The following is a 143,363-nucleotide window of genomic DNA, read 5'->3' as shown; positions in this document are numbered from 1 at the left end:
CTCCTGAGGTCAAGTGATCTGCCCGCCTCGGCATCCCAAAGTTTTGGGATTACAGGCATGAGCCACTGAGCCTGGCTGGAGAGTCCTTTTTTTTTTTTTTTCTTTTTTAATTGAGACGGAGTCTGGCTCTTGTTGCCCAGGCTGGAGTGCAGTGGCACAATCTTGGCTCACTTGGCTCATGATCTTGGAGGATGAACCTCCACCTCCTGGGTTCAAGCAATTCTCCTGCCTCAGCCTCCCAAATAGCTGGGATTACAGGCATGTGCCACCACGCCCAGCTAATTTTTGTATTTTCAGTAGAGATGGGGTTTCACCATGTTGGTCAGACTGCTCTCGAACCCCTGACCTCAAGTGATCTTCCCACCTTGGCTTCCCAAAGTGCTGGTATTACAGATGTGAGCCACCGCACCCGGTGGGAAAGTCCTTTTATATCAAACTTTATATCAACTCTGAATGGTTAAACTGGGATATCAGTTGGGAGGAGCTCCATGAAGCTTGTACTTAACTTGTGTCCTGACTGTTGAGCTATAACTCCATTATCTGCTTTAATCATCACATTGTATATTAAAAACTAAATCGGGCAGATTAACCCTGAATGTGATCTGGAAAGCTGTAGAATGCTCCTCCTTTCTCCCAGTCACTCCTAGGATTTGATAGACAGTCTAGATCAGTGGTTTTCATGTTTTAGTGTGGCTAAAAATGGCAGCCCGAGGTTGTATACCCAAAACCAGGCACACTGTCCTTTATGCATGATTTAATGGATTTTCACAGGCACTGGCTTGACTTTTGAGCCCATTGAACCCTAGCATGCCCCTCACCTCTGGCCGTTGGCCCTAACTCCCCAAAATATGAGTTCGTCTGTTCATTTCTGCTCTTCCTAGTTTTATCCCAGTCTTGTCTGCGCTTCCTTCTCCTTGGTTTGAACTTCCACTGCTGCCTTCCTTACCCCATCCCATTGTGCCCCCCTAGAAGCCTGTGCTGTTGTCAACAAACTACCCCAAGTTCTCCGCTGCACCACTGAATGCTCTTTCACTCTCCTCACCTTTCCCCGTGGATACTGGAGCCCAGGGAAGACTCCCTCCCACACTCCACGACTGAACTGGGGCTGGGAGGGGGCCACTTACTTCACTCGTCACCTCCTATAAGATCACCTGCTTTGAGGTTCATGCCATCAACTCTGCCATCCTTTACTTCTTGCCATCCCTTATGGCCAGCTTCCTGGTCACACCTCCATGTCCCCTGAAGACTTTGGTACCTGACTCATCGTTGTCCTCCTCATCTCTTATCCTGGCAACACCCTGGTGACATCAGTACCTCTGTCAATAACCTGTGCCGACCCCACCACTGTTTGCTGGGTGTGTGTGTGGGGTGCATAGCTTCAACATCTTAGCCTCAGCTACAGCCTGATCACCTCAGCTCCACTGGGCTTCACTCCACACTTCTACAGCTACTCACCACCTTGAATGTGCCATGGCGAAATCTAGCCTCCCTGTGTCCCACATTCTAACCATAACCCCAGCTTGCAGTCCTCTCTCTCTCATTTCATCCTAACGTGTTTCAATCACAGGAAGATTCTCAGTCCCTAGCCCCAGTATTGCCCTTCAACCTAGGAAGAGGGGCCCCTCCCCCGGGCCTCATGTTTTGGAGGGCCCCCCTGGGTCTCAGGTTTTGGAGGGCCCCTGCCCTGGGTCTCAGGCTTTGGAGGGCCCCCCTGGGGTCTCATGCTTTGGAGGGCCCCCTGGGTCTCATGCTTTGGAAGGCCCCACCAGAACCCTTCTCAGGTTGTGCCCATTCCTATGAGGTGAGGAGCCTTCAGGGCCCGGGGAACATGCCCACCAGAGCCCATTCCCACCCTCTCCATATCTAGACCAAACTCTGCATACAGGAGACCTCAGAATTCCTATTTGAAGCCATCCTGAGCCTGCTTCTGGGGCCTGCATGGACTTTCCCCCAGGGTCCCTCCTCCAGAAGATGGACTGAACTGACACACCCCTAAGCCCTTGGGGTGGTCAAGCAGGGTATGTATGTGATGGGGAGAGAGCTTGGATGTGCAGGCTAGGGTGTGCCCCTCCCAGTGTGGGACAGAGGCCAGGGGCAGGAAGAGGAGTGTGTGTTTAGGGCTGGCTTTCCCTGCATGACCTCATCTGGCACAGGCAGGAGGAGGACTGAGTCCTAATAAGGGAACCTCCAAGTTTGCCTGGCTGGATTTCAGAATCTCTGTGGACCTGTGACTTCTGGGTACCTCCTGTTTCCCCCTTTTTGAACAGGGGTGTCTGTAACAGTTATGCTCTGCCTATCCCACCATTGTGTGTTGATATCTCTTTAGTTCACAGGTCTTCAGATGGAGAAGAACTGCTGTACTCAAGGAACTACACCCGAGGAGCCTCATGCGGCTTCCGTGAAGGCTGGGATCTTCGGGAGGTTTTGGGAGGGAGTGAGTATGTTTTGCATGTGGGAGGAATGAAAGTAAATGTGACCATGGCATAGGCTGTGAGGATTTAAAGAATATCCACAAATTGACACTCCTTTCAAAAGATAGGCTGTGGGGGCCTGGTGCGGTGGCTCACTCCTGTAATCTCAGCACTTTGGGAGGCTGAGGTGGGTGGATCACGAGGTCAGGAGTTCAAGACCAGCCTGGCCAAGATGGTGAAACCCCGTCTCTACTAAAAATACAAAAAATTAGTCAGGCGTGGTGGCAGACGCCTGTAATCCCAGCTACTCAGGAGGCTGAGGTGGAAAACTGCTTGAACCCAGGAGGCGGAGGTTGCAGTGAGATCGTGCCACTGCACTCCAGCCTGGGCGACAGGGCGAGCCTCCATCTCAAAAAAAAAAAAAAAAAAAAAAAATATGCTGTGGGGATTTAAGGAATATCCACAAATTTTTTGATACTCCTTTCAAAAGATAGAGCCTAACTTCCCTCCTCTTGAGTGTGGTCTAATCTTACTAACTCACTTCTAACAAACAGAATAAGGCAGAAATGATAGTGTGATTTCTGAGGCTGGATCATATAAGACACTCTGGCTTCAGTGTCTCGCTCGGATCACTTGCTCTGAGAGAAGCCAGAGGCCATGTCACAAGGACACCCAAGCGGCCGCATGGATAAGCTCACATGGCAAGGAACTGAAGCCTCCTGCCAAAAGCCACATGAGGGTGCTATCCTGAAAGCAGGTCCTTGAGTGCCGTTAACCCTTCAGATGATTGCAGCCCCAGCCAGCATCTCAACTGCAACCCCCTGAGGGGCCCCGAGCCAGAACCACCCAGATAAGCCAGTCCTTAATTTTTGACCCACAGAAACTTTCAGATAATAAAATGCTTATTTTAGGCCATTAAATTTGGGGGCAATTTGTTACACAGTAATTGCAGCTAATGCTGCTATTTCTTTTATTAATTATTATTATTAAAGACAAGGTTTTGATCTCTCACCCAGGCTGGAGTACAATGGCACAATCATAGCTCACTGTAACCTCAAACTCCTGGGCTCAAGCGATCCTTCCAGCCTTAACCTCCCGAGTAGCTGGGACTATAGGCACACACCACTGTGCCCAGCTAATTTTCTATTTTTGCAGAAATGAGATCTTGCCATGTTGCCCATGCTGGTCTCAAACTCCTGGGCTCAAGTGATCCTCCTGCCTTGGCCTCCCAAAGTGCTGGGATTATTGGTGTGAGCCACTGCGTCTGGCCCTAATGCTCTCTGCCCTTGCCTCATTTGACCTCTCCTCAGTTTGTGACACTGTTGAGCACTCCCTTCTCTACCCAGTGCTCTCTTCCTCTGGCTTCCACGAAAGTGCTCCTCTTGAGTTTTCTTTTTATCCTCCTGGCTAGTCTTTGTCAGTTCTCTTCATTAGCTCCTCCTCTGCTGCTTGCCCCTAAAAGACTAATGCTCCTGGCTGGGCACTGTGGCTCACACCTGTAATCCCAGCACTTCAGGAGGCCAAGGCAGGTGGATCACGAGGTAAGGAGTTCAAGACCAGCCTGGTGAACATAGTGAAACCCTATCTCTACTAAAAATACAAAAAAATTAGCCAGGTATGGTGGCACATGCCTGTAGTCCCAGTTACTCTGGAGGCTGAGGCAGAGGTTGCAGTGAGCCAAGACCACGCCATTGCATTCCAGCCTGGGTGACAGAGTGAGACTCTGTCTCAAAACAACAACAACAACAACAACAAAAGACTAATGCTCCCCATGGCCTCGTCCTTTAGGCTGCTAGTGTCTTTATTCCTATCCCATATCTCACTGACTTAAACCACACCCATGGTGAGTCATAATTAAAACTAACTTTTACACCCATACTTCTCAGCCAGACCTTTCTCCAAAACTTCTTAACTGCCTATTGGACAACTGCATTGCGATGTAGACCTGGCTCCTCGTATTCATCCAAAATGGTATCATGGTCTTCACCCTCACACCTGCCTCTCTTCCTGCAGACTTTCCCACGGTGGGTGGAACCTATGTCCTCCCCATTGCTTAAATCAGAAATGTTGCTCCCAGCCACCCTAGACTTGTCCTCACTTGCTGCTTTCAGGACCTTCAGCATTTGGCTCCAGCCAACATCTTTAGTCTAATTTCTCCACTTTTTTGATAGCTTTTTCCAGCTTTACTTAATTACTTGTGGTTTCCACCAGGCCCTGTGGTACGCACCTGTAGTCCCAGCTACTCATGAGGCTGAGGCAGGAGGATCGCTTGGGAGTTTGAGAACAGCCTGGGCAATGCAGGGAGACCCTGTCTCAAAAACAAACAAACAAAAAATTGGCTGGGCGCAGTGGCTCACACCTGTAATCTCAGCACTTTGGGAGGCCGAGGCAGGCAGATCACCTGAGGTCAGGAGTTTGACACCAGCCTGGCCAACATGGCGAAACCCTGTCTCTACTAAAAATACAAAAATTAGCCGGGCATGGTGGCACGTGCCTGTAGTCCCAGCTACTCAGGAAGCTGAGGCAGGAGAATCACTTGAACTCGGGAGGCGGAGGTTGCAGTGAGCCAACTCTGCCTCAAACAAAAACAAAAACAAAAACAAAAACAAATCAAAAGCAAAAAAATCATATGTGGTTTCCAAACAATTCTTGCCACTTCAAGCACTCCTGTGATTTTGCACATCGTCTTTCTAGAATTTTGCCTTCCCAGCCTCCACCTGTTGGCTTTCTAATTTTGGTAAGTCCTGCTTTCAAACTTTAGTGCAAGTAGCTCCTCCGTCTGACTGTGCCCACGGTTCTCTGTATTTACATCTTAGAACTGTACTTGCAGGATCCGAGTGTGGTGGCTCACACTTGTGATCCAGCTACTTGGGAGGCTGAAATGGGAGGACTGCTTGAGGTCAGGAGTTCAAGACCAGCCTGGGCAACATAGCAAGACCCTGCTCCCCCCAAAAATACTGTACTTGTGACATCTTGAGCTTGTCTTTCCCATACCCCATCCTTTGTTGGGGCCAATTCTCCATGGTGTTTCTACCCATCTTACGGCAGCTTTTGTCTCAGACTATCTTTCCAAGGATGTTTACTTAGCAAACAGCCTTGGAAGACAGTATCTCTCTCTGGGGCAGAGAAAAGATTTTATTTCCTGAGCAGTATAATAATCTCCCCCCCAGGGATTGTGAACCTCGAAAATTTGAGAAATTTGAGAATTTAGAATTTAAATTTGAGAATTTAGAAAGTTTATGCCAGGTCAGGCATAGTAGCTCACGCTTATAATCCTAGAACTTTGGGAGGCCGATGTGGGTGGATCACCTGAGGTCAAGAGTTCGAGAGCAGCCTGGCCAACATGGTGAAACCCCATCTCTACTAAAAATACAGAAATCAGCCGGGTGTGATGGCAGATGCCTGTAATCCCAGCTACTTGGGAGGCTGAAGCAGGAGAATAGCTTGAACCTGGGAGACGGAGGTTGCATTGAGCTAAGACTGTGCCACTTCACTCCAGTGTGGCGGTGTGGGCGAAAAAGCAAAACTCTATCTCCTCTGTCTCAAAAAAAAACAAAAAACAAACAAAAAACCTGGCGCCGTGGCTCACGCCTGTAATCCTAGCACTTTGGGAGACTGAGGCAGGTGGATCACCTGAGGTCAGGAGTTTGAGAGCAGCCTGGCCAACACAGTAAAGCAGCCATCTCTACTAAAAATACAAAAATTAGCTAGGCGTGGTGGTGGCGCACCTGTAATCCCAGCTACTCAGGAGGCTGAGGCTGAAGAATTGCTTGAACCCAGGAGGCAGAGGTTGCAGTGAGCAGAGATTGCACCATTGCACTTCAGCCTGGGCGGCAAGAGCGAAACTCAGTCTCAAAAAGAAAAAAAAAAGAAAGTTTATTTTGCCGAGGTTGAGGACACTTAACCTTGACACAGCCTCAGGAGGTCTTGATGACATGTAACCAAGGTGGTCAGAGCACAGCTTGGTTTTATACATTTTAGGGAGACATAAGACATCCATCAACATATGTAAAATAAACATTGGTTCCGTCAAGAAAGGCGGGACAACTCGAAGTGGAGAGAGGGCTTCCAGGTCACAGGTAGGTGAGAGACAAATGGTTGCAATGAGTTTCTGATTAGCCTCTCCAAAGGAGGCAATCAGATATGCATTTATCTCAGTGAGTGGAAGGATGACTTTGAACAGAATGGGAGGCAGGTTTGCCCTAAGCATTCCCAGCTTGACTTTTCCCTTTAGCTTAATGATCTTGGGGGCCCAAGATATTTTCCTTTCACTGGATGAAGGTTGGGCAGATTTGTTAGCAGCTCCTTCTAAGTCAGGTGGTTTTGTAAGCTTAGGGTTCCTTGGCTGTGACACCAATGCATGGTGTGCACAGCATCCACCTAAGCTGCTCTGCATCATCCCCAAAGGACGCAGAGGACGGGGGAATTGAGGCAAAACACGAAGCTTACACCGCCTGCTGTGCCACAAGTAAGAGAGTCTTTTATCCTTGACCCATACGTCTCATGTCTTCTGCTAGCATCTGTGAGCCTCTGAAACTATGGCAGGCTAACTTGTTAGTTTGCAAGTAGGGTAAACTTTTGGACCCTCCCCTGTTCTTGACATCTTTACACACACTTGACTGTAAGTGCCTTGAGAGTAGGGACTGTGTCTCAGTGGACTTTGCTTACCCTGTGGATGACACAAAGTAGTTGCTTGTGGTAGGTAGTAACTACCTACTAATGCAGCTTTGGTCTAAAGGACTTTGGATGTAAGCACTCAGATTTATTTACTAAGTTCAGCTCTGGAAAAAATTGCCATTATTCCCCCGTTTAGGCACAGATCTTCTTCCCCTGGTCATTAGGTATTGTGTACATTCCTTGGGTTTGCAGAAGGTGAAGCTGCAGAGAAAGTGAAGTGCAGGGGGCTACAAATTGCTACAGATAATTCACATCGTGAATAAGCCCTGCTGCAGGTAGTGGAGGTGACTCATTTATTTAGGCTGGGTGTTTGGGGGAGGTAGGGTGCTGTGGTGCAGTTAGGATGGAAATGCCGGTCTTTGTTATTAGCCTCACAATAACATCAAACATGCCAGACCATTTCTCAGAAGAGTCAGGATGATTGCAAACCGACCTGTCTGAGCTCGAATGAAGGAATGAATGAGGGCTTCTGGTGCCTGATCTCTTAGAAGTAAATTCTGCTAACCTTTTGCAACATGAGTAAGCCCAGTCATGACCAGGCAAGACAGCTGGCTGGGCTTGCTCATAGGAGGGAAATCTTCCAGGCTGCAGCTTTCATCTGGGTTTTGAACTGTGGAAGCCCATCCTTTTCTGGTTTAGGAGGAGGGTAGAACCTTGACAGCATTTGAGCAGACATGGCTTTCAGAGCCAGAGAAAGTCCAGGGGGAAAAGGCTTTGCTCAGAGACTATGGCTGATGGCTACTAAAGATCACTTCGTTTCATCTGTCATTTTATAGATTAAAAAAACGAGGCAGGCCGAGCCTGGTGGCTCACGCCTGTAATCCCAGCACTTTGGGAGGCCGAGGCTGGCGGATCACGAGGTCAGGAGCTCGAGACCATCCTGGCTAACATGGTGAGACCCCGTCTCTACTAAAAATACAAAAAATTAGCAGGGTGTGGTGGCAGGCGCCTGTGGTCTCAGCTACTCGGGAGGCTGAGGCAGGAGAATGGCGTGAACCCGGAAGGTGGAGCTTGCAGTGAGCCGAGATTGCGCCACTGCACTCCAGCCTGGAGGACAGAGCGAGACTCCATCTCAAAAACAAAAACAAAAACAAAAAAAACCCAAAAAAACCACTGAGGTCTACCGGCGAAATTACTGAGATAGACGACTGCTTTGGGAGTTCCAACTGAACCCATTTCTATTTCATAAGACTGCTCATTTTTTCTTTTTCCTTTGGCTCTGTTAAAAGAAAAAATTACAAAGAATTTAGTTTAAACATCTTAACTGGCTTTTAGTTCCAGTTCTACAATTGGGCAACGCTTCATTCTGTAAAATGGAATGAATGTTCCAATGAGAAGAGGAAGTTGGTATTACAGACAGAAAAGAGCCGAGGAAAGCAGAAACAAAAAGTGGATTAGTTGGTAGAAAGTTACTTTTCTTGTAAAGGTTAAAGAACACGGGACTTCTTTATGCCAGCTAAAACTGACCTGTTTGGGGATTTTTGTTTTGAGACAGGGTCTTACTCCAGCGGGCAAGCCAGAGTGCAGTAGTGGCACCATCTAAGCTTACTACAGCTTCAACCTCCCGGGCTCAAGCGATCCTCCCTCCTCAGCCTCCCAAGTAGCTGGGACTACAGGCGCCAGCCACCACACCCGGCTATTTTTTTTTTTTTTTTTGGTAGAGGCAGGGTATTACTATGCCTAGGCTGGTCTGGAACTCCTGAGCTCAGGCGATCCGCCCACCTCCGCATCCAAAAGTGCTGGTATTACAGGTGTGAGCCACCGCACCCAGCCTGTTTGGGGATCTGGCTAGCATCTCTGTTTCTCTCCTGATTTCTTGGAAGGTCAGATAAAGATCCTAGCTTTGGCGTGGTAGTTTGGAACTTCAGCATGAGTAACCCTTTTGGTTTGGTCTGATGGGCCTAATGCAGGAGCTCAGTCTAAACTAACGGCCTCCTATACATTTTATCTAATAGCTCTGTCACCCTTCCTGCACACCCGGGGAACTTGGGTGCAGCATTCTAACGCCTGCTCAGCATGATTCCACATTTTCTCCAGGACCGTAATCCAGAGGAGATTGGTCCCGGAGCAGGCTTGCCTCGCCAAGCTCCGGCTCCGTGCGTGTGTGAAGCAGTGCCATGCCTGAGTGGGGAGGAGCCGCGGAAGAGAAAGCCTAAAGCGGAGTGGAAATGGTGGGGCACGCTGGGACCCGCTCACATTTGTTCAGGGAGAGGCAGTCCCAAAAAATCTCTCAGGCACACAGCCCAGCACAGCAAGGCAGTCACACCAAGATGGGAAAAGAGGGCAGAAGAGCGCGAGGGGCTGAAGGTGGCGCCCCTGCGTCCCACTCGTTCTCCCTGGGCTGGGAAAGAGAAGCGGTCCCTCAGAAGGGCAGGCTGCGCTAGCTTAGGATGGACGTGGGTAACGCTCAGCTGACTCCCCGCAGGCACCCTATGCAGGGCTTTGTTTCTGGGGGGGAACCCGCACCAGCGCGTAAGGGGAGTAGGAGAGACGTACGTGACCCCGGTGCGCAGCCGCGCCCTATCGCCCTGGCCACGCGCCGACGCCCCGCCCCGTCCGTGACGCGTTCGCGCGGGGCCTCCGCCCCATCCCCCCTCCCGGGCGGTCCCCAGCGCGCTGCCTCCGCCGTTCCCCGCCCCCTCGCCTCTGAGGCTGCCCGGATAGCTGCCTGATCCAAGGCCCAGCAGCTTCTGCCTTCCCGATCCCCACCGACGGACGGAAGCAGCCCACCTGCAGGGCCGGGGCGCTGTCGGTCCACGTGGCCTCTCTGGAGCAGGCTGGAGTTGGCAGCGGGCTGCGCTGCGAGGACAGGCGCGGCGGACAGCCCCGGGGGCAGCGGCGGGGTCCTGGCTGGGAGAGGACAGGGTTGCGGCGGGCGGAACGGTGTCTCCTTCACTTCGCCCTCCAGCCGCTGCAGCTGCAGCCCGACCGCGAGCGTGCCGAGCGGCTTCAGCAGCTAGCGGAGCGGTGGCGGCGGCCCCCCTCAGGAGACCACCAGGTACCGCCGCGCCCGCCTCACGCCGAGCCAGGGGCCTAGGCCGCGGCGGCCAAGCGGGAGGCCCGCGCCGGACTCGGGGTCGGCCCTGGCTTCCTAAGATGGCCGCGCTGCCCCGCGGCCCCTCGCCCTTCTCTGCCCGGGACCTCCCTTTGGCCTTTTGACCCCAGCTGACCGCACTTCTTGTCCCTCCCGCAGATTCCCCTCTTCCCGCGGCCTCGCCATGGCGACCCACGGACAGACTTGCGCGCGTCGTAAGTAGAGCAGGGATCGCTGCGGGATGGGGCGGCGGGGAGTCGAAGCCTGTCGACCAGAAACCCGCAGTTTGTTCCCCCCCCATCTTTCCAAGAACTTGGAAATTCGGCTGCTTTTGGTGGTCGCTCCACCGTCTGACCACCTCCTCTGCGGAGGAGGGGCTAGGCTGCTGGATTTCAAGTGGGGAACAAGGCCCGGGGAGTTGGTCTGTGGCCGCATGGACTTTCAGCTTTTGTACATATCTTTGACGTACAGAAGTAAAAAGTTATTAATTGGGGATTCCGCCTTTGGAGGATCGGATCAGTCACTTTTCTAGAGGAAGTAGCAGTCCCTCTTGTGAGAGCGCAAGGTCATTACTTGTGCTCCTAAGGGCGTGGACGTGCTTTGTGGAATGAATGAGCTGGTGTAATAAGCTCAGATTGCCTGCCCTTAAGCAGCACAGCATTGGCTGAGGACTTGAGAGTCACATTAGTAAGTTTGAGGCGCTATTTGATATTTAGTTGATGTAGACATTTGAGTGAAACACACATGGCAGTATTTTTTCCAAGTTTCAATATTTAAATTCCCAGTATTAAATTGTCTTCCCACTCCAGGATGTTGGTTTTCACCTCAGCGAAGATATTAAAGGACGTATCAGGGGAAAGGGCCTAGTCTTAGGTTTTGGTTTTATCTAATTTAGTTAAATCTGCTCATCTCAGTGAATTTTGGCAGATACATACATATCCATACACACAAATACTTGTTTGATTCTTTGTACTTGTCCAGTCCTAGGAAGTGAGGCTGTAGGTAATAGACTGTTTTTCTGTTTTGAAACGAATTTCCCAAGTTTGTATAACCATGGTTATCTATTTTAGAAATAATTCGTTGGTGGTATCTCTTTTATGGGTCGTTACAGTTTTATTGTAGCTCCTGACCGCATAAAAAACATTCCAACAAATGGGATTGCTTGAATTTTAATATCAGCAGTGGGTCATACTCTAGTTCTTGGATAGAAGATGGGAGAATAGAGACATTAACTCTGGAATGTTTTTTTCTACCAGCAATGTGTATTCCTCCATCATATGCTGACCTTGGCAAAGCTGCCAGAGATATTTTCAACAAAGGATTTGGTAAGAACCTTATTTTTAAAACGTTTTAGATGAAGAGTGAAAATGTATGTTTGGGTTGCTTAGCGAAATCAGATTAATCATTGCAAATTGTAAATATCTTGCTGCTTTAAATTTAGAGTTACTTATTTTTTTGAGACAGGGTCTCCTTCTGTTGCCCAGGCTGGATGCAGTGGCATGATCATACCTCACTGCAGCCTGGACCTCCTGGGCTCAAGCGATCATCTTTCCTCAGCCTCCCACGTCCCAAGTAGCTGGGACTACAGGCACGCTCTGTCACACCTGGCTAATTTTTTTTATTTTTCGTGGAGGTGGGGTCTCACTGTGTTACCCAGTAAACACAGTGGCCTCTCAAAGCCTGGTTGGATTACATTACAGACATGAGCCACCGTGCCCAGCCTTGTATTAATTCTTCTATTAGAAACTTAAGATACTTAGATTAAACTTCTGTGAAAATAGTTCTTTTACAGTCTACATCCCCCTCCCCCAGTTTCCCAAAATTTTTTAAAACTGTAGTTAGAGGATTTGAGCCTTTAAGAAAAAGCGGCTTGTGTTCTAATTTTTTTTCAGTTATAGCTTAGGCCTTGGTTGACTAGAGTTATGATATATTACTGTTTTGCTTTTGTGGTGACTCCTAATACTTTATCCGGAGTTAATGAGCTTTTTCAGGTGAATTTGAGTTTTCTTGAAAATTTTGTTCCATATCCTCCTCCCCTTTATTTAGATTGTTGGAAATAACCCCATTGGCATAAATGTCCTAAATGTCTGCATTATGATAAGTTGGTTTTGTTTTTGTTTCTGGGTTTTTTTTTGTTTTTTTTTTTTTTGAGACAGAGTCTTGCTCTGTTGCCCCGGCTGGAGTACAGTGGCGTGATCTTGGCTCACTGCAGCCTCTGCCTCCTGGGTTCCAGCAGTTCTCCTGCCTCAGCCTCTCTGGTAACTGGGATTACAGGCACACGCCACCATGCCCAGCTTTTTTTTTTTGTATTTTTAGTAGAGACGAGGTTTCACCATGTTGGCCAGGCTGGTTTTGAACTCCTGACCTCAAGTGATCCGCCCGCCTCGACTACTCGAAGTGCTAGGATTTCAGGCATGAGCCACCGCACCTGGCCATATCATGATAAGGTATTAGCTATTCTGAAATTTCAGTTGAATGATTTTTTAATCTGATATTTAAGTTTAAGAATAGTCTGGGGGCCAGGCGTGGTGGCTCACACCTGTAATCCCGGGACTTTGGGAGGCCGAGGCGGGCAGATCACGAGGTCAGGAGATCAACACCATCCTGGCTAACACAGTGAAACCCCATCTCTACTAAAGATAAAAAAATTAGCCGGGCGTGGTGGCACGCATCTGTAGTCCCAACTACTCGGGAGACTGAGGCAGGAGAATGGCTTGAACCTGGGAGGTGGAGGTTGCAGTGAGCCGAGATCGTGCCACTGCACTCCAGCCTGGGCGACAGAGTGAGACTCCGTCTCAAAAAAAAAAAAAAAGAATAGTTTGAAAGCATTCTTTTGTGTACCAACTACCAAAAAACTAGACAAAGCAGTATAGGGATAATTCTGCCCTTTATAAGCCAGTTTACAAAAGATGAATTTGTAAAATTTCATTTAAATATTGTATATTAACACATTTTTATCCACCTCTGAATATGTGGAATCTTTTTGTTTTTTATGTATATTTTATGTATAGTCAACAATTGCTATGTATCTTTCGTACAAAAGAATCATTTTGTTTCTTTTGCTATTTGTTGAAGGTTTTGGGTTGGTGAAACTGGATGTGAAAACAAAGTCTTGCAGTGGCGTGGTGAGTGTTACTGTTGAATAAGTTCTATTGAACCTTTATAATTTTTCAACTTGTAAAATGGTCGTAACTGAAAGATGTCTACCGGTTTTGTCTTAAAGAGGAGGCAGAAGTTAACTTTTTTTTAAGAGATTTGCGTGTAACCTGATTTATTTTGGCCTTGAATGTGATTTCTGATTTTCATGTGGTCTTTCGTCATATTATGTATGCACAAGGAACTTAGGAAAGACCAGTCAGGTGGTACTCTTTACTCAGTAAGATTACACATTTGAAGGCAGGGAACCCATTATTAGACTTTTTTGTAACCCTTTGTCAACAATGCTCGTCAAAGTTATGGGCATAAAAATATCAGGACCTCATTAATTTGAGTGTACTAATCATTTATATAATGTCCATTTTCTAGCAGTTTTCCCTGGAGAAGATTTCCACATGTATTTTGTGAGTTTAGGGAGTCCTGATCTGAATTTTTTTTTTTTTTTTTGAGACGGAGTCTCACTCTGTCACTTAGACTGGAGTGCGGTGGTGTGATCATGGCTCACTGCAACCTCTGCCTTCTGAGTTCAGGTGATTCTCCTGCCTCAGCCTCTCTAGTAGCTGGAATTACAGTTGCCTGCCACCACGCCTGACTGATTTTTGTATTTTTAGTAGAGTTGGGGTTTCACCATGTTGGCCAGGCTGGTCTCCAACTCCTGACCTCAGGTGATCCACCCACCTCAGCCTCCCAAAGTGCTGGGATTACAGGTGTGAGTCACCATGCCCAGCCAAGAATATTTTTTAAAGAGGTTAATATTTTGGTATTTGGGTGTCTTGATAGTTCAATGAACTGTTACAAAGGGGATAAACTAAAATTTAACTTTTTTCAAGACAGGGTCTCACTCTGTTGCCTAGGCTGGAGTGCGGTGAGTGCAGTGGCACAATCTCAGCTCACTGCAGCCACGACCTCTTGGGCTCAAGCAATCTTCACACCTCAGCCTCCCAAGCATCTGGGAGTACAGGTCCTATCCATCATGCCCGAGTACTTTTTGTAGTTTTTCTAGAGATGACGTTTTGCCATGTTGCCCAGGCTAGTCTTGAACTCCTGAGCTCAAGTGATCCACCCACCTTGGCCTCCCAAAGTGCTGGGATTACAGATGTGAGCCACCATGCCCAGCTAGTAAAATTTAACTTTGTGCAATTTTTTTTACTCTAAAAATTTTTGTTTTGAGATTATTTTGGGGGTGGGTATAAATGTGTGCATATTAGAATCCTGTAGGTTATTTTGATAAATGTATACCTATATATAGAGAGAGAGAGACTTTTTTTTTTTTTGAGATGGAGTCTTGCACTGTCACCCAGGCTGGAGTGCAGTGGCATGATCTCAGCTCACTGCAGGCTCCACCTCCCAGGTTCATGCCTTTGTCCTGCCTCAGCCTCCTGAGTAGCTGGAACTACAGACACTGGCCACCACGCCCAGCTAATTTTTTTGTATTTTTAGTAGAGGTGGGGTTTCACCGTGTTAGCCAGGATGGTCTCGATCTCCTGACCTTGTGATCTGCCTGCCTCGGGCTCCCAAAGTACTGGGATTACAGGCGTAAGCCACCGTGCTCGGTCTATATAGACATTTTTGATGTAGTGCATGTAAGTGATATTTATTTAATCGTATTGTAGTTTCTTTTTTTTTTTTTTCCCCCTCTGAGACGCAGTCTTGCTGGAGTGCAGTGGCGTGATCTCAGCTCACTGCAACCTCTACCTCCCAGGTTCAAGCGATTCTCTGGCCTCAGCCTCCCAAGTAGCTGGGATTACAGGCGCTTGCCACCATGCCCCGCTAATTTTTGTATTTTTAGTAGAAACAGGGTTTTGCCATGTTGGCCAGCCTGGTCTCAAACTCCTGACCTCAAGTGATCCCAAAGTGTTGGGATTACAGGCATGAGCCACAGCGCTAGGCCTGTAGTTGTTTAAAAGCCTAGGCCTGTTGGATTTCTGGGGTTTTACATTGATCATATCTGTCGCTTGGTTTTTTTGGTCTGAAAGGAAGCCTAGGTGTTTAGTTATGATTGGATGACTTATTTGGCCAAGTTAACAGGTTACAGAGCAGTGGTTTAGTGTGTTTTTTAATGTTCCCATTGTTAGTCTATTGAGGCCCCTAGTGTATTTGTTGAAACACAAAAGGCCTTCTAAAAAAGATTCAGTCCTTGTGTTTAAAAAGCTTACTTTCTAGTTGGAGAGACAAAATAAACTGAGAATACTGAGATAATTAATATCAAATGCTAGATCATTTGATAAACCAAATCTTTGTTGGAAAGGAATAGATTATTGTGTATAGGGTTAGGGAAAGTTTTATGGAAGTAGGTTTAAGAGCATGAAGGATATGTAGGAGCTGGATTAGATATAGCATGTTTTTATTCAAATTTAATACATGTAACTCAACAACCATGGTATTGATCCTATAGTATGTCTCTGGCCCCAGATAAGTCCCATTAATACCTGGCTCTGTTTTCTTACCCGAACAGCAAAGCTACTGAAGCCACCCCAGAATGTAGAAGCCAAAATTTCTGGTGGTAGAGTAAAGGGTATGAGCTGTAATCTGGCCCAACTCTGGTCCCATAGGGTGGTGTTGGCTTTGTTTCTTGAGGCTTCCTTGGCATGTGTATATAGGCTGGCTCTTGATCTATGGGCTGATGGATGGCCGTAGGTGGGGCCCCAAGAGTCATTAATGTCATTCAGGATTAAATATAGCTACTCACACATTCCCCATTCATACTATCTGCTAGAAAAACCTGTTCCATATATATTGTTTTAATAATGCTTTCCTTTTCTGTGGAGCATATGAAAACGTACAAACTTTCACAGTGTCAGTTCAATTTAATCATCCGGATGTAGGCTTTGTTTTATTATAGTTGCAGAAACAGACCCAAAAAAGTTAAGTGAGGCTGGTCACAGTGGCTCATTCCTGTAATCCCAGCGCTTTGGGAGGCCAAGGCAGGAGGATCCCTTGAGCCCAGGAGTTCTGAGACTAACCTGGGCAACATAGTGAGACCCCGTCTCTACAAAAAAATTTAAAAATTAGCTGTGCTTGTTGGTGGGTACCTGAAGTCCCAGCTACTTGGGAGGCTGAGATAGCAGGATCGCTTGAGCCCAGGAGTTTGAGGCTGCAGTGAGCTATGACTGTGGCACTGTACTTCAACCTGGGCGACAGAGTGAGACCCTGTCTCCAAAAAACAATGCAAAAAGTCGTGTCCTGCTCAGTGTGATGCATTTAGTAAATGACACGAAGAACCGGACATCAGAACTCCCAATTTTTATATCTAGTGTTCTTTCCTAACGTGATCCAGTGCTTTTTTTTAAATTGGAGATGGAGTCTCACTCACTCCATCACCCAAGCTAGAGTGCAGTGGTGCCATCTTGGCTCACTGCAACCCCAGGCTCTCGGGTTCAAGTGATTCTCCTGCCTCAGACTCCTGAGTAGCTGGGATTATAGAAATGCACCACCATGCCCGGCTAATTTTTTTATGTTTAGTTGAGACGGGGTTTCACCATGTTGGCTAGGCTGGTCTCAAACTCCCTCCCTCAAGTGATCGGCCCACCTTGGCCTCCTGAAGTGCTGGGATTACAGGTGTGACCCACCACGCCCAGCCAGTCCAGTTCTTTTTAGTATAGGTATTGAGGGCTATGCTTTGACTTGAAATTCCTGTTAATGAAAGGATCTAATTTAGGAGAGTGATATAAGACCTAAGGATTTGTCTCTAACAGCAGAGCAATAGTTATACAATGTTCTATTTTCTGAGAGAAGGATGACTGGCCTTTCCTCCTATTGATACAGTTTTTGATATTTCTCACTCTGCAGATATCACAATTTCTGGCTGTAGTCTCTTTATTATTTTCACATCAGCTGTCTTCCTTAGGCTTGGCGTGGTGATGCTTGTGATCCCAGCTACTCAGGAGGCTGAGGTATGTGGATCACTTGAGCCTGGGAGGTTGAGGCTGCAGTCAGCTGTGGTGACACCATTGTGTTCCAGCTTGGGTGACAGAGGCAAGATGCTGTCTCAAAAAAAAAAAAAAAAATTCAGATAAGCGCTCCGTATTTTTTCTTTTTCAGTTCGTGTGCAACCAGGGATTGGCACATTATTATTTTTAGACAGGGTCTCACTGTGTCACCCATGCTGAGTGCAATGGTGGGATTATGGCTCACTGCAGCCTGGACCTCCCAGGCTCAAGCAGTCTCCCACTTCGGCCTCCTGAGTAGCTGGGACTACAGGTGCACACCACCACGCTGAGCTGGTTTCTTAATTTTTGTAGAGACATGGCTTGCTATGTTGCCCAGACTGGTCTCTAAGTGCTGGGATCACAGGCATGAGCCACCACACTCAGTCCCCCATTAATTTTTGAATCCCAAATAAAATCACCTTAGCAAAACCTTCCTTAAAAGATGTACAGTTAGCCTGGTGCGGTGGCTCACGTTTGTAATCCCAGCACTTTGGGAGGCCGAGGTGGGTGGATCACCTGAGGTCAGGAGTTGGAGACCAGCCTGACCAACATGGTGAAACCCCATCTGTACTAAAAATACAAAAATCAGCTGGGTGTGGTGGCGGGCACCTGTAATCCCAGCTACTTGGAAGGCTGAGGCAGGAGAATCACTTGAACCTGGAAGGCGGAGGTTGCAGTAAGCCAAGATCACGCCACTGCACTCCAGCCTGTCAATAGAGCGGGACTCTGTTTCAAAAAAAAAGGTGTACAGTTTGTTCACTTGAGAATTCACTACAGGTTAACTTGTGATTGATTGGAAATGTCAGGTGTGTATGTAAAGTGGCAGTCAGTTGCTCAAAGGCTTATTTGAGCAAGATATGCTTAGAGAGTAGCACAGTGCAGAGGGATACGAGTGTTCAGGAAGCTAGAAAAAGGAGGATTCATGAATTTACCAAATGTTTCAGCGGGTTTTTGTGTGTGTGTGTGTGTGTGTGTAAGGCAGTGATGAATTCTAGGCTTATGAGAATGTTCATGAAGTTACTGATTGTCTTGTTAGGAATTTTCAACGTCTGGTTCATCTAATACAGACACTGGTAAAGTTACTGGGACCTTGGAGACCAAATACAAGTGGTGTGAGTATGGTCTGACTTTCACAGAAAAGTGGAACACTGATAACACTCTGGGAACAGAAATCGCAATTGAAGACCAGGTAACATTTTGAAAATTTTAGTATTAATTTTATTAATTTATTTTTGTATTTCAAAAAAAGAGAGAAAACAAATTACTTTTCTTTCAAAATAGATTTGTCAAGGTTTGAAACTGACATTTGATACTACCTTCTCACCAAACACAGGGTAAGCATAGACATTTTTATCTATATTACATTTAAAAGTATTTCTCTTTTGTATATTTAGAAAAGGTGTACATTTACTGTTTGATAGCTTATTAAGCTACCTTGTGGTGAAATCTCTGTATCTGCTTTTATTTATTTATTTGAGATGGAGTCTTCGCTGTGTCACCCAGGCTGGAGTGCAGTGGCATCATCTTGGCTCACTGCAGTCTCAGCCTCCCGGGTTCAAGCGATTCTTCTGCCTCAGCCTCCCTGAGTAGCTCGGACTACAGGTGCGTGCCACCACGCCCAGCTAATTTTTGTATTTTTAGTAGAGGCGGGGTTTCACCATGTTGTGGCCAGGCTGTCCTGGAACTCCTGACCTCAGGTGATCTGCCCGCCTTGGCCTCCCAAAGTGGTGGGATTACAGGCATAAGCCACTGTGCCCAGCCTTTTTTTTTCTTTTTTTCATATTTATTTTATTTTATTTTATTTTTATCTGGGACAGAGTCTTACTCTGTCACCCAGGCTGGAGTGCAGTGGCGCAATCTCAGCTCAATGCAACTTCCGCCTCCCGGGTTTAAGTGATTCTCCTGCCTCAGCCTCCTGAGTAGCTGGGATTACAGGCATGTGCCACCACGCCCACCTAATTTTTGTATTTTTGGTAGAGACGGGGTTTTACCATGTTGATCAGGCAGGTGTTGAACTCCTGACCTTGTGATCTGCCTACTGTGGCCTCCCAAAGTGCTGGGATTACAGGTGTGAGCCACCGCTCCCAGCCTGTTTATTTATTCTCTGTCACCCAGGCTGGAGTGCAATGGTGCGATCTTGGCTCACTGCAACCTCTGCTTCCTGGGTTCAAGCGATTCTTCTGCCTCAGCCTCCTGAGTAGCTGGGATTACAGGCGTGTGTCACCATGCCTGGCTAATTTTTTTTGTATTTTTAGTAGAGACGGGGTTTCACCATGCTGGCCAGGCTGGTCTTGAACTCCTGACCTCAAGTGATCCACCCACCTCAGCCTCCCAAAGTGCTGAGACTACAGGCGGGAGCCACCGTGCCTGGCCTATATCTGCTTTTAGAATACTATGGTTGCTATCATTGGCTTGCCTTCAAATATTTGCCTCTTCGTTGTTGCACTAACTTGGGCAATTAATGTGTTTCTAACAGGCTTTTGTGACTGATTGTTCTGCAAAGCAGTCGTCCTAGATGGCTGTCCAGTTGCCTCATGTGTCCTTGTCTTGTGGTTGATTGAGCTGACTTTTTTACTCCCTCTTATTGTATTGCTGGTTTTTACTCCCTGGTCATACTGCAGTTCATTTAAGTCTGTTTTGTGCTCTCTTGTGCAGAAGTGTGTGTAAATTTTTCCCAGTGACATCAGTTTGTTCTTTTTCCAGAAAGAAAAGTGGTAAAATCAAGTCTTCTTACAAGAGGGAGTGTATAAACCTTGGTTGTGATGTTGACTTTGATTTTGCTGGACCTGCAATCCATGGTTCAGCTGTCTTTGGTTATGAGGGCTGGCTTGCTGGGTACCAGATGACCTTTGACAGTGCCAAATCAAAGCTGACAAGGAATAACTTTGCAGTGGGCTACAGGACTGGGGACTTCCAGCTACACACTAATGTGTAAGTATTTCTTTCATAGGATACTGTGATGTAGGCCTTCAGAGGATGATTTTGATGTCTGTCATCTCTTATTGATCTGGGTGCACCCTGAAGGATTTCTCATAACATTTAAAAACAAAATCATTCTTGGTCATTTCTAGGGTGCCCCTTGAAAGCTTATAGTGGAAGAATGTTAGTCTGACCTTTGGTGCTGAGAGAGTAAATGTTCATTTTATATGTGGGTTTAATGCACTTTGTATTTTTACAAGAGGCATTAGATATTGGCAGACTGCTACCAGTGCATTCATTTTACTTAATTATTTTGGTGTGTGAGATGCTGACTTGATAGGATTGCCTAAAATGTATGGTGTTTTGTTGTTGGGTTTTTTTTTCTTTTTCTTTTTTTCTTTCTTTTTTTGTTTTGGTTCAGACAAAGTCTTGCTCTGTTGCAATCTCGGCTCACTGCAACATCCGCCTCCCGGGTTCAAACAATTCTCCTGCCTCAACCTCCCAAGTAGCTGGGACTACAGGCGTGTGCCACCATGCCTGGCTAATTTTTGTATTTTTGGTAGAGACGGTGTTTCACCATGCTGGCAAGGCTGGTCTGGAACTCCTGACCTCGTGATCTGCCTGCCTGCCAAAGTGCTGGGATTACAGGCGTGAGCCACTGTGCCCGGCTGTTGTTGTTGTTTTTTTGTTTGTTTGTTTTTTTAAAATTATTTTTGTAGAGATGGGGCCTTGCTATGTTGCCCAGGCTTGTCTCAAACTCCTGGCCTCAAGCGATCCTCCCGCCTCAGCCTTCCAAAGTGTTGGGATTATAGGCGTGAGCCACTGCATCCAGCCGGGTGTTTTTACCTAGCCCAAACTAGGTAGATACATGGAAAGTACTTAAAATGTTTTTCTTTCCATTGTAAGAATTCATTGGTAAATAACAGAAGCACAAAGAAGAAAACCTACATTTCTTATAATCATGCCAGCTAGGTATATAATCTTTGTTAATGTTGTGGTTCACCTTTTTATATGTGTGTTTATATATACGTATATATAAAATACATAACCAAAAGGCTGTTGGAGAACCTCTTTCATGTTTAATACAGTGTGGTAATTCCACTGAATGGATTCTGTGGTTCATTTTACCAATTCCTGTATGGGTATGGGTTGGGGAAAAAAACCTGTTAAAACTTGAAAGTTTTCAGTGAAACACTAAAGAGCCACTTGAGCTGTGGTTTTTATTTAAATGTAATGCTACAGATCAGCCTGTGCCTTAGACATCATTACATTGTCTATTCTAGATCTACTAATTTAAAATATCTTACAGCAATGATGGGACAGAATTTGGAGGATCAATTTATCAGAAAGTTTGTGAAGATCTTGACACTTCAGTAAACCTTGCTTGGACATCAGGTACCAACTGCACTCGTTTTGGCATTGCAGCTAAATATCAGTTGGATCCCACTGCTTCCATTTCTGTGAGTACTTTTGTGGACTTAGAATGGGGGTTTTGGTTGTGGGAATGAGTCTTTGGGTATACTGAATTATGTTGAAAATTTGAACTGATTTCACACAGTCCCCAGTTTACAGATAGATTAGTTTTAGATTTTGAAATGCTGCTTTTTTGATGGATACAGTGTTAGACGTTTTATTTCCAGGCCAGGCCGGTGGAGTTTGTTTAACCTCAAAAGCTGCCGAGTTAATGTTGATAATAACCTTGAGCCATAGGCCTGTCTACGCCCAAGTATAGCTGGTGTTTTGGTCCCTGAGTGGTTCTTACCATGTCAGAAATAATAGTGCTTTAATCTCTTTTTTTAAGGCTCTGTGTTGTCCAGGCTGGACTGCAGTGGCACAATCACGACTCCCTGCAACCTTGACATCCTGGGTTCAACCTCAGCCTCCTACTATTCCCAACTAATTTTTTGATGTTTTTTTGTAGAGATGGGATCTCCATATGTTGCCCATCCTAGGCTCAAGCTATCATCCCGTCTCAGCCTCCCAAAGGAGGCTGTTGGGATTATAGGCATGAGCCACTGTACCTGGCTAGTATTGTAATCATCACTTTGTCTTTTTTTTTTTTTTTGAGATGGAGTCTCTGTCACCCGGGCTGGGGTGCAGTAGTGCGATCTTGGCTCACTGCAACCTCCGCCTCCTGGGTTCAAGCAGTTCTTCTGCCTCAGCCTCCCGAGTGGCTGAGATTACAGGTGCCCGCTACCACACCTGGCTAATTTTTTTTGTATTTTTTAGTAAAGACGGGATTTGTTGGCCAGACTGGTCTCAAACTCCTGACCTCAAGTGATCCACCCGCCTCAGCCTCTCAAAGTGATGGGATTACAGGCATGAGTCACCACGGCTGGCCACCTTCTCCATTTCTAATTGCACGACAGCAATAAAAACCTCAAGATTCATACAGCACACTTCTGTTACTTGCATTGATGTTCTGGGATGTCTGTGGCATTTTAACAGATTTAATGTCAGTGGAAGAAGCTTTTCTCAGCTACTAGGAGTTCATAGTTAAAATGGGAAGGCAGCTTGGGACCCCTTTGTCATTTAGTGACTCCTGGGAATTAGTTTAGAAACGTACCTAGCCTTTCCCACTTCAGTAATGTTAGCTGCCACTCCAATTCAGCAGTACCCAGAAGCATTGCTTAATGCTCCTTGTGATATTAGGAAGTATATATTTGGTTCTCCTTCCCTCTCCTGGCATAGAACTCCTAAAAAATCCTTGGAATCCCCAAAGTATTAAGTATCTTTGTGTATGCTAATGAGTTGACTGGTGGCTGGCCACCTTTAGGTAGCTTGGGGAGGAGGGGGGAGGGGGGCGGGCTAGTTAGTGGAGAGACCGAGGTGTGATTAGAGGGGGTGGGGAGAGGGGCTGTAGGTTAAGTTGTTCACCAATGGCTAGTGGTTTAATCAGTCATGCCTGTATAATGAAGCCTCATGAAAACCCACAAGGACAGAGGTCAGTGAGCTGGGTAGCTGAGGTTACTGGAAGGTGGCATGCCTGTAGAGGGCATCGAAGCTGTGTCCTTTCCTATGTTTTGCACTATACGTCTCTTCATCTGTATCCTTTGTAATATCCTTTATTAAAACTGGTAAATGTAAATAAAGTGTTTCTTGAGTTCTGTGACCTGCTCTAGGAGATTAATTGAACCCAAGGAGGGGCTTGTGGGAACCTCTATTTAGAGCTGCCAGGTCAGAAGCAGAGTTAAAACAACCTAGGACTTGCAGTTGGCATCTGAAGTGGGAGGAGGGCAGTCTTGTGGGACTAAGCCCTTAACCTGTGGCATCTGATGTCTCCAGGTGGAATTAGAGGACATTTAGCCAGTGTCTGCTGCAGAAATCATTGCTTGCTTGGTGTGTGGGGAAAGCTCTCACACATGTGGTCACAGAAGCATTCTGTGTTGTGAGAGAATAGTAGGAGAAACTGAGTTGGCTTTTTTCTGTATCCTCAGAATTGATGTCAGGATTGGGATTTGCTAGAGTGGCTCTAGCTAGAGTGGCTCATCGAAGCATGGTTTAGGAAGAAAAAGGATAAATGGATGGGAAATGAGGAACTTTTGACTCCTGGGTGGTCAGATGGTCACCCCTGCTATGGAGCCACAACTGTGCTGTGCTCAGGTACTTAAAAATTACCAGTGGAATTCAAAGATAGATCCAACTGAAGGGAGTTGGTTCACTGGGTGCATAAGGAAACGCAAACAATAAGAAACAAAATATACAATCCCTTGATTATTGTTACTTGTAATAGCTAAAATCAAAGTGAAAGAGTGCTGGATTGTACCTTGATGCTAGACCAAGCTCAGATTTCGTTTGGTTTAAGCCTTGGCCACCAGCCTCAAAGCCACCTTGCAAGGGTAAAAAGTACCCCTAAGACCTGTATTTGCTGTATTTTGCCCAGTTTGGAGAAATTTAAAAAGTCAGAAGTCAGAGATTACATTGAGAAATGTGATCTGAAATTGCCTGGGGCAGTAGTCAGGCTTATTAATCAAGATAAAGGCTGACAAATGGGGAAGGGTAGATTTATTTTGGGAAGGCAAAGCAAATATTTCTAATTTTCATTGATCTGTAACAAAACTGATTTTTTCGTACCATGCTCATACTGCCATATGGTAATATTGTTGGCAGATTAAACTCCCTTGTGTAAATAAGTCTTGTAATACTGATTGATGATTATATGTATTGTGAAATTGAGTTGAAGCCTCCTCAGGATGTAATACCTATGGAAAGTGACTGGCCTGAGGAGGAACTGGATCTCACTGTGAGCTGATTTCTGTCCTGAATAGTTCTGCACAAGGTACAAATAACAGTAGATCAAGGGGAAAAAAAGCTGGTACAAGAAGATAAAGAAGTTTCTAATGGCTTCTGTCAACCTAAAGGAAGAAACTAAGGCACAAAATACAATTTTAAAGAATTTATTTGCACCATAATGAGGACAGCTGCCCAGCAGACTGAGATCCAAGTGGATTTGAGCTCCATTTGGCTCTTGTTACAAACAGGTTTTTAAAGGCCAAAAATTCGAGACAGGATGTGGGCTGATACAAAGTTGGCAGGAATTCTCTTTGGTTTACAGAAATAACATTGATTAGTGATTGTCTATACATTGTTCTTTGTATCACAGATTCCAGGAACATGAAGATAATGGGTGAGGGTCACATTGTGCAACTTGCAGTACCACTTTAGATATTTGCGAGCCAGCCTGGAAACTACAAGGAAGGAAAAAAAGAACAAAATGTTTTTAAACAATTTCCCCTGGGCATGGGGGTGTGTGTCCTGTGACTAAAGTCTTGTTCTCATGTCTCTCTGGGCCTGATAAATTTTGCATACCTCACATTCCTCATACTGCTGAGCTCTTTTTTTTTTCTCTTCATAGGACCAATTAGGGTTTTTTATGTTCGTTTTTTTTTTTTTGAGACGGAGTCATCCAGGCTGGAGTGCAGTGGTGTGATCTCGGCTCACTGCAACCTCCACCTCCTGGGTTCAAGCCATTCTCGTGCCTCAGCCTCTTGAGTAGCTGGGATTATAGGTGCCCACTACCACACTCGGCTAATTTTTGTATTTTTAGTAGAGATGAGGTTTTGCCATGTTGGCCAGGCTGGTCTCAAACTCCTGACCTCTGGTGATCCGCCCGCCTCAGCTTCCCAAAGTGCTGAGATTACAGGCATGAGCCACCGCTCCCAGCCTAGTTGTTTCTTTAAACCATCCCTATCCCACAGTAGCTTCTCCAGATGGTAGGCATATTTGTGTTTGTACTCTTGTAGATATGTCTATTATATAAATGCAACAGGTGTAAACATCCTTGACAGATATATGGACCGTTTTGCTGTAAGGGATCCCTGTTTGAAACCAGGGGGTGGCCTATGATACTATGGTGTATATATTTTGGTTTTTGTCCAGTTCCTGGCTCACAGCTTCTATAACCCTTGTAATTTCCCAAGTGACTAGAGCAGTAAGAGTGTCTTTTGTTGAGATATTTGGCCATTTGTCCTTGGTTCCTGAAACAGGTCCAGAGCATAAAAGTGAAAGACAGTCTTTTGTGGGTTGTTTTTTTTGTTTGTTTGTTTTTTCTTTTGATGAAATCTCACTGTCATCCAGGCTGGATGGAGTGCAGTGGCACCATCTCTGCTCACTGCAACCTCAACCTCCGCCTCGCGGGTTCAAGCAGTTCTCATGCCTCAGTCTACTTAGTAGCTGGGATTAGCCTGACTAATTTTTGTATTTTTAGTAGAAATGAGGTTTCACCATGTTGGCCAGGTGGGTCTCCAACCCCTGACCTCAGGTGATCCACCTGCCTTGGCTCCCAAAGTGCTGGGGTAACAGGAACAAGCCACTGTGCCCTGGGCTATTTTGTTAAACAGGCCCCTTTCAACCAAATCTGAACTTATGTTAATGAGGTGATTTTTGGATAGTCCCTAGATGACCACATGATAGGGGGTGCTGGTTGCTAGGGAACAAACCTTCTGCCTTGGGGAGGGCATAGTAGCTAAAGGTTGAGCCAGTGGCCAGTGATTTAATTAATCGTGCCTTTGTAATGAAGTCTCTGTAAAAACCCAAAGGACTGAGTCCAGGGGGCCTTCAGGAAGGTAAACAATAATACATTCATGTCATGGGAGGGTGGGGCACCCCAGCTCTACAGGGATGGAAGCTCCTGTGCTTGGGACCCTTCAAGACCTCACCTATAAAGGAAAAGATACATAAGTATCTTTTCATCTGTATGTTAATTTATATCCTTTAAAATATTCTATATAACTGGTAAATGTAAGTGTTTCCCTGAGTTCTGTGTGCCATTCTAGGAAATTACTTGAACCCCAGGGGGTTGTGGGAACCCTGACTTATAACCAGTCTGTAAGAAGCAGAGGCAAAACAACCTGGAGCTTTCAACTGGCATTGAAAATGAGGGCGGGGCAGTTTTAAGAAACTGAGCCCTGAACCTGTGTGATCCGATGCTATCTCTCCAGGTAGATAGTATCAGAATTGAATTAGAGAACATCTAGCTGGAGTCCGCTGCAGAATTGTTTGCTTGATGTGTGGGAAATTCTCCCTAGGCCTTATGAGAGTATAGAGGCAGAAACTGAGTTTATTTTTTCTACTCCTTATCACAGTTTCATGGTTTAACTCCTACTGTTAAATAATAGGAATTTTTTTTTTTTTTTTTTTTGGAGACAGAGTCTCACTTTGTTACCCTGGCTGGAGTGCAGTGGTGCGATCTCTGCTGTGCTCACTGCAACCTCTGCCACCTGGATTCAAGCGATTCTCCTGCCTTAGTCCCCCGAGTAGCTGAGATTACAGGCGCCTGCCACCGTGCCTGGCTAATTTTTGTAGTTTTAGTAGAGACGGGGTTTCACCATCTTGGCCAGGCTGGTCTTGAACTCCTGACCTTGTGATCCTCCCAAAGTGCTGGGATTACAGGCATGAGCCACCAAGCCCGGTCAATAATGGGAATTTCTTTCTTTCTTTTTTTTTTTTTTTGAGGCGGAGTCTTGCTCTGTGGCCCAGGCTGGAGTGCAGTGGTGTGATCTCCACTCACTGCAACCTCTGCCTCCCGGGTTCACGCCATTCTCCTGCCTTAGCCTCCCGAGTAGCTGGGACTATAGGTGTCCACCACCACGCCTGGCTAATTTTTTGTATTTTTAGTAGAGACGGGGTTTCACCATGTTAGCCAGGATGGTCTTGATCTCCTGACCTTGTGATCCGCCCGCCTCGGCCTCCCAGAGTGCTGGGATTACAGGCGTGACCCACTGCGCCCGGCCAATAATAGGAATGTCTATCCAGCTGTCTGAGGCTCTTATTTGTAAGGCACAAGATGGTCATTAGTGAGGTATTTTTCTTCTTTCTTTCTTTTTTTTTTTTTTTTTTAGCTTTGTTGCCTAGGCTGGAGTTCACTGGTGCAATCACAGCTCACTGTACCCTCAGCCACCTGGGCTCAAGAGATCCTTCCATCTCATCCCCACTTCCCCGGTAGTTGGGTAGGTGTGCACCATCATACCAAGCTAGAAAAATTTTGTACAGACAGGGGTCTCACTGTGTTGCCCAGGCTGTTGTTGAATTCCTGGGCTCAAGTGATCCTCCCGCCTTGGCGTCCCAAAGTGCAGGGATTACTGGTGTCAGCCACTGCACCGGGCCTGTTTTTTTCTTCAGATGGTCATTGGTAGCTCATGAATATTTGGCTGTAGTGCCAAGTGAATACAGGTGTTTTGGATGTGGTTTGTGTCTGTATAGTTACATCATTTCTTTCTCTGGATTGGGCTCTTTGGATGTTACACATTATAAGGGTATAGACATCGAATCATTTGGAGATCTGTTTTGGTCACATAGGCTGTTTGTTACTTTTATATTGTAGCCTTCAGAATGCTGAAAGCAAAGCAAAGTTGCGTGTCTAGGCAACCTAGGCCCTGGAAATGAAGGCAGGTGTTTCCGGCCTCTGGTGTGGCTTCATAATGTTAGGAGTGGTAGAGAATGGAGCTAGAAAGAAACTACTCTTTACTATGTCTTACTCTTCAGGATTCATTCCAGCCGTTGAAGTCGGTAACTAAGTCCTAAAATGTTAGGATTGTGCAAGGAAGGCAGGGGCCTGGATTGGTACATGATACCTCACTGGGACCTCCTCCCAAGCACAGTGGTTACATACAGCCAGAACTCAGCGGCACCGACATTCATGAGTGGTGTAAGAACGTGAGGATAAAAGATTGTTTGTTCTGATTCTTCAGAGGAATTACTTGTCGTTTGGAGATTTTTTTTTTTTTTTTAACATTGATGGTTTTGATTCTTTAGGAAGAGTCCTGAAAGTAGTAATGTGTGTAACTAAGTCATGAATTTAAACTTTATACCCTGCGCTTTAAGGCTGCTGTGTGTCACCTCTAGTGAGCCTGACTTGTACCACATTTTGGTCTGGTTTGTTGTGCTAGACTAGAATTAACAAAGACGATTTTTATGAGAGTGCTTAGGCTCTTGTGCAGTACGGACAGTTTGGGGTCTTTGGATACATTCCAGTGGCTATCAGGAGTATTGTGTCCTACTGAGAATTTGATTTTTGAGTTGAATGGATACGAATTAAATAGTACCTGGTTTGTTTGGCTTAATACATAATATTGAATTTTATTGTCTCACGTGAATAAAACTGAACACTTCATGACCACATGATGGGGAAACATGTAGGGGCTTTGTCTCTATTGAAATATTTTTCTTACAGTTGTTTTTGTATTTTAGGCAAAAGTCAACAACTCTAGCTTAATTGGAGTAGGCTATACTCAGACTCTGAGGCCTGGTAAGTATTCTTGATAAAGTAGGATTGTTTTGATAGTATTAAAATTTAGTTTTCATTCTTCAGCTTATTTTTCAGACCTTTCAAGCACACAGAAGAGTTGAAAGAAGAGTACAATAAATACATGTTTACCTTTTGCCACAATTTTTTATTTCTCTTTTTTTTTTTTTTTTGGCTGGGCCATTTGGTCATGACACTTCTCTTCAGAATAAGGCCCGTCTCTCCTTTTCTGCATAACCATAATACTATCATACCTAAGAAAGTTAGTGATTCCTTATTATTTAATACCCACTTCCTATCAGTTTCCTCACTTGTATCTGAAATGTTTTGTAGTAATTTTTATTTTGTTGATCAAAGTTCACTCATTGCTTTGGTTCTGTCTATAGTCTTGTTGACTTTATGTAATATTTTGAAGCGTGCTGTGTCTAGAACAGCGCTTCTCCAACTTCAGGGTGCACATAACTCATCTTGGAGTCTGCTTAAAGTACTGGAGACTTTTCCCCCTTCAGATAGGGATTTTCCTCCCCAAAGTTTATTTTGGTGATTTTGAAACCCAAAGGAAAGTTGGAAGAATGGTACAATGAACATCATATGCCCTTACCCTTCATTGACCAATTATTAACAATTTATTAACAATTATTAACATTTACTACATTTATGTCTCTGAAACTTCACATACTTTTTTAAAAAAATGTATGTTTTGCAGACATACAGACATGGCATCCCCTAGCATGTGTATCCTAAGAGTAAGACATTTTTCTTTATAAGCACAATAGCATTGTCGCATCTAAGAAAACTAACATTAATGTAGTACCAAATACATATTCAGATTTACCCCCGTTCCCAAATGTGTCTTTATTGTAGGTTTTCCTTTCTAGGATCTAATTATGATTATGTCTCTAGTCTCTTTTCATCGGGATAGTATACTCAACATTATAGGATATTCTAGAACACTTTGAACTTGTTATTAAAACATTTCTCTGTGACTTGGTGCCTTACCTAGCTAGAATGGTAACCCAGTTCTGGTGCCTCAGATACTTCCAAGCGCCCTCTGGTGGCCAGCACTAGTAGGTCAGCTGACAGGCTGAGGAAGTGACAGGCAGGCTCTGGGGATGACTGTGAAAGAAGGCCCAGACTGAGTGAAGTGCCAGGTACATCACGGTTTTTTGTTTTTGTGTTTTTTTGTCTTAATAGGTGTGAAGCTTACACTCTCTGCTCTGGTAGACGGGAAGAGCATTAATGCTGGAGGCCACAAGCTTGGGCTCGCCCTGGAGTTGGAGGCTTAATCCAGCTGAAAGAAACCTTTGGGAATGGATATCAGAAGATTTGGCCTTAATATATTTCCATTGTGACCAGCAGCAGGCTTTTTTTCCCCCAAGAAGATGATCAAAACAAAGGATGATCTCAACAAGAGCTGTATTTTAAGTATTTAGACAGTTCCTTGTTAGCTGGTTTCTAGTCGAATTGGTTATCTAGTTACCAATGCTGCAGTCCTGCAGTCACCTATACATTATTTAAATGTATTTAACTGTTAAATGTGCTACCCACCAATAATGAAATAGACCTTTATGAAAACTGTGCAGTTGTGTGCATGTTTGTTTTTATGTTCTTTTAGAAAACATTGACTATTACCATTGAGTGAGATGGATCAGTGGATGTTAAGATGAGGTTACAAATTTTGTTAAGTTCAGCCATTATTACTTTTGGTATCCCAGAACATGACAAATTATGAATAAAACAAGTATACATAATTAATGGCTCCAAGTATTTGCAGAGTTCCACGTTTGCCAGCTAGGGTCAAATCCCCGTGGTAGCTAGCCAGTACTTATTTTTCCAGTGAGTATTTTTCTGTTTACCTAAATCTGTGCCACAGAATCTTCTGTGTCCCTAGAATAATTCCACGAGCTTTTTAAGACTACAATAAGAGGATACATGCTTTTACACTCTTCAGTTTGTAAGTCTGTGCAGAATTGCCCTGCATCATTGAAAGGAAAAAGAGAAGGTGCTGAAAAGTTACACAAACACACCATACCCCTGTGAGCTACTGCTAGGAACATAAAGTAGGCCCTGGTTTGGTGAGATGGTGTTAGGTGTACAGAAGAGGAGTAAGGTGTAGACAGTGAGGGTAACCTGAGGGACTGTGAGAGGTCATTACTCATTTCCTTCTAGGCAGACACACTGAAAGGTGGGTATAGGTAGGAAACCTGAGGCAACCCCTTTAGGCTGTGTGGCATTGGCCTTCATCTGGGCATGAATGAGACATTAATAGGTGGTTCTGGTTGGAAAAGTAGGAAAGAGCACGTTTTCTGATAGGAGAAGATAATTGGAAGGATATGATTAAAGGTTAGAGATGATTTGTTCAACAAATCTGTAATAGTAGACCTGAAGAATGGTAGAGCCTGAGTGATAAGAAACGGGTAAGAAAATGGAAGGGCTCATTACCCAAGAAATGATACATGCTACAAACTTCCAGGTTGAGAAGAAGCTGGTGAGAGACCAGAGCTCAAGCAAGCTCTCCACACAGGAGGGTTGGGGGCATGAAGACCCCTCTGGTCCCGCTATTCCTAGGGGACTGGCTTGAATGGCCCCTGTGAATCATGGTTCTCTGAAAGGCCCTCTCCAGACAGACATGACTTAAGTGACAGAAGGTTAGAATTTGAGCCAGCTTGAGTCAGGTAAGAGGAACAACAGATGAAAAGATGTGCATGCAGGCTAGGTCTGAAAGCAACTCTTGCAGTGTGAAGTAGACCCGCAGGTAACTAATCACTTGGTGGTCCTCTAAAGAGAAAAACCCTAGTCATGGGGACTGCTGCCCCGTAGCTAATGGGTGGCCCTTTATTGGGCAGTGGCTACAGTAAGTTGGACTGAGGTGTGGCACAAGTGAGTTAACTTTCGTCAAGGATTTGCTTAGAGTAAATTGAACCTATTCACCCACGTGCATCCTAATATGCTTTTATGAGTTAGAAAAGGGTAGGTTTCCAGCCATGGTCTTGCGTAGTGTCCAAAATGCAAAGTTTGTCCCAGGAGCTGTGAGCACATGTGGCTTTTTTTTTTTTTTTTGAGATGAGTCTTGCTCCGTTGCTCAGGCTGGAGTGCAGTGGTGCAGTCTCGGCTCACTGCAACCTCTGTCTCCGGGGTTCAAGCAATTCTGCCTCAGCCTCCTGAGTAGCTGGGATTACAGGCGTTAGCCACTGCGCCTAGCCTCATGTGGCTCTTTTAGGCCTGCTTCCAGCAGTTTCCAGGGACACTTCCCACCACGGAGGCTTACCAGGTAGTGGTAAAGGCTGCTTAAATTCCAGGCTAATGCCACTTATGCCTGAGGCAGTGTCAGTGGAGATAAGATCTGTGAGGTTGGGGAGATTTAAATGAGAAGCAGAGCACCTGGGTCGAAGGTGCTCCATGAGGCCTGGTTCCTTCTCCACCTCCCCTCATAGGCAGATGGTTCAGGAAAGCCTGAAGTTCTCTTCATTCTCTAGGGAGTGTAGTAACAACTGCTGTCCCTATAGGCTTGTCTGCTTCACGCCTCCCTGGCCAGTGATCCCCCTCACTTTCCTTCAGAATTTCAAGGAGACGGCAGGATACTCAAGTCAACCCCGAGGTCCTCAGATCCAGGCCAACTGGCCTGGCTCTCAGAGGTGATGTTCCCCGACCAGGGCCTCCACTGGAGAGGTGAGGCTCGGGAGCTGACTGTGCTGTGAAGACATGAGCAAGCCGCCAGCAGAACTGGCATCACCTACAAAATCACACAAGTGACACCCGTGGTCCCCTGCAATCCTCTTTCCTGTTGTCAGACACCAGACGTGGCCCTCCACCAGTCCCAGCTGCTCGGAACCAGAGCTTCGCCTGCCATGAGGGAAAGATGTAGGAGGCAGAAAAGCCCGAGGTGCTGGGGTCTCTGGCCATTACACGTGGCCAGGCCAGTTAAAACTTTATAACCTGCCTCCTGCCAGCTGGAGGTTTCTGCAGTAGGGCCACAGACCTGGCGCCAGGGAGGGGACGAACCTCAAGGCCCTTTTCACTGAAGGTAAGAGCTGTCTGTGCTGGGCCTTCCCTCCCTTCCCCATCCAGCGCCACACACGGAGGCTCAGGAGGTCGTGTGTCCCAGCCCCACTTTATTTTCGAATTTAAAACTCAGGGTCAATTCCTGGGGTTCCCAGGCAACCCTCCCTCGAGACCACTCACTAGGGGCCAGCCCTAGATCTTGAAGGCCAAGGTGAGGCCATCGCCCAGGGGCAGGAGGCTGATGTAGACCCTGACGTCCCGCCGGATGCGTTCGTTTAGGTTTCGCACACACTCGGCCGCCACGTCCCCTTTCGGAGGTTGCAGCACCTTCCCGCGCCACAGGACCTGCGGGGGGGCGGGGCCAACCGGGCCGTGGGAGGCGGGGCTTCGGGGGGAGGTGCTCGGGCGGAAGGCGGGACCTCGGAGGGAGGTGCCCGGGCGGGAGGCGGGGTCTTGGAGGCAGGGGCCCAGACGGGAGGCGGGGCCTCGGAGGGAGGTGCCCGGGCGGGGGGTGAGCAGAGCCGGAGACTGAGAACCAAAGCCGAGGAAAGCCTGGGTACCGGGGCCGGAGCCCAGCAGGGGGTGGAGCCTACGTGACTGGACTGGGTAGGGCTTTGGAGTATAAGAGGAGTCAAGAGAAAAGATGGGGACCCGGCCCGAGAGGGTGCTTTCTCCTCCCCCGCAGTGGATCCCTTACTCTGAGGACGGCGAGGATGCCTCCGGGTCGCAGCAGCTGCAGGCAGCGCTCGTAGTAGGCGGCGCAGTTCTCCTTGTCCGCATCCACCACGGCCACGTCGAAGGTGCCGGCCTCGCCCGCCGCCAGCAGCTCGTCTTGCGGGTGGAGGGAGGGCAGGTGCGGCTGAGTCCGCGGCCCCGGCGGCCCTGAGGCCCCTCCCAGGCTGGCCCGGGCGCTGTGACAGCCGGCCCTGCCCTTAACCCGCTCGGCAGGCCCAGTCACAGCTCGGCCACACAGCGGCCTCGTTTGCAATGGCCACAAAGCCCTTCCCGCTTCGGTGCTCACCCAGGGTCTCCAGGGCGGGCTTCAGCCGGAGGTCGATCTTGTGCTCCGCCTCGGCCTGCGGAGGGAGTGGGTCAGCCGTTGCGCCCCCGCCTGGGGCTGCAGAGCTAGGCGCAGGCGCTCACCTGCCTCCACAGGGGCCGTCCCAGCTCTGGGGGCTGCGCGTCCACCTCGCAGGTCACCACGCGCCCGTCCGCGGGCAGCGCCAGGGCCAGGGCCAGGGCGGAGTAGCCCGTGAAGGTGCCTGGGACCAGGACAAAGACCGGCTCAGTCCAGAGTGGGGGTCGGCCCGGAAACTTCGGCCCTCCGGGATCCCGGCCGCGTGCCCCTACCCAGGTCCAGCGCCTTCTTGGCCTGGATGAGCCGCGCCAGGTTGGCCAAGAGCTGGGCCTGCTCGCAGGTCATCATGGAATCCCCCTGCGGCTGCTCCAGGGTCAGCTGCGTGAAAGGAGAGGGTGGCACCAGCCTTGCCGGTCACCCACCTTCGCCCTGGGGGTCCCAAGCCCCTAGGGGCGCGGTTATGGGCGTGGCCTGGGGGACGGGCCCTTCAGGAACGCCCGCCGCATCCGACCAAGGGAAGCCGGAAGCCTAGGGAGGGCCACCGCCCAGCCCAAGGTCACACAGCCACGTGGGACCCGCAGGGGTCGAGAGGGACGCCCGTTTCCGTCCCGCGCCCTGCTGACCAGCCTCAGGCTTCGCAGCGCCGGGTGCTCCCGCATGGAGCGGCTCAGAAGATACTGCCACAGGGGGCTGTCCTCGGGGGGAAGCAGGCACTGCTCTCGCCGGCCTCGCCATGGGGGGTACCGCCTCCCTGCCGGGGAGAGGGTGTTGGGTCAGGGTCCGGGGCTCTGCGGCCACAGGGGTTAACCTGAGCCACGCCGCGTCCTCCTCTGCGCCCGCCCACCCGCCCGCCGGGACCAGGTCCTGCTCACCCAGGAAGAGGCCAGTGGCGAAGGCGGCGCCCAGCGCGGCTGAGCCCAGGGCCAGCGCGGCGGGCACGGAGAGCCGGGGCACCGGCTGGGTCATGGCGCGGGCAGGAGGCGGCAGGAGGCAGTGGCAGGTTACGTGCGCTGGAGCTCCTGGGACGGGTCTTGGACTCGCGGGCTCGCCGGGCTCCTCCTTGTCGGGGCACTGCCTGCGGAGCCGCGGTCTCGGGCATCATCTGGCGGCTACACAGCCTTACTGCAAGCCCCGCCCGAGAGAGCCGGGCGCGATCTGGTGGCCGCGCCGGGAACTGCGCCCCTGCGGGGAGCAGGCCAAGCGCTTAGATCTGAATTTTCCCGCCTGTACCCGCAGTCCAGGTGCCTGCGTCCATTCCCCTCATGCCAATGCTTTTTTCTCCTCGCCACCATTTATTCTGAGGCCCCTTGGGGGCATATGTGGATTGTGTATGGAGGGCGCCAGTGTAAGTTACAAGATAGTCACAAGTACAAGAGATACAGATTAAAGGGGGAAGGCCTCCTGGGCAAGATACCCCAAAGCATCAGGCTGAAGGAGTGAGGGAACTGGTTTGAGGGCATGCAGCCTCGAGTTGGGGTTCAGGAGCCCTGGGGTGGGCCTGTGGAACTGAGACCATATTCTTAGCTGTTAAAATCCTGCCTTTGGGGGCCAGATGGATACGAGTGTCTGATCTTGGGCCTGCCAGTCTCTCTGAGCCTCAGTTTCCTTCCTGTAAAATGAGGCCCACAATCTTACCATAAGAGGCACCAGATCCCACAGCTTCGCACACAGTAGCACAATACATAAGTGGCAGCCGCTGTTATGTTCGTAGGTTGGAATGAAGACATCTTGGGGAGAAAGCCGGTGAAGCTCCCTTGCAAGGTTGTTCTGCTGAAACACTGTCCAGAGAGCGCTGACTGAACCCCTACCATGCGCCAAACTCCGGAGGAGGTGAAAGACGCTGTCCTTTTTTTTTTGTTTTTTGAGACTGAGTCTCGCTCTGTCACCTAGGCTGGAGTGCAGTGGCACAATCTGGTCTCACTGCAACCTCCACCTCCCGATTCAAGCGATTCTCCTGCTTCAGACTCTGGAGTAGCTGGGACTACAGGCACGCACCCCAACACCCAACTAATTTTTGTATTTTTTGTAGAGACGGGTTTTGCTATTTTGGCCAGGCTGGTCTCGGACTCCTGGCCTCAAGTGATCCGTTTGCCCCGTCCTTCCAAAGTGCTGGGATTACAGGCCTGAGCCATCGTGCCTGGCCTTGGTGTTCTTTTTTTTTTTGTTTTTTGGCAAGGTCTCTGGCAAGGCTGAAGTGCAGTGGCAAGATTACCGCTTACTGCAGCATCGAGCTCCCAGGCTCAGCAGTCCTCTTGCCCCAGCCTCCCAAGTAGCTGGGACCACAGGCGGTCACCATTGTGCCCGGCTAATTAAAAAAAAAAAAAAAAAAAAATTTTTTTTTTTAAAGAGAAGGGGTCTTACTATGTTGTCCAGGCTGGTCTTGAACTCCTGGCTTTAAGTGATCCTCCTGCCTCAGCCTCCCAAAGTGTGGGGATTACAGGCGTGAGCCCCCGTGCCTGGCCTCTGGTTGGTATTCTTAGTGAAGCTGGTTTCAGAGATGCAGGTCATGCACAGCTGGCGGGTAGCCTAAGCTTCACGACTTCTGCCTCTGTGAAATGGGGTTATGAATAGTCCCAACCTCCCAGGGGACCAAATGAGAAAATCCAGGCAGAGGACTTACACGGGGCCTGGCACTTAGTGAGCTGTCATGTTACCTTTAAAAGGAGTCAAAGTCTGAAGGGCAGACGGTTATCTTCCTGCTGCTCTGCAGATGTCCCCTGGGGTGGAGACTGTAAGAGTCTTTTTTTTTTTTTTTTTTTTTTATGAGACGGAGTCTTGCTCTGTCGCCCAGGCTGGAGCCCAGTGGTGCGATCTCGACTCACTGCAACCTCCGCCTCCCGGGTTCAAGCGATTCTCCTGCCTCAGCCTCCTGAGTAGCTGGGACTACAAGCGCCCGCCACCATGCCTGGCTAATTTTTGTACTTTTAGTAGAGACGGGGTTTCACCATATTGGCCAGGCTGGTCTCGAACACCTGACCATGTGATCCGCCCGCCTCGGCCTCCCAAAGTGCTGGGATTACAGGCGTGAGCTACGACACCCGGCCAAGAGTCCATTTTATCAACGCTGACTAGGCATTGAACTCCACTGGGGGGCATCCCAGGTGGGGGCTCAGCCTGAGCGAGGCCCAGAGGCCGGCTTGTTGAGTGCTGCCCGGCACTCCTTGCTGCCAGGAGTAAAAATAGTAACATCAGGGCCCCTTTATTGAGGACCTGCCGGGCACCAGGTACAATGCGTCCAGGATCCGGGGGCGGCTGTGATCTTGTTCCCATTTTCCAGAGCAGGAAAGCTCAGAGACCACCGCCCAGACCCCGCAGCCAACAGAGGAAACGCGCCCACCACTCCCTTGTACCCTGGGACCCAGTGGGGAACAGGCCTTCCTGGCTCCTCTGCTGGGACGAGGGCCCAGCTCGAGCTGGCCTGAGGGCCCTGCGCTCAGGTGGGGCCGCGGACGGCCCTCTCCCTTCAGCCCGGGGGTCCAGGTTGCAGCAGGCCCCCAGCTCACACTGAAACTCCCTCCTACAGCCTGGCTTTAGGCCGGAGCGGTGGAGGTTGAGGGGGAGCGGGTGGGGAGGGGAGGCATGTCACCATATATCCCCGTCAGATTAAAAAACTAATTTGAAAAGATTAATGTATTCCATTCTTGTTACGCTGGCTCTGATACCTCTGGGCCGGCGGCCGCTCTGCTTCCTGATTATTGAATTTTTATGGCCTGGTAATTAATTGCAGATTCTCTGTTTTGTTCTATTTCTTTTTCTCTGACATTTTAATTTCAACAAAAAGCAGTGGTCTCCATGCAGGTTCTCTCTGGAGATCCTAATGGTCTATAAAACAGAATGACTTATAGACGTGGCACCCACTTCAGTTGGCCAGCGATTGTTTGAAACCTTGCTGATCACGCAAAATTTAATTCTTCCACCTCCCTCGCCTTTTTGCTACTCATTTCTTGTCTCTTGCATGGCAGCACCAGCATCTCAGCTCACCACGAAGGGAGCAAAGTGTCGCCTCCTGTTCTAGGGCTTTTTCCTAGAAGCCTGGGCGCTGAAGACAGAGTGGGTTTTGATTCTTCTGGCAGTGGGCCTGGTAGTGGGTGGGGGGAGCTGAGCCTCCCCAAAGGGCCATGTGGATGGGGGCAGCAGCCCCCAGGGGAGGGAACGGGCAGGGGAGGTCATTTCCACCTGTTTCAGGTGCGTTTTGGCCAAATGCCATTGCCCCATTAAGCACCAAGGAATCTGAAGCCTCATCAGGGCAGAGAAAATGGGCATCAGCACCTGCACTTAGGCCCCCACCAGGCAGAGAGGGGGCCAGTTCAGGCTGAGTAGACTGATACAGACAGACACAGATAGCCTGACAGTCTTAGCTGAACTGGGTCACTGGGAACAGCTGTCCACACAAACAGGTCTGGAAGAGACCCCTGAGTTTCCATCCTACTGGCCCCACTCCTATTTCTCATAGCCCTGCTAGCATCACACAGGCTGGGCGCTGTCGCCTGGGATCCCCTGGGACTGAGCAGGGCAGGAGGCAGAAGGGTAAGGTCATAGAATCAATCCTAAGGGACTGGAGTTCAGGTGTCTTTTGGGGCCAGGCAGGTGAAGTAAGCAGGGCAAGGCGATGGGGGTGGTGGGTACTGGAACACTCCAGAGCTCACCCTCCACCAGGGGACATGGTGGCCACCCACTTGGCTTTAGCCTTGGATGCCAAGGGGGAAGATGGGCCCAGTATGGCCAGAGCTTCCGATTCCCCAACAGAGGCTGGCAATATGGCTTTCAGTGTGAAACTTCACAATTTTAAACATCGGGGTGTGTGTGTATGTGTTTAAACACTGTTGGCCAAACTGAACACATCTTTGAGCTTCATGTCTGCTCTGGCTCATGAGGCACCAGTTTCCTCTGACTCTGAGCATGAATGAGAGAAGTTAGGGCATGAAGTGGAGTCCCCTAGAGTGAGAAGGGCCTCAGTGGCCAGCAGACCACCGCCGATGTCTGGGTGAGGTCTACTGGGCTCCCCAAGGAGGACAGTACCTTTTACCTAAGATGTCGGGAGGCAGGGCTGTGACTCCAGGGGCTTTAGGACGGTTCTGGCCGAGTGCACTGACACAGGTAGACACATACAGATGTCGACTTGGGGGCTCCTGGGGCTCCTCACATGAGCTGGGAGCATGAGGGGGCCACAGCCCGGTCCCACCTCCTCTGTGCTGAGATCCTGGGGAGCTGACCCTGGCAGTGCCCCCAGTGACTCGCTTTCCTCATATGGAGAGGCTGAATGGGAAAGCTACAGCATGGGCTTTAGAACAGATGGACTTGGGTTCAAACATCTGCCCCACCACTCACTTTGCAGCTGAGTAAGCTCAGAGTTTCTGAGAAACTCTAGGAAACTAGGAAATGGGCATGAACCTTCTGTCTTCATTTTCCATTGCTGTACAGCAAACTGCCACAAAGTTAGTAGTTTAAAACAACAACCACTTGTTATCTCGCAGAGCGTAGGTCAGAAGTCTGACAAGGCCTGGTTGGATTCTCTACTCAGGGTCTCACCAAGTTCAAGACAAAGTTCTCTTCTGGGGCTGTGGGGCCTCTGCCAAGCTCACCAGTTGCTGGCAAAATTCAGTTCCTTCTTCTGAAACCTTTCCATCTTCAAGGCCAGCAGAGGCACCTGGCATCTTTCTGGTGCTCCCAATTGCTGTCTTCCTTTTTTGCTTTTTTTTGAGATGGAGTCGCGCTCTGTTGCCCGGGCTGGAGTGCAGTGGCGCGATCTTGGCTCACTGCAAGCTCTGCCTCCCGGGTTCACACCTTCTCCTGCCTCAGCCTCCTGAGTAGCTGGGACTACAGGCGCCTGCCACCACTCCCAGCTAATTTTTTTGTATTTTTAGTAGAGACGGGGTTTCACCGTGTTAGCCAGGATGGTCTCGATCTCCTGACCTCGTGATCTGCCTGCCTCAGCCTCCCAAAGTGATGGGATTACAGGTGTGAGCCATCGCGCCAGGCCTTTTTTTTTTTTTTTTTTGAGACCGTGTCTCTGTCACCCAGGCTGGAGTGCAGTGGCACAATCTCAGCTCACTGCGACCTCTGCCTCCCAGCTTCCAGTGATTCTCCTGCTTCAGCCTCCTGAGTAGCTGGGATTACAGGCATGCGCCACCATGCCCAGCTAACTTTTTATTATTAGTAGGGATGGGCTTCACCATATTGGCCAGGCTGGTCTCGAACTCCTGACTTCAGGTGATCCACCCGCCTTGGCCTCCCAAAGTGATGGCATTACAGGCGTGAGCCACGGCATCCGGCCCCTCTTTTGCTTTTAAGGGTTCCTGTGATTACATTGGGCCCACTCAGATAATCCAGGATAATCTCCCTATTTTAAGAGAGCTGCCTAGTAAACTTGGTTCTGTCTTTGAAGTCCCACACCTGTAACCCCAGCACTTTGGGAGGCCAAGGTGGGAGGATCACTTGAGGCCAGGAGTTAGTGTCTAGCCTGGGCAGCATAGTGAGACCCCTTCTCTACAAAAAAATAAAAAAGAAATAGCCAGGTTTAGTGGTGCATACTTGTAGTCCCAACTACTCAAGAGGGTGAGGTGGGAGGATTGCTTGAGCCTGGGAGGTCGAGGCTGCAGTGAGCTGTGGCTACACCACTACACTCAAAGCCTGGGCAACAGAGCGAGACCCTGTCTCAAAAAACAAAAAACAGGCCAGGTACAGTGGCTCATGCCTGTAATCCCAGCACGCTGGGAGGCTGAAGCATGCGGATCACTTGTGCTCAGAAGTTCGAGACCAGCCTGGGCAACATGGCGAAACCCATCTCTACTAAAAATACAAAAATTAGCCGATCGTGGTGGTGCACGCCTGTAATCCCAGTTACTTGGGATGCTGAGGCATCAGAATTGCTTGGACCCAGGAGGCAGAGGTTGCAGTGAGCCAAAATGGTGCCACTGCACTACCCCCTGGGCGATAGAGTGAGACAGTGTCTCAAACAAAACAAAATAACCAAACAACACAAACAAGGGAGTGACATTGGTGGCAGAGATTATGGGGTCAAAATTCTGCCTGCCCCAGCCTCCAACTGCTTGGGATGATTGGAAGGGCGAAAATGCCCACCTCCATCCCATCCCCCATCCTTGAGAAGCGCTGGTATTAGACATTTAAATACATGGTCCCTGCTCCTGCATAATGCACTGGGTGGTGGGACTGTTCCTCCCAGCAACCTTCTAAGGGAGCTAGCATGGTCTCCATCTTCCAGATGTGCACACCAAGATCCCAGCTATCAAAGAACGTAGGTGGCAGAGCCAATATGTGAAGCTCTGTCTGTCTCAGCTTCACATAAAGGCTTGTCATCTCACCATGGGCCCAAGTCCAGGGCTCCTGAATCCTTTGGAAATTTAGTCCTTCTGGGAGGCATCCACCATGTACCAGCAATGTACATGTGATGCAGCGTCTCTGGCTCAATTCTGTCCTGGCACGTAGGTGTTAATGGGAGTCCCCAGCGGATGGCTTACATGTGTGTGTTTTCTGGTTGTGCTGTTTTTTTCCTCTTTCTTACCTGGAGGTGGCCAGGGCTGCATATCACGGCCACTCTTGGGTATCGTTGCTTCTGCTGGACACCTCAGCTGATTCTCAGGCACCTTCCGGTGGTGGAGACTTCATGGGGCTCTTTGAAAATTAACAAAGAAAGTCTTACAGCTCTGTTTTTTTTTTCCCAGATGGAGTCTCCCTCTGTTGCCCAGGGTGGAGTGCAAAGGTACCATCTCCGCTCACTGCAACCTCTGCCTTCTGGGTTCAGGCAATTCTCTTGCCTCAGCCTCCCGAGTAGCTGGGATTACAGGTGCCTGCTACCACGCCGGGCTAATTTTTGTATTTTTAGTAGAGATGGGGTTTCGCCATGTTGGCTAGGCAGGCCTTGAACTCCTGACCTCAGGTGATCCTCCTGCCTTGGCCTCCCAAAGTGCTGGAATTACAGGCATCAGCCACCATGCCCGGCCCCCTTGCAGCACTTATCTCTCCACATTGAGACACGGGACTACATTGTGAGTCCCTCCTTCCCCCCTTCCCCCCAAAGAAGATAAACGCACTTTGCAGACTCCCCTGCAGACACACAACCTAGCTTCCACCGATCAGATGCACAAGACTTGGAAGCAAGTAAACGTGGGCAAGGTGAGCTAGCTGGGCATGGAGAAGAGTGATCTCCCGGCAAGCAGGTACGACGCGGTGTAGGTGCCTGTTTCCACTGGGGTGGCTGTGGTGGAGCCTCTACCAAGAGGCAGTCTGTGGCGGTAGCTGTGTTGTAGTTAGGACAGTCCTGTGGTGTATTGGGTGGGGCTCCCCGGCTGTGCTGTTCCTGGTAGTGGATCATCCAAGCCTGCTTCTCTGGTCTTCCCAGAGTCTGCTGTTTGTAATAAAGTAGAACTTGCTGTTTGTAACAAAGTGAATTCTGTTGTTTGCAACAAAGTAGAATCTGTCCTTTACCACTGAGTGGCTTCTGTGGCTTATAATTAAAAGCCCTGCCCGGTACACTCCCCTTGATAGAACTCACTGGAGTCCTGGACCTCCAGCCCACACTATTACTGTTCACCTCGGAGCCATTCCTCCTCCTGCCTTGCCAACATGGGCCTGATATTATTTAAGCAGCAACATGTGCAACTCTGTGGGGGAACTATGATCAGTCTCAGGCTGCTATAACCATCCTAGCTAGTCCTTTTCCCAGGATACTACTTTCTTACCCACATAGTTGCTAGGGGTGACTGTGTGGTTCGTTCCTGGCCACAGATAAAGGGGGGCTTCTTAGGACATTTTTCTTTCTGATAATAAGAAATCCTCTTTTCCTGCTTAGTCTCTTCTTACCTTGAATGGAGTTGTATAAAGATGAAATGCTTGCAGCCACAGCAGCCATCTTGTGGCCATGAGGCAACAAAGTTAAGGATTAACAACAAACAAACAAAAAACACCAAACAGTGAGGATGGCAAGAGGAAATACGGTTTGTTGGTTCTCAAAGATATTGTCAAGCCCTTGAACCAACATCAGCAGCATCTACCTCCACACTCTGTTCTAGGAGAAAATGGAGCCCTCTGTGTTTAAGGAATGATTAACTGTGTACATATCCTTTTAGTTAAGGCTCAGAGCTGTCCTAACTTATTCCAGTCCCCAGGCAGTGTGGCTCATGCCCACAGGGATGGTTTAGAGTTGGTGCTGGATAACCCTGTTTGCTTTTTCTGCAGGCTAGAGTGGGAGATTCCACAATGAACTTGGAATCATGCCCTGCATGGGTGAGGCCTCCATTTCCTCAGGAGTGAGTTTGCCCAGTCCCCTTGCAGACAGATTTATGACAAGCCAGTCTCTTCCCCTTCCTGAGGAGCCCAATTGCCAGCCCTGGGCAGCCCACCCTCACCCTATGGCAGGCCCGTGGGGTCTCATGGCCCCTCTGGATCTCCCCGTGGGTGAGGTGAGATCCCCACATTCTGCAGGTGAGGCCCTGGCAGGAGAAGTGACTTATCCAAGGTCCCTCGGGCAGGGTGTAGGGCTGGCTCCAGTTTTGTAGGATCCAAGCTTGGGGGTCCCACTCCAGGGGGAGTCTCTCTATTTGCCCCAGGGCCAGGGGCACAGGGGCTTCTGGGACAGTGGATGACCAGGTGGAGTGGGTGCTTCCGTGCAGCAAGCTGAAGAGGGCTTGAGGAGGCCTGTGTTCTCCTGGGCCTGAGAAACAGGTTTCTGTTGCAACAGTGCTGTAACAGCCCTGGACCTCAGTGGCTTCCAAAATAACCATTTACTTTCTCTCTCCTGGTTCAGGAGTCAGCTGGCATGGTTTTGCTTCAAGTTGTGGGTCCAGATCATTTGGGGAGCAGCAGAGACCTGGGGATGCTCTTGCCTGGTGGGCAGCACAAGCACGACAGGTGCACCACACAAGTGCATTGAAAGCCCCTGCCCGTGCCAAGTCTGCTGAAGTTCCATTGGCCAAAGCCACTCACTTGGCCAAGCCTGTAGTATCAGGGTAAGTGGGTGTGTTCTACCCGCTCTGTGGGGGTGGCCCTGCAAGGCCACCTGTGTAATCCTATTACAGGTGGATGAGTGAAAGGTCAGGATGAGCAATCCAATCTAACAGGTCCCACATGCTCCACGGTGACCCCAAAGCCATAGTAACACCCTAACCCCACCTACACCATTGGGCAGGATCTCCTCAGGGCAGGGGGGCGGGGGTGCTGCCTCATGCAGGAGCTGCCTTCAGTTCTGGCTGGCCCCAGAGCCTCTGCAAATCCATTCTTGCTCAATTCCTAAGAGTTCAGGGTTTCCCATCTTGCCTCCCATAAGCTCTGGGAAGCCAAAGACTCCCTCTGTTTCTCAGAGGAAGAACTTGAAGTTCAGGGAGCCAGGGTGTGGCTGGAGATTGCAGGGCAGACCCCCTGCCTCTGCCCAACCCCCGCTGCCAGCCTGAGCCCAGCAGGGAGGTGCTGAGTGGTCAGGCTAGCCTCCCTGAGCACCTGCCTCCCAGGAGGGACACACTCCCAGCCACTTGCCCCTTTCCTCCATGCCACCCCCATGCTCAGCCTATGCCCTCCCCACAGAAATGCAGGGAAATGCAGCCATGGACTGCAGGATGCAGCCTGCCCTGCTCGGGGGACCTCTCAGCTCTTGTTTGCATTTGGCAGCCCCTGAGCTGGCCTGGGGACAGATTTTTATTTGCCTTGCTCAGGGTTTTGTTTTTTTCAATGGAGCCAACACTAAACAGTCAGATTTCACAAAGAATTCAGATTTAATTTCTATTCCTTTTGAAACAGTGAAAAGATTTGCCTACATGGGGCCCACTTAGCTGCAGAGCAGGTCTGCTGGGGCTGCATGGTGCCCCACCCCCCCTCAGATGGGTTATGGACCCCTGCCCTAGTCCCCACCACTCCCTGCTGCCTCACACCCAAACAACTTCATTCATTTTCTATATTGGTCTTTATGCTGCTGGCATATGAGCTGTGACCTCTGATTTAATCCAGTCCCCAGAGGCCCAGAGAGGGGAGACTCCTGTCTGGGGTCCATGGCCAGTCAGGAGACCTTATTTCTCTTTTTCTCTTCCCAAGAACTTCATCTGGATCCCTCCTGAGGACTCCATCCCAGAGGCCCAGTCTCTGCTTCCTGCCCCCAGTGGCTCAGGCTAGGGGCTTTCTCTCCAGGCAAAGCTGTTTGTGTCCTGGCTTAATAAAGCTCCCTGGCATTGCTGCCCCAGGGGTACACTCACCTGAGGAAAAAGTCCAGACTGAGAGGGAGCTCTGGGAGACATGGGGGGCAGGGGGGCTCATATCCCTGAACTATACAGAGAAGCCCTGCAGATGTTTAATATTGGATCATTGGCTGGGTACGGTGGCTCATGCCTGTAATCCAAGCACATTGGGATGCCGAGGCAGATGACTCACCTGAGGTCAGGAGTTCAAGACCATCCTGGCCAACATGGTGAAACACCGTCTCTACTAAAAATACAAAAATTGGCTAGGTGTGGTGGTGGTGCACACCTGCAGTCCCAGCTACCCAGGAGGCTGAGGCAGGAGAATCACTTGAACCCAGAAGGCACAGGTTGCAGTGAGTCGAGATCATGCTACTGCAACCCAGCCTGGGTGACAGAGTGAGACTCTATATCAAGAAAAAAATAAAAGTAAAAATAAAATAAATGAAATAAAATGGTATCATAACAGCTGACACATATATTACACTTCCTGTGTACCAGCCACTTCTTATGAAACCTTATTCCCCGTGGGATGAGGCTTCATATTAACCCACTTACTCCTCAAGTCAACCCTGTAAGGGGGGAGGTACCACTTTTATCTCTGTCTTACAGAAGAGAAAGCCAAAGCATAGAGAGGCTAAGCCACTTGCCCCAAGTTGCACAGCTTGTAAGTGGTAGAGTAGGGATTTGAACCCAGGTCCTCTGGTTTCAGGGCCCACAGTTCCTAACCACTGAACTATCCTGGAGGACATGCCATCCTCATCACGTGGCTTCTCCTCATTGAGTAAGATAGCTGCTTGAGCTCTGGCCTTACACCTCACTCCAGTTTTCAGGGAAAAGGCAAGGGACAACACAGGATTCACCCCTTCCTTTAAGGATCCTTGCTGAATGTTTCACAGGGAGCTCCTGCTTGCCTCCCTTTGACCGGCATTTAGTCACACAGCAACACCTCAGCCAAGAAAAGGTCTTTATTCCAGTGATTATGAGCTCAATGAAAAAATCAGCTCTACTATTACAGGGGAGAATGGAGACAGAACCTTTAGCATCACTGCTGCATTTCATGGATGAAGAAACTAAGGCTCAGAGGGGTGCACGATCTGCTGGAGGTCACGCAGCCAGGAAGAAGTGGAGCCTGGATCTTCTGTCCCTGAGCTTTTAGGAGCCAGTGGGGCCCCAAAGGCACACCCTACTGATTTCCTGGGGGTGAGGAGGACTGGGCTTCGGTGCACAACTCCCTCCCCTGCCCCAGGAACACCCGGGGCCCAGGCCCTGCCAGCCAGAGCCCCCTGTGCCTTCCAGCCCTGACAGCCTCTCTGAGACCAGATCCGTCACACTGGCACCCATCCTGCCCCGGGCCTGGCCTTACTCCATCCAGTCTGCTCACACCAGCATCGACTGTGCTTGGGCAGGTTACTGAAGCAGCCTCAAGAGTGTTGAATAATTCAGGCCCGCGTAATGGGATAATGAATTTACTGACAACCCAGTGTGGTCTCTGTACTTACATTTTGAGAAATACTGACTCCGTAGGCCCACTGGCAGGCAGGGGAGGTACATACCCCGAGAAACTGTTGCCTCTGCCTATTCGTGGGGTTCAGGCCTGACAGAGTGGGGACCCAACTTTGGTCTCAGTGGTTCTTCCCCTGCTTGGGGAAGTGGGGAGTCTGGGGCAGGGGGAGGCCTGAGTGGAACTTTGGGGTGAGGTGGAAGCAGAATCCCAGGAGTTCAGAAAGGCAGAGCTTGAAGGGAGCTTGGCTGCCCTTGGTCCTGCACGCCCATTTCATGAACAGGGAAACTGAGGTGGCAGGCGGGACCGCCTATGCCCCTGGACTCTGTTCTGTGCTGGCAATACTAGGGATGACTCGTGGCTCTAGGGAAGAGACCTGTGTATTTTCCTTCTAGTCTGCAGTTACCTGTCCCCCAGCTGCTGGCGGGGAGGGGGTGTCACTGCTAATGCCCCACAGCTGCCCCTTCACTGGAGATGTGTCCTTAGCCAAACGAGAGCCACTGCCACGTGGAAGGCCACGCTCTACCCGCCATAACCTGGGCACACTGTGGCTGATGGTGGACTTCCATGGGGGTACAAGAGCGGGAGTAACTGTGTGATGCTCCCTATGCTCCAGAATCCCCAGGGGATAAGGCTACTGTGGGACTCCAGCTGAGACCACATTCCAGCTTCGCCTTCACCCGCTTCCCTACCCTACTTCTCTCACTCCCCTTCTCCTCCAAACCTCCACAGCAGATCATTTGAATGGAGTTCGGTCTCAGAGTCTGTTTGGGAGGCCACCTAAGACCCCATATTTCCTGGCCCAAGCCTCCCTTCTGAGCACCGCCCCAGAGCACCAACAGGGCTCAGAGCCAGGACTCCTTGGCCCCGGCCTTGGCTCCACTATGTGACTGTGAGGAAATCACTGGTCTGCCCTGGGCCTCAGTTTCCCCATCTGTGTGATTGGTTGGCAGGAGGATCTTTCAGGGTCCCTTCCAGCTCTGAAGGTCTGTGACATGACCTGAGGTGCCAGGAAGCCTTCTCCCTCCCCTGCCTAGCCCCACAGGCACATGGAATTCCGCCACTGGGGCATCACTTTTTCCTTGAAGGAGTTTTCACAATGCAAAAGCATCTGAGATGAGAATGAGCATCCAATCAGGTGATCACACCACAGGGCAGAATTTCTCAGTGTGGGGTTCTTGGATCACCTGCGATGAGTTCTTCACCTGAAGGGATGTTTATTATTATTATTTATTTCCCTCTTCTCTCTCTCTTTTTCTTTTTGAGACAGAGCTGTCTCCCAGGCTGGAGTGCAGTGATGCAATCTTGGCTCACTGCAACCTCCACCTCCCAGGTTCAAGCAATCCTCCCACCTTGGCCTCCTGAGTAGCTGGAACTACAGGCCTGCAACACCATGCCCAGCTAATTTTTGAATTTTTAGTAGAGACAGGGTTTCACCATGTTGGCCAGGCTGGTCTCGAACTCCTGACCTCAAGTGATCTGCCCACCTCAGCCTCCCAAAGTGCTGGGATTACAGGCGTGACCCACTGCACCCAGCTTTCCTCTCCTTTTCTTGGATGTGATGCCTTGGGCTGGCTGCAGCAGCTAGCTTTCAACCATGAGGAAAGAACATGGCATGCAAACAACAAGCTAAGGATAGTGAAGCAGAAATATAAAAAGAAGCTGGGTTTTTGCTGGCATTTCTGAATCATTGCACCAAACTTGAAGACCCTTACTTCCTATATGAAATAATTAAATATCTATATTGCTCAAGCAAGTCTTGGTTGACTCTTCTGTTATTTGCAGCCCAAAGCATTCCAAATGGAATCAACTGTCCTTATCACACTGAATCGTAATAGCAATCCTCTAGGGAGGGGATTATTATTGGCTCAGAGAAATGAAGTGACATAGTTAATGTCAAGCTGGCAAGTGGCAGTGCCTCTTTGGGCAGGAGCTTTCAGGTTGGGAGGATTTGATTATTGGTAAGAATTTAATTTCTGTCTCCTTCATTGTATCTGTCCTATCATAGTCTGACCATGGGGCATAACCTCCTCCCTTGCCATTCTGGTCTTTGGCCTTCTCTCTTTCTCTATCCATCCCACCCCGGGTCTCAGACTAAAGACCCAGGAAAAGCCGTTGTGGAGTAGAGGGGAGGAAGCAAGTCACCACGGTGCATTCCTCGATGGACTTTCCCTAATGAGTGTGGCCAGATTCTGGTACCAATGACTGTGGAGAAACCCAAACCCAACTCAGAGATAATTCTGGCCTCTAAACAGCCCCTCTTTCGGGGAGGTGTTATAGCAAAAGAGAGAAAGAGCTCAGAGACACAAAAACAGACAGACAGAGGAAAGGAGGGAAAAATGGCAGGAGAAAGAGTAGAGAAGGAGGAGGGTGAGAAGATGGGAGAAGAGAGGATCTCAGGTTAGAGTTTGACAGGCCTGACATTGAATCTCAGTCCAGACACTGACTAGTAGGTGACCTAGTAGGGTAGGGATATTCGAACAAGCTCTTCAGAAGGCAGAGAATTTGAGAGCCACAGTGGGGTGAGCAGGGGGAGAGTAACTGCTCCAGACCCCGCAACTGATTCCCCAAACCCTGGGTGGTTGTTGTGTGTGTAGGGAGCCCTCTCTGAGGGCTGCCCCAGATTCATGGGGAAGGCAGGGGCAGGAATGGCCTTAGACTAGGGAAAAAAAGGAGGGCCTGTGTCCTTTTTCTAGCCCAGGTGTCAGATACACTCATGAAGGCACAGAAAGCACCTGAGCTTCGCCTCCACCGCCTTTGGGCAGTGGCCAGAGAGGAGCCTAGGGATGACCTTTGGCATGGGCAGTGGGCAGAGAGGAGCCTCGGGTTGGCCTTTGGCTTGGGTAGCAGGTAGAGAGGTTCCCAGTGATGACTTTTGGCTTGGGCAATAACTGGGGAGGGGCTGGATCATATGTCTTCAGGGCCTGGCATACAGCCAGTGCCCTCAGCTGAAGTACTGAGCCTGGGGCTGGTGGGTGAGGAAAGGAAGGAGCAGTTTTCCAGCATTAGTCAGGAGGCACAGGGTAGAAGGGGAGTGGCTTCTCTTCCTGGAACTTGCCCTGCTCACTTGTCTAATGCCTCATGCCTATGACTTCAGGCTGGGAGACATTGCTGTTTCCACAGAGCTTTCCCCAATCCCTCAGGCCAGATGTCTCCTTACGGAGCTGTTGTGGGGGTTTAAAGCATGTCAGGGAATTCGGCCCAGCATGGTGGCTCACATCTGTAATCCCAGCACTTTGGGAGGCCAAGGGGGGGTGGGCGTGGATCACGACATCAGGAGTTCGAGACCAGCCTGGCTAACATGGTGAAACCCTGTCTCTACTAAAAATACAAAAATTAGCTGGGCGTGGTGGCATGCGCCTGTAATCCCAGATACTCGGGAGGCTGAGGCAGGAGAATTCCTTAAACCCGGGAGGCAGAGGTTGCAGTGAGCAGAGATCGCGCCACTGCATTATAGCCTAGGTGACAGAGCAAGACTTCGTCTCAGGAAAACAAACAAACAAACAAACAAACAAAAAACAGAATTTTTAGACACTTCTCTCATGGGGAGATGGAGTCTATGTCCCTTACCTTGAACTAATCTGATCAGACAAGAAACGCCTCTACAACAGCCTTTTTGAACAGAATGTAGTGGAAGTGATGCCGTGTGACTTCTGGGGCTGGGTTAGAAAAGGTCACATCACATCTCCCAGATTCTCTTGAGCCCTTGATCTGAGAGCCATCAGGTGTCCTGTAAGAAGTCCATCTCCCCTGAGGAGGCCTCCATGTGTAGAGACCACACAAAGTAAGAGGCAGCCAGGGGCCCCAATTCATTCAGCTCCCGCTGTTTGAGTCTTTCTAGCCCAGGTGTCAGACACACTCATGAAGAAGCCCTTGAGATGACACAGTCCCAGCCCCAGCCACTCTGGAGCCATCTGCCATGTGTGAGGTCCAGAGTGAGAACTGCCTAGTTGTGTTCAGGTAACCTCCAAATTCATAAGCAGAATAAAATTATAGGGTATTAGTTTTCAAGGCCTTCCTAGGTAAAACACAAATTGGGTAAAACAACATAAATTTATTTTATCACAGTTCCAGAGGCCAGATCTGAAGTCAAGGTGTTGGTGGGGTTGGCTCCTTCTGAGGGCTCTGAGGGTAATTTGTAATTCTTTTTTTGGTTTTGGTTTTGTTTTTGGAGATAGAGTCTCACTCTGTTGCCCAGGCTGGAGTGCAGTGGTATGATCTTGGCTCACTGCAACCTCTGCCTCCTGGGTTCAAGCGGTTCTCCTATCTCAGCCTCCTGAGTAGCTGAGACTACAGGTGCACACCACCCTGCTCGGCTAATTTTTGTATTTTTAGTAGAGATGGGGTTTCACCATGTTGGCCAGGCTGGTCTTAAACTCTTGACTTCAGGTGGTCTGCCTGCCTTGGCCTCCCAAAGTGCTGAGATTACAAGCATGAGGCACTGCACCTGGCCTCTGAGGGTAATTCTGTTCCAGGCCCTTCTCTCACCTTCTGGTGGTAGGTAATGCTTGGCATCCCTTGGCTTGTAGCTGTATCACTCCAACCTTTGCCTCCATCTTCACTTGTGTTCTCTGTGTGTCTCTGTGTACAAATTTCCCTCCTCTTATAAGTATACAAGTCATATTGGATTAGGGGCTCACCCTATCCCAGTATGCCTAATCTTAACTCATTACATCTACAATGATTGTATTTCCACATAAGTTCATATTCTGAAGTACTGGGAGTTAGGACTTCAGCATATCTTTCGGGGGGACACAATTCAACCCAGAACAGACAGTTATCATTTGAAGCCACTGTTTTGGAGTGCTTTGTTATGCAGCAGTAGTTACCCAGAACACTGGAAGTAAGGGATGGCTGGGGCAGCAACTAAAACACCAGTGTAAATGTAGTCAGATGAAAAAAATTTACCAGAACATCCTCTGGGAGGCTACTGTATGTGGCTGGAATAATTTATTTTCTGAGTAGTTTGGGGTTGAGATGGGGCACCAGATCTTCCCCCTAAAAAGTGTATGTTTCAATAGCAACATGTAGTTGAATAATAACAGACAGCTTCCCTAATGCCTTCTAAAGTAGGAAAAGAACCTGGGTTTTGCTTTGTGAGATAGTCCTTTCTCTTAAATAAATGTTGAATTTTTATAGAAAGAGAACCAATTTGAATATTAGAGTGTTTCTGGCCTCTACATATCTCTGAATGGTGTTGTTTACTAATGCTTACTCCATTAGAACACTGATTAACTGTGAGGTGCAGTTGCCTGGTTAAGTGTCGGGCTTCCCCACAGACTGTAAATGACCCTGTGGGGAGGGACAGGCTCAGTCTTGCTCCCCACTAAATCCTCAGAAGTTCTTGGCACAAAGTAGGTGGTTCATAGTTATTTGCTGAAAGCATGAATATTGGAAAAGGAACAAATGGATTTTAAATCTATATGATGACTAAAGACAGACAAATCTATTAGCTGCAAAACATCTAACAATGCTAGAAAAAGTACTTTTGAAATCCCTTCAGTTAATGGAAGAGCCTGTAAGAAGGTAAGGGAATTACCAGAGGCCAGAAATGAACTGGAAACATCAGTCCAGAAAGTAAGTGATTGTGAAACTGCTGCACACCCTGAGGACATCTACCTCACTGGGCTGCCTGAAACCTCCACAGTTTCTGTGGCATAAGAAAGAAGCAAGAGGTCATAAAAATTACCAGGAAGATTTAAAAAAGAACCAAACAGAGCTTCTAGAAATTTAAATATATCAGGTATGAAATTAAAAACTCAATGACACAGTTAAATAATTGAATAGATACAGCTAGAGGTGGAATTTGTAAACTGGAAGATAGATCTGAAAAAATTACACATAATAATACAGCACAGAAAAATGGAAAGTATGAAAGAGGTTAAGAGGCATAAAGGATGGAATAAAAAACATTTAATATACATCTAAGCAGAGTTTTGAAAATTATAAGTAAAAAGGGAGAGAGGCAAAATTCAAAGAGACAGTACCTGAGAGTTTTCCATGATTATTAAAAAACATGAATCCTCAGATTCAGGAATTCCAATGATCTCAAACAGGATAAACAGAAAGAAATCCATACATACTTCATAGATACATCATATCTATAGATACATCATAGTCAAAGTGAAGAATACCAAAGACAAGAAGATCTTAAAAGAACCAAAAAAATTAGCATTTTTTTGTTCACAACTTCTTGTTTTTTTTTTTTTTAGAAAGGGTCTCACTCTATTGTCCAAACTGGAGTGCAGTAGTATGATCTCAGCTCACTGCAACCTCTGTATCCTGGGCTCCATTGATCCTCCAGCCTCAACCCCCCAAGTAGCTGGGATTATAGGCACGTACCACTGTGCTTGGCTAATTTTTGTATTTTTTCTAGAGGTGGGGTTTTGCCATGTTGCCCAGGCTGGTCTCGAACTCCTGGACTCAAGCGACCTGTCGATCTTGGCCTCCTAAAGTGCTGGTATTACAGATGTGAGCCACTGTGCCTGGCCACACAACTTCTATAATTAGAAGAAATTAGACTAATGGCTGATTAGTAATAACAGCATCAAATTAGCAATGAAAGACCGAAAGAATATTAATTTCAATAGGCTTTTAAAAAGTCACAAAACTAAGGACTATACACCCCAGTGAAGAACTACATATCCCATTGAAACTATCTTTTTGGAGTAAGTGTGGATCCTAGGTGTATACTCAAGAGAATTAGAAACATATATCCAAATAAAAACTTGGACTTAACATGTTCATAGCAGCATTATTCATAATAGCCAAAAAATGGGCCTGGTGTGGTGACTCACGCCTATAATCTCAGCACTTAGGGAGTGTGTTAGTCTGTTTTTATGCTGCGGATAAAGACATACCTGAGACTGGGTTATTTATTTATTTATTTATTATTTTTTTGAGTCTTGCTCTGTTGCCCAGGCTGGAGTGCAGTGGCACCATTTCCACTCACTGCAACCTCCGGCTCCTGGGTTCAAGCAATTCTCCAGCCTCAGCCTCCCAAGTAGCTGGGATTATAGGCATCTGCCACCATACCTGGTTAATTTTTTCGTATTTTCAGTAGAGATGGGGTTTCACCATGTTGGCCAGGCTGGTCTCAAACTCCTGACCCCAGGTGATCCACCCGCCTTGGCCTCCCAAAGTACTAGGATTACAGGCATGAGCCACTGTGCCTGGTGAGACTTGCTAATCTATAAAGGAAAGAAGTTTAATCGACTCACAGTTCCACGTGGCTGGGAGGCCTCACAATCATGGTGGAAGGCAAAAGGCACATCTTATATGGTGGCAGACAAAGAGGGAAATGAGAGCCAAGTGCAAGGGGTTTCCCTTATAAAACCATCAGAATGGCTGGATGCAGGGGCTCACGCCTGTAATCCCAACACTTTGGGAGGCCGAGGCGGGTATATCACCTGAGGTCAGGAGTTTGAGACCAGCCTGGCCAATATGGTGAAATCCCGTATCTACTAAAGATACAAAAATTAGCCAGGCATGGTGGTGTGTGCCTGTAGTCTCAGCTACTTGGAAGGCTGAGACAGAAGAATTGCTTGTACCCGGGAGGCAGAGGTTGCAATGAGCTGAGATCGCATCACTGCACTCCAGCCTGGGTGACAGAGTGAGACCCTGTCTCAAAACAAAACAAAACAAAAAACCTATCAGATCACATGAGACTTATCCTCTATCATGAGAGCAGTATGGGGAAAACCGCCCTCATTATTCAATTATCTCCCACCAGGTCCCTCCCACAACATGTGGGAATAAAGGCAGCTACAAATCAAGATTAGATTTGGGTGGGAACACAGCAAAAGCATATCAGGTAGGATGAGGCAGGAGTAGCGCTTGAGCCCAGGAGTTCGAGACCAACCTGGGCAGCATAGAGAGACTCCATCTCTACATTTTTTTTTTTTTTAATTAGCCAGGTGTGGTGGCATGTGCCTGTGGTCCTAGCCACTTGGGAAGCTGAGGTGGAGGGGATCACTTGAGCTAGGGACATCAAGGCTGCAGTGAGCTGTGATCACACCACTGCACTCCGGCCTAGGTGACACAGCAAGACCCTGTCTCAAAAAACAAAACAAAACAAAACAAAAACAACTGAAACATACATGAACTAATGAATGAATAAATAAAATGTGGTATAGTGGCTGGGTGAGGTGGCTCACACCTATAATCCCAGCACTTTGAGAGGCTGAGGCAGGTGGATTGCTTGAGCTCAGGGGTTTGAGACCAGCCTGGGCAACATGTCGAAACCCTGTCTCTACAAAAAACACAAAAATTAGCCAGGCATGGTGGTATGCACCTGTGGTCCCAGCTACTTAGGAGGCTGAGGCGGGAACATTGCTGGAGCCCAGGAAGTCGAGGCTGCAGTGAGCTATGATTGCACCACTGCACTCCAGCTTGGGTGACAGAATGAAAACCTGTAAAAAAAAAAAAAGTGGTATAGCCTTACAATAGAGTATTACTTGTCATGAAAAGGAATAAAATTCTAATTCATGCTACAACATAGATGAACCTTGAAACCATGCTAATTGAAAGATACAAAGGCCACATGTTGTATGATTTCATTTATGAAATGTCCAGAATAGACAAATCCATAGGGACAGAGAATAAATTAGTAGCTGCCAGGAGCCAGAGGTATTGGAGGGGAATAGGGATTGACTGCTAATGGGCATGAAGTTTCTTTTTTGAGTGATGAAAAGTTCTGGTGTTTGCAAAACCTTATAAACATACTAAAACCACTGAATTATATGCTTTCAAAGGGTGAATTTTATGGTATGTGAATTATATCTCAATAACAAATGCAAAAAACAAGACTAAGTTTGGAAATAAAGACATTTTCATTTACGCTAAAACTGAGAGAATTTATATACAACAGACCCCATGATCCCCCAAAGGAATTTCTGAAGAATGAACATGAAGAGAAGAAAAATGATCTCAGGGAGAAAGTCTGAAGTATTAAAAAAAATGATGAATTGAGAAAACAATAAAATATGGGTGAAACTAAATAAACACCCTTACTGTCCAAAAGAATGTCTGTTCCATGGGGTTAAGTAAGAGATGAAGCTAAAAGGCTGGGCCTGATGTGAATGGAAGTAAAGTGTTTAAAGTGCCCTGCATTGTCCAGGAGAAGGGTATGATATTGGTTAATATTAGACTATGTTAAGTTCAGTAATCATTTTAAAATTTGAAGAGTTGGCTGGGCAAGGTGGCTCAGGCCTGTAATCCCAGCACTTCGGGAGGCCAAGGTGGGCAGATCACCTGAGGTCAGGAGTTCAAAACCAACATGGTAAACCCAGTCTCTACTAAAAAAATACAAAAATTAGCGGAGTGTGGTGGCACATGCCTGTAATCCCAGCTACTTGGGAGGCTGAGGCAGAATTGCTTAAACCTGGGAGGCAGAGGTTGCAGTGAGCGGAAATTACACCATTGCACTCCAGCCTGGGTGACAGCAACACTCCGTCTCAAAAAAATGAAATAAAATGCCAAGAGTCGTCAATAAAAAAATAAGAAATAGAATTCCTGTCTTCCAAAGTAGCAAATGGGGGAAAAAATGGAGTAAGTGTGAAACCTGAATCAATTCAAAATAATGCAACAAAGAAGAAGAAAAGAAATCCGTAGAAAGCAGGACAAAAACCAAAACCTTCCAGGCACGGTGGCTCACACCTGTAATCCTAGCACTTTGGGAGGCTGAGGTGGGCAGATCACCTGAGGTCAGGAGTTTGAGACCAGCCTGGCCAACATGGCAAAACCCCATCTCTAATAAAAATACAAAAATTAGCCAGGCATGTTGGTGCACACCTGTAATCTCAGCTACTTGGGAGGCTGAGGCAGGAGAATTGCTTGAACCCGGGAGGTAGATGGTGCAGTGAGAGGAGATCATGCCATTGCACTCCAGCCTGGGCAACAAGAGTGAAACTCCATCTCAAAAACAAACAAAACCCCAAACCCCAAACCCAAACCGACCCTGAAAATACCACAAAATAAGATCATAGAAATAAAGTCAGGCTGGGCACGGTGGCTCTTGCCTGAAATCCCAGCACTTTGGGAGACCGAGATGGGTGGATCACCTGTCAGGAGTTTGAGACTAGCCTGACTGACACAGTGAAACCCCATCTCTACTAAAAATACAAAATTAGCTGAGCGTGGTGGCGCATGCCTGTAATCCCAGCTACTTGAGAGGCTGACGCAGGAGAATTGCTTGAACCTGGGAGGTGGAGGTGGCAGTAAGCAAAGATTGCACCATTGCACTCCAGCCTGGGCAGTAAGAGTGAAACTCCATCTTAAAAAAAAAAAAAAAGAAAAGAAAGAAAGAAGGCCAAATACATTTGTAATCTCTAGAAATATAGACTGAACTCTCCAATTAAAAGGCATAGACTATCAGACTGGGTTAAAAAAGAGACTAGCTAAATGCTGCTTACATGAGATGCATCTAAAACATGAGGACAGATTAAAAAATTCTAAGTAAAACAGTAAAAAACAAAAAACAACAAAAAAAACACAAAAAACCTGAAAACTACCGACCAAAAGAAAACCAGCATAGACATATCAGTATAGACTAAATAGACTTTAGGTCAAAAAGGTGTTACTAGAGATACAGAGGGTTGGCCTGATGTGGTGCTCCTGCCTATAATCCCAGCACTTTGGGAGGCTGAGGCAGGAGGATTGCTTGAGGCCAGGAGTTCAAGACTAGCCTTGACAACATGGCAAAACCTTGTCCCTACAAAAAAAAAAAAAAAAAATCCAGGCAAGGTGGCATGTGCCTGTGGTCCCAGCAACTTAGGAAACTGAGGTTGGAGGACCACTTGAGCCCAATAGTTGGAGGCTGCAGTGAGCCAAGACTGGGCCACTGCACTCCAGCCTGGGTGACAAAGCAAGACTCTGTCTCTAAAAAAAATAAGAAATTAATTAAAAAAAGAAATATAGAGGGTGAGTAACAAAATTTAAATTCATCAGGAGAAAATTATAATTCTAACTTCATGGACACCCAATAATATAGCTTCAAAATATATGAGGTCTTTTATCAGATATATGATTTACAATATTTTCTCCCTTTCAGTGGGTTGCATTTTCACTTTATTGTTGGTGTCCTACAGGCATAAAAGTTTAAAGTTTTAAGTTCAATTTATAATTTTGTTTCTTTTGCTGCTCATGATTTTGGGGTCATGTCTGAGAATCCTTTGCCAAATCCAAGGTTATAAAGATTAAATAATTAGCCAGGCAGGGTGGCACATGCCTGTGGTCCCAGCTACTTGGGAGGCTGGGGTGGGAGAATCATTTGAGCCTGGGAGGTCAAGGGGGTGCTGTGAGTCTAGATTGAGCCACTGCATTCTAGCCTGGGTGACAGAGCAAGACCCTGTCTCAGAAAACAAAACAAAACTAAACAAAAAACTCTATGTTTTCTTCTAAGAGTTTTACAGTTTAGCTCTTAAATTTAGGTCTTTGATCCATTTTGAGTTAATTTGTGTAGTGCATTGACTTATATGCCTATTTTTGTGCCAGTACCAAACTATCATGATTACTCTTGCTTTGTATCAAGTTTTGAAATCAAAAGTGTGAGTCCTCCTACTTTGTTCTTTTTCAAGATTGTTTTGGTCATTTTGAGTCCTTGCAATTCCATATGAACTTTAGAATCAGCTTGTCAATTTCTATAAAGAGGTCAGCTGGGGCTCTGATAGGAACTGCATTGAATCTGGACTCTAGTCTTACATCACTGTGTAGGGTGACCACAGCTCCAATTAGCCAGTCCTTCAGAGGACAAAGGGCCTTCTGCCTAAGTTGGTCTGCCACGCCCTCATGTGTATGTCCTCAAGTGGCCCCATCAATATGAGTGCTACTGGGATTGAACATGTGTATTCAGAGTCTAGATAGCTGAAATAGAAACCCAGGCTTTTGAGACCTTTCTAAGATTGTCACTATGACTGTAGTAATGGATGATCTTAGGTTGGGTCCCCCTGGAAGCAGACCCTGAGATGAAGATTTGAGGGAAAATAGTTATGTGGGATGTGGGCCCAGGAGACACTGGTAGGGCAGTGGGGAAGTGAGCTGGGTGGGGGTGGGAGGAAATCAGGAGAGTGTGCCTAAATGAGCAGGGCATCACTGTGGGCATCTGAGGCTCGGTCCCTCTGGGAGAGGGTATAGAACAGGGCTTCTCAACCTTGGCCCTACTGACATTTTGGGCCAAATGTCTTGGAGACAGAGTCTTGCTCTATCGCCCAGGCTGGAATGCAGTGATCTCAGCTCACTGCAACTTTTACCTCCTGGGTTCAAGCAACTCTTGTGCCTTGGCATCCCAAGTAGCTGGGATTACAGGTGTGTGCCACCACGCCTGGCTAATTTTTGTATTTTTAGTAGAGATGAGGTTTCATCATGTTGGCCAGGCTGGTCTCGAATTCCTGGCCTCAAGCGATTTGCCTGACTTGCCCTCCCAAAGTGTTAGGATTACAGGCATGAGCCACTGTATCTGGCCTGGGCTGGATCGTTCTGTGTTACAGGGGGCTGTCATGTGCACAGTAGGAAGTTTAGCAGCATCCTGACCTCTACCCACTGGATGCCAATAGCAACCACTCAACCAAAATGTCTCAGATATTGCCAAATGTCCCCGGGAGTCCAAAATCATCTCAGATTGAGAACCACTGATGTAGGACATGTCTCAGAATTGTCCCATCCGTGAGGTGAGGGAGCTGGGGTATTTATACTCCAACTCCCATTCGTCATTGTTTTAGGGCTGCTTTGTGGGCATCAAGTCCCTAGCACCTCTAGCTTGTCCTGAGGGCTGACTGAACATGATCCCAGGCCAGAGGGAGCTCTCAGGCAGTATTGTAGGCACCCATAGTATGAAGCCACCAGTGTGTATGGAAATATTGAGGACTGAGGGGGTGTGGGCACTCATAGTGCAGCTACATGGATCCTGCCATGTGTAGCATTGGAGACCATGATTCCTCCTAAGATTTGCAGCTCAGCCTGGAAGCCCGTGTTCCTGGGACTTTGCAAAAGGAGCATTGCATGTGCCAGGGCATACAGTGTTGAAACCAACTTAACCCTGGGCAAGCTGTTGGCTCCTTGGCTGATTCTTGGTTCTGTGCTCTGTCACAGGCCTGGCCCAACTCCTGCAGAATGAGGAAAGACGGCCTTGGAGAATTTCAGATTGAAAATCTCCAAATGATCTTGTTTGCTGGGTAGAAGGCATTGGGGGAAGGAAGCGCCCATAGAATTCTTTTCCTCTTCCCCCCTCCGTCTCAGCTCCATAAAACAAGTCTCAGCTTTCTGTACCCACCTCTGACCTCTAAGGGTGTTCTCCTTTTCAGTATGGTGTGTGACTCTGGGCAAGGCATACCTCCTCTCTGGGCCACAGTCTGTCTTCTGTAAAACATGGGGGTGGGGTGGACCAGATGACCTTGAAATGTCCTTCCAGCTCAAGTGGCTGCTGAGAGCCCATGGAGGCAGCAGGGAGCCAGCCTCTAGGCAGCCAGAGCTCGGGGGCCAGCGGAAAATATGACTTCGTGACAGCTCGGCCCCCAGTGGCGCTGCTGGCCTCTGATCTTCGAACATTTCCACAGTGCACCCGACATGTCGGGCCCGGTCATAGCCCGGCGCAGCCCCTCGCTCACTCAGGAACATCTGCTACAGCATTTACCACGTTAATAGATTAGCTTTGAGAATCGGGCAGGTGTTTTCCAACCAAGCCAGAAAACATCAAAATCACATTGCTCTCCAAACCTTTCCGCACAGGCAATCGAGTTAGAATGACTCATACGGTCTAACAGATAATAAAACACACATAACATTTGCTTTAAGGTACAGGTGGGGGTATTTTGTCCCACGCATAGGAGAAACAAAAACTCACTCTATTTGGGAATAGGGTAATTGAATACAGATGGGAGGAGGTAAATGAAAGAATTTAGCAAATATCTCAGTGGAATAGCTAATGGGAATGAGACAGAATAGGAAATTAAAAATTATTCGAAGCAGATGGACCATTCTTTGAGTTTTTAAAAATTTATTAGGGCCGCGAAAAAATGTGTCTGTTTATTTTCTACGGCCATGAAATTAATGACTTGGTGAGTTTTGCTTGTGCAATTTTATGACTGCCATGTCATCTGTCATAATTTGGGGACTGTTTGATATGGATTTATGAATGTCCCCACCCCCCCGCCCCTCCCTGATTTATTGGTGTGGGTCATGCGTGAATTAGGCTGTCCCCTTTTGAGGGAGCAGCTTGGATGGTGGCATAAACTCGCAGGCCCTGGGCAGGGGCTCCGGGGAATTCCTGGCCAAAATGTGAGTGGGAAAGCTGTGAGGAAGCAGCAGACTGACCTGGCTGAACTTCCTCTACTCGGGTGACCCCAGCCTGCCCTGGCCAGGGAGGAGGTGTCAAGACCGGGAAAACCAGCCCAGGCTACTTGTGCTTGGCTGGGGCTAGGGTGGGGCTGTTGCTGTGGCCTCAACCCAGTGTAAGGGCCACCTGGCTCCTTGTCCCTCCAGTCCTTACAGCCGTGCTCACCTGCCCCCAGACCTGAAGCTCAGGGAAGGAGAAAAATATTCACATTTATTTGGGGTCTGGTTGTGCCTGGCCAGGTGCTGGGGTTTAAGTACATTTTCTAGATGGTGGTTAACATAGGGCTTTGCAACCCGTAGACATGAGTCCAGTTTTGCTCTGATTCTTCTGAGCTGTGTGTCTCTGGGCTGATCACTACCCTCTCTGAACCTTGATTTCCTCATCTTTAAAAACAAAATAGGGCCAGTGTGGTGGCTCACGCCTGTAATCCCAGCACTTTGGGAGGCTGAAGCAGGTGGATTGCCTGAGCTCAGGAGTTCAAGGCCATCCTGGCCAGTATGGTGAAACCCAGTCTGTACTAAAAAGTACAAAAAATTAGCTGGGCATGGTAGCACGAATCTGTAATCCCAGCTACTTGGGAGGCTGAGGCAGGAGAATCACTTGAACCTGGGAGGCAGAGGTTGTAGTGAGGCAAGATAGTGCCACTGTGCTCCAGCCTGGGCAACAGAGCTAGACTCTATCTAAAAAAAAAAAAACAACCAATGAAACAAAAAACCAGAATAGAAGCATCTAACATTAGGGAGTTTTTGAGGATCAAATGAGATATTGTAACAACCCCTGCCTCCAAACACACATAGCAAAGAGCTAGTAAGTGGTAACTATTATTATTCTTAATAATTATCCCATCAACATCTTACAGTAGATATTGTTATTTCCCCCTGACAGGTGGGGAAACTGAGGCTCAGAGAGTTTGAGTGATTTGCCAGAAGTTACACAGTTAAGGGGATGAACCTGGGCTTTCTTTCATAATGCTGGAGCCCATCTTGTTCTGAATTGGGATATGCCAGGCCTCAGTGGCACAGTTCAGGGCTACAGACTCATGACCTTGTTCTGTAGTTCCTCTGGCTGGGGCCTAATCTCATTCCGTACCCAGCCTAGAGGTCTACTGCAAACTCTGTCCTGGTGACTAGTCAGGCAGCAGAGACAGAGAGCCTCTTATCAATCCTATTGCTGAGGCCAGCTGGACACCTTGCCCAGGTGAGGGTGGAGGAGTCTGTCCAGTCTCAGGAACAGTCCCATCCCAATCCCGTTACCTATTCTGACCCAGCTCATTGGACATTGGAGAGCAGGGCTTGCAATGGCAGGGCTGGAGGCCCCACTCAGGCCAGGGAGTTCTCTGATGGTGAAGCCCCGCTTTTAACTAAATGTCATGCCCTGTGGTGTTTGACCTCAGAACAGGCTGTGGGTAGCATGGGGTCTCATCTAAGTTCTTCTTTTCAGCTCCACCTGTTCCCAGAAGCCCAGTCCAAGCCCGCTCTGTGCCTCTGTCAGCACCTCCAAATTAGAAACAATAAAAACTATTTGCTGGACGAGTGCGGTAGCTTATGCCTGTAATCCCAGCATTTTGAGAGCCGAGGGGGGCAGATCACTTGAGGTCAGGAGTTCAAGACCAGCCTGGCCAACATGGTGAACCCTGTCTTTACAAAAAATACAAAAATTAGCAGGGCTTGGTGGCAGGCGTCTGTAATCCCAGCTACTTAGGAGGCTGAGGCGGGAGAATCACTTGAACTCGGGAGGCGGAGGTTGCAGTGAGCAGAGATTGCACCACTGCACTCCAGCCTGGGCGACAGAATAAGACTCTGCCTCAAACATACAAACAAACAAAAAACTCCTATTTGCTGAGCCCCTGTGATGGTCCAGGCACTGTGCAAGGTGACTTGTTCATGCAGGCAGTCATTTATTCTTTCATTCGTTAACTATCTGCTGAACACCTATTATGTGCCTGGCACTGTCCTAGCACTAGGGCTATGGCAGGTAACAACACAGACGAGGTCCCTGCCCTCACTGAACTGACATTCCAGTGGAGAGGATGGGCAGGCAACAGCACATCACTCTGTAACATGTCAGGTAGCATTAGGAACTTTGAAGAACGTTAAAGCAGAGTAAGGGAGAGGAAAGGATGGGCCTGAAGGAGCAGGGATCTATTGTAGATAGCCTGATCAGGGAGGCCTCTCTGAGAAGGTAACATATGAGCTGTGGCTAGCCATGCAGGGAGTTTCCAGGCACAGGGAATGGCAGGTGCCTAGGCCCTGATGTGGGAGGATGGCTGGTGATTTGGAGAACAACAACGCCAGGGTGGCTGGAGCAGAATAAACAAGGAGAATCATTTTATTTTATTTTATTTATTTATTTAGAGATGGAGTTTCACTCTTGTTGCCCAGGCTGGAGTGCTATGGCGCGATCTCGGCTCACTGCAACCTCTGCCTCCCAGGTTCAAGCGATTCTCCTGCCTCAGCCTCCCGAGTATCTGGGATTACAGGCATGCACCACCACACCCAGCTAATTTTGTATTTTTAGTAGAGATGGGGTTTCACCATGTTGGTCAGGCTGGTCTCGAACTCATGACCTCAGGTGATCTGCCCGCCTCGGCCTCCCAAAGTGCTGGGATTACAGGCGTGAGCCACCGCACCTGGCTTATTTATTTATTTTTTTGAGACAGAGTTTCACTCTCATCACCCAGGCTGGAGTGCTGTGGTGTGATCTTGGCTCACTGCAACCTCTGCCTCCCAGGTTCAAGCGATTCTCCTGCCTCAGCATCCCAAGTAGCTGGGATTACAGGCAACTGCCACCATGCCCGGCTAATTTTCTAATTAGGAGAATCATTTTAAATTACATTATCTCATTTAATCCTTACCACAGCTTCTCAAGGAGGGTGTTATCAATCCCAATTTTACTGATTGGGACAAGACTCAGGGAGGTCAGTTTACTTGGCCAACGTCACGCAACAGAGCCAGGTTCCACACTCTACCACATGACTTCTCTGGATGTTACAGCTGAGGGACACCAGCAGAGCAGGACCAGGGGTTCAGAGGCATTGGGAGGGTGGGGCAGGGGGCAGATGTCTGGAAGGTACAGCTGTGAGCACAAGTAGGGCCTGCTCCTGTGGCCAGGAACCTTGTGGCAGCCCCAGCTATAAGGATTCTGTAAGGCCCCAGTGCTGGGCTCTGACAGGGCAAGATGGATGGGAGCTGTGGGCTTAGTACCCGGCTGAGTTTCCTGAACGGTTTTCTCCAGATGGTCTCTAGGAAGATGAGGTTTAAGAAGATTGATTCCCTGAGAAGGGAGGACGGGAAGGAGAGGGGGCTCCTAGCTGGCCTGCCGCAGTGAAAACATCTCTTTTCTTTGAATAAAGAAAACTCCTGCTTTAAAAGGTGTGGCTGCTGAGCCGGTGTGACGTGCTGGCCTCTGGAGAGGGGCCGAGGACAGGAAAAGGGTGCTGGGGGCACGGGGCTTTCCTCCTGAGGCGAGTGGCTCTACCTCCCTGGGCAGGGGCACCTGCAACCTCTACAGTGTTGTGGGCTTGCTTGGGTCCAATCTCCTTGGCCAGCTAGGATTTCTCCATCTCCTGCTTCTTCCCTCTTTCACCTTTGAAAGACTTCAGGTTCTTGGAGATCCCCTGCACTCATAGCTTCCTGCCTCCAGGCCTTTGCTCATGCTGGGCCTGCTCCTGGAAGGCCATCATTCATTATTCTGTGGTAGGGTGACCAGTGAGGGGACATTACTGTATGTATGTAAGGTGGATGGTACATGGAATGTGTATCATTGCAAGAAAACTGATAGAGAAGGTCTACCTGGGAGAGGAGGTAGAGAGGTCTCCTGGGAGAGAAACGATCAAGACTCCAACTCCTTTTGTGTAAGTTTGGAAGGTATTAAGAACTTTCGGAGTGTGTGTCTGATAAGGACTGTGGCAATATTCTAAAACTGATGGTGGGCTGGGTGTGGTGGCTCACGCCTCCCAGCACTTTGGGAGGCAGAGACCGGTGGATCACCTGAGGTCAGGAGTTCAAGATCAGCCTGGCCAACATGGCAAAACCCTGTCTCTACTAATAATACATAAATTAGCTGTGCGTGGTGGCGCATGCCTGTAATCCCAGCTACTCAGGAGGCTGAGGCAGGAGAAATGCTGGAACCCAGGAGGTGGAGGTTTCAGTGAGATGAGATTGAACCACTGCACTCCAGCCTTGGCGACAGAGCGAGACTTGGTATCAAAAAAAAAAAAAAAAAAAAAAAAAATTGACGGTGGTAAGGATTGCACATATCTGTGACTACTCCAAGAACCATTGAATTGTATACTTCAAATGGGTGAATCATATAATATGTGGATTATATCTCACTGAGCAGTATTGAAACAACAACAACAAAAAGACCCGGTGACAGGGAAAGCTATTGAGGTCCTTGAAATAAAATCACCACAGGAAAGGGATAGGAGCAGTGGCCTGACTGGAGCATGGGGAGGTGGTGCTGGGGAGTGGTGGGGGAAAGCAGGCATGGAAATCTGCCTTGATTCGGTTGTCTTGAGTTGCGCTCTGAAATTTTGTATGTGGTGAATTATATATATATAATTTTTAATTTTTTGAGAGGATCTGGCTCTGTTGCCCAGGCTGGAGTACAGTGGTGTAATCTGGGCTTGCTGCAACCTCCACCTCCCAGGGTCAAATGATCCTCCCACCTCAGCCTCCTGAGTAGCTGGACTACAGGTGCGTGCCATCATGCCAGGCTAGGTTTTGTACGTTTTTGTAGAGACGGGATTTTGCATGTTGCCCAGGCTGGTATTGAACTCCTGAGCTCAAGTGATCTGCATGCCTCAGCCTCCCAAAGTGCTGGGATTATAGGTGTGATCCACTACACCCAGCCAGTGGTCAGTTATATTTTTTTGAATTATTTTAGAAAATTTGACTGGGTGTGGTGGCTCATGCCTGTAATCCCAGAACTTTGGGAGGCCAAGGTGGGCAGATCACCTGAGGTCAGGAGTTTGAGACCAGCCTGGCCAACATGGTGAAACCCTGTCTCTACTAAAAATACAATAATTAGCTGAGCATGGTAGCGGGTGCCTGTAATCCCAGCTACTAGGGAGGCTGAGGCAGGAGAATTGCTTGAACCTGGGAGGCAGAAGTTGCAGTGAGCCAAGATCGCGCCACTGCACTCCAATCTGGGTGACAGAGTGTGACTCTGTCTCAAAAGAAAAACAAAATTTTTTAGAAAATTTCAAATAGATACAGATGTCAAAGGATTCTTTAAAAAAAAGTCAAAAAGTAGCTTTCAAATTTCAAGACAGAAAGAGAATAGTGTAATAAATCCCTGTGTATTTATTGCCCAGCTTCAACAAGGATCAACTCTTGGCCAATCTTTTTTAATCCACATCCCCGCTCATTTCTCCCTTCCCAGATTATATTGAGTAAATCCTGCACATTACATCATTTTATCTGAAAATATTGTTATGCCTAAAAGAACAAATAGCACTTAAGATAATCAAATATTCAGGCATTGTCCAAATTTCCAAATGTTTCATAAACAATTCTTTAACAAAAATCTAGTATGTATGAATGAAGATCTAAATAAGGTTCTCACATTGTTAGTTAATATATCTCTTTTTCAAACTATAAGTTTCTCCTCTATTTTTTTCTTCTTCTTGAGGTTGATTTGTTAAAGAAATGGATTTTTTGTTAGGAAGAGTTTCTCACAGTTTGAATTTTCTTTTCTTTTTTTTTTTTTTGAGATGGAGTCTTGCTCTGTCACCCAGGCTGGAGTGCAGTGGCGCGATCTCGGCTCACTGCAAGCTCCACCTGGATTCACGCCATTCTCCTGCCTCAGCCTCCCGAGTAGCTGGGACTACAGGCGCCTGCCACCACGCCCGGCTAATTTTTTGTATTTTTAGTAGAGACGGGGTTTCACATTGTTAGCCAGGATGGTCTTGATCTCCTGACCTTGTGATCCACCCGCCTCGGCCTCCCAAAGTGCTGGAATTACAGGCGTGAGTCACCACACCCAACAAATTTTTGGAAGTATTTGTTAGGATATTGGCTTGGCTGCATTGATAGAGGGTTTATTTCTCTCTTTTCAAGAGAGTAAAAATATAAGATAATAGGCAATTGGAGCAGGGAAGGCTGCTCCTCAAATTTGTCCAAGAACCCAGCCTCCTTCTTTCTTGCTGTTGTACATTCTCTAGGACAGTGCTGTCCAATAGAACCTTCTGTGATGATGGAAATATTTCTATCTGGCTGTCCAGTACAGCAGTCAACAGCCACATGTCCAGTGAGCACTTAAAACGTGGCCAGTGGGACTGAGAAATTGAGGTTTACATTTTATTTAAATTTTACTATTGATTTATTTATTCAAACGAAAGGGTTTCACATATTTATTTCTGAACCAGCCTACTAGTGCAGCACATATAAACAAAGAGAAAACACATTTTCTCAATCAAACATGTCTGACTGTCTAGATAGTGGTGACCTTGTCAGCTTGATAGTGTAAGACAGTGACCTTGATCCAGCATTAATATGTGTGCCATCTCATGTGCAATTCCTTGCAGGCCTTGCTTGGTTCTTCTCCAATGTCTCCTCTTGGAGTTGTGCCTGATTTTATTACCAGTTTTCGTCTGAATCCACTGGGGAATGGGACGATTTTGCTTTTGTTTCTTGGCCAGGAATCACCTGACCCTGAAAAGTCTTGTGAGAAGACATGGCCAGAAACAGTCAACTTCACACACCATGATGGCAGAGAAAGGAAGAGCTTAAATTTTATTTAACTTTTATTAATTTAAGTAGCCACACGTGGCTAGTATCTCCAGTATCTGGCAGCACAGCACTAGACCCCCTTCATCTGCGAGGCTAGAAGGGCTTCTCCCCCATCCACCTTGGAGATTTCTGGCCGAGGTCCCCAAGCAGCTTCCTTTCAAGAGCGTCATCACTTCCTCTCACACCCCATTGGTCAGGACTTACTTAGATGGCCACCCCTCCCCCAGCTGCAAGGGAGGCTGGGAAATGAAGTCTCTAGTTGGATAGCGGTAAGTTCCTGCTGAGTTCAGCAGCTGCTCTTCCTAAAAGGAAGAAATGGGTAGAATGGATATTGGTGGACATTTAGAGACAAAGAAACTGGACAACTCTAGACTATTGCCAGGAGTAAGGAGGTGAGGAAGGCTGAGACTCAGGCTGTGAGGCCTCAGACATAAAGCTCAAAACTCTCGTTGTGGTGCAGATACTGAGACCTGCTCACCATGAATCCCCAGCACATAGCATTCTGGGACACAACTGAAGAGTTAACATTGCCTCCCTGAATCTTCAAACAGGACCTCCGAGCTCCACAGCTAACTGTAGCTTCATCTGCCTATCTAACTTTTTTTTCTTTTTCTTTTGAATTTTTCCCCCAAGGCCCTTCAGGAATGAAAATCTTTTTTTATTTTTTATTTTTTCCTCCAGAGACAGGGTCTCTTGCTCTGTTGCCCAGGCTTGAGTGCAGTGGTGTGATCATAGCTCACCGCAGCCTCAAACTCCTGAGCTCAAGCCTCCCAAGTAGCTGGGACCACAGGGGCATGCCAACAGGTCTGGTTACTTTAAAAAAATTTTTGTAGAGATAGGGTGTCACTATGTTGCCCAGGCTGGTCTCGAATTCCTGGGCTCAAGTCATCCTCCCACTTTGGCCTCCCAAGGTGCTGGGATTATAGCTGTGAGCCACCATGCCTGGCCTGTGCATTCCTTATTTTATCCTCAATAAAACGTCTAGGAGAGAGGAGTGATCACTATTCCCAGATGTAGAGAAATTCACTAATTTCCCTTGGTGTTATCTTCCTGTGGTTGCTGTAACAAATTGCCACAAATTGGGAGGCTTAAAACAACAGAAATTTATTCTCTTACAGTTCTGGAGGCTAGAAGTCTGAAATGAAGGTGTCAGCTTGGTTCTACTCCTTCCAGCGGCTTTAGGGGAGAATCCTTTCCTATGCTCTTCCAGTCTCTGGTAGCCCTGGCATTCCTGGGCTTGTGGCTGCATCACTCCAATCTCTGTCTCTGTCTTCACATCACCTTCTCCTCTGTGTGTCCACATCTTCTCTTCTTGTCTGTCTCCAATTGTTCTCTGCCTCCTCTCATAAGGACACTTGTCATTGTATTTACGACCCACACAGATAAACCAGGATAAACTCTTCTTAAGTTATTTGATTATTCGCATCTTTCACCATAGAAGGTAATATTCACAGGTTCTAGGATTAGGACACAGACATATCTTTTGTGGGGGTCACCACTGATCCAACTACAGCTCAATTCACGTACCTGGTCAGCGGGTCCCTGGGTTGCACAACTCCAGGGACACAGTGTTTAATGCAGTGGCCCTGCTGGTGACAGCAAAGCTGGGACTTGAATCCAGGCCAGCCTGAGTCCAGAGCCCACTGTGTTTCCATCTAGAATTTAAATTCTTTTTTTTTTTTGGAGATGGAGTCTCACTCTGTCGCCCAGGCTGGAGTGCAGTGGCGTGATCTTGGCTCACTGCAGGCTCCGCCCCCTGGGTTCACGCCAGTCTCCTGCCTCAGCCTCCCAAGTAGCTGGGACTACAGGCACCCGCCACCTCACCTGGCTAATTTTTTGTATTTTTAGTAGAGACGAGGTTTCACCGTGTTAGCCAGGATAGTCTCGATCTCCTGACCTCGTGATCCTCCCGCCTCGGCCTCTCAAAGTGCTGGGATTACAGGCGTGAGCCACCGCGCCCGGCCCCCCATCTAGAATTTAAATTCTAAAGGTTTGTGAATCAGAGCAGTTCAACATGGTTGTCTGTTTATCAGTATTGAAGGTTGGATCCCCGATGAACCACCCAGTACCAGGCTGACGGCTTTTCCTCTTAATCTCTCTTTCCCCCTTTACTGGCTCCTCCCTTGCCCTGGTGGGGTGTGCTTTGCCTCTGAAAGGATAAGAATTCCTCACATCTGTAAAGTGCTTTACCCTTTATAAAGCAATTTCACATAATATATAATATGAGAACTTTTTTTTTTTAAGCATTGGTGCCATTTACTGTTCTTGATTTAAAAAGCAGAGGAGTTGAGTTCCTTTGTTATTTTTCAAGGAAAAACAGACCCCAGATTAAGTTGATTTTTGCATATAACCCCTGCTTGATTTCTTTTGGGGGTCACTGGCCTTCGATAGAAAAAAATCTCCACACTCTTGCAGCCTGAGGAAAAGGAAAGACAACAAAAGACTTGAGCAACCCAAAGCAAGAAATCAGACCAACGCTTGGGGCCTCCTCCTCAGGGCAGAGGGCTGTGGGGAAGGAGGCTGCCCAAAGAACTGGCTTTCCTCTATGGTGAGGGTGATCCTGGGCTCCTTGGAGGGCACCAGGCTGCTTGTGGCGGCTGTTTCCAGAATCCCAGCACATGTACCCTCGAGACGCTCATGCAGTCTCTGCAAAGCTGCCCACATGTCCATACTCATAAACCACATGTGTGCACACACGCATACACATCCCGTCTCTCTCACGCATATGCACATGGATACATGACAAATGTTAATGCTAACACTTATTAAGCACTTTCTGTGCACCAGCACCATTGATCAAGTGCCTTCTTGAATCATTTCAATCCTTACAACAACTGTGAGACAAGTAATATTATTTTCTGCATTTAGCAAATGTAGAAACTGAGGCAGAGAAAGGCAAAGTAACTTGTTGGAGTTAGATTTCAACCCAGTCCAGCTGGGCCCAGAGTCCACACTGCTTCATCCAGACCCCCACCTACCATAGTACGACACGCACATGTGCACACACGTACACACAGACCCATGCCTGCACATGTGGGCAAACACACCTGCATTCCATCACACACATGGTCAGACCTATGTGTGTGCAAATGCACTCTGACACAACACTCACCCACCGACCCCACACGTACCATGCTGCTTCCTCTCCTGCCTGTCTTCTCAGGAACCGGTTTTCTTCTTTTTATTTTTATTTTTAAGAGATGAGTTCTCTCTATGTTGCCCAAGCTGGTCTTGAACTTCTGAGCTCAAGTGATCCTCCTGCCTCAGCCTCCCAAAGTGCTAGGATTACAGGCATAAGCCACCATGTCTGGCCATAGGAACTGCTTTTCTTCTGAAGCCAATGACTGAGGCCAGGCTGGACTGGGCATCAGAGTGAGGATGGGGGTAGGGTGGCCGCTGACAGGGTGATGGAAAGCAGGAAAGTCACAAATAAGCAAACAGCCCCGCCTGGACACAGCTTCGGCTGGGCGTTTCCTGAATGTCCAGGGACATGTTTATTTTTTGATGACCGTCCAGAGCTGACCTCAAGTCTCCTTCCCGAGTGGCCATCATGATGGAGCTGTGGCACTGTGGGTCTGGCTCAGTTGGGAGTGATGTTTACAAATGTCTCTCTTCTCCAACAGAGGCTGGGAGGCCCTCAAGGGTAGGCCCCATCTACTTTTCAACTTCATACCCCCAACTCAGGGTGTTCCTCGGATGCCAGCTCTCTGACCCCAGGAGGTTGGAGTGGGCTGGAGAGTGTTCACTCCAGCCTCCTGGCCTTTGCTCAAGCTGTCCTTTGCCTGGGATACCCAATTCCTGTTCTCAAGGTAAATCCTATTCTCATTCCTGAATCTCAACCAAATGACACCTCCTCCAGGAAGCTGTCTAGGTTCTTTCAGGATGTAAGAAATCTCTTTTTTCCCCGGAATTAATTTATTATTATTATTATTTTTTTGACAGAGTCTTGCTTTTTCGCCCGGGCTGGAGTGCAATGGTGTCATCTACACTCATTGCTACCCTGCAACCTCTGCCTCCTGGTTCAAATGATTCTCCTGCCTCAACCTCCCAAGTAGCTGGGATTACAGGCATGCACCACTGCCTGGCTAATTTTTGTATTTTTAGTAGAGTGGGGTTTCACCATGTTGGCCAGGCTGGTCTCGAACTCCTGATTTCAAGTGATCCACCCGCCTCAGCCTCTCAAAGTGCTTGGGATTACAGGCGTGAGTCACCACGCCCAGCCAAAAAAAATTTTTTTTTGGTGTAAAATGCTTCTTAACTTTTCTCTAACTCATTTGCAGTATAAATGTCTGCCATGGAGGGCTAATTTTTTTTTTTTTTTTTTTTTTTTTTTTTTTGAGACGGAGTTTTGCTCTTGTTGCCCAGGCTGGAGTGCAACGGCACAATCTCGGCTCACCACAACCTCCGCCTCCCAGGTTCAAGCGATTCTCCTGCCTCAGCCTCCCAAGTAGCTGGGATTGCAGGCATGCAACACCACGCCTGTCTAATTTTGTATTTTTAGTAGAGACAGGGTTTCTCCATGTTGGTCAGGCTGGTTGCGAACTCCCAACCTTAGGTGATCCGCCTGCCTCGGCTTCCCGAAGTATTGGGATTACAGGCATGAGCCACTGCGCCCGGTCAGTGGAGGGCTAATTTTAATTGTGGTAAAATACAGATAATATAAAATTTACCATCTTAACATTTTAAGTGTCTAGTCTAATACACTTAAATATATCCACACTCTTGTACAACCATTGCCACATAACTCTTTTCATCTTGCAAAACTGATTAAACCCGTTAAACGATAACTCCCTGTCCTCCTTCCACCCAGCCCCGGCAACCACCATTCTACTTTCTGTCTCTCTGAATTTGACTACTCTAGGTCCCTCAGAAAAGTGGAATCATGCAGTATTTGTCTTTTTGTGTCTGGCTTATTTCACTTAGCATAATGCCTTCTGGGTTCATCTGTGCTATGGCATGTGTCAGAACTTCTTTCCTTTTTAAGGCTAAATAATATTCCTATATATATATATACACCACAGTTTTCTTATCCATTCATCTGTGAGTGGACACCTGGGGTGCTGCCACTTTTTGGCTATGTGAATAATGCTGTTCTGGACATGGGTGTACAAATATCTCTTTGGCACTTTGTTCTTGTCACACATATTTATTCATTCATCTGTTGACAGAAATTTGGGTTGTTCCCAGTTTTTGTCTATTACAAATAAAGCTGCTATAAACATTCATCTACAAATCTTTGTGAGAACATAAGTTTTCATTTCTTTTAGGCAAATATCTACCAGTGGACTGGATCATTATATATATATGTATATATTATATATATTATATATATACGTATACATTATATACGTGTATATATATATTTATTTTTTTGAGATGGAGTCTTGCTCTGTCACCCAGGCTGGAGTGCAGTAGTGGGATCTCGGCTCACTGCAGCCTCTGCCTCCCGGGTTCAAGAGATTCTTCTGCCTCAGCCTCCCAAGAAACTGGGATTACAGGTGTGCACCACCATGTCCGGCCTGTTAGATGTACATTTAAAGACATTGTTAAATTGTTTTCCAAAGTGGTTGTATCTTTTTTTTTTTCCAGAAAAGGATATTTTAAAAATTCAAGTAACTGCAAATAGGAAACCAGAGGGGGTCCCTGGCCTGGGACCTACCCACTCCCTGACGGAACAGGGGAAGGCAGCCCCTTTACCTGTTATGTTCAGTTCAGTCCCCTTTGTCACTCTGCTGCAGCATCTGAGGGTCCGGGCCCATCTTCCCTGGGACTGAGGTGGTCCATAAGCAGCCCTGACACATGCAGCCCCTCTTGCCTGAGAAGAGTATCTTGGGGGAGGGGAATGTGAGCAGAATAAGAGGTAATGAGGATGGACATTCGGTGCCGGGAGCAGCAGCCGTGATAGATGTTAAGAATGAAACACTGAACAAAAAACACAACTGTCCAGAGGTAGTTTGTGAACGGGAGCCCGGGGGTGGGGCTCGCGAAGGCCGAGCTCTTTGTTATTGGCACTCCATCTGAGGAGGGAGAAACAGGCTGAGTGGTGGAAGCAGGTAGGGTTGGGGCGCAGCCCCAGCTCACCTCAGGTGGCTGCCACAGGCAGCCTGGGCCTCACCTGGACAATAGGTGCCCCTGCATCTGCATCACTGCAATAGAGACTCGGATCCCAGACTGAGGGCAAGGGGGCTGGCGCCCCTGTGAAGAAGGGTAGGTGGCTCAAACCCCTCCTGCCTTCCTTTCTGTACCCCAAAGCAGGCAGTGCAAAGGAGTGCAGGGACTAGCAAAAGGAGGGAAGGAAGAAAAATAGGTGTGAGCTCCACGCGGTGACAAAGACACAAGTTGGCTGGGGGCATCCTGGGGGCCAAGCGTCCCCCTCCACTGGCCACACCTGTTGCTGCCAGGACAGTGGAGTAGGGCACGCCAGAATGAGAGGGGCCTGGACTCCTTTTAAGGCCAGGGGAGCCCTCCCAGGCCCCTCTCTGGGAAACCAAAGGGAACAGTGGAGAAGCAGAGCGGGGGGGGTCCCCAAACCAAAAGCCCAGAGAGCAATGTCCCTACCGACATGCGCGTGGGGACGCAGCAGGGGCAGGGTGTGGCTAAGTGGGACGCAAGGTGTGGCGCAAGTGTGTGCGTGGGCGGGCGGGGTGGCTGGGAGCTGAGGCCAGAGAACTTCTCCCCAGTCGGCCGGCAGGGGCCCTGCAGCGGCTGCTGCGCGGCGCAGGGGGTGGTGGTGAGAGGGCAGGGTGAAGCGGTGGGGAGGTGGGCCTGGGGGAAGGGAGGGGGCAGCGTGAGCGAGCAGAGCAGTCCAGGCTCAGGAGGAAGCTGCTCCTCCTCTGAGCACTCCGATGCCCTTCTCTCCGTCCTTCCCGGTTTTTTGGGTCGGCCCCTTGGTTTCCTTCCTGTAGTTGTGGTGGGTTTCCGGGTCTCAGCAGCGCCCCTAATTTTGCTGCCCTTTGGTGGCCCCGGGTCTCCCAGGTGTTGGCCGGGCTCCTACGGAGGCTGCCTGCGGCCTGCCCTGCCTCCCCTGCTCAGTGTAGTCCTTTTCCTGGTTGGAGGCCCAGGGCTGGCTAGATTTCGACCTGGACCCTCTCATCTGCCCTTCTCCACCGAGCAGGTGGAAGAGTGGTGGCGGGAATGCGCCAGCTCTGCCCTCCCTGCGGTGCGCGCTGCGGGGCTGGGAGCAACTGTGCTGGGTTCTGAGGCCCATGCGGGTGCCTTCTTGGAGTCGCGCAGCACCAGAAATCGCCCGGGCTCAGAGTCCCAATTAGAGGCGATGGTATCGTTTTACATTCCTAGCATCAGTGTACGAGGCCCAGTTCCTCCACATCCTCACCAACACGTGGTATGGTCAGTCTTTTACATTTTAATTATTTTAATAGGTATGTAGTGGTATCATTGAGATTTTAATTTGCATTTCCCTAATAACCATTTGCCGTTTGTAAATATTTTTTCATAAAGTGTCTGTTCCAATCTTTTGCTGATTATTTTCATATTGGGTTGTTTGTTTTCTTATTATTGAATTTTGAGAGTTCTTTATATACTCTGGCTACAAGTCCTGTATCAGATATGCAATATGCAAACATTTTCCCAATCTATGACTTATCTTTTTGTTGCATGAACAGTGTTTTTTTTAAATTTTATTTTTATTTAATTTTTTTTTTTTTTGAGGTGGTGTCTTACTCTGTCACCCAGGCTGGAGTGCAGTGTCACGATCTCGGCTCACTGCAACCTCTGCCTCCTGGGTTCAAGCCATTCTCCAGCCTCAGCCTACCCAGTAGCTGGTATTACAGGCACACACCACCACGCCCAGCTAATTTTTGTATTTTTAGTAGAGATGGGGTTTCACCATGTTGGCCAGGTTGGTCTCGAACTCCTGACCTCATGGTCTGCCACCTTAGCCTCCCAAAGTGCTGGGATTACAGACATGAGCCTCCGCACCCGGCCTATTTTTATTTTTTTTTGAGACGGAGTCTCACTCTGTTGCCCAGGCTGGAGTGCAATGGCATGATCTCAGCTCACGCAACCTCCACCTCCTGGGTTCAAGCGATTCTCTGGTCTCAGCCTCCCGAGTAGCTGGGATTACAGGCGCCTGCCACCACCCCCAGCTAATTTTTGTATTTTTAGTAGAGATGGGTTTTCACCATGTTGGCCGGGCTGGTCTGGAACTCCTGACCTCAGGTAATCCGCCTGCCCCGGCCTCCCAAAGTGCTGGGATTACAGGTGTGAGCCACCACTGTGCCCTGCCCTGATTCCATATCTTAAGGGAAGAACATTCAGTCTTTCATCACGAAGTGTGATGCTAACTGTGAGCTTTACAGGGCCCTTCATCAGGTGGAGGAAGTTCTTTTTATTTCCAGTCTGTAGAGAATTTCCATCATGACTGGGTGTTGAATTTTGTCATTTTTTTTCTGCATCTATTGAGGTAATCAGCTGGCTTTTGTCCTTCCTTTTATTAATACGGTGTTATTACATTAATTGATTTTTGAATGTTAAATCAACCTTGAATCCCTGGAATAAAACCCTACCTGGTCATAATGTATTATCATTTTTATGTATTGTAATTTGCTAAAATTACAATATGTACAATGATTGTACACAATAATTACATTATCTAAAATTTTGTTAAGAATTTTTGCATCAAGGTTCATGAAGTATTAATATATTGGTCAATACTTTTCTTGTTTTGGTATCAGAATGATGCTGGCCTCATAGAATGAGATTAGAAGTATTATCTCATCCTCGATTTTCTGGAAGAGTGCGTAGAATTGGTGTCATTTCTTCCTTCAACGTTTGGTGGAATTCACCAGAGAAGTCATCTGGGCCTGTAGTTTTCTGTGTGTATGTGTGTGTGTGTCTGTGTGTGCTTTTCTTTGTGGGGAAGTTTATAACTACAAATTCAATTTCCTTAGTAGATAAAGGAATATTCAGGAAACCCTATCTATACAAAAATACAAAAATACTAGCTGAGCATGGTGGTACACCCCTGTAATCCCAGTTACTCAGGAGGCTGAGGTGGGAGGATTACTTGAGCCTCGGAGGCGGCAGTTGCAGTGAGCTGTGATTGTGCCACTGCACTCCAGCCTGGGTGACCCGGGTGACACAGTGAGACCCAGTCTCAAAAAAAAAAGAAAAGAAAAGATAAGAAAATGATTTCGTATATTTTGTATGGTGTTTTAGTTGTATCGGCTGGGAGGGAAAGGCGAATCAGTCTGTTACTCTGCCTTGATATAAATGGAAGGCCCTCAATGCTCTTTTGCTTTCGGCAATAGTGCTGATAAACTGAGAGGCTAGCTGTGCTGGAGGAGACTGAGGTGGCTGGAAGAAGACTCACTTTATATGACAGGGTGTACATCTCTGTGCCCATAGTTGTCCTCCCCAATTGCACATCTTCCTGCACATGTACCTGCGTGTCTGTCTGGAAATCTATCTGCATGTCTGTCTGCACATCTGTCTGCATGTCTGAAAGCATTCTGCTGGAGTTTGGGAAGCTGTCTGTGGCTGGGACACAGTCCATCCTTTTTCCTGCTCAGGGGAAACTCCATGCCACCCACATGATCATCCTGCTACATTCTTGATGTCCACACTCGAGTCCATCAGGCCTGGGCTGGCTGCGGACAGGCTGCAGATGAGCCAAGTAATTGCCTTTTGTAGTTCTAGTTAGGAAGACAGTATAGGGTCTTCCCTATACTGTGGCTTCTGGCTGAAGTGTGGGTCTCCTTGGACTGGGAAGGGTCTGGTTGCTGCTATAAGCCCAGCCCAGGTCTTGGAGGAGCACAACCTAGTGTTCTACACAATGGGTTTTTCCATGGGCCTCCAGGAGAGCTATTATACACCCAGAAGATCCAGGCTTTACCAGCGCTCTCTCCTTTTTCTCTCTTGCTCCCCTTCCCTATGCCAAGGAGTAGGCAAAGGTTGACATTTCCCACCTCCATTGCCCAGCTCATTCTAAGGTGTTTATTTAAAGGGTGGATAATGGCACATAGAAGATGTGTCTATAACATGTAGCACATTTCCTATGGTGCTTGGCATATGTCTTAGTCTTTTCGGGCTGCTATAACAAAATACCATAGACTGGGTGGCTTATAAACAACAGAAATTTATTTCTAACAGTTCTGGAGTCTGGGAAATCTAAGATCAAGGTGCTGGCAGATTTGGTGTCTGATGAGGTTCTGATTCCTAGTAGATGGCTGTTTTCTCACTATAACTCACATGGCAGAAGGCACAAGGGATCTCTCCGATGTCTCTTTGATAAGTGCACTAAACCTATGCACGAGGGTTCTACCATTAGGACCTATTCACCTCACAAAGTCCCCACTTTCTAACATCATCATCTTGGGGGTTAAAATGAATTTTGTGGGGACTATACATTTAGTCTATTGCAGAAAAGAAAGGTATATTTATTTTTTTACCAGATTAAATTTGATTCAAGGCCTCCTTTGTCAAGATGGATAATCAGTCCAAGAATTCTAGAACTTGTACAAGCCAAAAGAAAAAAAAAAGAAAGAAATAAAAAAAGGGGGATTAATTCAATTAAGTATATACATCCCCAATGGCCCATCAATTCAGCTACCTGGGACATCTCTATTCCAGGGGAATTTTCACATGAATCCATAATGGGACACATATAGAGATGTTCACTGTGGTGTTGAATGTGGTGGTCTGGAGTTGGAGGTAATCTGGCTGCTGTCCTGTGTGAGGGAGGATGAGAATCAGTCATGGTTCAGAAGCCTGCAAGGCAATATTCCTCAGTCCATGTGTCTCCTTTCCTGACAGATGGCCCTTGTTTGAACCCTTCATGGGGTAAGCAACTCAGAGTGGCGTGTTTTGCTGCTGGGAAGCTCAGATTGTGCCAGAATTACATCTCCCTGGAGATGATTGTGGTGGGCTTGGTATCTTGGAGGGGTGTGTATGTGTGTGTGTATGTGTGTGTGTGTGTGTGTGTGTGTGTGTGTGTGTGTGTGTGTGCATTTATGGGAAACACTGTGTTTTCATTCATCCTTTTATTCATTCATAAAATATATAGTTATGGGGCAACAGCCCCATGCTAGGTTCTGGAGATACAATGACCTGTGCCTTCATGGTGCTTACAATCTAGTGGGGGAAACACATACAGCTGATGATTCTGGCACTAAGAGAAATAAGCATTTGTATGACAGGACAGAGGGAGGACCCAACTTAAGGTTGATGGGCCATAAAGGAAGACTCCTCTGAAAAAAGGAACATCTAAATCAGGCCTGAGAGCTGAATAGAAATTAGGCAGGGGAAGAAACGGGTAGAATGTTCCAGGTGGAGGTAACGTGTGCATGAGGGTGGTGTGGTGGGCGAGAGCGTGGCTGCTTCAGGGAACTGCTCTGCCTGGCTGGAGCAAGGCAGGTAAGCAGAGCCAGCTGGAGGAGAGGAGGCTGGGGACACACAAAGCCTGCTGTGTGATAAGGTGACCATGTAATTTATCATCCAGACTAGAATGCATTGAAACTGAAAGGTCGCTCTCCTAATAATATTGTTGGGATGACGGTCACTCTACTTGTAGGTCAGGGTAAAGAGTTTGAGTTTTAGTCTCAGGAATATGGGAAGCCACTGGGGCCTCAAGGAAAGAGAGATGTGACCTAGTTTGCACCCGGAGGGGCCTGAGATGGGGCTATAGGACTCAGAAACCTCCTACCAGCCTTCCCATCTGCATGGAGGAGACACCTGAAGAAGATTTGGAGAGTATCAGAAGTCTTGGGGTAAATGAGCGAGGCAGCCAGGAGCCCAGAAATGGCCTTTCTAGTCCTGTGGGACAGGTGATGAGCATGTTACTGTTGAGTGTGCCGCCTAGTTGCTGCCTGGTTCCTGACAGATGCTCCTCCTAGCAAGTGAATCTGCCCCCAGCTGAATAGGAAGGAGACAGTGATAAGAACTTCCCCATGAGTACCACAACTGGGGGATGCCGTGTCATGCCCCAGCTGCAGATGGAGGTGGGAAGGGAACAATCCCCTTCCCAATGATTTTACAAAGCAGGAGTGTGAGATGTATGGATAAGATGTCCAGGCTCTCATTTTGATACCCAGGCACACTGGTTTCCAGAGTTAACCACTCAGGACATTGTCTGTCCCAAGCAGAGGCCACAGCTTGCTCTGGAGCTTACACATGGGGGAGTGATCATGGGGTCACCCCTGTCCACTCACACATAGATCCATAGACCTGGGTCCAGAGGACAAAGCACAAATTCTCCCCCTCCCCCTTAGGGGTGTTGGGGTAGACAGACCCCAGAAATAGTGGTAGCTTAGAAGGGAACCAAATTTCCAAAACTCCTCAAAGCTGTCTGTGCACATACCCAGAATATCAGAGTCATTCTCCAGTTGGGACTCAGGTCTCTTCCATCAGACCAAGAGGTGGCTAAGGATAAGAGCTGGGTGCGGCAGACACTGTCCATTGCATATCCAACAGCCATTCCCGCTCCTTCCCTGTTAACAATGTGACCTGCGTAATTAGCAACTGGAGATTCTTTGATCTTAGGGAGGCAAAGATCAAGGGCCCTCTGCCAGTCCCAGAAGATGAATCATGATTGGTCTAAACAAGTCATGACAACTCATTCCCTTGGCCAACGACTGGTGTAGGTGGGGAGAAGGTGAGAGAGATGGGATCTGGCCAATTATAGGCAAGGGGAAGTCTGCTCGGGAGGGTTCCTCTTCCCAAATAAAAAGACAAAGCCTTGGCTGGGGGAATTCCTTTTATCCCTTTTCTCTAAAACCTCTTCCCTCCCTGGACTGAAGATACGATGCTTTGTGTTGCAGAGGTCGCTTTGCAACCAAAATGCAAGAAGTTAGAATGCAAGGATGGTGAAGCAGGAAGACAGAAAGAGTCTCGGTTCTTGAAGTCATCATTGAGCTGCGCCAGCTCTGGATGGCCCTGCCTCTGGGTTTCTTGTTATGTGGGACAAGTAACCTGCACCATGTAAGCTGCTGTAGCTAGGCATTCTGTGATGTGCAGCCAGAGTCTGCCTCTGATTCCCACCCTCATGGGAAGGAAGCTTCCATTTTGGGGGATTCCTGCTTCCATCCTTGAAGGAGGAATTGAATTGCACAAAGACATAAGGGGCTCTCAAGATCTCAAGACCATGAATCCCAGCTTGGGCTCTTCCCTAACAGGAAGAGTAAATTGGGTAAATAAGTCGTGTTGGGTCTTGGTGTCCTTGTCTGCACAATGGATGCAGTAATAGTACTTGCCTCATAGGGTTGTGGGAAGGAAGTGAGCTAATCAATGGAAATCACCGGATATAAAGTAGGTGTTCAATAAAAGTCAGCTCCCTTCCCTCTCTGGGATTCACACAGAACTGCCCCTCCAACCTGTCAGGTTGCCTACATGTTCAATGTGCATGTCACCCTTCTTACCAGGAGAAGATTTGCATTATGGAACCTTGAGTTTTAAATTAAGTGTCAAATATAATTTGGCAGTTCTAAGAATTAATTATGTGACTGGCCTTAGAAAAGCCAGGAAGAGAGAAAAGCACAGGGAGGGAAGCTCCCTCACTTACCAGGGAACTGGATGGAAAAGGACAAGGATGGTGCTTTGCACATTAGTGCGTTTTCCACCCGGGACTTTCAGAAGCAGGGCTCCTTGAGGAGTGATGAAAGGGGCAGGTGTGAGGGATAGAGAAGAAAATGTTACCAGGAGGTGTCCCCCTGTCATGGGCGGCTCTGTCCTGCCTGGCCCCGCCCTCCAAGGCGTGCGCACATTTGTCAGCAGCAGACACAAGTGTGGCTGGTGTCAGTCCTCCTCCTATAAGAGAAGAGAAGCATTTCCTGCAAGGGTGGTGGGGGAAGAGAGAGACATGCAGGCCAGAAGGGAGGCCGCATTTGTCTCGATGACAAACCAAGGACAAAAGCTCAGCCTGGAGCATTCCAGGAGGGGCCTGCCTCTTCCTGAGGGTGGAGAGAACTGTCGTCCCCTGTATGTTTCGAGGGGGGAGACAGAGTGCAGGGAGGGAGCAGGTGGACGTGGACATCGGGAACCCAACCCAAGCCAACCGCCCCCACCCCTACCCCAGCCTCCTGCCACCCTCTCTGAGGAGTCTGGGTTTAATTTTCTGGTCAGTGTGAAAAGGAGGAAGAAGAGGATGAGGAGGAGGAGAAGAAAGGAGGGAGTTAAAGTTCTAATGCAGTCGGCTGGGATCTGTCACTCAGCGTACAGCTCACTGACGACTCAGGGCAGCTTCAGCTGTAAGCAGCCTGTGATTTATGGACACCGAGTGAACTCCTGCGGCAGAAACCAGCCTTGAGATCAGAGCAGCAATAGGGCCCTTTTTTGGCAGGAGACAGGGCCTGCATTTTTCTCATTCATGCCAAACTGCTTTGCACGGCAATTAGCTCTGTCCTCATTTAGTCTCCAGTCCCAAAGGGTAATGAAAGTCATATATCATCTTCAGGACTGCTAATTATTGAGCTCGCTTACAGGTAGGCTTTGTAACTGTGAGAAGGGCCTGTCTGACCAATATTTATTACTCTTCCAATAAGTAAGCAAAGAAGGAGGGGGTGGGTAAGGGAGCAGAGAGGGGAGGGAGAAGAAGGGAGGGAAGGAAAGAAGGGGGAAAAACAACTTTCTTGAAAGACAGCCCAACCCCAGCCCTAGGATCTCTGACATACCTTCTGCAAATGTGCTCATCAGAGGGGAAACATCTTTATTCCACAGAGCCATTTTTCATGCCATAACAAACCAGCCTGCGAGAGAGAGTAGGGAGGAGAGGCCCAGCAGAGGGAGCAGCGGGCGGGGAGTGGGGGTTGGCAGGGAGGGTTGCTCTGGAGAGTGGGGAAGGGTACTGGGTTGGGGGAAGGGGACTGGGGGGTGATGGGGAAGAGAGGACAGGAAGGGAGCAAAGCAGAAATAGAAGAAAAAAATTCTCTCAACCCCTACCCAGGTCCAGAACCTTCTATCATCATTCCTGGGCCTGATACGGGGAATGGTAGGGGTGGGTCAGGGCTTGGGCTGGGATTAGCTATGTCTGTTGCTTCCAGGTGTGGAGTGTGTAAGGCTAATACCAGAAAGGGTTTCATCTGGGCCCTTCGCCTTCAAGTTGATGGTCTCACCACCGGGTGGACGTAGTGTCTGGATTATAGTCTGCCCAGCAATTTCCATGGGTGTGGTTAACTAAGGGCAGGGTCAGTCTTTATTTACACTCAAATGGACTCTAAAAATACAATTACTATTAGCTGGGGTTACTGATGGTTATTTTAAACAGAGAATGCAATTAAAGCAAGAGCTAAAGAAATACAAGTATTTAAGCACCATTAGATGCCATACTCCTAATATTCAACATGGAACCAATATTTGAGTGCATACCTAACAGATAAGTCAGGTGCTCTTCTAGGTATGGAGTTACTACACTGACCAAGAGGGACAAGGTTCTTGCCCTCACGGAGCTTCTAGTCCAATGATCCATTACTACTTATTGATCATGGTTTTTTTCCCACCTCCACTTAAATGATAATAACAGCTAACAACCCTGACTTGAGTTACCAACATAACTAACATCTATGCTTATTATTTGTTATTATTAGTGCTTATTATGTGCCAGGCACTGTGCTGCAAGCTTTGTGTTCACATTTCTCATTGAATTCTCACAACCACTACAGAGTTGGTGCTGGTACCATCTCCATTTTACAGACAGGTTAAGTTACATGTCCAAAGTCTCACAGGTAGTTAGAAATTGAACCCACACCATCTGGTTCCAGAGTCTGTGCTCTAAACCCTGACACCAGATTTTCCTGAATTCATTCTGAATCATTAAAATTTCTAGTTAATGACATTGGTGCCTTGGTCTGCTTGGCAGCAGATGCCCTCCTAGACAGATTTTTCTCTTCTGCTCTCAGCATCCCTCCCACTCTGAGCCTCCGTGGATTGTGAATTCATTGACTTCAAACTAAATTGGAGAGAGACTGTTAAGTTGACTTGCAAGCCCTTGCAGTTAGCACCTGCTAATCTGGAATCCTTCCTCAACTGTGGGAGAAACGGTAACGTGGGTGAGTCCTCCCGATTCCATTCAGGGACATCATGTTGGAAGCCAGACACTGACATGATAGGAATATTTACACTATGAAAAATGGCAAATGCTACAAGTCAGGTCTTTGTGTTTGTTTATTTTCCTGAAGAGCTGGTCATTAAGCATTGACCAGCACACTGCTGGAGAGGACCCAAGGGGTCCTTGGGAAGGGGAAAACATTAGGCTGTAGCTGATGGCAATGTCCTGGCAGTCTGTGTCCATCGAGGAGAGAGCAGGGAGCACCAGAGAAGGAGACAAGAGAATGGTGTTCTAGACCAGGCTTTGCGGCTGAGGGAGCGGGTCTTGAGTTGTTTTTTCTCATTTGTGTCGGGTGGGCTCAGCCATAGGAATAGGTATAAAACTATTTTCAGAAATAGCCTGGATGGCCGGGCTCAGTGGCTCACACCTGTAATTCCAGCACTTTGGGAGGCCAAGGCAGGTGGATCACTTGAGGTCAGGAGTTCAAGACCAGCCCAGCCAACATGGTGAAACCCCGTCTCTACTAAAAATGCAAAAATTAGCTGGGGGTGGTGGCACGTGCCTGTAGTCCCAGCTACTCAGGAGGCTGAGACAGAAGAATTGTGTGAACCCAGGAGGCGGAGGTTGCAGTGAGCAGAGATTGTGTGCCACTGCACTCCAGCCTGGGAGAAGTGATACTCTGTCTCAGAAAAAAAAAAAAAAAAAAAAAGAGCCTGGAGCTAAGAAATAAAGCTTACTTGAATTTAATTATGTTTTTACTCAAATATAAGGCAGTTCCACCACATGATTAAATACTGGGCTAGGGCTGTGGGTCTGTGTGTGGAGCCCATGTTGCTCTATGAGCCCCACTGGCATGGGTCATGTTCCCGTGGCTTCCTCCTGCTTTCTTCTCCACCCTTGGAGCAAGATAGAACGGAGCCAGAAAACTGCCTCTTCTCTTCTCTGTGACCTTAGACAAGTTGCTTAGCTTTTCTGTGTCTTCGTTTTCTCTTCTGTGAGATGAGGATAATGGATTGTACCTGCTCATAGGGATGCTGTGAAGCCTGACTGAGATGCACATCAGATGCTGGGAAGAGACTTGGTGAATGAGAAGCCCCCAATATATGGTCAGTGTTGCTGCCATTTCTTCCTTGTATTGTCTCTTCTCTTGGGGGAAAGGTGTCCCACACCAACCTCCTGACTTCCAGGGCTTACAGGGGGCCAGGGCTGAGACAGAGGGGCTGCATCACCTCTCCAGAAGGAGCTGGCCTCCTCCACTGAAGCCGCACATCCTCATAGTTGTGTGTGAACTGTGTCTTTCTAATTTACTTATGACACTCCTAGCAGCTATTGCAAACCTTTTTGTGTTCCTTAAGCTCCCACCACTGGGAGTGAGGTGTGATCCTGGTGTCTCATGTACCCTGATGTGGAGGTTCCAGCTGAAGGGGCATGACCCTGGAATCTGCAGGTGGGTCAGCTGGGAAGAATGCCAGACAGGTATGCGGCACTCCGCAGCCTCTACTTGCTTTGAGCCAGTCTGTCTCTGTCCCCGTGGGGTCAGAAGTGCCCTCTGCATGGTCAGCTTCTGATCCTAGCAGGAGGGGTCCTGGTCCTCTCCTTGTGCTTATGGTGGTGACCATCTGTTGGGTAGCTGCCACCAGTCTGCCACCTCCCATGCTGCAGCTCCCTGGCCCCAGCTCAGGGAGATTGTAATGCTCTTCTATCACGTCTCTCCCCACTACAGGCTTCTCCCCTACAATATCTGAACACAAGCACACTATGTTCTTCTCTCCCATCTTCCAGTTGCTGCTGTCCCCTGGTCCTAGGGGACATATCCATCTACCAGCCTGGATGCATGCCTGCTCCCCATCCTTTCCTGACTCTCCTTCTGGCTTTCTCTTCAGCCTGCCCTGGAGCCCACCCTCTACTCTCTCCTTCTGGGATTTCTTTCTGTTTCATTCCTCAGTCTCCCATTCCTGTTACCTACCCTCCCATACCTACTTACCAGGGTCTGTCCTTCGTGATACTTTCTGGACCTGTGACTTAAGGCTTCCTGAGGGTAGGTTGAACAGAGTGAGCCATGAGCAGGGCAGGAGTGAGTGGACCAGGGCCTCCGACAAGATCAGGGTCCAGGTCTCCCTCCTCATTCTGCTGCTCTGTGTTGATTTCATTCCCTCCGCCCAGCTTTTCCTAACATCAGGTCATGGCTGCCAAAGCTATGACCTCATATCCATGCCCCTGGAAGATGATGGATATCTATCCCTGAGTCTAGTTGCAAATTCCTGAGGAAGGACTCCAACTGTCCAAGTTGGGGACATGTGCTTAACCCTGGACCATTCACTGTCCAGGATAGGGTACTGGGGTCAGTCTGCTGGGGCCCCTTCCCACTCTTGTGCATGGTTAGATATGGTGTTGTCCAGAGGAAAGGAGATGCAAGGCTGAGCAAGGAAAACATCACAGCCCTGCAGGTGGAGATGGACGGCTCTGACATTCCAGCACTAGCCATAGCTGTGAGCCAAGCCACATGGGGCACTGAGTTCAAACCCAGATGATCCTGCCCTGTCGGGATTTGTCTCAAGAGAGCCACAGTTACATTGGCAGCAAGATCATAATCTTTTTATTTATTTAATGAACCAGAAGTGTTAACTGCAGAAATCTGGGCAAAGTTCTGATGGGGTGGCCCCAGCCGAGGTTTGACCGAGGTGCACTGCCTAGGTCTAGGCAGATGAGACAAGAGTAGAGGAAGTGTGCCTGGGCCTGGGGCCTCAGAGCTGCGAGATGATGTTGGGACCTGGGCGGCATGCGAAGTCTGTGCAGTTGGCCTACATGTTCAAGGCCTTTACCACGCTGTCCTCCATTACCATGGAGAACTTTTGAGCCATGAATTCCCAAACAGTAGCAGCAACAAGTCATCTAGTAACAAATCAGACTGCTTCCCAAAGGCTCCAGTGGGGTCAGCTGGGAGCTGAACCTTGCCTTTTGTGTTGGGGCTCCCTGCCACTCACCGGTCACAGATACAGTGGACACTCAGATATGCCACCACCTGGACCCACTTGGCCTGCAGAGCCCCAGCTTGCTCCACAAATCCCAGCAGGTGGGCTGTGGAACAACTCAGGGTAAGGAGGCAACTCAGAACCTGTGATGATGCAGGACAGTTGCCCATGGGAAACTGGGCTCAGGATAAAGAGGAAATTCACTGACACTTTGAATTCATGGGTGGGGGTCTCAATGGGAGTCATAGAACAAAAAGTATTTTTCCCTAAACTTTGCTGCATGTGTAATTTCCCCTCCATCCAGGCATCCATGTTTTTTTCTGTGATCTGCCTGCACCAGGTACAGTAGGGACCAGGCACTTGGTTGAGGGGGGCTGATTTGGCTTTGTCAGCAGTGGTCCACTTCTATGGACCTCTCTGAACTGGCCCAGCTCTCTTGTGAGTTACCATGGGGAAGGCTGGAGGCGTAGACAGACTGCCCCAGGGCTATGGAAAGATGGCGGCCCTGGAGGGTGAATCTTCCCATGAGTACAACTCCTGCACTTGTAATACTTCTTGCTACTTGAGGGGCCAGCGCAGATTTCCGAGGTGAGAAGGAGTGGGAGCAAAGACTGTTTATGTTAGGGGCAAGGCTTGGTTTTGAATCGTAATAAAATCTGGTGGGACAGAGGGCCACTCTGGGGGAGAGGAAGGGCCAGGGCACAATAGAGGGTGATAACTGAGTCATGGACCAGTCCCAGCCCTAGACTTGCCTCCTGCCCACAGGCCTCTGAGCATGTCCTGACCATCTTGCCCCTATTGTTCAGTTACTACTGCTGCATAATAAACCACTCAAAATCATTTTATTATGTCAGTTTCTGTGGTCAGGTATTTGGATAGGGCACACTGAGAATGGTTTGTCTCTGAGACTTCATCAGGGCCAACTCGAAGACTGGGGGCTGGAATCTTTTGGAAACGTCTTCATTCACGTTTTCAATTGTTTTTATTGTGGTAAAGTACACATAACATTTATCATGGTAACAATTATTATTATTATTATTTTTAGACGGAGTCTTGCTCTGTCACCCAGGCTGGAGTGCAGTGGTGTGATCTCAGCTAACTGCAACCTCCGCCTCCCGAGTTCAAGTAATTCTCCTGCCTCAGCCTCCCAAGTAGCTGGGACTGCAGCTAACTTTTGGATTTTTAGTAGAGACGGGGTTTCGCCATGTTGGCCAGGCTATGCTCGAACTCCCAACCTCAGGTGATCCACCCGCCTTGGCCTCCCAAAGTGCTGGGAATATAGGCGTAAGCCACAGCACCCAGACTGTAACCATTTTTAAATGTACAGTTCAGTGTTATTAAACACATTCATAGTGATATGCAGCCATCACCACAATCTATCTTGAGACCTCTTCACCTTGTAAAACAGAAACTCTGTACCCACTAAACAATAATTCCCCATTCTCTCTTTCCTCTGCCCCTGACAACCACCATTCTACTTTTTGTCTCTATGAATTTGACTACTTTAGGTACCACCTGGAAGTGGAACCATGCAGAATTTGTGGTTTTGTGACTGGCTTATTTCATTTAGCATAGTATTCTCAAGGCTCACTCATGATGTATCATGTTGCAGAATTCCCTTCCTTTCAAAGGCTGAATAATATGCCATTGTGTGCATATACCCCATTTTGTTTATCCATTCATCTATTGATGGACAAGTGGGTTACTTCCATATTTTAGCTATCAAGAATAATGCTGTTATGAATAAGTCTTCTTTCTCTTTTGGTGAATGATGTTGGCTGTCAGCTAGGACTTTGGCTGGGCTGTGGGTCAGATACCTCTGTTGTCCTCTCCGTGTGAACTCTCTGTACAAGCTAGTTGGGCTTCCTCACACCATGGCAGCTGGATTCTAGGAACCAGCATTGCTGGAGAGCTACCAGAAGCTGCATGGCCTCTCTGTGATCTTGGAAATCACTTAGTGTCGCTTCTGCCACATTTTATTGGTGGAAGCAGTCCCAAGTAGGCTCAGATGGAACAGGATGGGAATTAGCCTCCTTCTCTTCATGGAGAGAGGCAAGGTTATATTGTAAGAAGAGCACGTGGAATGAGAGATACTGCTGCAGCCATTTTTGAAAACACAACCAACTACATCTTTGGAAAATCCATCTACCACATCCATAAACTTAGGAAGATGAGAGGGGTTGTCTCAAATGCACTTCACAGAGTGAGAAACTGAGGCTGCCAAAGTCATTGAACTGAAAAAGAGCCCTGAAAGCCCAACATCCATTCAATTTACAGATTCCTTCTATAGCATTTCTGGGAGCTAATCATCCAGCCTCTGCTTGAATATCTGTAGTGATGGGGAGAGCATTACCTTACAAAGGGACCACTTCAATTGTTGCATGGTTGAGATTGTCAAAAAGTTCTTAGATTGTGATAAAAACTGCTTCCGTGTAAAGCCCTTTCATTGTCTCTGATTTTGCCTCTGATGAATGAGGACCAGATAAGCTAGAAGGAAACGTCCGCTCTTTAGTGCTAACCATGTGCTAGCCTGTGCCTGGGGGTTTCACAGCCATTTCATGGAGAACAAGCATGTATCAGGCCTCTCAGTGTTGATGGAGATGTCACTTTGCCATCCTGAAGTCTTTCTTCTTTTCCTCAAAGACGGAATTTCCTGACTGCTCATCACCTTTGCCTGTGTTACAGTTTCTCAGAATTCCTAAAACATCATTTGGACATGATGCTCTAGTCTAACCTAGCTCATCTTTTTAATTTTATTTTTTAAAGAAGCCACATCATGGCTGGGTGTGGTGGCTCAAGCCTGTAATTCCAGCAGTTTGGGAGGCTGAGGCAGGAGCATCTCTTGAGGCCAGGAGTTCGAGACCAGCCTGGCCAACATGGTGAAACCCATCTCTACTAAAAATAGAAAAATTAGCCAGGCATGGTGATTTATGCCTGTAGTCCCAGCTACTTGGGAGGCTGAGGGGGAGGATTGCTTGAGCCCAGGGGTTCGAGGCTGCAGTGAGCTATGACTGCACCACCACATTCCAGCCTGGGCAACGGAGTGAGACCCTGTCTCAAAAAAATCCCCAAAAAACCTTATCACACAAGGCTAGCTCATCTTAAACTTGTAGTCAGCTGAAACCCTCCAATCATTTTTCACTGTAACTGCTGTTGCCCTGGTCTCTCCCATTGGTCCAGGAATCTTGTCATCACACCAGGACTAGGATAAGGATGAATATCCAGAGGTCAATTTTTGGCCCCGGAGGACTTCTGAGATTAAAATGTGTCTGAAGATTGGGACCTGTGGTCATGTCCAAGGTAGAGGAGGGGTCAGCTGCAGCTCTGGCTTTCTGCTGGATGGCAGTGGGGGCAAGACAAACAGCTTCATTCAGAGGCTGTGAGGACCGCCAGACACTTGTAGTACCCAGTACCTGTTCCTGTCTTGCTTGGGGATGGGCACAAACCACACAGATAGGGAAGTACCATTACTGACAGGCTCAGAAGCTCAAGTGGTTTGGCCCTGGCCTGGAAATAGCTAGATCCATGCAGACTATTCAGACTGACTCCCTGGCATTAGGGGTGAGGTCACAGAGGGGACCATGGGGGAGGAGAGGATCAGAAAAGGCCATCACAGCCCTCCTTGTTCTCTGCCTCAGTGGGTTCTTATTCATGTCCATATACATAAAAAGAGGATAGAATCATGTATTTATTTTAGGTGAATCCTCCTAAATTGACATGTTCCCTGAATACAAGTCTGAGGGCTCTCTTTCATGGCAAGAGACAGAAAACAAACTAAACTTAGAGTAAACAGAAAGAGAATGCATTGACTCACTTGTTGGGAAGGCCAAGCATGGAGTGGGCTTCAGGCTTGACTAGATCTATGGACTGGAAAAAGGCATTGGAATTTGTCGTCATTTGCTCCTGCGATACATTGGCTTCTTCCAGATAGCAGCAGCCATGCTGCTAGAAGCTCTGGGGTCCTAGCCTTACTATACTCAATCCAAAAGGATTGAAGAGCATATCTCTTTTGGAATCAATATACAAAAATCCCAGAGAAGGACCCTGATTGGTCCGACATGGTTCACATGCCTATTCCTGGGCCAATCATTATTAGCAGGAAGATGGGATAGAATGATTGGCCAGGCCTGGGTCATATGTTTTTCCCAGTGGCCAGTGATTCCACAGGCACCTAAGGGCAAGAAACAGGATACCCAGACCTCAGGGGACAGGCAAGTCCAGCAGTTTGGGAGGAGAAACAGAAGCTAAGCTGTCTTCTTGTGGTCTCCCTGGGATCTCGTGTCTGCTTCTTTTTGCCTACCTCCTCGTTCTTCTGTTTCCCTGTGAACATTGGCTTTGGTATTTTTTTCTTCCTCAGCATGTATGTACATAGCTCAATATGGCTGCCCCAGCCCCGAGCCCTATGTCACTTTCGAGAGCTCCACACCACCTGTGGCTGAGTTCAGATGTTCAAGGAAGAGAGAATCCGATGGGTTGCAGGGATAGGTGTTAAATACTGGACCCATCAGTTGTGGCAAGGGTTAGGGATTTGTAGTATAAACACGGCTTCCGAGGTCTTCTTCCCCTTCAGCTGGCCTGTAGGGACAGTTTGTTGGAGAAGGGGACTGTGTGTGGGGCAGGCATTTCGGAACAAGATATCTTGCTCGTCCCAGGTGATCCAGAGAACAGCAAAGCATGGCACCATCCTGCCCTCAAGTAGCTTCAAGTCTAGCTGAGCAGGTGAGAGGCTCATCTGGGCCGGGGGTCATAGGACATCATAGGAGGGCAAGGTCATTGTGGGCCAGGACAGGTGGAACAAGTGGCCTGGAGCCAGTGGGAGTGCAGCTGGCCTTTCCAGGTAGGCAGGAAGGAAGGGACATGACCCTGTGCCATGTGGAGGAGACGTTGCCTCAGCAGATGCTCTTTTCTTCACACCTGAGCTGGCCCTGCTGAACAAATATGCAAATGTATTTGAAGTGTCCTGTCCATTAGGGAACTTTTCCTCAGAGCATAAGCACTGGTTTTCCTGAGGCTTCTGTCTGACTTCTCATAACACCCTCTGTCCTTGGATTACCACAGAGTGCCCCCCCGTCCACTCACCATCTGTGTGTGTGTGTGTGTAGGTTATGGGGAGTTTTTCATGATGTTTTGGAAAGTCAAGGAGTTTCTTCTCTCCTCAAAAGCCAAGAATGGAAAAAAAAAATCTCCAAGAATAAAAGGAGGGAAAAATAACCCTTTGCATTTGGAGAATGTAAAGAGATCTGTAAGCACCCTAAGGTGGAGACTTCTGTTGTCATGCTGTGGTCCAGGAAAGTTCTGCACTTGCCCAAATTCTCATGGCTGGGAACCCTGGCTTTTACTGCCAGCCTAGGGCTCTTCCCTGAGCCCTCAGGGACAGTAGGGAGTGGGCCTGGCAGGAGTGGTCTGTATGTGACAGGAGTGGGGGAATGCCCCACCTTCACAAGGACGCAGTAGAGGCTCAATCCTAAAAAACACAGCGCAAACCAAGTCCAGAGAGGATTTGGAGGCTCCGGGGAGGAGCTAAGATGTTACCAGCGTCTCCTTTGGGAAGGGGGTGAGAGTCCATCCCACATGCCTTATCTGGGCAGATCTCATTTCCTGGTGGAGGAAAAGGAAGAGATCTTTGTGTTTCTCCTCTGTTTTTTCCCTTTCAGACAGACCAGACATCAGATCTCAGTCAGATAAATCCAGCTGAAACGAAAGGGGCGGAGGCCAGGGCTGGCACAAAGAAAAGGATCCCTTGCCAAAGTCACACAGGAAGACACTCCGAAAGACCCTCGCCCAAAGAAGAGGGTGGACAGGGTTCCCCTGGAGCTCCCTTTCCCTAAGGGCCTGGCATTCCACTTTCGATCCTAGTTCCACATGAGGTTTCATATAAGTGATTGTATTTTTATTATTTTTTTGCATGGGTGAAAAGTCACAAATTATTAACGCTGAATTTCAAAGACTGCAGTCTTCTCACTCTGGGGTGGCATCTCTTCACTGTTCAGGCACGGGCAGCCTCACAGAACGGACGTGGCCCAGACCTCACTTGACCTCTGAGAGGCCCTGAAGGCAGTCGCCCAAGGGCAGGGGCAGGGGACAAGGCGGAGGGGGAGGACACTGAGCGGAGCGGGGAAGGAAGAGAGAGGAGGGGTGGGGAAGGAGAGGAGGGGGCGGCAGGGAGACCGGAGAGAAAGAAGGAGGGGAGACCCGGGAAAGGAAGAGGGGGAGGCCCGGGAGGGCGCGCGGAGGGGGTGTCAGCGAGGGGCCGCCTGTCAGGGTTCTATCTGCGCGATGATTGATGCGGGCCCGGGTTTTTCTGTCAGCCTGTCACGGCGCAGGAATGTTTAATGTTCTCATTATTGGTTACGCTGTTGTGTATATTTCTCTGTCAGCACCGCGGACCCAGCTGAACTGGCAGAGCACTTCAAAGGCCTACGGGTCATTCATCATACCCATGACGCTCCGGCAAATGCTCAGCTTCAGCCCCGCGCCAGGGATTTGTTATGACTTGCGAGCCGCCTGACAGACAGGGCCGCGGCGGCCGGGAGGGGACGCGCGGGAGGCGGGCTCCGAGCCCTTCCTGTCACGCCGGGCCTGCGACTCCGACTCGGGGGGCAGGCGGCCCGGCGCGGGGCGGGCCCGCCTGGGCGACCCCCGGCAGGGGTGGCGGGAGGAGGCAGGGGCGCGCCCCCTCGTGGGCCCCGGGGCGCCCTCACGCCTCTCCCTGCAGTCCCGCCCTCCTCCTCCCGGCGGGCGGCGGCCTCTCCCAAAGTTGTGGTGCAGACCCAGAGGTTGGGGGGGGCGGAAAGCGAAACTTGAAACCGTCCAGGGCCAGGGAGGGACGGGAGCTGGGAGCGAGAGCAGGAGAGTATCGGAGCTTTGTTTCCTTTCCCAGGCCGTGACATGATTAATCGTTTTCTTCTGATCTAATTTTGGAACATGAAAAACAGCACATTTGTCTTGAAGAAAAATGATGTGCCGAACTGCGCAGATGGAAATTTCGAGCAATGAGAAAGATTAAAGTGAAACCCCATTCCTTAGACCTAATCATGAGTTGTAGATTATTCTGTCGGCCCAGCCAGATGGTAGCTCTGATTCCACAGCCCCTTCTTATATTAATGAATACTCGACTGTTATATTTGACTTAGGTAAGTGAAATGTCTATCAGAGCTAATGGACTGCCAGCCAGCATAACACATGTTGTACCGCTAAGGGTCCTTCTGCATTTTTCATGTTTTATACTAATGTAGAACATTTTGTTTCCTACTGTTTTTCATCATTGTCACTGTTTGCTAAATATTTTCACATGGAAGGGGGGAGAGAGAGACAAAGTCAGGAGGAAAAAGAACCCCCCTCCAAACTTGTGTCCAAAGCTAATTTCCTCCCGTTGGGCTTGGCTATAACTCTACAAGTAAAACAGTAACCCCGAGCAATGCGTACAGGAACTCAATAGTAACGTGATTAAGTTCCTAGTCAACAAGACTACACTCCACTGTATGTTAACAAACCTAATTATAGCCCCGTGGTGATAAATTGGGCCAGGGCCCTGCCTGCACATCTCTGAGGTCGTGTCTAGGAGAGCTGTTTGACCCTTATGTCTCAGGGAAGAGAATTGTCCTGGAGAGGGGTCCCTGTCTCAGCATGGTAGAGGGGCTGTTTTCTCCCTGACCTGGTTGTCCAGCCCCTGGGAGGATGGGTGGATGCCAGGAAGCATTTCAGAGCGGAAGGTCATCGGCATGAGAACTGGGTATTAGGATTTGCTGGAGGAGACCGGAAGGGCAGTGGCTTCTGAGCCATTGGCCCCTTTCACGTTGTAAGTGGCATCAGGATGCCTGAGAGGAGAGCATGGTATTTCTGCTTCATTGGATCCATGCAGGTCTTGGAGGGTGGTGGCTCACTCTTTCTGGGCCAAGTAGAGGGTGACTCAGACACTCCCCTTCCTCCAGGCTTCTCATCTGTAACTGGTGAAGCCTGGAAGAGCTTGTTGTTCAAGAGGAAATCTTGTGTTACTTCTTTATGAAGGACTCCAGCCTGGTGGAGATGAATGAGTCCTGAAGATGGAATCGAAGCTGTTTGGGCACAAGTAAGCTGGAAGGGGTTGAGGGACATTTTCAAGGAGTGATGTCTTGAGAGAAAAATGGAAAGAAATCCACAGGCAGAAGAGATATCTAGATATGAAAACATGGGGCAGGGGGAGGGAGAGAGAGAGAAGAGAATGCAGAGAAAGAGAGAGACATAGAGGAGAGGACGTGTAGATACCAACAAAGGAGATGGCCCATGAACTCAGAGGAGAAACTCTCCTTGCCTCAGCTAAAGTGAGCTTCCTAAAAAGCCAATTTGACCCCTGCTGAAAATTCTCTCCAGGCTGTGATTCCTACGGGAGTCAGTTGCAGTGTCTTGGCTGGGAATAGGTGACCCTCTCCATCTATCCCCAGTTTCTCTCTCCAGCTTTATCTCTCACTTGTCCTCAACTGTGACGTTGCTCTTCTGCCACATGAGCCTTCTTAGGGTCCCCAAGAATGCCAGCCTCTTTCAGAACAGTTTGATTTTATCTGTGTTTATTTCTGTCTATCCTACTCTCCTGTATTCTTTCCCTGGCAAACTCCTACTCATCCTTCAAGACCCAGCTCTCAGGTCTCCTCCTCTGTGACATTTTCCTGACATTCCCAGGAGGCATTATTCATCCTCTGACCCCTACCCCCGACTCTGGCCAGGCTGCATTGAAAAATGTCTGTGTTTACAAGTCTCTTGCTGTACACCTTCCTTCCTCTACAGCTACTCCTCTGCTCATTCGTTTACTCATTCAAGAAATGTACATTAAGAACCTACTATGTGACAGATATTGTTCTAGACACTGGGGATTTAGCAATGTACAAAATCCCCTGCCCTTCTGGAGGTGTATTTGTGGATTTCATTTATTTCAGTGGCTGTATTTGTGGATGTATTAATGAGGCTCTTTGACAGTAAGAAACAGAAACTTGCTCAGGCTAGCTCTAGAAATGGGTATTACTGTAAAATGGTGGCAATAAGGAAGGCAGAAAATCTCACAGAGACCCAAGAGCAGCTGCACAGCTGAGCCTCTCAGCTTCTGTGACTCGTTAATTGGCTCATTCATGGCCCTTCCTAGGCCCATGTCATTTAAGAAACTTTTTATTGTGATATGAAATACATACACAAAAGTGCATATATCACAAATACAGCTCAATGAATTTTCACAAACTACAGCCCATAAAGAGGTCAAGAAACATAACGTTCATTACCCCAGTACCTCCTATCCTCCTTTATTTCATTTTTAAGATAAATTCTCATCCTAGCTTCTCCCCAACTACTTACCATGTGATGTTTTGATTTCTGTTTTCACTGGATTCATTTTTTAAACAGCTTTATTTAGGTGAAACCTACATACCATAAAATCATCCATTATAAATGCACAATCCAATGATTTTTAGTAAGTTTATAAAGAGCAACCATGATCACAATCCAGTTTTAGAACATTTCCATCATCCCAAAGAATCCTCCTGAGTCAATTTTCAGTCAGTACTCAGTTCTAGCCCCAACCCCAGCCCCAAACAACCAGGTTTTACGTTTAGGTCTGGGATCCATTTTTTAAAAAATAATTTTACTGAGATATAATTCACATACCGTAAAGCCTACACTTTAGAAAGGTAAAATTATGTGTTTCTAGTATATTTGCAAAGTTGTACAAATATCACACCTATTTAATTCCAGAACATTTTAATCACCAAAAAGAAACCCCATATCTATTCATAGTCACTCCGCACTTTTCCCTCCCGTTAGTCCTGGAAATCACTAATCTCCTTTCTGTCTCTATGGATTTGCCTATTCTAGACATTCCACATGAATAGAATCATATAATATGTGGCCTTTAGTGCCTGGCTTCTTTCACTCAGTATAATGTTTTCAAGATTCATCCATGTTGTAGTATGTATGAGAACTTCATTCCTTTTTATGGCCAAATAATATTCCATTGTATGGATTCACAATATTTCGTTTATCCATTCCTATACTGATAGACATTTGGATTGTTTCTACTTTTTGGCTGTTATGATGAATAATGCTGTTATGAACATTTATGTAAAAGTTTTTATGTGGCCATGTTTTCAGTTCTTTTGGGTATATATGTAGGAGTGGGATTGCTGGGTCATGCGCTAACTAGGTTTAACTTAAAATTTTTTAATATAAATTTAAAAAATCTTTTATTTTTTATTAAATAAAGAGGGATAGGGTTTCACCTTGTTGCCCAGGCTGGTCTTGAACTCTTGGACTCAAGCAACCCACCTGCCTTGACTTCCCAGAGTGCTGGGATTGCGGGCATGACCTACCATGCTTGGTGTATGTTTAACAAGGTTTCACTCTTGTTGCCCAGGCTGGAGTGCAATGGTGTGATCTAGGCTCACTGCAACCTCCACCTCCTGGGTTCAAGTGATTCTCCTGTCTCAGGCTCCCAAGTAGCTGGGATTACAGGTATGTGCCACCATGCCCAACTAATTTTGTTTTTAGTAGACATGAGGTTTCACCATGTTGGTCAGGCTGGTCTCGAACTCCTGACCTCAGTTGATCCACCCGCCTCGGCCTCCCAAAGTGCTGGGATTACAGTTGTGAGTCACTATGCTCAGCCTTATTTAACTTTTTGAATGTGATCTATTTGAAGTTAATTTCTGTGTATGGTATGAGGTAAGAGTTTAAGTTTATTTTTTTGCATATGGATATCCAGTTGTCCCCCATAACTTTTTTTAAATCATGAATTTGCACGGGATTTTGTCAGGTGTTTTTTCTGCATTTACTGCGTGAGCTATTGAAATCTCTGAGTATTACTGTCAAATTATCTATTTCTCCTTTCAATTTCATGAGTTTTTGCTTTATGTATTTAGGGGTTCTGTTGTTCAGTGCATATATATTTATAATTGGTATTTCCTAATGTATTTACAATTTTATCATTATAAAACATCCTTTGTCTCTAATTATCGGGGGAAATTCAGCCAGATATCGGGCAAAATTCACCCCCAATATTTCACGTAGGTTCTTTTCTATTTTCCCTAAGTGCCGGCCGGTTTGAGAAATAAAGGGACAGAGTACAAAAGAGAGAAATTTTAAAGCTGGGCATCCGGGGGAGACGTCACATGTTGGTAGGTTCCGTGATGCCCCCGAGCCATGAAACCAGCAAGTTTTTATTAGTGATTTTCAAAAGGGGAGGGAGTGTACGAATAGGGTGTGGGACACAGAGATCATGTGCTTCACAAGGTAATAGAATATCACAAGGCAAATGGAGGCAGGGCCAGATCACAGGACCACAGGACCACAGGACCAGGGTGAAATTAAAATTGCTAATGAAGTTTCGGGCACCATTGTCATCAGGAGACAGGGTTTGAGAGCAACCAGTCTGACCAAAATTTATTAGGCAGGAATTTCCTTGTCCTAATAAGCCTGGGAGCGCTATGGGAGACTGGGGCTTATTTCATCCCTACAGTCTTGACCATAGAAGACGGCCACACCCAAGGGGGCCATTTTAGAGACCCACCCTCAGGGGTGCATTTCCTTTCTCAGGGATGCTCCTTGCTGAGAAAAAGAATTCAGTGATATTTCTCCCATTTGCTTTTGAAAGAAGAGAAATATGGCTCTGTTCTGCCTGGCTTACTGGCGGTCAGAGTTTAAGGTTACCTCTCTTGTTCCCTGAACATTGCTGTTATCCTGTTCTTTTTTCAAGGTGCCCAGATTTCATATTGTTCAAACACACATGCTTTACAATTTGTGCAGTTAACGCAATCATCACAGGGTCCTGAGGTGATATACATCCTTCTCAGCTTACGAAAATGATGAGATTAAGAGATTAAAGTAAAGACAGGCATAGGAAATCACAAGGGTATTGATTGGGGAAGTGGTAAATGTCCATGAAATCTTCACAATTTACGTTTAAAGATGCAGTAAAGACAGGCATAAGAAATTATAAAAGTATTAATTTGGGAACTAATAAATGTCCATGAAATCTTCACAATCCACATTCTTCTGCCATGGCTTCAGCCGGTCCCTCCGTTTGGGGTCCCTGACTTCCTGCAACATCTAATAACACTTCTTTCTTTCTTTCTTTTTTGTTTTTTTGAGACAGAGTCTCACTCTGTCACCCAGGCTGGAGTGCGATGGTGCGGTCTCGGTTCATTGCAACCTCCGCCTCCCGGGTTCAAGTGATTCTCCTGCCTCAGCCTCCCGAGTAGCTGAGACTACAGACATGTGCCACTACACTCTGCTAATTTTTGTATTTTTAGTAGAGATGGGGTTTCACTATGTTGGCCAGGCTGATCTGGAACTCCTGACCTCATGATCCGCCCCTCTGGGCCTCCCAAAGTGCTGGGATTACAGGTGGGAGCCACCACACCTGGCCTCTCTAATAACATTTCTTATATTAAAATCTATTTTGTCTGATAGTAATATAGCCACTCTAGCTCTCTTATGGGTACTGTTTGCTTGGGATATCTCTTCCTATTTTTGTGTCTCTTGTTGACAGCATTTGGTTGGATCTTGCTTTTTCATCCAATCTGACAATCTCTGCCTTTTGAATGGATATTTTAGTCTATTCCCTTTTAATGTGATTAATGATATGGCTGGGTTAACACCTGCCATTTTTCTTTTCTTTTCTTTTCTTTTCTGAGACAGAGTCTTGCTCTGTTGCCTAGGATGGAGTGTAGTGGTGTGATCTTGGCTCACTGCAACATCTGCCTCCTGGGTTGAAGCAATTCTCATGCCTCAGCCTCTTGAGTAGTTGGGACTACAGGCATGTGCCACCACACCCAGCTAATTTTTTGTATTTTAGTAGAGATGGGGTTTCACCATGTTACCCAGGTTGGTCTTAGACTCCTGAGCTCAGGCAGTCCACCCACCTTGGCCTCCCAAACTGCTGGGGTTACAGCCATGAGCCACCATGCCCGGCCATTTCTATTTGTTTTGTATTTGCTTAATGTCTTTTTTGTTTCTCTTTTACTGCCTTATTTTATGTTGAATAATCATATTTTTAGTTAAAAAATAACAATTTCAACTATCTTCATTTTATTTTCTCAGTGGTTGCTCCGATGATTACAATTGCATTTAATTTCTCACGATCTATTTCAGAAAAATGCTACTTTAATTCTGGTGAAATATAGAAACTTTGCTCCAATACATCTCCTTTTCTTCCCTTCTCCTCTATACTGTTGTCATTTATATTACATCTAAATATGTTATAAACCTAATAATACAGTGTTATAATTATTTTTTATTGCAATCCTGCATTTTAAAAAGAAGCTAAGAGAAGAAGTGAGAAAAAATATACACAAAGAGTCTTTTATATTTACTAACATATATATCATTTCTGGCATTCTTTGTTTCTTTTTTGTAGAGTTATCATGTGGGGTCATTTCTGTTTAGCCTAAAGGACTTTACTTAGTATTTCTTGTAAGGCAGACATGCTAGCAACATATAATCTCAGTCTTTGTTTATCTGTGAACATCTTTATTTCCCTTCCATGTTGAAGGATTATTTTAGCTGTATATGGAATTTTAGTTGAACATTTTTCTTTTCATGTAGCACTTTAAATATGTCATTCCATTGTCTTTGGCCTCCATTGTTTCTGATGAGAAGTTAGCTGTCCATTGTGTTGTTGTTCTTCCGTACATGGTGATTTGTTTTTCTCTTTCTACTTTCAAGAGTTTTTCTTTGTCTTAGGCTTTCAACAGTTTTACTCTGTGGATCTAGGTGTGGCTCTCTTTTTATATATCCTACTTGGGGTTTATTGAGCTTCTTAGATGTGTAAAGTTATATTTGGGAAGATTTTGGCCATTTTATCTTCAAATACTTTTCCTGCCCCATTCTCTCTACTCTTCTTCTAGAATGCTAATTACAGATATGTGGGTACCCTTAATATTTCTTTACATCTCCTCTGCACGTGTGCACAGGCTCTGTTGGCCAGGGATGTGTAGGTACCTTTGGTCCTCTTTGGTGTCTAGTATACATACACACAGCCTCTGGCTAACCCAGGATATGTGAGGAATCCCCTGTGGCTTAAGTTTTACCTTTTCAAACTTTGTGATAAATCTCCTCTAGTCTATCAGTCCTTTGCTTAGCTGAAACGGCACTGCAACCTCAGATTGATGGAGCCACTGGTCTTTCCTGTTTGCTTGCCATTGAGATCACTTATCTGACAGTGCTCTAAACCAAGTGTGTCCTTTCCATTATCAGTGGCAAAGCTGCTGGTTGTCATGGTGCTGGAAGGAGCTGGGGTTAGGGACAGGGGGTGTGGGCAGCTGTAGACTCATATTGTTCTTACCTAAAGTTTAGTAGTCTTCATTAAAAATATTTCTCAGTTTTTGTATCCCTTTGGTAGAATTCTAGAGTGCTGAAGTGGTTTTTGACAATTTTGTTCAGCTTCATCCTTGCTTTCTGGGGAGAGGTTTTGTAGACCTCCAAACTCCATTATGTGAGAAGTCAGAAGGCCCTTCATATATTTTCAGAGCTTCTAGTTCTGTTACTTACTAAACACCTCTGTCCTCCATATTTTCAGTTCAAATTTCTAATAGAAAGAATCTGACTGGTCTAAACAGGCTTGGGCAATGCCCCTCCTCCAAGCCATTTCACAGGTGGCTGCTTGGCTCTGCCTTGAAAGAGGTGGGAAGGCTAGGGGAGAACTTCGGGTGAGAGAAATAACTGCATGAGTCCAGGGCCAGGTGTATGTCACAATTTGTTTATTGTGGTTTCTGACCCAGTCTAACTGATCCCACGTATAGTTAGAAAGTGGTTCTGGGCAACTTTAGTGATGTAAATAAGGATTCGGTGAGGGTCTGCTTCAGGGAGGATTGGGATAGTGGACAGCAAGGCTGTTGGACCCACATTGTATCATGTAAAGCCAGGATAAGGCAAGCAGAGTGGGCCTATCCAGGCTGAACTGCTCTTGCCTCACTCTTGCCCTGTCCCGGCCCTGCTCCTGATTCTTTCTTAATTCACGCTTGTCTCTATCTGGAGTGAATAGACACTCTAGTGTTGAATATAGGTTCTACACTTTTCTGCAAGCATTCATTCACTCATTTATCCATGCATGCATTTAAGCAGTATTTGATCACCCACTTGTGTCAGATGGTGTGCTAGAGGGTGAGAATGTTATAGTAACCAAGGCACAACTGGCCCTTACCCTCCCGAGGTTACAGCCTACTGAAGGCCAAGGATCCTTTCACTGTGCTGGATGACAGTGGCTAAATCTTTTTTTTTTTTTTTGAGACAGGGTCTTGCTCTGTCACCCAGGCTGGAGTGCAGTGGTACAATCTCAGTTCACTGCAGCCTTTGCCTCCTGGGTTCAACCAATTCTCCTGCCTCAGCCTCCTGAGTAGCTGGGATTACAGGCGCGTGCCACCACACCTGGCTAATTTTTGTATTTTTAGTAGAAATGGGGTTTCACCATGTTGGCCAGGCTGGTCTCGAACTCCTGGTCTCAAGTGATCTGCCTGCCTTGGCCTCCCGAAGTGCTGGGATTACAGGTGTGAGCCACCACACCTTTTGGCCAAAGCAACCTGACTAAATCTTTACAGACAGGTTTGGTTGTTCTTTTTGGTCTCTGGTTTGTTTTTTTTGGTCTTTGTTTATCAGGTGAACAGCATAAACAAGATTGCAGAGAATACATTTAAACTATTTAAAATACCTTACTTTGTCTAAAGCCTCTAACATTTTCTTCAAATTCATCTTGCTAGTTACTAATGTGTATCATTATTCATTAAAGCAGGCCCAGTGAGACTCTTATTTAGTAAACTTGGTTATTAGTGAAAATATCATGATCTCCAAATGTACAGTAGAAGCTCTGTTAATTGACCTCCTTTTAAATATTTCTTCATTCTCTCTGTAAAACATATGGAGTGATGCCTTTAGTACAATAAACACTTGTGACTGGTTTACTACTCTCAATATGTCCACCAGTTGGGCTGGATGCTACTACAAATCAGTTGTGTATGTTCCTAAACCTGCTTATGTCAGTTGTACTTGTCATTTTAATAATTTGTTTAAAGATCATGTAAATAATAAAATTTAACTATACCCAGAAATAAATATTTTCTATGTTAACTAGATAAAATGTTTTAGAAAGCCTCAATAAAGACAAGTAGCAAAAATACTATTTTGAATTTAGAGTGCTATGAAAACTAGAAAAGATTGGAGAAAAAAATCACAAATATCCAGAAGGAATTTCCATATGTAAAGGATTCTGCATGAAGATTATTTTTAAATTCTCACTATGCCTTAAAGGATACAAAACTAGAACTCACAGATGACTCATTAAAGGTTTAGTTTTTCTGTAGGAAAAGCTATGTAGAAATCAGTGGAACTGATGAGGGGAAAAAGGGTCTTAGGTCTAGATGAAAAGATGGCTAGATAAATGCATAATTGTATACTTTAACTGAAAATGTGTAAGATTACGCTGCTTTAACTTACTTTAAATATTTAAAAATATTATCATAAATATTATCCAGTTGCTATCACTATGAAAATATTGTTATAAATTTTATCATTCTGAGTAGGCATCTTCCTCATTCCTTTCCCTAAAGGTAGCGAATGATGTCAGTTTCTTATTTATTTTTTCATAGACTATTCATGTAAAACCAAAAAGTCTCCTTCCCTATTCTGTAACAAATTAACAGACTTTTTTGATAAATCAACCAAATTCAAATCCAAGTTGTATGGAATAAGAAGGCCTCTACTGTATAAAGCACCATTTCACTAAAAAATGTCTTTATACATGTTGTCAAATAAGAAGTGTAACATACTGGTAGAGATCACATGATCACATTATGTTTTCTACTTTTATTTTAAAGTGTATAATTAATTTCTAGATATTTGAGAATTAACTATTTATCTTTTGTTAATACAAGTTTTTTTATTTTGGTAAAATATAAATAACATTAAATTTATCATCTTAACCATTTTAAGTAGTATACAGTTAAGTAGTGTTAAGTATTCATATTGTTATGCAGCCATTACCTCCATCCATCTTCAAAATTCTTTTAACCTTACAGATCTGAAACTATAACCTTTAAACAGTAACTTTCCAGTCTCCCCAGCTGTTGACAACCACCTTTCTCCTCTCTGTCTCTATGAATCTGACTACTCTAGGTACTTCATAGAGGTGGAATCATACAGTATATATCATTTTGTGAGTTTTTGTGTCTATTCATGGTTTATTTCTGTTAGCATAACATATTCAAAGTTCGTCCATGTTGTAGCGTGTGTCAGAATTGTCTTCCTTTTTAAGGCTGAATAATATTCCACTGTATGGGTATACCACATGTTGTTTATTAATTTATTCATCATAAATGGTTAAGTGGACAATTGGAGTGCTTCCATGTTTTAGCTGTTGTGAATAATGTTGCTATTAATATGGGTGTACAGATATCTCTTCAAGATCCTCCTTCTAATTCTTTGGTGCATATATGCAGAAGAATTGCTAGGTCATGCAGTAATTCTATTTTTAATTTTTTGAGAAACTGCCTTAATGTTTTCCATAGTGGCCCTACCATTTTACTTTTCACCAACAGTGCACAAGCGTTTCAATTTCTCCACATCCTTGCCAACAATTTTTAATTTTCTGTGTTTTAAAAAATAAAAGCCACCCTAATGGGTGTGAGGGTAGTATCTCATTGTGGTTTTGATTTGCATTTCCCTAATGATTAGTGATGTTGGGTGTCATTTCATATACTTATTGACTATTTATTTATCTTTTTCTTTGGAAAAATGTGTATTCAAGTCCTCTGTTCATTTTTGAATTGGTTTGTCTGATATTTTTGTTGTTGAATTTAGTAGTTCTCTACATATTCTGGATATAAATCTCTAATATGATATATGACTTGTAAATATTTCTCCCATTCCGTAGGCTACCTTTTTACTTTGTTGATGATGCCGTCTGATGCATAGAAGTTTTTAATTTTCATGATGTTGAATTTGTGTATAGGCATACCTCATTTTATTGCACTTTGTTTTATTGTGTTTTGAATGTGTTGTGTTTTTTACAAATTGAAAATTTTTGGCAACCCTGCATCAAGCAAGCCTATCAGAACCATTTCCAATGGCATGTGTTCATGTGCTCACTTCGTGTCTCTGTGTCACAATTTGGTAATTCTTACAGTATTTCAAACTTCTTCATTCTTATTGTATCTGTTATGGTGATCTGTGATCAATGATCTTAGGTGTTATTATTGTAATTGTTTTAGGCTCCATGAACCATGCCCTTGTAAGATGGTGAACTTAATCGATGAATGTTGTGTGCATTCTGACTGCCCCACCAACTGGCCATTCCCCTGTCTCTTTCCCTCTCCTTGGACTTCCCTATTCCCTGTGACACAACAATATTGAAATTAGGCCAATTTCAATATTAGGTCAATTCAAATTAGGCCCATTTCAATATTAGTCCTGATATTTTACTGGCTTCAAAGTGTCCAAGTGAAAGAAAGAGCCACACACTTCTCCCTTTAAATCAAAAGCTAGAAATGATTTAGCTTAGTGAGGAAGCCACATCAAAAGCCAAGATAGGCTGAAAGCTAGGCCTCTTGCACCAGACAGTTAGCCACGTTGTAAATACAAAAGAAAAGTTCCTGAAGGAAATTAAGTGTTACTCTAGTGAACATATGAATTATAAGAAAGTGAAACAGCCTTATTGCTGATATGAAGAAAGTTTACTAGTCGGGTAGAAGATCAAAGAAGCCATGACATTCCCTGAAGCCAAAGCCTAATCCAGAGCAAGGCTCTAACTCCCTTCATTCTGTGAAGGTTGAGAGAGGTAAGGAAGCTGCAGAAGAAAAGTTGGAAGCCAGGAGAGGCTGGCTCATGAGGTTTAATGAAAGAAGCCATCATCTCCAAAACATAAAAGTGCAAGGTGAAGCAGCAAGTGCTGATCAAGAAATTGCAGCAAGTTATTCAGAAGATCAAGCTAAGACAATTGGTGAAAGTGGCTACACTAAACAACAGATTTTCAACATAGATGAAACAGCCTTATGATGGAAGAATATGCCATTTAGGACTTTCATAGATAGAGAAGTCAACGTCTGGCTTCAAAGCTTCAAAGGAAAGGCAGGCTGACTCTCTCATTAGGGACTAACGCAGCTGGTGACTTTAAATTGAAGCCAATGTTCATATACCTTTCTGAAAATCCTAGGGCCCTTAAGAATTATGCTAGGCCAGGCATGGTGGGATCATGCCTATAATCCCAGCACTTTGGGAGGCCGAGGTGGGAGGATCACTTGAGGTCAGGAGTTCAAGACTAGCCTGGGCAACATAGCAAGACCCGATCTCTACAAAAAATAAAAAAATTAGCCAGATATGGTGGCACATGCCTGTAGTCTCAGCTACTTGGGAGGCTGAGGCAGAAGGATCACTTGAGCCTAGGAGTTAAGAGCCTGCAGTGAACTATGATAATGCCACTTCACTCCAGTGTGGGCAACATAGCAAGACCCTGTCTTTAAACAAAGGAACTATGCTATGCTGAAGAGAGGCAATGGAAAAAATGACTTATGTTAAATCTACTCTGCCTATGCTCTTTAAATGGAAAAACAAATCCTGGGTGACAACACATAATCTTTTTTTTTTTTTTTTTTTGCCTTTACTTTCATTATATGGAAAAGTTGCAAGACAGCACGTCTGTTTACAGCATAGTTTACTGACTATTTTAAGCCCACTATTGAGACCTACTGCTCAGAAAAAAAGATTTCTTTTAAAATATCATTGCCCATTGACAATGCACCTAGTTACTCAGGAACTCTGACGGCGATGTACAAAGCGACTAATATTTCCATACCTGCTAACACAACAACCATTCTTTAGCCAATGAATTAAGGAGCAATTTCAACTTTCAAGTCTTAATAGTCAAGAAATACATTTTGAGACACTATAGCTGCCAGAGATAGTGATTTTTCTGATGGATCTGGGCAAAGTAAGTGAAAATCTTCTGTCAAGGATTCATCATTCTAGATGCCATTAAGAGCATTTGTGATTCATAGGAGGAGGTAAAAATATCAGCATTAACAGGAGTTTGGAAGAAGTTGATTTCAATCCTCATCTGATCTCGTAAATGACTTTGAGGGTGTCAAGACATCAGTGGAGGAAGTAACTGCAGATGTGGTAGAAATAGCAAGAGAACTAGAATTAGAAGTGGAGCCCAAACGTGTGACTGAATTGCTGCAATCTCATCATAAAACTTGAACAGATAAGATGAGTAGTTGCTTCTTTCTTTCTTTTTCTTTTTTGAGATGGGGGTCTCACTCTGTCACCCAGGCCAGAGTGCAGTGGTGTGATCTTGGCTTACTGCAACCTCTGCCTCCTGGGCTCAAGTGATCCTCCCACCTCAGCCTCTTGAGTAGCTGGGACCACAGGTGCATGCCACCACACCTGGCTAATTTTTTTGCGTTTTTGGTAGAGATGCTGTTTCACCATGTTGCCCAGGCTGGTCTCGAACTCCTGAGTTCAAGTGATCCGCCTGCCTCAGCCTCTCAGTGTTGGGATTACAGGCATGAGCCACCGTGCCTGGCTGAGTAGTTGCTTCTTATGGATGAGCAAAGAAAGTGGTTTCTTGAGATGGAAACTACTCTCAGTGAAGATGCTGTGAACATTGTTGAAATGACAACAAAGCATTCAGAATATTTCGTAAACTTAGTTGATAAAGCAGCAGCAGGTTTAGAGAGAATTGACTCCAACTCTGTAAGAAGTTTTACTGTGGGTGAATGCTATCAAACAGCATTACATGCTACAGATAAATCTTTCATGAATGGAAGAGTCAATTGATGCAGCAAACTTCATTATTATCTTATTTTAAGAAATTGCCACAGCCACTGCATCCTTCAACAATCACTACCTTGATCAGTCACCAGCCATCAACATCGAGGCAAGACCCTCCACCAACAAAAAGATGATGATTCATTGAAGGCTCAGAAGATCATTAACATTTTTTAGCAATAAAGTGTTTTTAAGTAAAGGTATGTACACTGTTTTTAAGACATAATGCTATTGCACACTTAATAGACTACAGTATAATTTGAACATAACTTTTATATGTCTGGGAAACAAAATTCATGTGACTTGCTTTATTGTGATATTCACTTTATCATGGTGGTCTGGAACTGAACTCGCATTATCTCTGAGAGATGACTATATTTTTTATTTTGTTGCCTATGTCTTTGATGTCATATCTAATAACTAATTGCCAAATACAGTGTCATGAAGCTTTTGTTCTATCTTTTCCTCTAAGAGTTTTATAGTTTTAACTTGTGTCTAGGTCTTTAATTCATTTTGAGTTAACTTTTGTATATAGTGTTAGGTAAGGTACTGGTTATCTTTTTGTTACTGATTTTTAGCTTAATTCCATCATGGTCAAAGGACACATTCCATATGATTTTTATACTTTAAAATTTCTTGGGAGTTGTCTTATAGTCCATCTTGAAATGAAAATGAATTCTGAAATTTATGAATACAGTGCTCTAAAATATGTCCATTAGATCAAGAGCATTTTGTACTTTAGATCTGTATTCTAGAACTTCCACTTAGAGGAGTATGAAGTAGGCTTACTTTTCTCTAAGTATAGTTAAAAACCATGGTCATTATATGTAAACAAATATTAGAAAACTCTGAAGGGTGGCTAAAAGAAGAAAGACACTCAATGGACTCAAGGGACGTTTGGGACCTGAGAAATGACCTGGTGAGCTCTCTACATTTGTCTCATATATCCCAGGCTGGGAGCTAAAGAAGCTGGCAGCTCAGAAATGCCAAAGAGCATAGACTAAAAACAAAACAAAATAAAACCTCAACAAAAGCCTGCCCTTTCCAGTCAAAGGATCAGGAAAATGGTAGCCTAGCAAGATAGGAAACTTTCAGACAATAATCATTCTACTCTAGCTAAACACCACAGAAAACATAGGGCTCCACTCCCAGTAGCAAAGGCTAGGTGAGGAGCTTCTATTTAATCCTTGGAAGTCTGTAATAAAGTACTCCAAAACCCTACCAGAATGATATCAGAAAATGCTAAGTAAGGAGCAAGGACTTTCATTTTCATCAGCTGGTAATGTGGTACCTTCCTGCAGTCTAGTGGAGACCATGTGAGAAGCTGGAAGTCCCACCCCTGCCTGTAAATAATGAGGAGCTCTCATCTTCAGGTATCAATGGAGTCTGAGTGGAGAAACTAGACTACTACCTGCACCTAGCAATAATGATGTGGTGTTCCTCCCTCCCCCAACCAGAGCAGTGTCAGAAAAAGTCTGTTAAAGCAGAAGGTTTAAAAAAGTCCCATAGTCTCATAACATAATATGAAATGTTCAGGTTTTAATAAAAAACCAAAAAGTCTTCTCAAAAACTAGGAAGATGTCAAACTGAATTTAAAAAGACACTTGTTTTAGTCAGGGTTCTCTAGAGGGACAGAACTAATAGGATAGATGTATATATAAAGGGGAGTTTATTAAGGAGTATTGACTCACACAATCACAAGGTGAGATCCCACAATAGGCCATCTGCAAGCCAAGGAGCAAGGAAGCCACTCCAAGTCCCAAAGCTGAAGAACTTGGAGTCCGATGTTCGAGGGCAGGAAGCATCCAGCATGGGAGAAAGATGTAGGCCAGAAGACTAAACCAGTCTAGTCTTTCCACGTTCTTCTGCCTGCTTTTATTCTGGCCATGCTGGCAGCTGATTAGATTGTGCCCACCCAGATTGGGGGTGGGTCTGCCTTTCCCAGTCCACTCACTCAAATGTTAATCTCCTTTGGCAACACCCTCACAGACACACCCGGGAACAATACTTTGCATCCTTCAATCCAATCAAATTGACACTCAATATTAACCATTGCAACAATCAATAAATATCCACACCAAGAGGCAGAGATGCTAAAATTATCTGACAGATTTGAAAGCAGCCATGATAAACATGCTTCCATAAGCAATTACAAACATTCCTGAAACAGGCTGGGTGCGGTGTAATCCCAGCTGTTTGGGAGGCTGAGGCAGGTGGACCACTTGAGGCCAGGAGTTTGAGAATAGCCTGGTCCATATGCTGAAACCCCATCTCTACTAAAAATACAAAAAAAAAAAAAAAAAAAAATAGCCGGATGTGGTGGTGCACGCCTCCCAGCTACTTGGGAGGCTGAGGCCTCCTTTATAAACCTCTTTCCTTTATAAATTACCCAGTCTCAGGTTTGTCTTTATTAGCAGTGTGAGAACAGATTAATACAGTTGGTTTCTCATCAGAAACCGTGGAGGTAGAGGCTTCAGCCTCCCAAGTAGTTGGGACTACAGGCGTGCACCACCACGCCCAGCTAATTTTTTTTTTTTGTATTTTTAGTAGAAATGGGGTTTTACCATATTGGCCAGCCTGTTCTCAAACTTTTGGCCTCAAGTGGTCCACCTGCCTCAGCCTCCCAAACAGCTGGGATTACACCACGCCCAGCCTGTTTCAGGAATGTTTGTAATTGCTTATGGAAGCATGTTTATCATGGCTGCTTTCAAATCTGTCAGATAATTTTAGCATCTCTGCCTCCCAGCTACCCAGAAGATGGAGGCTGCAGTGAGCTGAGATCGCGCCACTGTACTCTAGCCTGGGTGACAGAGTGAGAACCTGTCTCAAACAAAACAAAACAAACATTCCTGAAACAAATGACAAGCTAGAAAGCCTCAGTCAAGAAACAGGATATAAAAGGAAAAAACAAATAAAATATTATAACTAAAAGTACAATAACTAAAATAAAGAGTCAAGTGGATGGGATCGGAGGAAAGTGGAATGGAAGAAAGAGAAAAGAATCAGCAAACTAGAATATGGAAATATGGATATTACCCAATCTGAACAACACAAATAGAATAGACTAAAAAATAAAAAATGAGCAGAGCTTCAGGGACATGTAGGTATATAACAAAATACCTAACATTCAGGATACCAGAATCCAGGAAGGAAAGGAGAAAAAGAGTGGGGCTAAAACGTTTGAAAAGAAATAATGGTGGAAAACTTTCCATCACTATTTGTCAAAAGACATAAACCTACAATTCAAGAAGCTGGGTGAAATCCAAATAGGGTAAACCCAAAGAAATCCATGTGAAGATACATGATAATTAAACTACTGAAAACTAAAGATAATGTAAAAAATCTTGAAAGCAGACAGATTAAAAAAAAAAACAAAAAACATCACCTTAACTGTATGAGAAAACAATTAGAATAGTAGCTGGTGATATGGTTTGGCTCTGTGTCCCAGCTCAAATCTCACCTTGAATTGTAGTAATACCCATGTGTCAAGGGTGTGGCCAGGTGGAGATAATTAAATGAGTTTCCCCATACTGTTCTTGTGATAGTGAATAAGTCTCACAAAATCTGATGGTTTTATAAATGGGAGTTCCCCTGCACATATGCTCTTGCCTGACACCATGTAAGATGTGACTTTACTCCTCCTTTGCCCTCTGCCATGATTGTGAGGCCTCCCCAGCCATGTGGAACTGTGAATCCATTAGACCTCTTTCCTTTATAAATTACCCAGCCTCGGGTATGTCTTTATTTGCAGCATGAGAACAGACTAATACACTTGGTTTCTCATTAGAAACCATGGAGGTAGAGCGATGTCAGCAAGATGGCAGAATAGGGGCTTTTTGCATTTGTCTCCTATCCACAATGAGAATACCTCTGTGGGAGTTCAGAAATCCAATGGACAAGTTCCAGCACACCACTGAGCAACAAATTCAAGAATAGACTCAGAAGGATAAGAAGAACAGTTGTATTAGATCCATGTCACCCCTCCCACAAGGTGGCACAGCTCAGTCCCAAGAGAGACCCCCATAGGCCTGTGATTTTGTCAGTAGGGAAAAGTGAGAGTGTAGTGAGTGAGCATTTGGTTCCCACAGCCATGTAGGATGCTGCTCACTTCTTTTTTGCACAACCCAGGATACAGAGATGATCAGCAAAGCTAAGTGGGTGGCAGAGGCTAGGAGTAGGAAAGAGAGTCTGGGTACTCTACTAAACACTGTGGACCTCGTCAAGAAGCTTCCACGTGAACCCACTTGGGATGCCTTGCCTGTGGTCCCCACTGGGCTTGTGGGCACCACAAATGCTCTGCAACTCTTCCCCCAACCTGGATTCCTGGGCATGCCCCTGCAGACAGCAGGTGCAAATATCTCATGTAAACAGTCAGCTCAAATCTGTGGGATTGGGAGAAGGGACATGAACTTGAGCATTTCAGGGCACTGACCTAAGGAAAACAAAGGAGAGACCCTCAGAGTCTTGGCTAGCTTTGCAAAATATAGAGAAAGCATACAATCTTAAGAATCTTGCCACTCCTAAGAGGGAACAAGAGATGTGGAGGAAACACATGAGTGAAGTCATTTATCTCCCAAAATCAGCCGGTAAAGAGTGGAGGCTTCTTCCAATGTGAAGATGCCACAACAATGCAGGACTTTAGGGTACATGAAAAATCAAGGAAACGTAACACTGCCAAAGAACACAATAATATTCCAGTAACCAACCTCAAAGAAATGGAGATCTGCAAATTGCTAGACAAATAATTTAAAATAATTGTTTTAAGAAAGCTCAGTGAGATGCAAGAGAACACAGACAACTCAATGAAATCAGAAAAACAATATAGGAACAAAATTAGAAGTTCAATAAAGAAGCAGAAATCGTAAAATAAACCAAACAGAAATTCTGAGGCCGAAGAATACAATACATAAAAAATGCTATAGACAGCATCAACAGCAGACTTGATCAAGCAGCATAAATAAATCTGTGAACTTGAAGATAGGTCATTTGAAAATATCCAGTCAGAGGAGAAAAAAGAAAATACAATGAGAAAGAATGAAGAAATCCATAGAAATTATGGGACACCATCAAAAGAACTAACATTCACATTATGGGAGTCTCATAAGGTGAACACAGAGAGAAAGATACAGAAAGATTAGGTAATAAAATAAGGCTGAAAACTTCGCAAATCTGGGGAGACATATGTACATCAATGTAGTTATCTATGAGCATCTACCAGCAGATTTCTCAAGAGAAACCTGGCAGGCCAGGAGAGAGTGGAATGATATATTAAAAATTGCCAACCAAGAATACTTTACCTGGTAAAACTATACTTCAGAAATGAAGGAGACATAAAGACTTTTTCAAGCAAAAACTGAGGGAGTTTATTACTACCAGATCTGCCTTAAAAAAAATGCTAAAGGGAATTCTTCAAGCTAAAATGAAAAGATGCATATCAATAACATGAAAACATGAAAGTATAAAACTCACTGGTATAATTAAGTATATAGTTAATTCAGATTACTCTAATATTGTAATGATGGTGTATAAATTACTTATAACTCTAGTATAAAGGTCAAAAGACAAAAATATTAAAAATAACTATAGCTGGGGATGGTAGCTCATGCTTATAATCCCAGCACTTTGAGAAGTCAAGGCAGGAGGATTGCTTAAGGCCAAGAATTTGAGACCAGCCTGGGCAACATAGCAAGACCCTGTCTCTACAAAAAATTTAAAAATTAGCCAGGCATGGTGGTGTGCACCTGTAGTCTCAGCTACTCAGGAGGCTGAAGTAGAAGGGTTACTTGAGCCCAGGAGGTCAAGGCTGCAGTGAGCTGTGATCATGCCAATGAATCCCAACCTGAGTGATAGAGTGAGGCCTTGTCTCAAAACAAAAATGAAAACAAGCTATAGCTTTAATATTTTGTTAATGAATACATAATATAAAAAGATGTAAATTGTGACATCAGGAACTTAAAATATGGGGGTTGGAAGTAAAGTGTGGAGTTTCTATATGTGATTGAAATGGTGTTGTTATCATGTTAACATAAACTGTAATAGCTATAAGATTTTATGTAAGTCTTATAGTAGCCAAAAAGCAAAAACCTATAGTAGATACACAAACAATGAAGAGAAAGGAATCAAAGTATAACACTACAGAAAATTATCAAATCACCAAGGAAGACAACAAAAGAGCAAGAAAAGAACAAAGAATCTACAAAATAGCCAGAAAACAATTAATAACATAGCTATAGTCACTTATCTATCAATAATTATTTTAAATGTAAATGAATTAAATTCTCCAATCAAAAGACATAGAGGAACTGAATGAATAAAGAAAGATAACTCAACTCTAGGCAGCCTACAAGAAATTCACTTCACCTTTAAGGACACAAACAGATTGAAAGTGAAGGGATGAAAAAGATATTCCATGTAAATAGAAACCAAAAAAGAGAGTGGGGTAGACATAAATAGACTTTATATCAAAAGCTGTATCAAGAGGCAAAGGTCATTGTATAATGATAAACGGGTCAATTTATGATAAAGATATAATGGTTATAAATATATATGCAGCCAACAGTGGAGTACCTAAATATATAAGCAAATATTAACAGATCTAAAGGGGGCAACAGACAGCAACACAATATTAATAGTGGACTTCAATACCCCACTTTCAACAATGGATAGAACTTCCAGACAGAAAATCAGTAAGGAAACATTGGACTTGAACCACACTTTAGACCAGATCAACCTCATAGACATATTCAGAACCTTCCATCCAACAGTAGCAGCATATACATTCTTCTCAAGTGCACATGGAACATTCTCCAGGATAGATGATATGTTAGGCCACAAACAAGGCTTTTCTTTTCTTTTCCTTTTTTTTTCTTTTTCTTTTTTGAGACAGTCTCACTCTGTCACCCACGCTGGAGTGCAGTGGCACGATCATAGTTCACTGCAGCCTCAACCTTCTGGGCTCAAGTAATCTCCCCACCTCAGCCTTTTGAGTGGCTAAGACTACAGGCATGTGCCACTGTGCCTGGCCAACATTATTTTAATTTTTTTGTAGAGACAAGGTCTCTCTATGTTACTCAGACTGGTTTTGAACACATGGGCTCAAACAGTCCTCCTGCCTCAGCCTCCCAAAGTGCTAGGATTACAGGCATGTGCTACCATACCTGGTCTCACAACACAAATCTTAACAAATTTAAGAAGATAGGAATCATATAAAGCGTTTTTTATGACCACAGTGATATGAAAGTAGTAATTAATAACAGGAAGAAAACTGAAAAATTCACAAAGATGTGGAAATTAAACAACACATTCTTCAACAACCAATGGGTCAAAGAAGAAATCAAAGGGAAATTTAAAATATCTTGAGACAAATGAAAATGGAAACACAACATGCCAAAACTTGTGAGATGAAGCAAAAGCAGTTCTTAGAGGGAAGTTTTAAAACATTATATTTTAATTTTTTTGAGACAGGGTCTTGCTCTGTCACCCAGGCGGGAGTACAGCAGCACAGTCATAGCTCACTGCAGCCTCAAACTCCAGGGGTCAAGCCATCCTCCCACCTCAGCCTCCCTAGTAGCTGGGACTACAGGTGCACACCACCAGTCCTGGCTAATTTTTGTATTTTTTGTAGAGACAGGGTTTCGCCATGCTGGCCAGGCTGGTCTCGAACTCATGAGCTCAAATGATCCATCCACCTTGGCCTCCCAAAGTGCTGGGATTCTAGGTGTGAGCCACCACACCTGGCCCAACATCCCACACATCCCACGTCTTTTTTTTTTTTTTTTTTTTGAGACGGAGTCTCGCTCTTTCACCCAGGCTGGAGTGCAGTGGTGCTATCTCGGCTCACTGCAAGCTCCACCTCTCGGGTTCATGCCATTCTTCTGTCTCAGCCTCCCAAGTAGCTGGGACTACAGGTGCCCGCCACCACAACCGGCTAATTTTTTTTTTGTATTTTTAGAAGAGACGGGGTTTCACCGTATTAGCCAGGATTGTCTCGATCTCTTGACCTCGTGATCTGCCCATCTCAGCCTCCCAAAGTGCTGGGATTACAGGCGTGAGCCACCGCACCCGGCCCCCACTTCTTAATATGGTTACAATAGAAATTAAATTTCAACATAAGTTTTGGAGATGGCAGAGGTTCAGATCATAGCAAATAAGTTCTGGAGACCTAATGTATATCATAGTTATTAAATAATGTCTTGTGTCCAGGTGTGGTGGCTCATACCTGTAATCCCAGCACTTTGGGAGGCCGAGGTGAGCAGATCACTTGAGGTCAGGAGTTTGAGACCAGCCTGGCCAACATGGTGAAACCCCATCTCTACTAAAAATACAAAAATTAGCTGGGTATGATGGCAGGCACCTGTATCCCAGCTACTTGGGAGGCTGAGGCAGGAGAATCGCTTGAACCCAAGAAGTGGAGGTTGCAGTGAGCCAAGATCGTGCCACTACACTCCAGCCTGGGCAACAGAGTGAGACTCTGTCTCAACAAATACATACATACATACATACATACATACATACATACATACATAAATCTTTTATACTTGAAATTTGTTGAGCGAGTAGATTGTAAGTATTCCTACTACACACATAGAAAGGTAACTATGTGAGGTGATAGATATGTTACTTAGTGAGATTGTGGTAATAATTTCACAATGTGTACATATATCAAAACATCATATTGGATGCCTTAAATTATATAGTTTTTATTTGTCAGTTATACCCCGTAAAGCTAAGAAAGAAAAAAAGAAAACCACAGTGGCCAAAAAGGAGTAGCATAATATTTCCAAGAGCTGCAAGTAAAAAACTGCCAACTCAGAATGCTATTCTCAGCAAAAATATTCTGGAATGAAGGAAAAAGTCAAGACAATTGCTGATGATGGAAAAGTAAGAGGCCAGGCATGGTGGCTCACACCTGTAATCCCGGCACTTTGGGCAGCTGAGGCAGGGATCACTTGAGCCCAAGAGTTTGATGCCAGCCTGGGCAACATAGTGAGACCCTGTCTCTACAAAAAAAATAGAAAAATTAGCTGGGTATGGTGGTGCATGCCTGTAGTCCCAGCTACTCAGGAGGCTGAGGCAGGAGGGTCGATTGAGCCTAGGAGTTGGAGGCTGCAGTGAGTTGTTATTGTGCCACTGCACTCCGGCCTGAGTGACACAACAAGATCCTGTCTCAAAAAAAAAAAAGTAAGATAATTTGTCACTAGCAGAGCTATTCTAAAAAAATAGCTAAAGGAAGTTCTTTAAACAGAAAGGAAATAATAAACTAAAGAAAATAGGAACATTGGGAAGGAAGAAATAACACAGTAAGCAAAAATATGTAAAAATATAATAGGCTTTCCTCCTCTTTTTAAAATCTTCCCTTCCTTCCTTCCTCCCTTTCTTCCTTCCTTCTTTCCTTCTTTCCTTCCTTCCCTCTCTCTCTCGCTCTCTTTCTTATTTCTTTTTCAAGACAGGATCTTGCTCTGTTGCCCAGGTTGGAGTGCAGTGATGCAATCACGGCTTACTGCAGCCTCGACCTCGTGAGGTCAATCAATCCTCCCACCTCACCTTCCTGAGTAGCTGGGACTGCAAGTGTGCACTGCCATGCCTGACTAATTTTTATTTTTTTATTTTTTGTAGAGACAGGGTTTTGCCATGTTTCCCGGGCTGGTCTCAAACTCCTAGACTCAAGCAATCCCTCCCAAAGTGCTGGGATTACGGGCATGAGCCACTGTGCCAGGCCAAATTTTCAAAATAATGTTTGATATTAAAGGAAAAATTATAACACCATCTTAGTGGTTCTGATGTATATAAAGGAATTATTTAAAACAATTTTGTTGTAAAAAAAATTGGAACATAATTTTGTTGTAAACAAAAAGGAACATAAAGGGAGGTAAGTCTCTATACTTCACTTGAACTGGTACAATGACAACATAAGCAGACTGTAGCAAGTTATGTATATATAACGTTAATACCTAGAACAGCCACTAAAAAAGCTATACAAAGAGTTACTCTCAAACACCCTATAGTTAAGTTAAAAAGGAACTTCTTTTTAAAAAGTCAAGTAACTGCAGGAAGGCAAGACAGAGAAAAGAGATAAAAAATAGAACAAATGAAAAATAAAGTGGCAGACTTAAGTCCTAAACATATCAATAATTACATTATATATAAATGGTCTAGATATAATTAAAAGACAGAGATTGGCTAAACAGATTTTAAAATATTAGGCAACTATGTGCTATATACAAAAACTCCTTTCAAATATAATGATATAGTCAGGTTTACAGTAAAAGGCTAGAAAATGATGTATCATGCATACATTAATCACAAGAGAGCAGGTGTAACTTAGATGAAATGAACCAATTTCGAGGAAAACAATGACCATAACTCACCCAATATGAAGGAATTAATTTGAAGTCTGATAACTATTGATATGGTTGAATTTATAATTTTTTAAAATCCCAAATAAGAAATCTCCAGGTTCAGATGGTTTCACTGGAGAATTCTACAAAACTTTAAATAACATTAATTCTAAACAATCTCTTCCAGAAAAATAGAGGAGGAGGGAAAATTTTTCAATTCATCTCATGAGGCTGGTATTATCCTGTTACTAAAACTAGATAAAGACAGTACAAAGAAAGAAAACTATAGACCAATATTCCTCATAAATATCAATGCAAATAAACTTTTAAAAATTAGCAAATAGTGGCTGGGCATGGTGGCTCACGCCTGTAATCCCAGCACTTTGGGAGGCTGAGGTAAGCAGATCACCTGAGGTCAGGAGTTTGAGACCAGCCTGGCCAACATGGTGAAACCCTGTCTCTACTAAAAATATAAAAATTAGCTGGCGTGGTGGATTGTGCCTGTAATTCCAGCTACTCAGGAGGCTGAGACAGGAGAATCATTTGAACCCAGGAGGCGAAGGTTGCAGTGAGCCGAGATCGCACCACTGCACTCCAGCATGGGCAACAGAGTGAGACCCTGTCTCAAAAAATAAATAAATAAAATAAAAATAAAAAATTAGCAAATAGATTACAGCAATATATAGGCTGGGCAAGGTGGCTCATGCCTGTAATCCTAGCACTTTGGGAGGCCAAGATGGGAGGATCAATTGAGGCCAGGAGTTTGAGACCAGCCTGGTCAACATAGCAAGACCCCATCTCTAAAAAAAATTAAAGAAAAGATAAGAAAAAGAATACAGCAATATAGAAAAATAATTATATACCACAATCACATAGGTTTTTTCCTCAGGGATGCAAAGTTGTTTTAATATTTGAAAATCAGTTAATCAATGTAATCTACCATATTAACAAGATAAAGAAGAAAATCATAATCTTATAATTCTTGGTGACAGGAATTTGATGAAGAAAAAGCTTTTGATAAAATTTCACTCATTCATGGTATAGTTTTGCAAGATGTTACCATTTGGGGAAGTTAGGTAAAGGGTACTGACATGGTTTGGATCCCAAATGTCATGTCAAATTGTAACCCCCAGTGCAGGAATTGGGGCCTGGTGGGAGGCAATTGGATGATGAGGGCAGTTTCTCATGAATGGTTTAGCACCATCCCCCCAGTGCCATTCTTGTGATAGAGTTCATGAGATCTGGTTGTTTCAAAGTGTGTAGCACCTCTCCTGTCTCTTTCTTCTTCCTGCTCTGGCAATGTAAGAGGAGCCTGTTTCCCCTTCACCTTCTGCTTTGATTGTAAGTTTCCTGAGGCCTCCCCAGAAGCTGAGTAGATGCCAGAATTATGCTTTCTGTACAGCCTGCAGAACCATGAACCAGTTAAACCTTTTCTTCGTAAAACACCCAGTCTCAGGTATTTTCTTGTAGCAATGTGAGAATGGACTAATACAGAAAATTGGTACCAGAAGGCAGATATTGCTATAAAGATACCTGAAAATGTGGAAACAGCTTTGGAACTGGTTAACAGGCAGAGGCAGGAACAGTTTGGAAGTCTCAGAAGGAGAAAGGAACATTAGGAAAATTTGGAACTTCCTAGAGACTTGTTGAGTGGTTATGAGCAGAATGCTGTTAGTGCTATAGACAATGAAGTCCAGGCTGAGGAGGTCTCATATGGAAATAAAGAATTTATTGGGAAGTGGAACAAAAGTCGATTTTGTTATGGGTTAGCAAAGAACTTGGAGGCATTGTGCCCCTGCCCTAGGGATCTTTGGAACTTTGAACTTGGGAGTGATGATTTTGTGTAGCTGGTGGAAGAAATGTCTAAGCAGTATAGCATATAAGATTTGACCTGCTGCTTCTAACAACCTAAGCTCATATGCATGAGCAAAGAAATGATGTAAAACTGAAGCATATTTAAAAGGGAAGCAGAGAGTAAAAATTTGGAAAATTTGAAGCCTGGTCATCTGGCAGAAAAGAGAAACCTATTTTCAGGGAGGAATTTAAGGAGGCTACAGAAATTTGTGTAACTAATAACAAGTATTTTTCTTATTGTTCTACTAGTATCTTAATATACATTCTCTTAGAATTATTTTAGTAGTTGCCATGGAGCACTCAATATACATCTTTGATTTATTAAAGCCCAATATGAAATAGTACTTTTACCACTTCTCATTCTATGCAAGCACCTTGGAATACTTTTGGAATACTTTAGCTTTATTTACCACCACCAATTTCTTTTTTTTTTTTTTGAGACAGAGTCTTGCTCTGTCACCAGGCTGGAGTGCAGTGGTCAATCTTGGTTCACTGCAAACTCCGCCTCCTGGGTTCAAGTGATTCCCCTGCCTCATCCTCCTGAGTAGCTGGGATTACAGGCTCGTGCCACCACACCCAGCTAATTTTTATTTATTTATTTTTATTTTTTTAGTAGAGACACGATTTCACCATGTTGGCCAGGCTGGTCTCCAACTCCTGACCTCAGGTGATCCTCCCACCTCGGCCTCCCAAAGTGCTGGGATTACAGGCATGAACCATCACACTCAGCCCAGTGTAGTATTTTTGATACATGTATACAATGTGTGATGATCAAATTATGGTAATTAGCATTCCATCATTTCAAACATTTATTATTTCTTTGTGTTAGGAACATTCAAAATCTGCTTTTCTAGCTATTTGAAAATAGACAACAAATTGTTGTTAATTATAGTTACCCTGAGTGCTTTAGAACGTTAGAACTTATTCCTCCTGTCTAGCTCTACTTTGATATCTGTTAACCAATCTTTGGCTATTCCCATCCACCCTGCCCCTGGCCCCTACTCTTCCCTACCCTTAGGAATCACTATTCTACTATTCTGCTCTCTACCTCTGTGAAATCAACCCTTTTAGATTTTACAAATGAGAGAAAACATTTAGTATTTGTATTTCTGTGTCTGGCTTATTTCACTTAACATAATGTCCTCCAGGCACATCCGTGTTGCCACGAAAGACAGGCTTTTGTTCTTTTTATGGCTCAATAGTATTCCATTATGTAGATGTAACATATTTTCTTTATCCATTCATATGTTGGTAGACACTTAAATAGATTCTGTATCTTGGCCATTGTGAATGGTGCTGCAATAAACATGGGAGTGCAGATAATCTCTTTGACATACTGATTTCCTTTTCTTTGGATATACCCAGTAGTGGAATTGCTGGATTATATGGTAGTTCTATTTGTAGTTTTTTGAGGAAGCTACATACTGTTTTCCATAATGGCTGTCCTAATTTACATTTCCACTAACCGTGTGTAATAGTTCCTTTTCTCCGCATCTTCACCAGCATTTTTAAAAAAACCTTTTTGATAATAGCCATTCTAACTGGGGTGAGATGATATCTTATTGTGATTTTGATTTGCATTTCTCTGGTAATTAGTGATGCTGAGCATTTAAAAAATGTACCTGTTGACCATTTGTATGCTGTCTTTTGAGAGATGTCTATTCAGCTCATTTGCCCATTTAAAAATCAAATAATAATAATTATTATTATTATTTTGCTGTTCGGTTGTTTGAGTTCCTTGCGTATTCTAGATATCTTGTCAGATAATAGTTTGAAAATGTTTTCTACAATTCTTCAAGTTGTCTCTTCACTCTGTTAATTGTTTCCTTTGCTGTGCAGGGGCTTTTTAGTTTGATATAATATCATTTGTCTATTTTTGCTTGTTGCTTATGCTTTTGAGGTCTTCTCCATAAAAACTTTGCCCAGACCAATGTCTGGAAGCATTTCCTTTATGTTTTCTTCTAGTAGTTTCATCATTTTGGGTCTTACATGTAAGTCTTTAATTTATTTTAATTTTTTATATGGTGAGAGATAAGTGTCTAGTTTCATTTATTCTGCATGTGGATATCTAGTTTTCCTAAGACCATTTATTGAAGAAACTCTCCCTTCCCCAGAAAGTGTTCTTGGCACCTGTGTTGAAAATCAGTTGGCTGTAAACACATAGATTTATTTCTGGGTTCTTATTCTGTTCCGTTGACCTATATGTTTGTTTTCTGTTGTTATGCCAGTACCATGCTGTTTTGGTTGCTATAGCTCTGTAGGATATTTTGAATTCTGGTATTATTATGCCTCCAGCTTTGTTCTTTTTATTCAGGATTGTTTTGGCTATTTGGGGTCTTCTGCGGTTCCATACAAGTTTTAGGATTTTTTTTCTATTTCTATGGAGAATGTTATTGATATTTTGAGAGGGATTGCATTAAATCTGTAGATTGCTTTTGGTAGTATGGTCATTATCACAATATTAATTCTCCCAATTCATGAACATGAAATGTCTTTTCATTTTTTTTTTTTTTGAGACGAAGTCTTGCTCTTGTCCCCCAGGCTGGAGTGCAGTGGTGCAATCTCGGCTCACTGCAACCTCTGCCTCCCGGGTTCAAGCGATTTTCCTGCCTCAGCCTCCTGAGTACCTGGGATTACAGGCACATGTCACCACACCCAGCTAATTTTTGTATTTTTAGTAGAGATGGGGTTTCACCATGTTGGCCAGGCTGGTCTAGAACTCCTGACCTCAGGTCTAGAACACCTGCCTCAGCCTCCCAAAGTGCTGGGATTATAGGCGTGAGCCACCGTGCTTGGCCTGTCTTTCCATTTTTTAATATCCTCTTAAATTTTTTTCATCAGTGTTTTATAGTAAAAGATCATAAAGATCTTTTACCTCCTTGGTTAAATTTATTCCTAGGTGTTTGATTTTTTTGTGTAGCTATTGTGAATGGGATTGCTTTCTTAATTTCTTTCTTGGCTAGTTTATTATTGGTGTATGGAAACACTACTGATTTTTGTGAGTTGATTTTGTATCCTGCAACTTTGCTGAATTCATTTATCTGTCGTAAGAGTTTTTTTGGTGGCACACTCAGGGTTTTCTTTTCTTTTTTCTCTTTTTCATTGAGACTGTCATAAAACAGCATCTTTCTTTCTTTCTTTCTTTTTTTTTTTTTGTTACAGAGACAGAGTTTAGCTCTGTTGCCCAGGCTGGAGTGCAGTGGTGTGCTCATAGCTGTCTAATAGCTTTGACCTCCTGCGCTCAAGTGATCCTCCTGCGTCAGCTTCCCAAGTAGCTGGGACTACAGGCATGCACCACCACACCCAGCCAATTTAAACCATTTTTTTTTTTTTAATAGAGATGGAGTCTTTCTTTGTTGCCCAGGCTGGTCTCAAAGTCTCAAACTCCTTGCCTCATGCAATCCTCCTGCCTCTGCCTCCCAAAGTGCTGGGATTACAAGCATGAGCCACCATGCCTGGCCAAGCTTTTCTATATATAAGATCATGTCTGCAAACAGGGACAGTTTGACTTCCTCCATTCCAATTTGGATATCCTTTATTTTTTTTTATCTTGCTTAATTGCCCTGTTTAGGACTTCCAGTACTATACTGAATAAAAGTGGTGCAAGTGGGCATCCTTGTCTTGTTCCAGATCTTAGAGGATCTTTTCCTTGTTCGGTATGATGTTGGCTGTGGGTTTGTCATTTATGGTCTTTATTCGTTAAGGTCTGTTCCTTCTATACCTAACTTATTGAGAGCTTTAATTATGAATGAATGTTGAGTTTTATCAAATGCTTTCTCTGCATCTATTGAGATGATCATATGGTTTTTGTCCTTCATTCTGTTGATGTGATGTACCACATTTATTGACCTGCTTATATCAAATCATCCTTGCATCCAGGGGTTGCATGGTCACTTGATCATGGTGAATGATCTTTTTATTGGGCTGCTGGATTTGGCTTGCTAATGTTTTATTGAGTATTTTGCATCTGTCTTCATCAGGGAGATTGGCTGAGAGCTTTGGTTGTTGTGTCTTTGTCTGGTTTTGGTATCAGGGTAATCTTGGCCTCATAGAATGACTTTGGAAGAATTCCTTCCTCTTCCATTTTCTGGAAGAGGTTCAGAAGAATTAGTATCAGTTCTTTACATGTTTGGTAGAATTCTGCTGTTAAGCCATTGGGTCCTGGGCCTTTCTTTGATGGGAGGCTTTTATTACAGATTGAATCTTGTTACTTGTAATTGGTCTGTTCAGGCTTTTTATTTCTTCTTGAGTCAATCTTGGTAGGTTGTATGTGTCCAGGAATTTATCCACTTCCACTAGGTTTTCTAATTTGTTGGCATATAATTGTTTGTGATAGTCTCTAATGATCCTTTGTATTTCTGTGGTATCAGTTGTAATACCTTTTTCATTTTTGATTTTATTTATTTGAATCTTTTCCTTTTCCTTTTTCTTGGTTTGTTTAGCTAATGGTTTGTCCATTCAATTTATGTTTTTAAAAAACAAATTTTCATTTTGTTAATATATTGTATTTTTTGGCCTTAATTTCATTTATTTCTGCTCTGACCTTTATTATTTCTTTGCTTCTACTAATTTTGGGTTGGTTTATGCTTGCTTTTCTAGTTCCTTGAGATGCACTGTTGGGTTTTTTTATTTGAACTTTTTCTATTTTTTTGATGTTGGGATGTATTGCTATTAAATTCCCTCACCACTGCTTTTGCTGTATCCTGTAGGTTTTGATATGTTGTGTTCTTAAAACTTTCTTCTTAATTTCTTCATTGACCTATGTTGTTTAATTTTCAGGTATTTGTACAGTTTCAAATGTTCCTCTTGTTATTGATTTTTAGTTTTATTTCATTGCGGTCAGAAAAGACACGATATGATTTCAATTGTTTTACATTTGTTGAGACTTGCTTTTTGGCCAAACATGTGGTCTATCCTGGAGAATGTTCCATGTGCTGATGAAAAGAATATGCATTCTTCAGCTGTTGGATGAAATGTTCTGTAAATGTCTGTTAGGTCCATTTGGCCTAAAGTGCAGTTAAAATCCAGTGTTTCTTTGTTGGCTTTCTGTCTAGATGATTTGTCCAATGCTAAGAGTGGGATGTTGAAGTCCCCAACTATTTTGTATTGGAGTCTATCTCTCCCTTTAATTTATTTTATTTTATTTTTTTAGAGACAGAATCTCACTTTGTCACCAGGTGGGAATGCAGTACCATGATCATGGCTCACTGCAGCCTTGAATTTCTGGGCTCAAGTGATTCTCCTGCCTCAGTCTCCCAAGTAGCTGGGACTAAAGGTGTGTGCCACCATGCATGGCTCAAAAAAATTTGTTTTTAGAGGTGGGGTCTCATTTGCTTCTTGGCCTTTTGGCTAAGATCAAATGTAGAGATGAAGTCTTACTATATTGCCCAAGCTGGTCTTGAACACCTGGCCTTAAGTGATCCTCCTGCTTCAGACTCCCAAGTAGCTGAGATTATAGGCACAAGCCTTGGTGCCTTGCTACTGTATCTTCCTTCATATCTAATAATATTTGCTTGATATAGCAGGTGTTCCAGTGCTGGGTGCATGTATATTAACAATTGTTATACCCTATTGTTGAATTGATCCCTTTATCCTTATATAATGATACTTTTGTCTCTTTTTACTGTTTTTGACTTAAAGTTTGTTTTATCTAAGTATAGCTACTTCTGCTTGCTTCTGATTTCTGTTTTTTTTGGAATATCTTTTTCTAGCCCTTCACCTTCAGTTTATGTTTCTGACTGTTTTTAAAGGTTTTTCTTTGTTTTGAGCAGTTTTACTCTGATGTGCCAAACGTGTGGGTGTAGTTTTCTTGTATTTATTCTACTTGGGTGTCTTAGCATTTTTTGAATAAGTGGCTCAATGTTTTTTGTTTTTGGAAAATTCATAGTCAGTAATCTCTTTAAATATTACTTTTGCTCTATTTTCTCTCTCCTCACCTTCTGAGACTTCAGTTACACATATGTTATGCCTTTTCACTGTGTTCCAAATCTTTAATTTTGTTTTCTTTTTTTCTCCTTTCGTTTCAGCTTGTATGTTTCCTACTGATATTTTTTAGCTTTCCAATTCTCTCTTCAGCTGTGTCTACTCTGCTGTTAAGCCTATCCATTTCTTAATGTCAGTTATTGTGTTTTTCAGTTTAAATTTTTCAATTGATTATTTTTAACAACATATTTAAGTTCTCTGTTGAAATTCTCCACTTGGAATTAATTTTCTTTAATGTATTAATGACATTTTAAAAAACTGTATCTGAGAACTCCCATATATAAGTCACCTATAAGTCTATTTTTATTATTTAGTCTTTCTCTGGTTTTTGGTCACTTGGTCTTGTCTCCTGGTAAGTCTTATAATTTCTTATTAAATGCTGGACATTGTGGATAAGACATTATAGTGCAGATTTGAGGCTCTAGATAACACTTTCTTCCTCCAGAGAGGATTTTCTTTTGTCTCATGTCAGGGTCAAATTGCATCTCATCTTGGATCAGGCTGGTTTAAATCTGTGCTTCAGCTTTTGCAATGGCTGATATATTTATATATTCTAGAAATAAGGTTAGGCCTTATTTTAAAACTATATTCCATTAGGAGTCCCAGTGGAAAGCTGGAGATGCTTTCTAGGTTCCTATGCTTACACCAGCCCAGAAGTCTTTTGTTTTTTCTAACCCCGAGTCCCAGGAGACTGCTGAAATCTCTGCTCAGCTTCTGGATCCTTCAACTGTTTGTGTGCAAATCTGCAAATTACTTCTGGAGAAAAATGCAGTCAGATGTCTGCTTCACATGAATGATCTCATTTTTCTTCATGATCTTTGTCTTCATTTCCCTGTTAACTTTTCTTCATTTTCAAACCAGATTTCCTAGTTGATTTCGGCAAGGAGGCTGGTCTGATATGAGTCAATCCACCATATCCAGAAGCAAAATTAAGAGTATAGACTTTGGAATCAAACTTCCAGGATTCAAATCTCAGTTCCATCATTTACTTGCATTGTGATCATGAGCAAGGTATTAACTTTTCTGAGCCTCAGTTTTCATATCTCTAAAATGTGGATAATAGAGTAGCTGCCTTATAGGGTTGTTGTTATAATTTAGAATGTGTGTGTGTGTGTGTGTATGTGTGTAAACTTAGAAAAGTGCCCACAACACTGAGATGCAAAAAATGCTATATTGGCGTTTGCTATCATTATTTTTATTTGACTAAATTTTCTTTCCAATTATTTTCCATTGTATAATTTCAGTGACACATCCTTAATAGGCCTCCACTGGCTACTGGATAAAGTCCAAACTCTACATCTGCTGTTCTCAGCCCTGGTAGAATAGCAGGGTAATCTGTGGTGCTTTTAAAACTCTTGAGAACCCAGCCAAACCAGGCCAATTACATTAGAATTTTTGAGATAGGATCTAGAAATCAGTATTTCTAAGAGATCCCCAGGTGATTTCAATGTTCAGCCAAGATTGAAAACCTCTGGCTTTCAAGATCACTAACAGTCTAGCCCCAACCTATCTTTCTAACCATAATTCTCCTTTATCCCAACATGAGCATTTCCTTGTAGCAAGCCTATCTATTCAAGGTCCAGACTTCCACCTGTATGATCTCCTGGTGGCTCATGCAAGGCTCAGAAGCTGATGTTTTATCTCTTCTTCCACCCTTCCATGGTGGTGTGGGTGGGGACACAGGCATGAACCTCTGTCTTTGTCCCTCCCTCCTGGCCTTCATTTCCAGTTCACCATAACTTGAATCTGTTTCATAGCAATGTTTCCCATGTGTTCTTTTGTTTTCTGTTCTTCTTCTACTCATCCTTCCAGACCTTTTGCTGAAGACTTTTAACCTTTCTCTGTCCAAGACTAAACCATCTCCCATTCCTCACTAGAAACACATTTTTCATCTATTTCCCTGACATTATCAACTGGCAGCATGGCATGGTAGCTAGTTTCCAATCATAAGGCTGGAGAAACCTGGCCTGCCCTCAGGAACTGACTTTGGCCAACATCATTCTCATTTCTACTTCTGTTTCTTTGGGCTACCTTGTTGGCCTAGAATATCTCTACTCCTTCCTGTCTGTCTGCTAATTTGCAGTCTATTCCACCTCAAAGTTTCACTTCTTCTATTACACCTACTAAGCATCTCCAATGCAAACTGTTCTTCCACTTTTCCCGTGCTTCTACTTACCCTGTCTATTCACAATTTTAGGTCCAAATTATATGTTCCAATGGAGGACTTGGAAACACATTAGAAACTCAACATTTAATACTTCCTTGTTAGACCTACACAGAATTGTCAAAAAAAAAAAAAAGCCTAAGCTGAAAATTCCCAAAACTGATTTTCAAATCATCATCATTATTATTATTATTTGCCTTAGAAGTGAGGCGCATGTTGCTAAATGTTAGGGAGCTCTGGGGAGGAGCATGGGTTGGTAAGAATAGGATAGGGAATTGCACTCACATTTTTCTGCTGCATAACAGATCACCACAACCACAGCAGCTGAAAACAACACCAGTTTATTATGTCTCAGCTCTGTGGGTCAGAAGTCCAGGTGGCTTGTCTGATTTCTTTGCTTTGGAGCTCACAAAGCCAAAATCAAGATGTTGCCAGGCTGGGATCTTCTTGGAGGCTCTGGGGAAGAATCCACTTCCAACCTCATTCAGGTTGTTGGCAGATTCAGTTCCTGGTAACTGTGGGACTGAGGTCCCCATCTTCTTGGTGGCTAGGGGGTCACTCTCAGCCTATTGAGGCCACTCTCAGATCCTTCCATGTGGCCCCTTTAATCTCAGCAACAGAGAATTCCCATGTATTGAATTCTCCTGCCTTATTTTTCTGCTACCAGCTGGAGAAAACTCTCTGCTTTTAAAAGGCTTGCCTTACTGGGTTAAGCCCACCCAGCTAATCTCTCTATCTTAAGGTCAACTGACTTGGGTCTTTAATTATATCTGAAAAATTCTGGCAGGGTGTGGTGGCTCACACCTGTAATCCCAGCATTTTGGGAGGCCAAGGCGGGTGAATTGCTTGAGCCCAGGAGTTTGAGACCAGCCTGGGTAACATGGCGAAACCCCATCTCTACAAAAAATACAACAATTAGTCGGGCGTGGTGGTGCGTGCCTGTAGTCCTAGCTACTCGGGAGGCTGGCTTAAGGTAGGAGGATGGCTTGAGCCCAGGAGGCCAAGGTTGCAGTGAGCCGAGATCATACTACTGCCCTCCAGCATGGGCAACAAAGTGAAACCCTGTCTTAACAAAAATTCTCAGTGGGGCGTGGTGGCTCACACTTGTAATCCCAGCACTTTGGGAGGCCGAGGTGGGCGGATCACGAGGTCAGGAGTTCAAGACCAGCCTGGCCAACATGGTGAAATGCTGTCTCTACTAAAAATACAAAAATTAGAGTGGTGGCAGGCACCTGTAATCCTAGCTACTCAGAAGGCTGAGGCAGGAGAATCGCTTGAACCCAGGAGGCGGAGGTTGCAGTGAGCCAAGATCGTGCCACTGCCCTCCAGCCTGGGTGAAAGAGCTAGACTCCGTCTCAAAAAAAAAAAAAAAAAAAAAAAAATTCTCCTCAGCAGTACCTAGATTAGTGTTTGGTTGAATAACCAGGGTATGGGAGTCTTGGGGAACCATCTTTGGAATTTTGCCAGCCACAGGACTGATGAAGCAGAAAGCCAGAGAACCAGTAAGGAAAGGACCACTTAGGTTCAGTGGACCAGTGGCTTGCAGAGCAAAAGTACCCTTCAGAATCACCTAATCTAGCCCTTTTATTCTCTGGATTGGAACACCAATACCTAGAGGGGGAAGGGAATTTGTAATTAATCTTCTACACATTCACCCTGGGCCAGATGTTGTACTAAGTGCTTGTGGAGAATATAGAGATAAATAAGACCCAGCATCTGCCCTTAGGATTTTATTACCCATGCATCCAAGGTCCATGGAAGTTTATCTTAAGAAAATAGCTACTTAATCCTTGGAAATTGTAGGATTGTGTGCTAGAAATGGACCTCAGAGATCAAATGTTCCAGTGTTTCTTAAGAATAGAAACAGTGACTTTAGATGACATGTAGACCAACATTTTAAATTGTAATCGTAATGTCTTTATGTTAATGTTACCTTCTACTTATGGCAAATGATGCTATATTCCCTGCATTACAATGACATAAAGTTTCCTTCTGCCCTCTTTCCCTCACCCTCTCTTTTTTCCTTTTTTCACCTTGCATTTATGGAACACTTACTGTAGAAGACAACAGAAGATGGTACTTAAGGCTTTGGCTCTGGAAAAAGAGATACCTGGATTCTGATCCTGAAGTCTCTCACTTAAACTCTACAAGTCTCACTTTCTCATCAGATAAGTAAGGAGAAATATATTATTTAAATGACATCATGTGTGTAAAGTGCTTAACAGAGGGCCCATAACATTGTAAGGATCTAATTGATGTTAGCAATTATAAAATTAACCCTTTTCTGGTCCAAGGGGAGAGGAGATTTCTGCTAAGGGGAGCTGGGCCTTGTTTCCCTGACCTCTCTGGGGAGTGGCAGCAGTGCTCAGGGCCCTAATCCCTCTCCTCCTCTCTCCTGGGACTTTTGAGAGTCTGGGAAGGTGCCTGAGATCTGGAACTTTCTGGAGAGAGAGCAAATGGATACAGAAAGTAAAGGAAATAATGGAAGGTGTCGCCATAGGGACATGCCTATGGGAACCATCCATTCTTTGGAGAAGCAACAAACACAGATTGGGCACCAGTGGTGTGCCCTGCTTCAAGAGTCTTGCAGGGAGTGAGGCAGCTGCAATAGTTCCCCTTCTGTCTCTCTACCCTAAGCCTCCTTCCAAGTCACTCTCGCTCTTTGCCTCCCTCTCTTTATTGAAAGAGTTGTTGAAGGCCAGGCACAGTGGCTCACACGTGTAATCCTAGCACTTTGGGAGGCCGAGGCGGGTGGATTGCTTGAGCTCAGGAGTTCGAGACCAGCCTGGGCAACATGGTGAAACCCCGTCTCTACTAAAATACAAAAAATTAGCCGGGCATGATGGTACACACCTGTAATCCCAGCTATTAGAGAGGCTGAGACAGGAGAATTGCATGAACCTGGGAGGTGGAGGTTGCAGGAAGCCGAGATCGTGCCATTGCACTCCAGCCTGGGTGACAGAGCGAGACTCTGTCTCAAAAAAAAAAAGAAAGAGTTGTTGAAATATCTCCTCCCTCTAAAAAATCTTCTTGCTCTGTTTGGAGAAGGAAGATGTTTCTCTCATTTATAAAAAAAAGGACTTCAGGTGGCCGTCAGAAGAGGAAAATGGGGGCTAGAGTCAGGTATTCAGATGGCCAAAGGCACCGGGTCACTTGGCAGTAGGTGAGAGGGGAGCTTTGGAAAGAAGATGGGAGAGCCTCCAAAACTTATTAGCTCATAAAATGTCACCTGAGATAACCTCTGAATGTTTAGAAACTGCTTGGTGTATGCCACCAGTGGTAGACATTCAAGGTGCTGTGACACGCCAGTGGGGCAGATATTTTGTCAAGAGCTAAAGAGAGAGCCCAATGATAGGTGCCTATTCTGCCAACACACGGGTGGGTGTCGCCAGCGAGGAGCCAAGCCACCTGTGCCTTGGTGATGCCCCAAGGAGGCAGAGTCCCTGGGGGGAAAGGAGATTGGGGGGCAAAGGTGAATGGTATGGTAGAAAATGGTTTTATACATGTTGATGCTATTTAAGCTATGAAGACTAGCCTATAGGTCTTCTGCCAACCAGCCATTGATTCGTCATGGGAAATGGGTTGTGAGACTCTCTGGTTCAGAATGTTTTTCTGGGCCACCTCTCTGCTTAGACTAGGGAGTGAAAACAAGTGACATAGATTTAAACTAATAATAATAAACTGGGCGCAGTGGCTCACGCCTGTAATCCCAGCACTTTGGGAGGTAAGGCGAGTGGATTACTTGAGCCCAGGAGTTTGAGACCAGCCTGGGCAACATGGCAAAACCCTATCTCTACAAAAAATACAAAAATTAGCTGGTGTGGTGGTGTGTGCCTGTAGTCCCAGCTACTCAGGACACTGAAGTGGGAGGATCATCTGAAAGGGGGCCTGGTGGTGGGGGCCAGGGGGAGGGGGCGGGGTGTCAAGGCTGCAGTGAGCTGTGATCACACCACTGCTCTTCAGCCTGGACAGTAGAGTGAGACCCTGTCTCAAAATAACAACAACAATAATAATAGTCACACACAGTGCAGTGAAACAAGACTTTCAACTCTACTGGTGGGGGTGTAAATTTGTCTGGTCTTTCTTGAGGCATTTGGGCAGTATCAAAGTCTTAAAAATGTTCATATACTTTATCCCAGCAATTCCACTTCTAGGAATGTGTTCTAAGAAAATAGTTGGACAAGTGCACAAAGATCAGCATATAATGATATCCGTGATAGTTTTGTTCACAATCGTGAACAACTGAAAACAACCAAAATATCCAGCAATTGGAGATTGGATAATAAATGAAGGTAACTTCATAGAATACCGTGCATCTATTGAAAAGGACACTGCTGCTGTCTCTTTTTTTATTTTGAGACAGAGTTTCGCTCTTGTTGCCCAGGCTGGAGTGCAATGGCATGATTTCAGCTCACTGCAACCTCCACTTCCCAGGTTCAAGTAATTCTCCTGCCTCAGCCTCCCAAGTAGCTGGGATTACAGGCATGTGCCACCATGCCGGGCTAATTTTTTTTTGTATTTTTAGTAGAGATGTGGTTTCACCATGTTGGTCAGGCTGGTCTCGGACTCCTGACCTCATGATCCACCCACCTCGGCCTCCCAAAGTGCTGGGATTACAGGCATGAGGCTCCGTACTCCACCTCGTATTTATTGATAGGGAAAGATGGTTGAAATATTTTACGTGAGAAGAGCAGATCCCAGGACAATATATTCATTCTGACCCTATTTTTATAGATAAAAGTAGATAAATTCCTCTATTTCAGTCATTATTTCATTAAAGGTGACTTTTTGCTGAGACTGCACCGTGTGGACGCCCAGTTTTACACAGGTTACTGCTCCAGATTAGTTTATAGTGCCATGTTGTGAAGGTTACAGTTAGACTGTGTACATTACTTTACATAGTGTTTGATACATAGTAGTGCTTAGAGGTAGAAAAAGTATTACTTTCGGAAACTCTCTTAAAGTTGTAAAGAGACTGCCCCTCTAGAACAGTTTGGTATTTTAATAGAATAGAAACTATAATATAAAAATTGGCAAAGTTTGGTATCCCGAATACATGTAGTTGATATGATCTCAACCTTGAAAAAATAGTATATGCACCCGTAGGAAAAGTCTGTGAAAATATAAATAAAAATGTTAACAGTGTTTGAGTAATGTTGGATCATGAGTGACTTGTCTCTTTTTTTTGCTGTAACACACCAGCCTCATGTGAGAATAGAACAGACAAGTCTTCATTTATGTCTTTCTCTTCACTCAAAGTTTTTAAAAAAAGACTTTAATTACTGATATAAAGTAAAACAATTACTTGTGGGTTGGCTGAGAATTGCTAGAAATTAATAAATAGTTTGGAAATATTTAGTAAATTCTAATTACTTAGCAAAAGTAATTAAAATATTTATAAGCGAACACCCATAAAACACCACCAAGCAAATACATTACTCAATAAATGGTTTAATTAGTATTTCATTACTAGAAATTAATCTCAGTAACGAAACATTACTACAAATTACATGTAGGATAGACAACTTATTTTACTGCTATTAATGATTTCAATTACTAAGTTTGTGCAAGCCTAATTTCTTCCTGCTTCCCCCACTCCCTCCTGCTCCCACCCAGGCAAGTTCCCACACACTGGGTCTGAATTAGGATGTTTGGGGCTGGTCTGGAACTGCATTGTTGGGAATCCCTGGCACACAGGTTAACAATTTCCCTTGGCTTATTTCTTGGTTGTCTTGCTGAAATACAGGCCCTGGGTGCCTCTTAATCAGCTAGAATCAAACTCCAGGGGCTGGTGGGCTTCTTACTGCAGATACACTCTCCTCTGGAGTCTTCTAAATCACTTGGCTGCAAGGATCTATTCCTTCTCCTCTCCGGTGCCAAGGCCATTCTGGCACTGGCTTGTAGCCCTGGTCTACCTTCCAGGGCTGGGTGGGGTGGGGTGGGCCGGGCTACTCTCGTCATCAGAGGGCATTGTCATGCAGTTTATTTTTTATTTTTTTATCTTATCATATTATTTACTAAATTTACATGCATACACATATACATACATACATATATCTGAGTTTGAGTCTGAATTCACTACTGTTTCAATTGCTGTAGTTGGTCAATTCTAGTATGACAGAGTTTATTTATTTATTTATTTATTTATTTATTATTATTATACTTTAGGTTTTATGGTACATGTGCGCAATGTGCAGGTTAGTTACATATGTATACATGTGCCATGCTGTTTAGAAAAAGAAGTCCCTTCCTCCAGACAGACGCGGTCACACACCAGGGTGGATTTCAGCTCCCACTTGTTTTTTTGGTCAGGTTCTCCAAGAAACAGATTTGCATGCAGGAGTCTTATTGGGGAATGCTTTCAGGAACTACTACCCCGTGTGGGAGCGAGAGAAGCAGGACTGTGCAGAAGGAGAAGTTGAACAACTCCATGGAAAGCTCTGAAGCTGGGATCATCCTTCCAGAATGTCTTGGATTGAGACAAAGGGTGGGGATTGTTATTCAAATTGTTAACCACACAGCGATGGGTTCCATTGCTTGGCGGGTGACAGCCCAGTGACCACAGCCAAGGAGGATTTAATAGGGGATTTCATTACTAGTAACAAGTAAAGCTGACACTGGGGATAGTTCTCAAAGCAGTGCCTCCCGGTGGCAGGGGGAGGGGGCTTGTGGGTGTGGTTTGCTCCTGGCTTTGATAGCTTTGATAGCTTTGATACACGAGTTGTTCCAATATTCTGCTGGCACCAGGGGAAGTGTTGCTTTTGGTGTTAGAGTGAACCCTTGCTGGGACTTCTGCCTAGACCATAAGCTCCAGAAGGGCAGGCTTATGTCTCATGGTATCCCCAGACCTTAGCCCAGTTCACAGCTCCATTAATATTTGCTGATTGAATGTATAAGACTAAAGACAAATGGTCACTTAAATACATTAATGTGAACTTGACACACTTGACAAAGGGAAATAGAGAATCTGATTTAATCTGAGGGGTTGGGGAGGCTTCTCCAAAGAAGTGATGCTTGAGCTGAGACCCAAGGACTGGGTAAGAGTGAACCAGGCAAAATGGGGGGAAGGGGGTGCTTCCCAAGCCTCCCCTGGACAGGCGTTCAGCTTTGCCACCTCCTGTGTGTGTCTCCTGGGAGGAAACAGAACTAAGAAGGCATGCTCACTGAATGTATCCTATTATCTGTTGCTGAAATGTATCCTTTGTCCGTATCACAGCCTTATCTTGTACAAGATTCATGTGTCCATGAGCTCATTTCCACCAGAACTCAGCCCAGGCTGCTGTGGGATGGAATCACTTGCACCTGGATGTGCTTTCTGGGCTGGTACATACAGGTAAGGCATCACGGCTGGAGGTGGAGGGGGCCTAACCCGGGGTTGCCCAGGAAGGGGTTTGCACATGGATGCAGCGTGTTGTGGAGGAACTGAGGGTGGAACAGCTGGGCTACCCCACACCTAAGCCTGTGTTTCCCATCTGTCCTTATCTACTCTGCTCCCACCCTTACCCGCTCTGGGCCTGTCTCTACTCCTCACTGCCCGAGGACTGTGGCCTGTACATTTCATTTCTCCTCCACACCTGTTCAGGGGGCCTCCCCTTTCTGCAGTGCCCCTCTTGATACGCGAAATCCACCCAAATCCCCTCCATGGAGACCTGCCCAGCGACTCCAGGTCCTGCTATGCTCAGCCCTCCCTGGATTTCTGCAGCCTTAGCTGCAGATTCTTTAGGGCAGAGACTTGGTTTGCTTGAGAAATCCCATGCCTGGTCCCAGGCCTGTTCCAGAGCACAGAGGTTGGGAAAAGGCTGCAGGAGAAGTTGAGCCCTGAAAGAAAACCCAGCATGCCCACCCCTGTTACACGATGCCCTGGTGGGTGCCAGGCCTTGTGAATTGTGCCGGGGGTGACATCTGCTGGGCCTCCCATGCAGGCAGACTGTGAGGAGGCCACAGGCTTGGCTTCAGCTGGTGGTGGCAGGACTGGGTGTGGAGGGGAAAGGAAGATGGAAAGTTCACATTTATCATGTCTGGGACTTTGCCTGCCTTGTCCTTAATCAGTCTATAGCTAATTAGCTGCCTCCCCAGCTTGGCAGAGCACCATTAATCACCGAAGGAGAAAGCCAGCAGCAGTGCCTTGGGGCTCAGGGGAAATCAGGCTCCTTGGGTGGGCCCTTCTTGTCTGTAGCACTGAGAGGGCCACAGGGTTTCCTCTATGAGGGTCCCTCGGGTGGCTGGGAAGGGGCTCTGGGGCCCTATGGCAGTTGAGATGACTGTCAGAGGAAAGGTATGGCATCTCCTCTTCCTCCTTGCTTCAAGATTCCACTTACGTTCATGGTGAAAATGTGCCTAGCCCCAGACAAGAAATTCCAGACTCCCTTGCAGCTAAGGAAGAGCAGATGGCAAGCTCAGACCAATAAGGCATAAGCTGAAACCTTCAGCCTGGCTCTAGGAAGTCTTTTCCTTTCCTCACAGAAGACATCGGATGCCACTGGTCCTGCCCCTTCTTGCCCTTTCTCCTTGCTGCCTTGAATGAAGACTTGAAGGCTGGAGTTCCTGCAGCCATCAGCCTCTATGAAAGAAAGACCAAGAGAACTGTAGTGACACCAGCCGTGACATTGTTGCTGATAAACCAATGCCAGTAACCATTCTACCTCTAGATTTTGTTATGTGAAAAGAATAAATCTCTATTTGTTTAGGCCACTGTTGGCTGGGTATTCTGTTACCTGTAGCCAAAGACATTTCTAATATAGAGGGAATTCTGGTTGGTGCCAGCCTCATTGCAGAGATGCCCAAGGTCCATAGAGTGCTTCAGACATCCCCAAGCTTCGCCAGCCGTGGGGCATGAGAGAGGCTATAGTGGTAACAGTAACCCAGTGTCACCAGCTCTGCCCCTCCAATCATGTAGCCTCTGCACTTCTTTGTCCTTTAAAGTCTCATTATCCAACCCCATTAAGCCACCCATGTCAAGAAGAAAGTTTCAGAAAGTATCTGGTGTGACATTGATATATCAGTGATGTTAAACTCTATGCAATGGAGTACCTGGTAAGGCAAAACTAGATTTTCTGGCAGATAAACAATGTTTCCTCTCTTAGTTGTGTGACTTTGAGGTAAGTAGGAAATGCATTGCTCTGGGAAAGGGGTGTGAAAAGGAATGCTGTGATGCTGAGCAGGTTTGGGTGTGCAGAGCTGGTCACAGAGGTTGGGATATTTCATAGGGGCCAGGCAGTCTCCTAGCAGGACTGAGATCAAGACCCTGACTGATCCTTCTCTGTTGGGGTATAAGGTTACTAGAGCCTTTCTGATGAACGGAGTCAGTCTCTCTAAGACCCTTTGGCATGAAAGGGTGGAAAGGACCCCGCGGTGGCTCACACCTGTAATCCCAGCACTTTGGGAGGCCGAGGCAGGTGGATCATGAGGTCAGGAGTTTGAGACCAGACTGGCCAACATGGTGAAACCCCGTCTCTACTAAAAATACAAAAATTAGCCAGGCATGGTGGCGGGTGCCTGTAATCCCAGCTACTCAGGAGGCTGAGGCAGGAGAATCGCTTGAACCCGGGAGGCGAAGTTTGCAGTGAACCAAGATCGTGCCACTGAACTCCAGCCTGGGCAACAGAGCGAGACTCTGTCTCAAAAAAAAAAAAAAAAAAAAAAGAAAGGACCCCAGACGGGAGCTCACCATCAGGAAATGGGGAGTGGGAAGAGGTGAGCCAAGCTGATATCAGGCTTAGATGCTTGTTATGGGGGCTGGCGCCAGCCCAGCATATGGCAGGGTAGAGATGATCCTGGACCCAGGCGTTCCATGCTATGGGAACAATGGCTGCACATAGGAGTGTGAAATAAAGGAATTGTAGACTGGAGTGCACGGTAGGGCTCCACTATGCTGTGTGCATCCAGGCATCTGGAGCACAAGAGCGTCACTTGCTGGTGGATGTGGAGGGGGTCAAACTGTGCGGGATCAGTGTTCAACAGTAACCTCTTGTGGCAGCCGACTGATAAGACTGTTCAGTTCTGTCTGCATCTGGCTTTTAGAAACGGCAGATCCTGATGAAAAGAGTAAGCGTCTCTTGTTCTTGGACAGTTTGGAGGAAGTGAGGTGAGGGGAGGGAGATCCTGAGAGGTAGAGGTAATATAGCCCTGTGGTTAGGAGAATGGGCTCTGGAGCCAGATGGCTTCGGTTTCTGTTACTGCTGTGTTACTTACTGGTTTACCTTGTGTACAGGTCTGGCTTCACAGATGTGCAGACCTGTGCAGTCTCACAGGGCCCTGTCCTTAAATAGATCCCTATGCTTGGCTTGAAGTTTGGTGTCTCGAAAATCTTTGTAATTTTTGAACAAGGGCTCCCTATTTTCTTTTCTTTTCTTTTTTTCTTTTCTTTTCTCTTCTCTTCTTTTCCTTTTCTTTCTTTCCTTTCTTTCTCTATCTTTTTTCTTTTCTTTTCTTTTTTTCAGGGTCTTGCTCTGTCTCCCAGGCCAGAGCGCAGTGCTGCAATCTTGGCTCACTGCAGCCTCAACTTCCTGCGTTCAGGCAATCCTCCTGCCTCAGCCCGCTCCAAAGTAGCTGAGACTATAGGCACGTGCCACTGGGCCCAGCTAATTTTTTGTATTTTTTTGTAGAAATGGGGTTTTGACCTTTTGCCCAGGCTGGTTTCAAACTCCTGAGCTCAAGTGATCTGCCTGGCTCGGCCTCCCAAAGTGCTGGGATTACAGGTATGAGCCACCACACCCAGCAACCTCAGCCTCTTTGAGTAGCTGAGCCTACAGGCGTGCACCACCACACTCGGCTAATTAAGAAGAATTTTTTTTTTTTTTTTTTTGTAGAGACAGGGTCTCCCTATATTGCCCAGGCTGGTCTCAAACTCCTGGACTCAAGCGGTCCTCCTGCCTCAGCCTCCCAAACTGTTGGGATTGGGATTACAGGCATTAGCTGATGCACCTGGCCAGGCCCCCCATTTTCATTTTGCATTGAGCCCTGCAAATTACATAGCCAGTCATGTCTGGGCAAACTATTTACTTCTCTTATGCCTCTGTTTTCCTATTTCTAAAATGGATTTTTAAAATATTATCTGCCTCGGAGAGTTGTTGTGAATATTAAATGAGTTATATACACATAAAATACTTAGAGTAGGGTATGGCATATAGTAAGCTCCATGTAAGTGTTAGCAATTGCTATCATGCCTGTTAATTGAGGCAAGTGAGGACTCCAGCAATTAATTTACAAAATACAGGGATGTGACTATGTTCATGTCTCCAGCTAGTGAAGCAGATCAGATCAAGTACATAGGGAAACAATGAAGGAGAGGAAAATGTGACCCCTCGACTTATTTCTCACACAAGAAGACATGCCTCATTAATCCCACATCCATCTGGGCCCGCAGGGCTGACAAGAGAGGAGAACGCGGAAGCCCGAGAAGTGTGGAGTCAAGGCCAACCTCCTGCCGGAGGGGCTGGCAGCAGAAGTCAGGCATGGCTCTGAGGGGTGGGATAGGGCACCTCCTGGAAGCAGCCTGCGTCCTCCCCAAGGGGCCAGCCTAGGGGGCAGGCTGTCCTTAACTCAGGCCTCATTGCCCTTCCCTGAGATGGCACTACAGTCAAAATGGGGGGCCCAGCCCCAGCCTTCTCTCCCTCTGAGCCTGTCTCACATTTCCAGACAGAGATCAGAGGATAGGATATTGTGAAGGATGGTTTATGATGATGATTATTCTAAAAAAGCTTTTGTTGACACCTAACATACATACACAAAAGAGGAGAAATAATAGGTTCCCACCTCAAAAATCCTCCCAAATAATGAGGTCAAGAAATAGGACATCCTGGAAGTCCCCAGTGAGCTCCCCACCCAGTTACTCCCTTCTTCCCAAATTCACCACTACCTTGCCTGTTATTATTATTATTTTTGAGATGGAGTCTTCCTCTGTCCCATCTCGAGTGCAGTGGAGTGCTGTGGCACGATCTCGGCTCACTGCAAACTCCACCTCCCGGGTTCAAGTGATTCTCTTGCCTCAGCCTCTGAATAGCTGGGATTATAGGCACCCGCCACCACACCCGGCTAATATTTGTTTTCTTTGCTTTTTTTTTTTTGAGACAGTCTTGCTCTGTCATCCAGGCTGGAGTGCGGTGGCACGATCTCGGCTCACTGCAACCTCTACCTCCCAGGTTCAAGCGATTCTCCTGCTTCAGCCTCCCCAGTAGCTGGGATTACAGTCATGTGCCACCACGCCTGGCTAATTTTTGTATTTTTAGTTGAGATGGGGTTTTACCATATTGGCCAGGCTGGTCTTGAATGCCTGACCTCAAGTGATCCGCCTGCCTTGGCCTCCCAAAGTGCTGGGATTACAGACATGGGCCACCGTGCCTGGCCTTATTTTTGAAATTTTTGGAGAGACAAGGTTTCACTATGTTGGCCAGGCTGGTCTTGAACTCGTGACCTCAAGTGATCTGCCCACTTTGGTCTCCCAAAGTGTTAGGATTACAGGTGTGAGCCACCGTGCCTAGCCCCTATTACTTTTTTTTTTTTTTTTTTGAGACAGAGTCTCACTCTGTTGCCCAGGCTGGAGTGCAGTGGCACAATCTCAGCTCACTGCAAACTCTGCCTCCCGGCTTCACACCATTCTCCTGCCTCAGCCTCCCCAGCAGCTGGGACTACAGGTGCCTGCCACCAGGCCTGGCTAATTTTTTTGTATTTTTAGTAGAGATGGGGTTTCACTGTGTTAGCCAGGATGGTCTCGATCTCCTGACCTCGTGATCCACCCGTCTCACCCTCCCAAAGTGCTGGGATTACAGGCGTGAGCCACCGCGCCTGGCCGTACTTTTAAAAACCATTAGATTTCACTTTTTTTAATTTTTTAATTTTTAAAATTTCAAATCTATAAAAGAAATTGGAAGACTAGACTAGGAACACCTATATATATTCACCTAATATACCAGTTGTTAACATTTTGCTATGTACTCTCTCTCTCTCTCCCTTCCTGTTTCTCTTTTTTCTCTCCCACCACTACACATTTTTTGAATCATTTGTGAGTTACTTGTAGACATTATGACACCTTATTTCTAAACATTTCAGCACACATCTCCTAAGAACAAGGGCATTTGCAGAGTGCAATTACCACACTCAAGAAATTTAACATTGCTACAATGTAATATGTTTATATTCACATCTCCCCAGTTATCCCAATAATGTTCTTTATGGATATATATATTTTTAAAATCAATAATCCAATCTTGGAACACACTCTGCATTTAGTTGGATGTCTCTTCAGTCTTTTTAAATGTAGAACAGTTCTACATTTACAAAAAATCTTTTATGACATTGACATTTTTGAAGCGTATAGGCCAGTTTTGGGGAATGTCTTTGAGTTTGGATTTGTCTGTTTCTTCATGATTGAACTCAATTTGAACATTTTCGGCAAGAATGCCACATGAGTTTTAATGTTAACCTTATTTATTACTTATAATTAATTTATTATTAATAATAGTGGCTGCAACTTATTGAGTGTCCATCATGTGATGTGGGGATTATTGTGTCCATTTTGCAGATGAGGTAACTGAGGCAGAGAGTGGCTAAGTACTTTTCCCAAAGTCACATAGAAAGAGGACAGGCCGAGATTAGGTCTGTCTGATTCCAGTGCCCATGCCCATAACCATTGCAGCCGACTACTGTAGTGGCAATCACTACTGCCAGTGACGGCTGGTTCCACTGGAAGGAGACCTGAGGCTGTGCCTGGAGGCAGGGCCTCCACTCTGTTCTCTGCAGAGTGCCAAGCTTAGCCAGGGCCAAACCCAGAACCAGGGTCCAAATTGTTTATTGAACAAAAAAAATGAATGTTTGTTCTGTGGACAAAAGTTAACATGGAGTCCATGGACCAGTGTCACCAGAGTCACCCAGAAAGCCTGTCAGAAATATACATCTGTGGGCCCTGCTGCCAACCCACTGAATCTGCACCTCAGTTGGTAGGCCCTGAGGATCTAGTGAATTAGGTTTGCCTGATGATCCTGATATAGACAACATTAAGTGAAAAGAGCAAGTTTTAGAACAGTGTATACTGTGTAATCACATATTTCTCTTTGTCCGTTTGAAGCTTATGTGGTTATATATGGATTTACAGTTTCAGGAAGGACACTAGAAAACTGTTACCAATATTCACCTCTGAGGAATGGGGCTGGGAGCCTGGAGGGCTAGAGGAGGACTTTACCTTCTACCTTATGCATTATTAGACATGACATAAGTGATAAATTAATACATTCTTAGTGTAAAAAATTAAACATTGCAGATAAGTAGGGTCTATGTAATTTATCACTGAAACTGAATGCTTTGGGGAGTGAAAGGCAGTGCTGTTGTTAGTTTCACCAGCAACAGAGAAAACAGAAGCCATCCTGGGCAAACCTGGACGGGTGGTCACCGTGCGAAACTTGAAGTCCCCTTTGATCCTCCCATCTGGTTACAACCACCCCCAATCAGAGGTAACCACTGTTATCAGCTTGATGTGTATTTTGCAGACCCTTTAAGTACAATATGTAGTCATTGAAAGTGCTTTGGCCATTTCTGTTTTCCTTGTTTTTTTGAGACAGGTACTCTGTTGCTGGCCGGAGTGTGGTAGTATGATCATAGCTCACTGTAATCTGGATCTCCTGGGTTCAAGCGATCCTCCTGCCTCAGCCTGCTAAGTAGCTGGGACTATAAGCCCACACCACCAGGACTGGCTGGTTTTTTTTTTTTTTTTTTTTTTTTTTTTTTCTAGAGACAGGGTTTCACTATGTTGCCCAGGCTAGTCTTGAACTCCTGGCCTCAAGGGATCCTCCCACCTCAGCTTCCCAAAGTGCTAGGATTACAGGCATGAGCCACCGCGTCCAGCCTGGCACTTTTTCTTTTTACATAAATAATATCACACACAAGTTGTCTTTTTTCACTCAGCAGTATGTCTTGGAGATTTAGCCATGTCCTGCCACATGGAGCTACTTCATTTCTTTGAGCAATGCATGCTGTTTAGCATTCTACATATTCCACAGATGAGTCATCTACATCCTCTTGTGGATGGGTATTCAGGTTGTTTCCAATTCTTTGGAATGATTAACAGTGCTAATGATCATGATAATGGGGATCTTGTCTCAACAGTGGAACAACCTAGTATCCATCAGAAGTCAGCCTAATGTTAAAATATTATCAGGAGGTGGCATTTTTTTTTTCTTTTTTGAGATGGAGTCTCACCCTGTCACCAAGGGTGGAGTGCAATGGCGTGATCTTAGCTCCTGCAACCTCTGCCTCCCAGGTTCAAGTGATTCTTGTGCCTCAGCCTCCTGAATAGCTGGGATTACAGGCATGCACCACCACACCCGGCTAATTTTTGTATTTTTAGTAGAGACGGGGTTTCGCCATGTTGGCCAGGCTGGTCTCAAACTCCTGACCTTCAGTGATTTGCCCATCTCGGCCTCCCAAAGTGCTGGAATTACTGGTGTGAGTCACCATGCCCAGCCAGGAGTTGGCATTTTTGAGGCACAACTGAATTTATGCACATGGTCCCTCACTAGGCCTGAGGACTCTCCACTTTTCATATCCAGGGAAGATACAGATGGGGTTCAGAAGTGGGGCTCTCCCCAGCTTCACCATCAGA

General features: G+C 45.7%; 2 protein-coding genes and 1 long non-coding RNA gene across 3 annotated transcripts; 2 read left to right on the top strand and 1 right to left on the bottom strand.

Annotated features, from left to right (window-relative positions):
* Positions 1-9,338: 9,338 nt before the first annotated feature.
* Positions 9,339-30,447, top strand: VDAC2 (voltage dependent anion channel 2). The gene is made up of 10 exons (XM_054503641.2): positions 9,339-10,086; positions 10,282-10,337; positions 11,379-11,447; positions 13,198-13,247; positions 18,244-18,396; positions 18,489-18,541; positions 19,911-20,138; positions 21,436-21,586; positions 28,815-28,872; positions 30,064-30,447. The coding sequence occupies exons 2-10, from the start codon at positions 10,307-10,309 to the stop codon at positions 30,153-30,155; spliced, it is 885 nt and encodes a 294-aa protein (XP_054359616.1). The 5' UTR covers positions 9,339-10,086; positions 10,282-10,306; the 3' UTR covers positions 30,156-30,447.
* Positions 30,448-32,961: 2,514 nt separating this feature from the next.
* On the bottom strand, positions 32,962-35,095 carry COMTD1 (catechol-O-methyltransferase domain containing 1). Its single transcript, XM_054503643.2, has 7 exons — positions 34,822-35,095; positions 34,573-34,700; positions 34,222-34,327; positions 34,015-34,133; positions 33,893-33,947; positions 33,569-33,702; positions 32,962-33,216 (listed from the first exon to the last, which is right to left on the bottom strand). Exons 1-7 carry the CDS (start codon positions 34,913-34,915, stop codon positions 33,064-33,066), a joined length of 789 nt encoding a protein of 262 aa, XP_054359618.1. The 5' UTR covers positions 34,916-35,095; the 3' UTR covers positions 32,962-33,063.
* A 32,830-nt stretch (positions 35,096-67,925) lies between these two features.
* On the top strand, positions 67,926-136,461 carry LOC129045217 (uncharacterized). The gene is made up of 5 exons (XR_008504918.1): positions 67,926-67,965; positions 129,832-129,943; positions 134,084-134,258; positions 134,988-135,104; positions 136,235-136,461. It is a non-coding gene; the product is annotated as an uncharacterized LOC129045217 (long non-coding RNA).
* The last annotated feature ends 6,902 nt before the right edge of the window (positions 136,462-143,363 follow it).

The sequence above is a fragment of the Pongo pygmaeus genome, chromosome 8, assembly GCF_028885625.2.
Source record: "Pongo pygmaeus isolate AG05252 chromosome 8, NHGRI_mPonPyg2-v2.0_pri, whole genome shotgun sequence".
Lineage (NCBI taxonomy): Eukaryota > Metazoa > Chordata > Mammalia > Primates > Hominidae > Pongo > Pongo pygmaeus.
The sequence above is the reverse complement of the archived record's forward strand: the minus strand, read 5'-3'. Positions and strand labels throughout refer to the sequence as shown.

Coding starts and splice junctions, on each gene's coding strand:
- VDAC2 (XM_054503641.2), top strand. CDS start 10,307: ATGGCGACCCACGGACAGACTTGCGCGCGTC. Junction 10,338..11,378: donor CGGACAGACTTGCGCGCGTC/GTAAGTAGAGCA, acceptor TTTTTCTACCAG/CAATGTGTATTCCTCCATCA. Junction 21,587..28,814: donor ATCCCACTGCTTCCATTTCT/GTGAGTACTTTT, acceptor TTTGTATTTTAG/GCAAAAGTCAACAACTCTAG.
- COMTD1 (XM_054503643.2), bottom strand. CDS start 34,915: ATGACCCAGCCGGTGCCCCGGCTCTCCGTGCCCGCCGCGCTGGCCCTG. Junction 34,701..34,821: donor CGCCACTGGCCTCTTCCTGG/GTGAGCAGGACC, acceptor TCTCCCCGGCAG/GGAGGCGGTACCCCCCATGG. Junction 33,703..33,892: donor GCCCGCCCTGGAGACCCTGG/GTGAGCACCGAA, acceptor TCCACCCGCAAG/ACGAGCTGCTGGCGGCGGGC.